Genomic DNA, 143,498 nt, shown 5'->3' with positions numbered 1-143,498 from the left:
TTGTTACTCCGGCACCTTGGCGGAATGCGACTAAAGATTACGGTGCTTGGAAACGGCAGAGTGGCGCCGCTGCATGTTCACAAATTGAGATGATTACAGAACGCCCTCGGTGCACTGAAATATAGATGAGCGAGAGGAGCATTTTGGCACTCAGAGCCGGGTCAAGCAGCACCAGTCAAGCAGCCCCTGCAATGCTCAACCATAATGACACACACGCAAGTAATTTCTTTGTTTGTGTAATGGTGGGAGCTGATTACCAAAAGCAAAGAGACCTACGTTTTTCCAGGGCTGCAATTTGCATATATTATCAGCAACAAAACAAGGGTATAAACGTTATAGCGGGGAAGAAAACGCACTCTCTCGTGGTCAAACACGGCGTGCCAAAGAAGCAGACGAAATTGGATTGAAAAAAAACTCCATTGAGGCAAATGTATGGCTTTTATAAGAGGCTCGAACGAGGCTCGCTGCCTGTCACATCCACTTTAGCAAATCACCGTGACAGCAGATGCCAATAAAGAGGACGAGAACGTGGCGTTTGCAAGGAAAGATGAGACGGAGGAACAGAGGGGAGAGCCGAGGGAGAGGAAAAGACAATAACACAAAGTGAAAGAGTGAGACACGGAGAGACAGATAAACAAATTTCTCCTGCCTGTAGTGTTTGGCGTACCAGCACAACGGCTGGCTTTGTCAAATGGGCATATTAGATGAATAATTCAAGGCGGCTGGCAGACTGGAGGTTAGGAGGATGGTGTCAGTAGGTGACAGGGGAGCCACGTTACAGGCTGGAGTGGATGTCAGTGATGCATTAGAGGGAATGGCTGCTATGTGTGTGTGTGTGAGAGAGAGAGAGATAGAGAATGGGAGACACACATGAGGCCTGCTTAGTGAAAATATGAGAAAAAGACACAGAGTGAAGAAGGAGGCACAGACAGAGCCAGAGCCACACTGCAGAGGGACTCACAGGCAGAGTTTTCAGGAGCCATTAGCATATCTCACTCAGACCTTCTCATGAGCAATCATGGCGAGAACTGCAGCTGTTTTCACTGTGTTTTCTCCCCAGCACACACTATGGCATCAAGGCTTTCCGTCCAGTGCACATTTCCTCTCCATGCACCCACAAACCCTCAATCCTGACAGAGCAGAGGCCCGTTATCGATCGGCAGACCTCGGATCCACCGTGTTGCGCCTCCTGGATCGGCGATAGAGACGTGAGGAATAACAAGAGAGAACCAAAGGGGAGGAGCAGAGATCAAGGCGGCTCAAAGGCTGATTTGATCTCTGCCAGCGAGGTCCTGCAGAGGCAAATCTCTCTTTGTGGGGGGAGGGGGTTAAAGGTGTGGGTGAGAGTTGTGGAGGTTGAGAGGCGGCTCGTGTTGAATGTAAACCTTGGTATAGGCATTTATGTTTTCACATAAACAGCATCTTAACACTGAGGGAATTTGAAGGCTGCCATATTGGACTGCTCGCCTTGAGGAACCGCATCATCTTCCTCGATCTCTGCTGTACAAGTTTGCACCACGATACTTTGTGATCATATTGACGAGCTGTGTACCTTGAAAAGGCAACTATAGACTGGGGGTTGAAAAAAAAGATGTGAAAATGCTTGTCAAATACCTGAATAATGTTTTCTGACTAAGCCATATCTGTACATCAAACAAACTGAGGAGAGAGGAGTATCTGGCAGCACTGGGGGTATCAGACCTCCTCATAGACATTTAAAGAATGCCTGTGGTTAGCCTCTAGGGTTCATGAGCTCCTGGAGGTGGAGGTAAATCAGATTTTTAAAGAACAATGACCAAGATGCTGTACGTGCTGAGTGTTACCTTTAAAGTTGAAAAACAAACTGTGGGGGTCTGTACTGTCTGTGTTCAGCTGCCGTTTGTGTAGGGTTTCAGGTTTTAAACTGTTGCGCTCTGAGCACGCTTAACTTATGATTGTTACCTTAAGACTTCCAACACTTAAGACTGGACAACAATATATTACCCAGCAATCATCCAGAGAAAATAAGAAAATATTCAATTGAATGGATTTTTAATAGTTGTTCAGTTTTTATGGTATGTGTAATAAGCCTATAATTTTGTTATACTTTGCTTGCTACTGATGTTCATTTCAAGAAAGTTACTGACACCTTGACAGAGGTGGATGTGCACATTTGAGGATACACAGTATATACCACCTGACCATTCAGTGAGAATATAGTAAAGGCAAGGTTGGGAGAGAGTGAATGGGAGCACTGCTTTGAAGCATTTTGAAGCACCACTGCCCACCAGTGGTAGGGGCCCCAGTGCGGCTCTACTGTCTATAGCTACGCCCCTGATGTTGTAGCATCAGCCTGGAATCGAAGCTTGTCACCTCACTGCTTAACAGACAAAAGAAAGCACTGAAATGATAAAAGATTTTTGAAAACCGGACCACACGTATCCAGACATTTTGCAAAACAAACATTTTCCTCTGTGTTTTGACCTCGTTCAAGCACAAAAATGTAAATGAATTAATTAATTCATTATTATAATGCACTCTGAAGTGCAGATTTTTCAAAACTCCAGTTTCTATGTCTCTGTCTGTGCATGTAAAACAATTGGGTTTTGGGAACGTTGATGTCATCACCTCCACTCACACATGATGTGGCGCTGTGGCTTAGTTGGTTAAAGCGCCTGTCTAGTAAACAGGAGATCCTGGGTCCGAATCCCAGCAGTGCCTTTTCTACAGGGGGGCAGCCATGGCCGAGAGGTTGGAGAAGCGGCGGAGAAGAGAAATTTGGGTGTGGTGGAGTATCCCCTGCCCCCCTCCATTAGCTGGCTGATGTGCCCCTGAGCAAGGCACTTAACCCCCCTATATGCTCCCCGGACGCCTGATGCGGCAGCCCACTGGCCCCGTGTGTTCACTGCATGTTGCATGTGCATGTGTGTGTTTCAAGTACAGTGATTGTTAAGGATTAGGAGGAGGGTTCAGGAAAAATTATCATCATCATGGGGCATCGGTAAGGATGCATGAGCCAGGAGAAGTGCTTATGGTCAAGAATATGTGGATTTATTTCAAGTCTTCAGTTAACAGTCATCAACAACAAAAAACACACATGGACCGATGTCTCTGAAACAAAGCAAACCAAGGATTAGAAATTATCAAGTCCATTAAACTTCTCTTAAATAAAGATAAGGATAAATAAAGATCTAATTTAGCTTCATGAAAATGCTAAATGTGCAAAACCAGCCCTTACCTGTGCTGCCGCCCCGTGAAATGGTGAAAGACTGAAAGAATGGGTGAGCAGGACTTAAATAGGGCGTACACAGGTGAGTGAGGTGAAAGGCAACCAATGAGTGAAGAAGAAAGGGAGGGAAGTGAGGTAAAGGGAAGTGATGTAAAGGAAGTGAGGTGAGCTAAACAGGGTGGGGAGACATGAGAAATAAGAATCTTTACTACAGCCGCCCCCGAATGTCTCATGAGAAATATTATTAAATTCAAACCAAGTTAAGGAGGGTCTTCAGGAAGAGAAGGAAGTGGGATCAGATGAGCAACAGGTCTGATGTAAGACTTGTCTTTAACCAGAACTTCGGCAGTCCTGATGCGACCATCTTTACTTTGCAGGAGACGTGTCACTTTTCCTACAGGCCAAAGGGCTCTTGGTAGCTGGGAGTCCACAATCATCACAATAAAGCCTGTTTGCAGATCTGGATTGTCTCTTTGCCATTTGTGACGTGTTTGAAGGGATGGTAGGTAGGATTTGATGAAGTGTTTCCAGAAATGGTCGGCCAATATCTGTGTGTGATGCCATCGTCGTCGACTGAGGAGATCAGAGTCAAAGTATGATGCTAGAGGGAGTGATGCATCGCGTCGTCCCATGATGAGAAGGTTTGGGGTGACTGGGTCAATATCTGCGATGTCTGAGGATACATAACCGAGTGGTTTTGAATTAAGGATGCCTTCAATCTCAATCAATACTGTTCTTAAAACCTCTTCAGTAACCATTTGTGCACCAATGGTTATTTTCAGAGCGTTCTTAACCGAGCGTATTTCTCGCTCCCAGGTACCACCAAAATGTGGTGAGTGTGGAGGATTGAAAAGGAAGTTGATTTTCCTTGTAGCCAGCACTTCCTTGAGAGTGGGAGAAAGGTTGCTGAAGGCTTCTTGCAATTCTTTGCTTCCTCCTTTGAAATTTGTCCCTTGATCACATAAGATCTCACTTGGTGTTCCTCTCCGAGAGGTGAATCGACGAAGGGCCATGAGGAAAGAGTCTGTGTCCATGTTATTGAGAAGGTCAAGATGTACACATTGTGTTGTGAGACATTTGAATATTATACCCCATCTCTTCTCAGATCGGCGACCAATCGAGACATGGTATGGTCCAAAACAGTCAACTCCAGTGGAGTAGAATGGAGGTTTGAATAACCTCAGCCGGGCAGCAGGCAAATCTGCCATCTTTGGGATGATGGGTTTTGCTCTCCATTTTTGACATGAAACACAGTTATGCTGATGTCGGCGCACAGCCTGTCGTCCTCTCAGGATCCAAAACCTCCGTCTGATTTCAGCAAAGAGTCTCTCTGATCCAGGATGATGCAGTTTGTCATCATAATCTTGAATGATCAGTTTGGTCACATGGTGAGTAGGTTCGAGTACAATTGGGTGTACTGACTCTGGTTCCAACTGGTCACTTTGCCGTAGTCTGCCTCCAACGTGGATGAGTCCAGAGGTACTGCACAGCTCTGGAGATAAACATAGTAGGCGACTATGTGATGGAAGTGGTTTATGTGCCTGGAGGCAGGATAGATCCTCACCAAAACTATCCATCTGTGTCTGTTGGAGGATTTCCTCCTCTGCTTTCAGATAGTCAGCTGCAGAAGGATTTCCACTTGTGGGATTAGACAGGGACTTGGCAGTGGCATCCAGAAGTTCTTGGTAGGTTTTGAATCTGCTGGTATTTGGTAAATGAGTAGTGGTGTTTATGGAACCACAGAAGTATGACCTTTTAAGCTCTGTTTGATCCTCATCAGGTTTGAAAGATTGCAGTTTGGGCCAGTTTTCTGGAGGTCCATACAGGAATGTGGGACCATTGGTCCATCTGTTTGAGCTGAGCATGTCTTGCAAGGATTTTCCTCTCGTAACATCGTCAGCAGGGTTGTTGCTAGAGTCCACATATCTCCAGTTTTGACGGTTGGTGAGGGTTTGGATTTCTGCAACTCTTGCTCCTACAAATATTTTAAAGCGGCAAGAGTCTGCCTGAATCCAGTGGAGTACGGTTGTGGAATCACTCCAAAGTGTTGTGCCTTGGATTAGCAAAGTCAGTTCATTTCTGATCACATCACAAAGGCGGGCACCAGATAGTGCAGCACATAACTCCAATCTTGGGACTGACAGCTGTCGTTTTGGGGAAACACGTGAGCGAGCCAGTATGAAACTCAGCTCTACTCGTCCTTGGTCATCTTCTGATCTCAAATATGCAACAGCGCCATAAGCATGTTCAGAAGCATCACAAAAGATATGGATTTCTTTGACTGAAGTGGGAGCATGCATTAATGTGGAGGTGTAACAGCGAGGAATAGTGATTTCAGGAAGATATTCAAGTTCTCCTTCCCAGGATTTCCAGACTGTTAGAAGGTCATGTGGCAGCAGGGGGTCATCCCATTCCCTCTCTTTTCTCCATAGCTGTTGGACCAGGACTTTTGCACGAGTGGTGAAAGGCAAAAGGTAGCCTAGTGGGTCATACAGACGAGCAAGGACACTATATATGTACCGCATTGTTGGGATTTGTGGTTTAGAGTGTTTGTACTTATACCTGAAGAGATCACGTTTGCAGTTCCATAGTAATCCTAGGGTGCGTTCTTGGGGCTCATTTCTGTCTTCTGAAAGCCAGAGTTCACAGCTCTCAGACCTTGCTTCAGGTGGTAAATGGTTGATGACAGAGGGATCATTGCTGGCCCATTGACAGATGTCAAAGCCTCCTGTTGAAAGGTTAGCTCTCAGTTTGTCAAGGAGTGTTTGAGCAGCAACAGCAGAGGGAAAGCTTTGCAAACAGTTATCCACATAGAAGCTCTGAGTTACTGAATGCTGCACATCTTTATCGGGCTGGTGGTCTTTTGCATGTTTCTGTAGAGCATATGTGGCACAACAGGGGCTACAAGTAGTACCAAAAGGAAGGACCTGCCATTGGTACACTGAAGGGGGGACCTCTCTGTTCATGTTGCGCCACAGGAATCGAAGAAGGGGCCTGTCTTGAGGGAGAAGACGGATCTGGTGAAACATGCTTTTAATGTCACCACTTATTGCAACAGCATGTTGCCTGAAGCGCAGCAACACACCAAGCAGTGATGGCCCAAGGATTGGTCCTGGTAAAAGGTACTTATTAAGGCATTGTCCTTGGAAAGTGAAAGAGCAATCGAATACGATGCGATCTTTATTGTTATGGGTAATCATGTGATGAGGGATGTACCAAGCCTCTTTGCTGTTCTGTACCTCTTCAGGGGTTAGCTTGGTCACATAACCAGCCTTCTCCAGTGTCAAGATCTGATCATTGTAGGATTTAGCTCTGTCAGGGTCCTTGGATAATCGCGATTCTGTGTTTCGAAGTCTTGACATTACAGCAGACTGAGGAATGTTCAAGAGAGGAGAATTTGCTAGCCTAAGAAGTGGAGTAGCATAGCGATTGATATCACTGACTGGGACTCTTGTCATGGCCTGTTCAAGAAGCTCCAAAGCTTGTTGGTCTTGTTTTGATCTAATGACCGCTTTCTCACTTCTTGCAGGTAGAGCATCAAGCTGCCACAGTTTCTCTACATGGTAGCGTAGCTCCTCTAAAGGGGAGCTAATGGATGTGAAAAGACACTGGACAGACAATGAGGAATGGTTAGATGTAAAGTCTCTGATTGGCCCTTGGAGGGTCCAGCCTAAGCGAGTTTTAACAGCAGCGGGTGACCCAAAAAGACCCAGTCTGACTGGTGCAACAGGGGTGATGAGGTGGATGTGATCTGAGCCTATGAGCAGCAATGGGGATGCCTTGTGGATGGAAGGCAGAGGAATGTCTTGCAGATGCTTGTGTTTCCGCTGCAAGGATAACACAGGATAAGTGTGATCTGACAATGCCAGTTGGCTTGCAGTGAAAGCATGATTAATAGTGAAAGTCTTGCATGGGTTGGCAAATGGTGAGATCTGGAAACTGACAGATGAGCCATGAAGTGTTTCAATGTTTTGGCGTACAGTCCTGAGTGATATTTTCTCAGCTTGACCATGTAGGTTGAGATGCTGAGCAGCTGGCTGCAGGAGAATTGTACGTTGCGAGCCATCATCAAGAACAGCATAAGTCTCCAGAGTCCTTTTTCCATTGTGGAGGAGCACTTTCACAACTTTCAGCAGCACACCATTGCAGTCACTAGGTCGATCAAGATACAGTGTTCTCACAACAGGACTACTATCATTGTTGGATCTCTTATTTACTTCACACAGTATTTGTAGATGTCTTCCTTTGCAGATGGCACAAAATTTCTTAAGGTCACATTTAGAAGCTTGATGAGCTCGAGCACAGCGCCAACAACGTCTGTTTTCTTTTATCCATTTTACCTTGTGATCCTTTGACATGTCATTGAATTCAGGACATTTGCTGATATGGTGTTCGGTGGATCTGCAGTATGCACAAGTTGCTCCAGATTTTGAGGGGAAGTCTGAAGATGATGTGGGTTCACAATATTTGTTTGCTTCATGCAGAATCGTTGTCAGGACAGGTGTGGATTTACGGGGCTGTCTGTGCTGATTGGAAGATGAAATGGAAATTTCTTTTCTAGGTTGACATCTTGCTTCAGTTTGTAACCAAGAGGAGAACACCAACAAGTCATATGTCATGGCACCTTGATTTCGGTAGACATGTCTTTTGAAACGGCTGGAATGTTCAGCAGGTAGCTTCTCAAGGAGACGATCAACATGAGAGCCACATAGAAGTTCTGCATGTCCTTGATCTTTCATTGTGCTGAGCAGACCAACAAGCGCTTGTACACGAAGGGCAAAGTTGTCAAGACTGTGACCATCCCCTGCTCTGATAGGAGGGAGATCCATGATGTTTCTAAGCTCCTTCAGTGCCAGTTGTCTTGGTTGCCCATAACGTTCGTCAAGAGCCTGTATGGATTGTGTGTATGGATCAGGAGCATAGGAAAAAGCAAGGGCTAGTCGTTTAGCGTGGTCCACTTTAAGATGATCAAGAAGAATATGGTATTTGAATTGTTCTGTCTCATTTGGATCAAGCAGGTTAGTGAGGGCCATACGCAGCATCCGATACTGCATCTCATCCTCTCTGGTCAGGTTTGGAAAGGAAGGAGCTTCACATTTGTAGACATGTGTCCTGCCAGAGGGTGCCGAAGGTCTCTGTTCCTGCTGATGAGAGATGGAGGACTGTGGCCTTGAAGGTGAAGACTGCCTCTGTTGAGAGGAGAAGGAAACTAGAGGCTGAGCAGGATTTATCACTGAAGGATTCAAAGGCTGAGCACTCTGATTTTGTAGGTGAACCTGTGGTGATGCTGCAGGAACAATGTAAGGTAACAAATCAGGAGAAAGGATCGGCCTGGGAAGACCAACTGAAGGAACTGCAGCATCAAGGATTGACAGGTTAGATAACTGGGGAATGGCAGCAGAGATAGCAACAGGATGATGACGGACCTCGGGTGGACATGAGGCTGACTTAGATTGGTAATGTGATTCAACACTGGGCATATCAGGTTGGAGCGTAGGAGGAACTGCGGGCAGGTTACTCACAGGTGGTTTCTTCCTTGTAGATGACCCAGTTTTGGATGAGGATTTGGAAGAAGAGGATTCAGGAGTACAGGATCTATTCATAAAACGCTGAATACTCTGCATTGTGACTAAAAGTTGCTTCATAATTTCAGTCTGATTTGTAGGAACAGGACTAGCACAGTCAATCATATATTCCTCTTCATTACTGTCACTGTCAGGCTCATGTGTTTGTTCCTCTTGTATGTCATCCTCTTGTCCAGCTTGCAATCCATGTGTGTCATTTACAGGATGTGTGCATTCTGTTTGGCATTCAGCACCTTTGGTTCTAGGATATTCAACTTCATAATCTTGGAGATGAAGAGGGGGTCGTGTTTCACGCCCAGAACGTCGAAGGGTCTCATCTGGCTTTGGCTTTAAATCCATGATAATAATCACTTCCGGCTCGAAGGACCATGTTAAGGATTAGGAGGAGGGTTCAGGAAAAATTATCATCATCATGGGGCATCGGTAAGGATGCATGAGCCAGGAGAAGTGCTTATGGTCAAGAATATGTGGATTTATTTCAAGTCTTCAGTTAACAGTCATCAACAACAAAAAACACACATGGACCGATGTCTCTGAAACAAAGCAAACCAAGGATTAGAAATTATCAAGTCCATTAAACTTCTCTTAAATAAAGATAAGGATAAATAAAGATCTAATTTAGCTTCATGAAAATGCTAAATGTGCAAAACCAGCCCTTACCTGTGCTGCCGCCCCGTGAAATGGTGAAAGACTGAAAGAATGGGTGAGCAGGACTTAAATAGGGCGTACACAGGTGAGTGAGGTGAAAGGCAACCAATGAGTGAAGAAGAAAGGGAGGGAAGTGAGGTAAAGGGAAGTGATGTAAAGGAAGTGAGGTGAGCTAAACAGGGTGGGGAGACATGAGAAATAAGAATCTTTACTACAGTGATGATGGGTGAAATGCAGAGAATAATTTCCCAGTTTGGGATCAATAAAGTGAATACAAAAAAAAAAAGCCCATTGTTGTTTTGTGCGATGAGCATCTGAAACAGCCACAATGACACACCACTCATTAGTTCACGATTGATTAGCACTGCTAGGCCGTGTGCCCGAAAAGCATTAAATAACTACAAATAAATAATTAACTAGCTACTATTGCTTGTGTTTTTAAGTGATTATCGCCAAAGGAAAATAAGCTCACTGTGCATGCTCAGAATGTTGTTCTCCTGTATTTGACGTGGCGTTGATGTCGACTTTATCACCACCTACTGGCCTGGCATGCTTCTTTCAATGGTTGGAACCGGAATACACCTATAAAAAATACACCTATATGTGCGAATGAAACCTCACTCATCTTCTTTATCTGTGCACAAGTGTTACAACAGTGTTATTAGGCCTCGTGTTACACCCACATGATGATTTCACTTTGTCTAATTAGACCTCTAATTAGGACAGCGTGGACAAATACAGATTGATCACTCTCACTCTACTTTGGATTGAATTCAGGTCAGACATCTTGACATGTAATAGCTTGAGAGGCACAGGAGACAAAAACACACACACCTGAATAAATCAGCATCATCGTATACGCAAAAGATCTCAATAGACCTGATTCATGGATAACACCTGGACTTGTCAAACAGAGGTGCAGCTAATAATAATAATGACTGCATTCTTTTATGATATATGTTATAATGTGAGTATATTCCTTTGTGGCCCTGCTGCATGCCGGCTAGCTCGTGTGGTTCACTGGCAGATGTGAAGAGAATTAGTGCTGCTTTAATGCTACGAGATGTCAAAATGTCTGCCATGAAAATAGTTAATGACAACTTAGTCTTATTAGTGTATGTGTATGGAGTCTGGTGACTATTCCCAGAATAGCCACACATAGGTCTAATCAGCTAGAACAGCTGAAAGGACCTGTGTAGTTAATTTTATCCATATCTATGTCAACTACAGGAACTGGCAAAATAATGAGCTGAAAGTGTTAATTTTATGCTTATTTTTTTAATTCATTCATCACTTCGGAAAATCAGCAGGTTTGCTAATTAACATTGGTGACCTGCAGCATAAGGCTGATTTGGATTCAGGTCAGCTAGGCTCACTGGCTAACAGGGAAAATGTCAGGTAGGTAGTGTTTTATGTGATTATCAAGACTCAAGTTTAGGTCTTTGTTGTCAGAGTCCCAAAGGAGAGGAGACACCGGGTCACAGTTCACGCGGAAAACATCTAAAGAATCGTTTGCTCTCATTTTGACCCATCGCAGCTCAGGAGCACAAAAAGAAGGGCAGCTGGGAATGTGATGCAAGGTCTGCATGAGGCCAGTGTATTTACAGAGAGGCAGCGGAGGTGCTGGCACACAGCGAAGGTTTAGTGAACATGCATGCGCAACATAAACACCAGCTCAGACACACGCACACAAAGAAATACACACCTCTCCTTATAAAAGCCAGATAGCTGTCAAGCGTCTGATGCACTAAGTCAAAGGCAAAGGAGGATTTCAAACATTACCATTCCTCCATAATTCCTCCTAATCCAAACACTAACATAACAGTAGGAAGTTCAATCTAATTGAGAAGGGGATGAAAGCCAAGGATATCCTGTGTGGGAAAAGATATCTGGATTAATTAGTATTGTTGTGGACGTGTATGTGTGTATTTGATTGTACAGCCATTTTTAAGTGTGTGCCAAAATGCGCCTGTGCAGCAGTGGATGTGTATGGACGCGTGTCTGTGTGTTTGACAGTACATGAGAGGGTAATTGTTACTGTATCGTATCCTATATGTGGAGCCGCCACCTCATCAGTGAATGTTCACTGTCATAAGAAGCATGTTTGATTGGATTTTCCTGTTTTAATCACTCTGCCTCTATTTTTGCTTATGGTGGTGGGGCCTGGTTAATTACAAGGACGGATTAAATTTGAATGTCAAAGTGTTAAAGGCATCCAATCACGGCCATAAACAGATAGAGGGGAATCTGGAGGCATCATTTTAAATGAATTAACCACATGTGAGTGTTTGTGTGTACTTACATCCTTGTGGGGACCATATTCATGTGAATGTTTGCGTGTACTTGCATCCTTGTGGGGACCATATTCATATAAGTGTCATGTGAGTACTTGTGTGCACACTCGCAGCCTTATGAGGACCATGTTCCTGTGAGCACATGCATATGAACATGTACTTCTGCATTGTGTGTGAAATGGAAATATAGGTAGTGTGACTGGCGTAGAAACAAACTTAATAATAAGGTATTGTTTGAATTACTGTGCAGAAATAAAAGCGCTCAATCCCAGATGTTAGGAAGAGCACACCCAGGTAGTCTACTGTGGCTGTGCCTTCTCCTCAGGTGGGACTGACAGGATTTACCTTTTTTCTTTACCTCCTTCATCTTTACCTTATCCTGAATCAGAGAACTTGCAAAAGGCAATGACAAATAGATGGATTCAAAACCAGGATCTTCTGAGATTGTCCTCACTAGAAAAACGATAGCACTGGTTGTTTTGATTTTACCCCTTCCTATCAAGCAGCTTCTGGTTGTGAGAGTGTTTTAGGGGTAGCTATGTTCCCAGGGTCCGAAGTTCAATATTTTATTGATAGACATTAACCCTCCTATTGTGTTTGGGTCAAATCATATCTGTTTCAAGTTAAGATATTTCCCTACCCTAAACCTAACCCTGGGAACGTAGGAGCCTGGGATTGTAGGAATGACTCCTTTCTGAGATTCAGCATGCACGAAACTAACTAGTTTATCCATCTTTGTCAGACTTTGTCAGAAGTCAGGAAGTGTTTATAACTGTTTTGAACAGTCAAGCTCAAAAGTCGGGTGAAAAGCCTGTCATCATAGAGAAGGTAAGACACAATCATCTTAGAAAAAGGGTGAAACAGCTCCAGTCTTTCCTCACTTATAAACACCTGGCAAATTGCTGCATGAGGTGGGCATGCGTACGCACCCCAACATAACCTCAAATAAATTAGACTATTCCTCCAGCATTTAGGTTGCAGATCAGAAAACACTCACATGAGTGCAAATTTCACTGAACAAATATTTATCGAGCAGCGACCTATTGTTCTATGACTAAGTGGTATATTCCTGTGCATTTACCAGATTAGAATGAAATGCAGCGTGGTAACCTTGATTGACGGCCAATGCTTGGCTTTTCAGACACTTTCCAGTGCCAGGCTGAGAAGATAGTAAATTCAAAATCTCACAAAATAGCAGCTGGGACCATCCTGAATTAAAACGTGCAACTGCATTCTTGCAAATCAAAAGTAAGAGCGACACATGCATGCTTGATATTCTATGTACTATTTAATGCATGTAAGTGCATGTATAGGACATTTAAGTATGTGTAAGTACATCCTGTTTATCCAGTGCTCCCCTCATGTTTTCCACAAGTTCCAGTTGAGTGAGGTTCCACTCCGCTGTGGGGGATGAGTGCGATTGACAGAGGTTCAAATGTACATTAAGCCTCGGCTTTCATCATCTTCTTTTCATCCTTCCCCGAGAAACGAAACAATATTAATATTTAGAATGATTATTGCCTCGCCTTGCATTTCCTCGCCCTGGAGGTGCTTTCAGCGATGCGCAGCACGTCGTCAGCCGCCAGTTCAGTGTGTTGTTAGCCTGCATCTTGGGTGCTAATGTTCCCCCACAGTTTATTGCTTGGTGAAATGGCTCCATTAGTGTCGAAACACACAGTAATGGCATACAGATGGGGCAGCATGCGCTAAAGTAAGCTAAGACGTGAGAGAGGGAATGTTGACTGACAGGCAGGAAGGCAAATGTCTACCTGCTTTTATACCGTGTCTCTGTGTGGGTTAATGTACAGCATGCATGAAGAAAATGTACCATATTTCCCAGGATCTCTATGTATGCATGTGCAGCTTTCGCATATGTGCATGCAAGTGTCTGACAGCGTGTCTCTTCACGTGTGTGCGTGTGTTATCATAGTTGTGTAACTGTGCTAATATGTGTGAGTGTGCACATGCATCACAGAGGGAATAGCAGTGCGTTTGTGCTTGTGTTTAGGTGTGTACAGTCCCCTCTCAGGGGATAGCAGGTGGTTTAGAGACGAGTTCACTTCTATTCAGCTGCTACACTCTGCCGCTCCTTAGGGGTCTTATAGAAGCAGCGCAGCAGTGAGGGGAGAGTGTTGTGATGACAGTAGGGAATGGCTGCTACACCACTCTCCAAATTGCTCTGCCGGCTAAAGGAAACTTTAAGTTGGTTAGCACTGGCCCGCAGGAACTCTGAACTTTCAAACTCAGTAGGCACATTCCACATTGCATGATGCGAAATGTACCGAACTCTGCTGTGGCAGCAGGCTGATGAAAAAAGACAGAAACAAGTCGAACAACATGCAACCCTAAGGGCCAGATATGTATGTTCTTAGCTTAATATTTTGGGGCTTTGTAGGAGAGAATAACATAGACTGACACAAGAACATCGCAATATCAATATCAGTCCAGTGGATACGTTTTTCTACAGCCACCAGCTGTTTCACACACATCATGACCGGAATTATTGTCAAACTGACTCTAAAAATCTGTTGCCACCTTCAAGATCCTGCACATATACACTGTGAAGCAGGTGGATGAGCCACACTTTTCATTCTTATTCCTCAGCTCAAATGTTAATTAAAAAGGGCATTCCCTTTAAATACATAGATGAAATCACGGACCCTCACAGGAGATATCTCATTGTAACTGAACAATACTGTCTTTTCACTTATTCCTACTTATTGAAGCAGTACCCTGAATGTGTAACTGGGAGTGACTTCAATGGTGTCTTTGATCCATATTTAGATTATCTGAAATCTTTTAGGAGGTCTAAAGCAGCAGACTCTCGTAGTGCTTTCAGAAGTAATTCCACTGTAGTTGATATATAGAGAACTGTTAATCCCACAGGCGGACTACTTCTTTTTCTCTCCACTGCATATTATCCTGCAGCTGAACTGATTGTTTCCTATTAGATGCTAAATCACTGCCATGCATTCAGCAGGTTAAATAACACAACATTGTCATCTCAGACCATACAGGACTTACACTTTCTATCAGTTTAACTGATAGAATAGAAAGGTGTTGCAGAAGGGGGCTCAACCCAGCGTTGCCAGCTAATCCTGCATGTAGCACTGCCTTAGAAGCTCAAATTAATTCCTTCTTAGAGATAAAAGGCAATTCAGACACTTCTCCAGCTATATTATGGGACACTTTGAAGGCCCATACTGGGGGGCAGACAATCTCTGATGAAGCTCTACTTAAGAGTGAGCTGACTGCAGGGGAAATACAGTGAGCTATAAGTGAGCTAAAGAACGGCAAAGCCCCTGGACCAGCAGGTCTTACACCAGAATGGGCATAGAGTGGGCTTTATTGGTCAAGCACGTGTGCACATGCAAGGAATTTGACCACGATTTAAACACCCAATGCGCTTGCATAGGAAAAAACATTCAACTCAACGGATGACGCTGTATCACATCGATCTAACCTGGGGAGCGATTTGTTTAGTTATTGGACTAATTTGTCGGATAAAAAAGCCAGAGTTGCTGCATTAGGCCCACCTTGCAAGGCTGTCCACTCTCCCATCAGCTATTTGCTCTTGTGCTAGAGCCACTGGCAGAATCTATAAGACCTTCTTATAAGTGGCCTCAGTACAAACAGAAGTATTAATAAGATGTCTCTGTACATGGATGATACTTCAAAGTATGTATCAAAACCACAACAGAGCACTCGCTGTAACCTTCAGTTAATGAATTTCTTTGGTTGCTGGATATTGGATTAACTGGTCTGAAAGTGAACTGGATGTGTAAGACAGTCTCGATCTTTCCCTTTAAGAGCATAAGAGAGTCATTTACCTGTTTAGGAACCAAATTACATAACAACATGAAGATTTATTTAGATAAAATCCCCCCGTCTATCTCTAAATTACAGTCAGGTATTAAATTACTCTTCATGTCTTACTGACTGAGGGAATAAATGATATTAAACACTAATGACTTGCGTAATGCGGTAATCTCATCCTCTACGTTTCCAAGCTTTCAACTTCACAATAATGTGATTATAAATAGCAGAGTTTGAATTTAAAGAGAAATAGGAAAACAAATTGACTTCTCATCTGTCTCTCTTCTATTGCCAATTAACAAGACTCCAGTGTTAATCTCCCTCTTTCTTAGACTCAGCCTTTTTGATATGAGTAAACATGCCAGAATTAAAAATCAAGATGATCTCTCTATGCACGGCACCTCGTCATCATTTCAAGATTTAACGAATACATTTCAATTTTCCAAGAACACACTTCTCTGGATACCTTCACATGAACTCTGTGGGAACAGAAACTCTAAAGGTGACTTTACAGCAGTCCCCTCACACTAAGCATATTATATGAATCATATACTTTTAGACACTAGTAATTACTGTATTCAAGACAGCCTGGGAGAATGAATTAAATGTCCAAATGTCAGATGAACGACAACAGAGGCGCGTTGCTCTGTGCATGCAAGGCACCATTTGCGATTTAGAATTATACATAAATTACACTTCTCTAAAGTGAAGCTTCAACAGACATATCCAACATATTCATGAATAAATGAGAGCTGCCGAAAGGACGAAGCCATCGTCTCCCACATGTTATTACCCAGAGTGCTGAGGTTTTGGTAGAAGGTGTCTGAGACAGAGTGATGAAACCAGGCTGTCAAAAAATAATTTTTAACGTATCTGTGAATCTTCATAAAACTATTCATAGTAAAAGCCCTCAATCCCAGAATCTTATTTGGCGGCCAGGAACAACCAGCCTTTCATACTATACAGTATTAGATCATCAGTTTATGATCATTTTCTCATCATCCACCACTTACACTTCACTGTTTTGATTTTTTAGCATGTTAGCATGCTAAATTTGCTGATCAGCTCTAAACACAAAGTATAACTGAAGCCATAAACCAAAGTAGCGGACAAAGTGAAACATTTGACTTCATAATGCCACTAGAAAACAAGTTTAAAGGATCATTTAATACAGTTAATTCTGTGGCGAACAGAAATGTCTGTCACAAATTTCATGGCAATCCATCCAGATTGTTGCCATATGGAGTGTTAGCAAACATCTTGCAGTTCAAATGTATTTGAAGCCCACAGCAGTGGCCTGACTGGGTCTTTTTGTAATGCAAATAGAGGTTTTTGAGCACATACTCTGAGCTTAATAGAAACCATGGTGGATTCCTCTCTGAAACTGAAACACAGTCTTCAGCCACTGGTTTCACTCTTCAGGCTTATAACAATGGAACATGAACACTCAGAGCTGTAAATCAACCTTCTAAAAGTTTCCTTTGTTCATGTTAATTTAAACAATGTTGTGTGTATAAATACTGACATCTTTGACATGGCTCTGATGGCTGCTCAGCAGGTGCATAATTGTGGTGTTGTTGACGATTTCCGACGAATAATTACAGAAATATAGATTTTTGGTTACAGCCCTCAAATCTAGCAGTTTATACTAATGCAATGTAGCATTTCTTTGCACACACCCGCTCAGTGAAAGACACACACATGCACACAAACACACACACAGACCCGTTGACTTACACTAACCTTAAACTGCTGACCCAAAAAATCTCCTGTTTTCCAAATGGGGACAGAGCCCCAGTTGAGCTTTTGTCATAAATTTGTCCCTGAAAGTAGTCAACGTCACACACACACACACACAGCGCTGTGTAGCTCGGTGAGCGCAGGTGCTCCTTGTTGTCCTGATGAACCACTCCTGTCTCTCTCCGCCTCTCAGCCACTACATTCACATCCTGTGTGCTGGTAAATAACAGCGTTCGGCCGTTTTTAGTCAGCAGGTGGCGAGCTGTTGGGGAGGTTGTGTTCTACGTCCAAACAAACTGTTGAAACAATCTCCCATCTTCACTTAGAGAGAGTGGGAGTCCAGTTGGTGGTAGTGTGAAGAACAGTATTGTGGGTAAATGTCACAGAGAGCCTTCTGTTCCATATCTGACTAAGTGAACAAAAAAAAAGGAAAAAGAAATCCTCGAGCATATCCACCGCTTTGTCTGCTCGAACAGCAGACAGAGAGGACACAGAGGACTCAAGAACGGTCTCTGCAGAGGAATGACCAGACATGTCATCGTTTTAGAATAAGACACATACACCTCTGTGCAAGTTTCTAAATGCTTTATGAACCAAACATGGACATATTTGTCAGAAATATGACTCTGACCCTACAGGTCAGGTTATTGTGCACCGTGCAGTATCTCTTATTATTTTGTTGGTACACAGACCCCTTGAGTGTGGCTCATTTCCTGTTTCTACATATTGTATATTGTGTCACATATGGGATGGATGTTAGAGATGTCACGCTCAGCGTTTCAACCCTCCAACTGACAACATAGCACTGTGATAATTAAATTAGGGTTTAGATTAGATAAGACTTTATTAATCTTACAATGGAGAAATTTACTGTTACAGAAGCTCTTTAAAACACACAAGGGGGGTGGGGTGGGGGGTGCAAACAGTGTTGGAATGTGCGAATAAGAAAAGTGCAATCATGCAAATAGGCAACAATAAAAATAATTTAAGAAATTAAAAAAAGAAGAAGAAAATTCAAGAAAAATATACTGTAAATATAATAGAGCTATGGCAAAGAGTATAAAAATACCTTCTAGTGCAAGAGGAAGGAGGTAGATGTGGTTGATAATGTTGATTCCAGGTATTGGCAGATACAGAGGTTATTGCACATAATAACTATACATAGGAGTACAGTCTGACAGCGGTGGGAATAGGAAAGTGTCTCCAGCCATGCTAGCTGCTCTGTGAGGCTGTACAAAGGCACAGCAGTGCTTTGAGGTAAACGCTACTGTCAGCATGCTAACATGCTCACGCTGACAATACATACCAATATTTACCATGTTCACCATCTTAGTCTATGATATTAGCACGCAAACATTTGCTAATTAGCACTAAGGACAAAGTACAGCTGAGGCCGATCGGACTGTCACTGATGTTTCCAGCATCTGAACATAAACCAAGGTATCCATTACTATTTATTTAAGTATAAGAACAAATTTAACTGCTGACTGATGATGGTGATAGCTGAAAAGTCAGCAGATCACCAAAGTAAGTATTATTCATCCTGAGGGGGACATCTGTACCAAATTTCATGGGCATCCATCCAATAGTTCTGGAGACATTTCACTAAAAAATGATGAAGCTCACGGTGGTGCAAAAGTTAAAGTCAGGGCATCACAAGTCTTCATGGTTGATCCTCTGGGAACCGTGAACGTCTGCTCAGAGTTTCAAAAAGTATACCTCAGCTTAGCAGGACCAAAATTTAGTTTAATATCTGTGGTGTCAGCAGACTGGAGGTCAGTCGTTGGCCACCAAACAGCACCTTTAGATGTGGAAGATGTGATGTCTCGCCCAGAGACTCTCCGGCTGGGTGCACGCTCGCTGTCGTGAACGCTTAAGCACAGCTCCTCTTCAGCAGACTCTCTGGACTGCTATGTATGTGACATTTCTGTCAAAAACTTTTCTCCAGAATTCAAATCAGAAAAAAAAAGCTTTCAGTTGAAGCAGGAAGACAATTATAATTTTAATTTTCTCATCACACCCAGTCTCCACCTCTCAATTATTATCCAGTGAACTCACTAAGTTATGTGCACGTACTCTCCTGTCAGCCATGATTAACCTATCCGAAGGGTATTTAAACTCTCTTACAAGTCATGTGCATTTGCTATCGTTGCTGCTTCACTCTTCCACCAGCAGTGTCTCCCCCAGGCTTTTACTGCTGTGATTGTTGGACATGATGGAGGATGTAGGAAAGTGTCTCAAAAGACAGAAAAAACAGGAGGAATGTCATTTACCAGCATATTTGTTTAACACGTTTTAAGGTGCTGTGATGCTGCATTTACCAGAGATCACTGGTCAGTTAACAAGCATATAGACAAATCATGATTTTATACCATCTGCTAAAAACAGACATATTTATGCAAGAATATGAAGTATTACGTATGACCTTAATGCAACAATTGGGATACATCTGTGACCAGTCATACTTCGTGGCTGAAACCAACCCGTCGCATTGAATAACGTGAATCATGCACACTTTTGACCCCGCTGAAAGCTAGAATCATCAGAACATGCTCCAGCTTGGCAGGCGAGCGAGGAGCGCTGATCCCCGCCAGCTCTCCCAGTCTGTCTCGCTGGCTGCAGGCCCAGAGGGCAGGGCACGGGGATGGATGGGCCTGTCGCTGGCTCTCTGCTGCCCAGATGGCTCGCTCTGTCAGCGGGCACTCCACCAGGAGGGGCGGCACCCTGACGTCAGGCCACGATTGGATACGCCAGCTTTCATTTGCTCCCCCCCCCCCCGACACCTGTGGACTGCGTGGAGAAATGAGTGGGTGGTGGTACTGGAGCCCGGCCGAGTGTGTGCGCATGTTCTTGGCTATCCTTCCGAGAGATATTTAAGTTGAACACTTGCAGCGTGTGGATAGTCACTGGTCATCATTTATCATATTTCACCTCTAAAAAGTTATAGAGTGTGATTAAGATTTTATAGAGACTGAAATTTTATTTTCACCCTGCAAACAGAAGTTAGAAGAACTATCTCACCAAAAGGTCTATTTAGTAGCTGTTCTGGAGCTCATGATCATATCACACCATCTTCCACAGTTGTCATGAATTTGCAGATGTTCAAATCTCCATTTGTCTGAGCACTGAAAGCTGCTAGAACTGACATTTAGATATCAGCAATGTATCAAATTAAATACATGGCATGTGAAACGCCAGGGAGCAACTCCGAAATGGAGCTTGTTCAACTTTTAGATTTAACTTAAAGCCAGAAAGGACAAAAGGTCCTTCAATTGCTCCATGACAAGGCAAAATTAACAAACTCAGGAAAACCATGTGACGTAATCAAAAAGCCAGACCAGCTAATAAAAAAATTAATTTCAGCTACCCCGAGGGTTTCATTTAATTTATAATTTTTAATTTGCAGTTTATGATTGGGATTTAATAATAACAATAATAACTATAAAATCTTTTTGTATAGCACCTGTTCCACAAGAGGTGTAGCTCAAAGTGCTTTCCAACAACGTGGTCTGTATTTGAAATGATGGATGCATGTCAGACTCGTCCATTCAGCGAAAAGACTCAAGGAGGCGTTTTTTTTTTTTTTTTTTTTGGAGCCAGACATGTTTCTGCTCTCTGAGGAGGCCACACACAAGCTAAAACAGACCGAGACAGAACGGAGACAGAGAGCCACACTTAAAATTTGACTGGCGCAAATCCCAAAAATGTCTGATAATATTTCTGTTTCTCACTCCGTTTTTCATTCTTTGTAGCCCAGTTTTCATTCTTGACTTCACAGCTGTTGAATTCTGACTCAGTACATTTCTTACTGAGCCGACCCCTCCCCTCTTCAGACCCTTAGACAATGTTTCTAAGGTTGTGGTGACTGACTCATCTGATGGCTCCTGTGTTTCCTGTCAGATGGCCATCTCTGTGCACACAAATGTTCATAAATCAGTTACATAAATCACCGGTGAGTTATTCATTCAGGCTCTCTCTTCCACGCCTGCCCTCTCTCGGGTCTCTGTCAATGAAGATAATTTCAGTGGTAAAATTACTAATGTTATTAAGGAAACGCTGTCTCTGGTGAGGAAAGGGCAGCGTGGAGAAATGCCGCGCTGGTAAAAATTAATAACAGAGAGTGTTGAAAAGCTGAACACAGGTGATGAAGATCAAATCTTCAGCTTCATCCTATATTAAGAGAGACTTTGCATTTTTAATTTAGAACATTGAGATGTAAGGTAGTCCTCTGACATTACTGCTTTTTGGTTGTTTTATTAGCTACTGTTGACTGGCTGACAAACCCTCTGGTGTCATTAACTCCTGAATTTCTGTCCACTAAGTCATACAATTAATTTTCCTCATTATTTACTGACAAACTCAAAACTTAGGCATGCTGTCAGTTCCTTCATACAGTATATGGTGGAGGGTGTGTATTTCCCTTGCCCCTTTAAAACAAATTCAATTAGCATGACGCAGTTTGGTCCGATCAACTATGAAATTGTCCTCCTGCCTTGATATTTTCCCAACAGGCTTCTTCAGAAATGTTTTTCACTACATGGCATCAGATCTTCAGGAAAGTCAACACTTTTCTAATCAGGATATTTCCTACAGGAAACTCCCTGAAAACCGCAGTTATTAAGACACTCCTTAAACGATCTAATCTGGACAACTCACTCATGAACAATTACAGGCCCGGAACAAACCCCAGTTATAGGTAAAATCGTTAAAAAGGCTGCTTTTCAACCAATGAACACCTCTTTTGACCTAAACAATTGGTATGATGTTTCCAGCAGGATTTCAACCAGCACTGATGCTGCTATTGTTGAGGCCTTGAATGACACCCACTTAAACACAGACAGTGGAAAAATGTCAGTATTATCAACCACAACATGTTGCTAGGCACTGGGAAACTAGACTTTGTGGCGCAGTAGTAAACTGATTTAAATTTAATTTGAATGTGGTAGCTACACACCTGAACTTAGAAAAATGACACTTGGAATTCCCCAGGGCTCCACTCTTGTGCCTCTACTGTTCAACATCCACATGCTCAGATCATGGAAAACAACAAAACATCCTTTCATAAGTATGCAGATGACACACAGATTTATATAAAGATATCACCAGGTCAGCTTCAGTTGCTGACGTTAAAGTAAGATTGAAGATTTTCATTTAAATACGTGGAAGTGAGGTCCAAAAACACACCTGCAATTACCACTTATTGACATAGGTGCTGCCAAAGAGAACAAAATGGAGAAAACTCTGATTGTTTTAGGGCCATAGTTCATCTCTGATCTCCTGCTACGTCATGTTCCATTTAGACCTCTCAGACTATCTGGGACAGGTCTGCTCTCTCTCCCCACAGCCAAAACTAAACATGGAGAAGCAGCATTCAGTTGATATGCGCCACATACATGGAAGAAGCTCCAGAAAACATGAGATCTGCTCCAGCTCCTGGTTCTTTTCATCAGGATTCTGTTCTGTTAGCCTTAATTAAACTTGAGACCACTTACTCATATGTTGAACTGCTCTGTAGCGGCACAGTAATTTTCACTTCCCTGATTTATCTTTTATATTCTACTTTAGCTTATTTGGATCTTTTATTTTATTTCTCTCTTTTAGAACCTGTTTAAATGTGTCTTTTTACAGTCTTTTTATATTTCTTTGTGTTCCACTTCTTAATGCCTCTATGTCTTATGTAAAGCACTTTGATTTACCTTGTTGTAGAAAGGCGCTACACAAATAAACCTGCCGTGCATTGGCTTGCCTTGACTCCAGCACGAATTTAAGTCAGCCAAACAAAAGTGGATTGAAGTCCTCGGGCATTATACAGTACTGCAGGAGATTTGTGTTGTGAAATTACTTTCTCTTCTCCAGCAATAGGAATGGGAGTCCTAACTCTTGGAGCATGTAATTTAACTGCTTCGGCCGTCATTACTTTGAGTTTGAAAGCTTTGATGAACCTTGGATGAAAAGTGGAGTATTTCATTGTGGAATTTGCTATTAAAACCGGTTGCTTCACCTATAGTGTGGCTTAAAGCATGCCTTAGATACTGGGCGGAAAAACACGGAGTCGAACACATCAGACGGCCAAATTGATCTTGCCACCGTGTAATGATAACTTCTTGGATCCCATTAGGGTCCAAAACACTCAGGCGAACATAAAATAAGCTCCTTTTTGCGTCTCTGGTGATTTACCAGGCTCTGAAATGTTAACAACCCCCTCATGTTGCCAGCCTGTACATAGGCCTCTCATGTACATTCAAAAGCAGGTGACCTAAGAGCTGATTCCCACACATACGCTTCAAGTGCACACTTGTGTGACAAAAACGCGGAGGAAAAACATCACAGCTGTGGATTTTACACTCTGGCAGCTGATGAACGTGTTGCAGAAAGAATCGTGCGTCTTTTATGTGTGCGTAGCGTGTTTCCGCCTTAGTATGTGTGTGTGTGTGTGTGGATATATTTGTACATGAGCGAGCACCCGGGGAGCACTGCGACAGCGCTTTGGATCAATAAACAGGAACTAGCTTTCATCTGTCACAGTAGAATAATTCTCCTACAGGAACAGAGTAGAGAGCAAAGGCCATGCCGCTGACCTCAAGTCTGTCCAGAAATCTCTTTATTTATTCTTTTTTTTTTGCAGAATCAACCCTTTGCCTTTAACTGAGCCTTCATGTTCTTTCAAAGAAATGACAGAGATGGAGATTTTTACAAATCATCACAATTTTGCAGCAGCAAAGTAAGGGACTAAACCTCAATTTCAGAGAATAGCTCTAAATGTGTGTGTGTGTGGCCTTTGTGTGTGTGTGTGTGTGGGTGGGTTTGTGAATGAATTACTGTCCTGTAAGCAGCCGGTCCCACATTCAATCTCTGCTGTTGAGTCCAATAACAGCCATTTGTTTGACTGGAGAGTCCTCGAGCAAGCAATCCCCACCTGCTCACTCCCCTCCGGCTGGGCTGGAGTCAGCTGATCTCTAATTTAACAGAGAGCGAGTGGAAAAATACGAACACAATATGCGGCGCGTCACTTGGATTTAGCCAAAGATGAACGTGTTGATATTTTTTCCGTTTAAATGCCACATCCCATCAGCGGCCTCAGTGGTTCAGGGTGTTTCACATCATCTGTTTTTGCTGTTCGTTCCGCAGAGCCGATGATACGTCTCTGGATTCGTGTCTGCATTGACGGACAAGCGTTTCAAGAGACTAAACTTGAAATGATGGATGCGTGTCAGAGTCATCCATTCAGCAAACAGAATCGAGGAGGCATGTTTCTGCTCTCTGAAGAGGCTCCACACAAACTGTGTCAAATGAATACTGACACAAACTGAGACTGTGATTCTTCCTGAGGGGAGTTTCTTGAAGGGGGCTCAGAAAAGCAGCGTCTGTTGTGGAAAGCCTGGTTTGACTGAGCCAAACTCGGTCAAGCCAGGCTGCTTCAAAAAGCCAACCCAGAGCTGATCTTAAGTCTGGTTTAAGGGCGTTTTCAAACCTTCTACACAGAATCAGTGGATGAATTGCTAAACTTAGTTTGAAAACACAGCTCCCTTCACTGGTTTTATAATAGCTTTATTTATATAGCCCAATATAGCAAATCACAAATGTACCTCAAGGGTTAGGATAATACATCGCCCTCTGCCTTTAGACCCTTGACTCGGAGGAGAAGAATACGGCTTCAGCCAGGTTCCAAAACTGGAATGTAATGTAACATAAGCAGAACTGTAAGAAAGCAGGAAGCAGAGAGGAGTTCAAACCCTGGCTACTTACTCATCTCTGGAAACTTTCAGACATGGTCGGACACATGTGGCAATGTCTCTGGATTGTACTGAAGGTGAACGTACAATACATATAAACATTTTCCAGACGTCTGTTGGACTCGTTGCTACTTGGTTTGTCCTCTATAAGGTGAAAATACAGTTAGAGTACCTTTAGATTTTTGCATTTTAGTTTCTGTTTAACTGATTTTGTTTAAGTTACGTTTAAATGTTTACGTGAGGCTACAGCAAAAGGTCAAAGTGCAACTTACACACACACACAGATCACATGCTTCCTTCTGCACAGTGACACGGTGGCTGGGTGTAGTTCAGCAGAAAGAAAATAGTTCCTCCATGAAGCTGTGGATTATCTTGAGTAACCGGGTCATGATCTCTGGATGTATTTTTTTGGCACTTTGAGCAACACAAGCTAACTGCCACCTCTTGTCTTTATATTCGAGAGAGGGCAGACATCTCTACAGCCGATATCTCCACAACTCACACCTAAAACAATCGATGGCGAAACAGAGGTGAAAATGTATTTTTGATTTTGGAGTGAACTGTCCCTTTAAGAATAAAGCATGATCGGGCAACTGGTGGATAAACATTATAAGTGCAGTTAAATGTAACCGAGTAGTGAAGTTAAAATGCGAGTTATGTCCTGTGCAGGAAAAGTTGTCTATAGTACCACCAAACACAACACAATAAAGACAGCGAGACCCTGGAATCATTAGATAAAATCAACATTTATTATAAAAATACAACCAATCATGTCACAGTCGTGGTGTTCGGTATGGTCATTCATTAGAATTCAACACAGGATCAGGTCAAAGTGTGTGATGTTCCCCATTCACAGAGCAAATCTCACTGCTCTGAAACGAATCCACACACATACACACAAAAAGATAAAGAACAATGTGGCTGAGCTCGGCTGCCATGAGGATATAAAAATAGATAAGGACATAAGGTTCCTCCTCAAACAGGAAATGAAGGAGATGGACTGAGTCGTCTTTCACACATCACACTCATTATCCATTCCTCTCAGACGCCCCCTGCCCCCTCCATCATATGCTGACTTTTTGGAAGAGAGACAAAATCCGTCAGTGTGAAATGAGGTCAGCGATCGCCCTGCTGATGGAAAATCACCTACAGTACTCACCAGACCACGGACGGACACACACACACACACACACAGTACCTACACTTTCTCTACAACACTCACACACTCTCTCCGAGACACACCGATGTGTTGCTAAAGGGTTGCCATGACAACTCTCTTAAATTCCCATTCGGACAGGGCGAGTGTGAGAGTCTGTGTGTGTGTGAAGTGTAATCGAGTAGAGTCATTTAGGGCTCACAGAGAAAGTCATTTTAATGCAGTAATGTCCGTTTTAAAGATGATTTCAGGGTTGGAGCTCCAGAATAAGCCTGCAGCCTGGAGGCTGTGACACTGACTACGTTTACGGGCACAAAATATTCCAGCTCTTGCCCTTATTCTGAAAAAGACAATATTCCTACTGAACTGTCCCCGTTCTCTAATGAAAATTAATATCCCACTAACGCTCGCACATCTTCACCAGAATATGGCTGAATTTGGAAAAAGCAACATGCTGTTTAAAAGACCCGTATAAAATTTGGAATATTGTCAGATTCTGAATAATAGTGGAATATTAGTGTGTGTGTAAGTGTAGTGCGGCTGTTCGGCTAAGACTAACAGTCAGGAAATCCTGTGCTCCTCCCATTAATCACCAACAGATCACATCAGCATCGCTACGTTTTATCAGCCTGACACCAGTCCTTTAGCTTGTCATTTAACGGCACTGAGCAGAGTTCACAGCAAGGATCCCAAACAGACTGAACCCATTAGCTGTGATTTAAATGTGAAGCGCTGCATCATACTTTCTGATCCAAACTCCGATCCAATGAGGAAATATTTATGTCACACAAAAAAATCACAGTGAGGAAAAACAGTTTGATCTACACTTTCATAAATCAAATGGATGTTGAAACGAGTGCACCTCAGTCATTTATCTGTATTGGAGTAATGCAAGAGTAATGGATTTGGCCACAATCTGCAATACAGCTCAACAAAGTAAAAACACATTAAAGTTATAATCTTTGAAATTTCATGACATCAAAACACATTTTTGTCCCATCTTTTCTGCAGCAGCCATTTAATGTATTAACAGTCTGCAATCACCTCTTTATATATTAGTTTCCTTGTTGGTGGCAGGGTCCGCCACTGCTGTGCTGGCTTCAGATTCCCTCCACACGCACAGATATATTCATACAGACTCACGCATGTCATTTCCTACTACTACGACAAAGTGTACAACTGGCATTTATTGGGAGGCAGTCACAGGAAAGGCAGTGTATTTGTCATGGAGGTTATTCTTCATCAGCGATGCTTCTACGACACAATCATTCGGTCACAGTGGGTCAGTTTTACTTCTTTATCAACCAGAAATAAAGGATTATAACTTTAAAATCCATTTTAGTTAAAACAAGATTGTCATTTTTGCTGTGATTAATATGGATTAAGAATAATCTCTCAAATCAACACATATTCAAAGACTGTGTACCACAGTTTACTTCTCAGAACCGTCATCTTCTGCCTGTGAGGGCAGAGCAAGGGGCTACAAACACACAGCTTTAAGTCTGATCAGAGGTCAGCAGTCATCTTCCAGGCCGGTTAAACGACGTACCATGTTAAACATAAAAAAACACACTATGGGGATGTGAATAGCTTGCATAGGATGGCCAACAAGGCATTAGACTGCAGCAACAGCAAAGAGTAGAAATAGCTACATGAACAGCTGGATAGTTTAGCATCATTAAAGGAAAAATCCACCCTTTAACACTCTGTTACATAACAAAACATCAAGCTGCAGCATTCAGTGGAGTTCAGTGGTGCCTGTCTGTCTGATCTATTTCTATACACCTGATTCTCCTACATCTCCCATGATGCTCTTCAACAGCCTTTAAAGAGCTAAAGAGCAAATACATTTAGCAAACAACCCCTGTAGCTCTCAAGAACTCCTTTCTGTTCCTCTTTTATGGTGAATTTCTCTTCGCTCCCAAAGTTACCTGCAGAAACAGGAAGAAAGCCGCACCACCGAACGGCAGAATGCGCCCTGAAACACAGGAGACCACCTCCAGGTGCTGTTCTGAACGAGGTGGACTCCTCCTTCAACGTTAAAGTTTGGATACACTGAAAGCACACTGTCTTCAACTCTTACATTTACACTGCGCAGGCGGGGTGGGTGTCAGCCTCCTTCTGATACAGGAGGACGGTCAGGTGAGCTTGTGCTTCTACATTCAGCGATCTTTGTGCGCCCCTCTTAGGGCAGCGGGGGCAGAGACAATAACATCCACTCTGCCAATAGATGCTTCCAGGAAAATATTGAGTAGTGAGAGGAAAATAAACTTCACTTAACTTCATAACATTCTGTCCATTTTATAATGTGTGGTTGGCATGTTGTTGCATCTTTGTTGCTTTAAATTAACTGTTTTTCCTCTTATTTCTGGCCAAACATACAGTACATGTCTCAATATAAATCTTTAAATGATTTTTTCCACTCTAATGAGCGAAAATTTTTTGAAAATTGGGCCACATGAGTTGACCAACGCACCAGTCTCCAAAAACCTTACTGGGTCTAAGAACAGAGGCTCAAAACTGCATAATTAAACAAACAAACTTGCTGATGAGTTTTCCCTGATTTTCCCTCGTTCGGCCCTCAGGCCTGCAGGAGCTTCTTGAAATCCTCGTCCATGCCTCCAGCTCTCAGCTGCTCCAGGCTGTGGTAGCGATGGACGACATCGTCGGCGGTCACCACCACCACCCGGAGGCCGTGGGCGTCCTCGCCGAGCTGGCAGCCGATGGCCGAGCTCACGACCATGTCCAGGCCGTCGTGACGACCGCCGGCGTTTCGGTGATAATGGCCGGAGAAGACTGCTTTTACCCCTGTGGTGATGAGAGGTGCGTGAGAGGGCAATACAGAAACTCCACAAATCCAAGCATTAACCGGTGAAACACGAAGGCTTCAGCTTGTTTGTTTAGTGGCCTGATTTCGTCTCTGCTTACGTCACTGATCTAAACTGGGATACTACTATGAATAGGCATCACGCTCTTTAGAGTACCAGGTAATTCACACCACGTCTGACCCCTCTATCCCTCATGTATCCCATGTAAAGGTGCATTATGTAGAATTATTAACACCTCATGGCACAAAATGACCAAAACAGAGCTACAAGGACTTGAGAGGGTTGGTGATCAACACCTTTGAGTCCATGTCTGCTCCATCTGGAGTTTTCATGCTTCAAATAACTGAGTGACAGCACCTCGACAACAACCTGTTGCTCAATGTCATGGTTTTTGTTCGACTAATATATCTTTAGTTAGACAGTAGCTCGCTGAACATTAGCATAAAATCATGAATGTACTGTTGCAGTGTAATATTGAATAATTCTCTATCCAATACCATCAGCTGGAACTTTCTGAACACAATGCTTTATGGGTAGAAAAGAAAGGTAGGGAGAGAAAGAAAGAAATGTGAGGGAAGGTCAGAGAAGAAAAGGGAAACCTGCAGAAGAGACACATGAGGATGGAATAAGGGAAGAAAGTGAGAAAGAAAGAAATAAAGAAGAAGACGACGGCACTCTGAAGCCTTCCACTTGTGGCATATTTTGTTAACCCAGGGAACTTTCATTAGGGGAGCCACAACTTTCAATTTATTTTCAATTACAAACGACATCATTAATAGAACGGTGAGGGTGAGGCTCGGCCCTGCGGCGGTGATACTGTGTCACCGCAGCTGAAATGACTGCACGCTTAAAACGGCATGCCAAAGCAAGCCTAGCTTTGCATGAGGGCTGCAAAATGAGTCGCTTTGCCGTGTGCCAGCGTCGCGTTTGTTTAGTTTTGGGAGAACCAATTGGATTTTCTGTCGAGTTGGTGTCACTTTGGTGCCAGGTTTCACTTGAACAAAGGGTAAAGAAAAAGAGCTGAATTGGCGTTGTGCTGTGGTATGGTGAAGGTGGCAGGGGTCTTTCGGGACACATGCGTGTTCAAACGTGCATGCGTGCGTAGGTGAGGGGATCTGATTTTAAAACGGGTTTACTGCAGGCTTTTGGCTGAGAAAACGAGTTGCTCTATTTTCTAACGGCGTTGTGTTTCCATGGAGGAAAGTCTAGCTGCTTGCTGCCTCATCTCCAGAGAGACCCAGCCAAAAAAAAAAATGATGAAAACTGGCAACAAAAGAGGATAAATTGCAGCCTGCGCATGAGAAAGACATTGGTCTGTCCCAGAAATCTGCACAACAAAGACAAGGAGGGTCCGTATGAAAGAACGCTTCTGCATCTACCGCTGATACTACTTCGATGTCAGCACCGTGAAATTGCCCTGAATCATCAAGCCCACCACTCTACATAATCGAACAGCACCAGCATACAAATGTGACCTAAATTTGTATTAATATTCAGAGCTCTGTGAGGACAGCGGTTGCACATGCTGGACGATTTAATAATTAATCTGCCATAGATGGAAACTGATGATTTGGGCCTGTATGTGAGTATGCCCGGGCTAAATTCATTTACGATCAAAACCTGGGGCAACACTGTGTGAAGCCCACCCTCCTGTGACTCATGGGTGGGCCTGCAGCTATATCATTATGGGCCACACATTTAATGAATCTGTTTGTGTGTATGAGTGCGTGGCCAGGAATAATAGCCTTTCATATAACCTTGCCACTACTGACAAAACGGCCAGGGGTCAGCACTGTCTAGTCGCAGAGGTGCGTTCATCGTGTCTGCGTACATGTGCGTCCTTGGCGTTGTTTTTAGATGAAGGCCAAAAGGCCACAAATGCCCTCCACGCCTCCTGGCCAAAGCATGTACTCATTGCTCTGCGCGACTGTGTATGTATAGGCATGTGTGTGTGCGCGTTCTGTGGTGTACTCCCTCTATGCTGACAGACAAATAAGTGTTTTTATCTGTCCTGCGAGGAATCACACAGCACGTCTACAATTATTCAGACCCTGCGAGAGAAAACAAAGCGAAGAAGCAACAGAAGTGTCAAGCAGGGAAAATGTTTGATGTGATCACCTGATGACTCAGTTAGCGACGCTGACTGCGGAAATGTTGGATTTGTTACACCATCCACATGGGGACTGTGACTTCTTCGCCACCTCTGCGAGATGAGGTGGTGGGAGGAAGACGCTATGACATAGTAAAGAGGTGATAGACAGAAATGAATCCTGTAATAATAATGACGAATAAACGGCAGGAGGAAAAAGTGTCTTTGAAGCTGAAATAGGTTTTCTGAACCTCCTCTAAAACTCCCAAAGATGCCATGATTAATCATGCCGACAACTATAAGTGTGTGGGAGTGTGCAAGTGTGCATATGTATACATGTGTCAGTGCGTCTCTGATGAACCACATCCCACACACACTGCATGACACCCCACGCAGCAGCAGCAGTGAGCTTCCCCCATATGTATGTGACATTTGTGATGCATCCAGCGTAACGAGTTGCGCTGTACATTTGTTGCACGGAGGGCCCCACTGTGCAGTAATCTTAGATCCGCTGCAGTAGGAGGCACTGTTAGTCACAGCATTAAAGGAATAGTTCAACATTCGGGGAAGTACACGTTTAACTTCTCGCTGAGAGTTAGATGAAAAGACTGATGCAACTCTCATATCTGTTCGCTAAACATGAAGCTGCGGCCAGCACTGTGATAAAAAAGATATAACGTGTTAATATGTGACCTTTAGAGGTGCTAGTAGGTGGACTTCCCTTGCAGAGGCAAGCCTTTCCCCCGTTTCCAGTCTTTATGCAAAGCTAGCTGTAGCTCTACATTTAGCAGACAGACATGTAAGTGGTATCAATTTCCTCATCTAATTCTAATCCAAAAGAGCATAAGAGCATTTCTAAAAGTGTTGAAATCCTACTTAAATAAAATAGTAAAATAAATCATGCCCCTACACAATAAAAACAATCCATATAAGTCCTCTTGAACATGAAGTGTACGTTACCAGCATTTACTACAGCAATAAGTAGACATAAAGTGTAACAGGTGATATCTACCTGTCTGCACGCACTCAGATCTGCACTTTACTGCTGTTTCAAAATGACTCTGAACATCTCTGAGCTAAGCAGAATTATTATTTAATACTACTATTCAAATACCAGAGATTCACCTCCCGGTTTTCTCCTCCAAGGCACGGGGGTCCTGGGAGAGTCACAGCTGGCTAACCTGTCTAATGTCTATCAGGCAGAATGGGGTCGTCGTCGCGACATAATACAGGCTTTCTTTCAAGGTCTTCAGTGCAGCTGAGGATTGAAGTAAGGACAATTTGCATGCTATGGAAATGAACCGGCTTCCTCCTGCTTGTTCCGCTGGCTCTTATGGAGCCGATTTCACAGATACAGAGTAGGAACTGCCCAGAGATAACGCCCTGACCTGAATTCATTTGAGCACGGCCCTCTCAGAGAGGCGTCATTACGGAGGCTTTAGAAGTCAACCACTGCACCTGGGCCGCTCTCTGCTGAAAAAACCTCTGGGTGAAAAAATGAGAAAGAAAAGCATTTTCAATCTCAAAAAGATTGTCTGTATGAATAAAAGATAAACAACTGAAGGAAAAATAAAGCAGAATAAAGAAGAACAGAGAAAGCTGTCCCGTTTGCGATGCAGTCAGAAGATGAGGCTGACCTCTGAAAGTGTTGGCCAGAGAATGAATTTTACTTTTCCTCTTACTCTTTCAAAGTATAATACACAAAATATTTTAAACCTCACAATGTCCTTACACTGTTTCGAAGATTTGTTGTGGGGATACAACCACTGATTGGCTGTGACCCCTTCTAGACCAACGCAGTGATGAGGGTTAACCCGCACAGGCAACCCTCTTCCTGACTTGGGTTGAACGCAGGTCAGACACTTACTTATGTCTGGTAAGACGCTGACCATCGAGTGAAAGGAGTGGCACGTAGGACGTGAGTAACCAGAGAAAAACGTGAAGAAGGCGTGTGTGACTTGCATTTGTAACAGCAGCAGAGACAAACCTCAAGAGTCTACAGCCATGCTTGCAGCTCTGCGAGGAAGTACATACGTACAGCAGTACTTTGAGCTAAATGCTAATCTCACCAAGCTCACAATGACAGCGTTAACATGCTGACTGTTTGCCCTGATGATGGCGCTTGATGAAAAGCCAGAGGATCACCAGTGCTATTAGAATTCTTCGGCTTAAATAGCATTTGGAACTTTTTCAAATGTTTGAAACCTACTTCTTGATGTCAAAAGCGAGACTTCGCTCAAGTTGTCTGCATGATGTATCTTGGAAACCTTCATTTTTAACCCAACCATTCCTGTACAATGAGCCTAAAATGCATATTCAGTGCGTGCCCAGCGTGAATTGAAAGCAGTTCTTGAACCATTTGGAGTTCATGCAAGGTTTTGGTCTCTTTTGAGATGCAACACTCTAAAGTTTTATCCCCACAGTCAGAAACATTGTAAGTGCGGCTGGCATTGAGTCATAGAAGTTTGAGCACGCTGACACAGAAGGTTTTTATTTCGGCCTGGATATCTTTTTTGCCTGCAGATGACTCTATCTGGGCCTTATTAGGTGGAAAACATAATAGGACCACAGCTTGAAGTCGTACCCTCGTCCAATCTCAATACAAAAGGATAAAAATAACACAGAAAATGAATGAAAACTATTTTAGAAATTATTTTCTAAGGATACAATTTGGCATTTTCCTAAACAAAGCTATTTACTATATTCATCAAGAGAATATATTTATATTCAGGTAATCTATATTTATCTTTCGGCCATCTATCATTTCTAATTCCCAGCACTGGGTAATATCCCTCTTTGCTCTGAATTTCTTGTTTTGACCGTAAAGTTTCCCACTGAAGCAGCATATCCTCGCTCACTGAATTTCACCTGCTGTTTGAAGCACCACTCATCTGCACAATTGGTTGCAACTGGATCGACCTTTACACAAAAGAAGAGGGGCACAGACTTCTTTTCGACTGTTTTCTTTCTACTTTAGGCTGTGAACGTGACGTGGAAGATCCTATTCAGTCAAGTGAGGGGCCAACTGAAAGGTGCAGTAGCCATTTTGATGCTAACATATCGCATACGTGCTACATGCTCACCAGAGTTTTAATGGAGAAAACAGGAAATGAGCACATCTGTCAGATAATTTGTGTTTTGGACTAAATATTTCACTGAACTGGATCATCAGGACCTATGCCAGTGTAACCGGAGCATTTTGTCTTGGTGTGATTGATCATTGGATTACTATGAGACTCCATCAGTGAGTTGCCTCAATTTTACATTCAGTTGTTGATTGTACCTGCTGTTGTGATCGTATCTTAAAATGGTTTGTGTCAATCAAATCACAGGAATCGTAGTTTTAGACGGATGGTGTACTCAACAAAGTTGGCTTTATTAAACTATTGTGGCTCTGATTAAGCGTGCAGGCTTTGCCTTGTTTCATCAACTGAGTAACTAATTCACTTTTCTTATCCAGTTCTTGGATTTCAACTGCAAACCTTTTGCTCATTCTTGTCTAACCACTACGTCATTAAAGGGCCGGCGTTCTGCAGGTACTCTTTCTCATGACACACTACCGCGGCCGATTTGACGATGTGCCCATCTTTCAACAGGAAAAGGCAAGTCACAAGTGGGAAAAGCTAGTTCTCTGTTGGAGAGAAAACTTTCGAGCTTGTGGACTTGCATGCACTGCTGCAGGCTGTCGCTGCCTCCAGGATAATGACAGCTGGCACCCTTCTGGGAAAATGAGCTTGATTTGACAGTGAAAAAATACAATACACGACTCCTTTCACTTTGCTTCACTGCAATCAAAGTAGCACATCTAACTTTCTATACATTGTTGTCCAAAGTGCCTCTGCATGGGTGGCCTGGTGGGAATTAACCTCGCAACTGTGGCAATGTTAGCGCCATGGTTCTAGTCGTTGAGCTATATAAAGGATTCAAATCATTGTCCTTCCACTGACAGGACCACACTAAACCCATTCAGCCATAAAAAGAATTGACCAGATAACTGTGCTAAGTGTTAAGTGTCTGAGCTACACTCAGACAGGAAGGACAGCACGCGTTCAGAGAGTATCGCATGCAGTGGATGATTGTCGAGTCCAATTTCAACACATTTTTGTCTCTTCGTCATGCTTTGCCGCGTTCTTCCTTTTCCCTTTTCTCGCTGAGTGGATGCCGTCGCGAAAACATGCACTTTACGTGCTGATAATTCCACGTCTTGTCTCAGTCTCTGTGGAGATCCCATTTACCTGTCAGCCTTGAAACGGCGCTGGTTCTTTTGTGCTTTTCTGTGTGATAAAGACTCCCATCTGGGGACTGGCCTTTGCTTTGACAGACAGAGGTGGGGAGGGAGGGAGGGAGGGAGTTAGAGCGCTCAGAAAATACCCAGAGTAAGCAGTCAGAGTGATGAAAACATATCGAATGCTAACGGCGGAAAATTACCCAGAATCAAATTGAATTCTGGTCAGGGTTGCAGAAAAACGCACAGAAAGGAGAGGGGACTCCTTTCTGATATACGACCGCAGTTTGTTTATATTCTGATTTTTATATGCTGTCATCATTTGAGCCGTGTTCGCCTTAATTGGCAGACGTGTTTGAATATTCTGAAACACCTTCACTATTTAAATGCTAATAGTGGCTGCTGATAAAATTGCAAAATAAAGGAATAAAGGAAATAAAGAATCTTCCGTTCACATTTGATCGTGTTTGATGTTTGTGCTCCTTCCTTCAATCCGCCCTCCCCTTCTTTCCCTTCTCACTCTCATTCATCTCCCTTTCATCTCTTGGTCACTGATTGGATTTGCTAATTGCGAGCTAAGTTCCTACCTTGCCCCCCCCTCCTCCATCAGTGACTACCTCAAGGAGAAGCTATTTTCCTTCAGACCTTTCCTCATTTTTTTTTTTCCATCTCTCTCTTTGGCACAAATTTTTAATGTGCTTTTGAACAAAGCTGTCATCTGCACATCTGTGAGAATGGGCTGTGTGGGAGGGAACATGCAACGTGGTCAGGTCTGGGAAATAATTCATCATGAAATGGTGGCTGCTGATAATTTGCATGACAGAGGGATACAAAATGATGTAGCGTGGTGAGGCGTCTTGCAGGCCCGGCTCCCCATAAATCACTCCCAGCCATCAGTCACCACGCAGCATCCCCATCCTGTGTCCTCCAGTTACACACAACATACACACACACAATCACAAAGGGAGCTTTGAAATGAAAGTAGTCAGCATGTCATCAATCCCTCAGAGAGCATGTATGCCTTTTGGCCATTTGGTACCCAACGTGGTACCTAATCATCCTGAATCCAAGCTATGATCCTTATGGTTCTCCAAGTACGACAGGCCTCGAAACTTAAGATGTCACAGATGTTAAGGGGCGTACTACTCTGGGGGAATAGTGGAAATCCAGGGCCCGAACCTGGGGAGCACCCTCAAAAAGCCTGAAGTTAAGATTCTTTTCATCTTCTGCGACTTCAGTCCTCCATCAGTGTCTGCACAGGAGGCGTTCAGGCACAGTGCTGAGAGTAAGTAAATCAGGTTTTGGCAGCGCTCACAGGCCAAAACATAATCAGTGTAGATATGAGAGTGAAACACCTCGAGGTGCTGCTTAAACCGCAGCAGGGGAGAAAGTGTGCGGTGAGGGGAGGTGGGACGTAGCTGCCAACGATGGTGGAGACTTTTGAAGGAGTCGGAGAACTTGCGTCAGCTCAGAAGTAGAACTGAAACTTAATGAGTACGTTTAAATACATTTTAATACACCAATATCAAAACAATTAGCTACTGAAGTAATGTAACAAAGTACATTTACTCAAGCAGTGTACTTAAGTACAAATATGAGCTACTTGTTCTTTGAGTGTTTCCATTTTGTTATACTTCTTCCTTGGACTCCACTCCATGTCAGAGGGACATATTGATTTTTTTTACTTCACTACATCTATTTGACATCTGCAGCTACTGTGGTTTTTTAAAAATCCTGAGTAGTGTTATTCATTAAAAGATTCAACACGTATATTATACAGTGGCTGAAAGTAGCTCCCTTTTGAAAAGCTACAACATTAAATTGCTGCTTTCATCAGGAATAACAATTAAAAATAATATAATAATGGATTGTCTAAACCTGGCGATGCAATGTCATCCAGCAAGGCACTACACCGGCCAATGAAATAGCTGCAAGTGGCTGTCTCAGTTTCATATTATCACAATATACAGTATTACAGAATTATTATTATTATCACTAGTGTTTAGTGGTAGTTATTATCAGTTACAATTATCCTTAAAGGAATGAAAACCAAAGGATTTTTCATTGGTTTGCCACCTTTGCTCGCGGTAGAAAAAGGGAGAGTGTGACAAAGAAAAGGACATAATAAGAGAGCGAGATACAGAAAGAGCAAAATAATTATTCTGCCTCATCATTAAAACAATGGGGTTAAAGGCTTAACCGTGGCCTCTTATCAAATCCCCAGTGGGTGATAAATGTGTCTTTGCTTTTGAACAGAGAAGGACCCTTGCTGATAAAGACAACCGGCGGCGAGAGAAAGAGACGGGGAAGGAAATACAGGCAGACTACGCGGAGCAGCACACGGCTTATCTTCGCCTCTAGTTAGCTACTGTATGTACAACTCTACAGCTGCTAGCAATGCTGGGAGTTCCAATGAATTTCTCAGCTGCACTCTTGTTGTTGTTTTTCCCCCCTACATAAACCGGATTCGGAGGCAGCAGGGAGGTGTGTGTCTGCATGTTCATTCGTCCTTGTTTGTACGTGTGCTGAAGGTATGCTGGATGTAGGATATAAACCTTGGAGGAGGAGGAGGAGAAGGAGGGCAATGAAATCTAATTACAGTACAACCATCTATGAGGAGCGGAGCGGCTGAGAGCACTGCTGGGATTTCTGCTACTCCACTCGCCGCTCAGAAAGGAGACGTCGGTTCCCGGCAATGGGAATTCAATCTTCTCTGAACAGATTCTGGATGCGCGCAAAACCTGTTCTCTCAACATCCTCAACGAACACGCAGCCTACAATTTTTGCATGTCTTTTCTCCTCTGCTTGTAGTAATTAAATGCTGACTGAGCGCACACTGAAAGACTGGCATAGGTAGGGGCTATAAAGCCAGAGAGAGCATATTTACTATGATTACGGTTATGACAGTGACAAGGCAGCGCAGGAGTAACCATAATAAGAGTAAAAAGAAGTTCCTCCAGGGTTTTTAGGGCTTTGCATGATTGCTACCAATAAACCGAGTGTGCTGCGCTGTCTGAAAAGTCTTCTGCCAAGTAGTAAACACCACAAAAGAAGTAAAAACAAGTTGTCTTGTTGCTTTGTTTACTGGTTGTCGGAACAGTTTGCAAATCAACCAATAAATCAGATTTACTTGCGCGTTTGAAAGGTGTCCTTTTCTAATCAGGTGCTTGGTTTAAGCTCAAAAGATTTTAAACACAAATGCACAATTGAAGGCAAGATTTAATATCAACCAAATCACTGTCAAATCAGACCCCATAGTTATTGCTTGTGCAATTAAAAAAGGGATCACACGATACCTTACTTGCCGAGAGGGGGTCATCACAGAGAGACAGTGCATCATTAATATGAGCTGGATTGCAGTCAACAGTTCCCAGGGTGGAACTGCTCGCTCCGATGAGCCACAGGAAGACTAATTGGTGTCGCACCTTTCCCATGTGTGGCTGCTCTGCTGAGATAACATATAGATACCTACTGTAGAATATATCATGCACAGAAAGGTGCTCCATTGCATCGTGATTTATATGCAAAACGCACTTAGCACACACAAAAACACGTACAAAATAATGTCATGCACGCACAATGACTCAAACTCACATATGCTATGAGAAGGAGGAAGAGGAATGAAAAATACCTCAGTGAGGAAAAATCAATTAAATGTATTTCTTTGTCTGCAGGGGACTACATTCTCTATTTCCGTCATATGTCCCTGGAGTGGTGGGGGGCTGCAGAAACCCAGCAGCAGCAGTAACAGCCTCACAATGCTGAGCCAAATCCTCTGCTGCTGTAAGCCAACTGACACCACAAAAAGACGCCTTTGGAGCGGTTGGGGGACCCGCTTACACATAACAGTGTGTACTCACTTTTTAATGTTAGATTTGTTGGTTTTTGCCATTAATAAACCCCCCTCCACCCACCCTCAACATTGTACGTTCAGGGAAAAAGAAAAAGAGGGAAATAATAACAATCTCCATAAAATTCATATACCTTAATAAGAGGTATAGGACAGTACCTTTTCATAGGTGCTGCTGTTTTATTTAACATCCTCACTCATTCATTTCAGTCTGATCACTCTCCAGGAACACAGTGTTCCACATTTCCCTGAATTTATTTACTTTCCCTCTGACCACATAGCTTCATTTCTCCAAACAAGGCAGGACAACACTATTTTATTTCATCAGGTACAGGGCCATCCACACAAGACTGAAGCAGGCACACATTGATCAAGGCCACTGCCTTGCAGCCTGGTGTGAAGTGATCAGGACTTTCGCCTCAATGGGGATCTCTATAGCAGCCACACATGGATTATACTGATGTTTTACAGGTCAGCATTTACTTACTAAAGAGGACTGATTTGATTCCAAAGACGCATTTGTGTAACAACCAGTGGTTTTATTTCAAGGCTGCTTTCTGTAAATTTGAATTACCAGACAAAGAAAGAGGAAAGCCATCCAATTGTACCTCTTTGTTCCTGCCAGACTGCTGTTTCTCTTATAGCTATAATAAGCGCCAGTAAGAACTCTGAGGCAGCCAACTAAGAAGTCTGAGCTTTTCTGAATAACATCCATGTGCTATTGGTATAAAGAAACACTCTCAGAGTATCATTAAGAGCTTCCCCGTGTTCCATTAAGGGATCATGAAGCAAAATTCTTTTTACACTATAAAACATGTAATCCTTCAACTGCAAGCGTAGCCACGGCACATTTATCTTTCAGGCAAAATTATATGTGAACAGGCTGCACAAACATAGATAGAGACTTATCCTTGTCAACTGCTTACTTTAATGAAAATCTCACTGGAAAAATTACATTAATGCTTCATCTGTGCCAATGCTCAACTGTTCGTGCATGGACGTGTGTGTGTGTGTGTGTGTGTGTGTGTGTGTGTGTGTGTGAGGTTAATGATGCTGCCCTTTACTGTAATGACAGTGATGATCACCACAGTACAAGAGCACATCTGGAGGCTTCGGATCACAGGGTGAAGCGGTGAGGATGGACCAACATGGGGGGGGAGATGATGCATGAATAACGCAACTCAAAGAGGGGGAAAAAATTACCATAGCCAATCTAGCCAATGTCCAGAAGAGACATAATTTACCACGGATGACAGGGAACACAGCCCGCACAGACAGGAAGACAAACAACACACTTTCCCTGGTGCTCTTTTTATCTTCAATATTCAGTAAATAACTGTTTTCTGCAATTCCTTGCTTGTTTTTCTTGTTTTCTCCTCTAAAAAGCCTGCAGTCTTTCCATTGTGATATTTTTAGCAGGCGCTAGCTAGCCCTGCAGGAAACCCTTACTTCATGTACGTTTCTACAGTTCTACAGTACAGTTTTGCAGCCAACATATGAAGAAAAAGTTCTATATACAAAACTTCTGGTACTAGTAATACTGTATCTGCTTTTTATGTGATATGAGTACATCATATAAAGAAAAACAAACCCTTTTGTTATTATTCATGATGCATCTGATTATGCATTAGTGTCGACAGTCAACATTAAAATCTAAGTGCAGTCTGAGTCAATTTTGTGAAAATGTAGAACATTCATAATCTTTACATCTCAACACTTCCAGATCATTTGTAAGCTCCTCAGTCAAATCCGTAAAACATAAAACAACAAGTAGAGGCTGTGAGGCTGTATTTATACGAGTGCTGCTTTTGTCATGCTTTGGCATGCTAACAATGGCAATGCTAGTATACAAATGTGATGGTGCAGGTGTAATGTAGACAATGTTTAACACCTTAGTTAAAAGTTTTAGCATGCTAATATATGCTAATCAATGCCACACACAGTGGCAAACAGCTGAGGATACTGTGAAAGTCATTCGTTTCTGCAGCATTTTGCTTAAGTACTGGAAAAATTCAAAAACTTAGTCCTGATGAGGGTGCGAACAAAGACAAAATGGATCAGGGATCAGCAAAGTTACTGAATTTCAGTGCAAAATTCTATGGATATTTGTCTGGCCATCACCAAAAATCATGAGATGCACCCTCTAAAAACTATAAATATACCCTCTATCCACTAGACTGTCCTCTAATCACTGGCCAAGTAAAAATTGACTGAACTGATGGTCGCTCTACATGAAAAGCCAGGAGATCATTAGGATTCATCTTCTGGGGACCATGAATGTCTGTACCAAATGGCACTGCAATCTATCCAGTAGTCACCATGACATTTCACTAAAAAACAAAAACTTGTGGCTGGGCTGGAGTGCAGACCAAAGCGCCGAACAAACCGGTCAACATTTCCCTCCACCGAACCACGCTGTTGCCGTGGCTAACGGTGGAAAAAAACAACATTTTATGACAAATATCTGTTATGAACATGCAGTCGCAGCTCTATCATAAACTGACACAGATCACAGTCAGTCTCTGTCACACTCATGCCTCAAGGACATATTCCAGTAGATTCAGGGTACAGACGTTACAGCATCAGTCACCAAGACACTCCTAGTAAGAGATGAAGGAGAGAGCAGAAGGAGCATGAAAGAGAAACCGGGGGATCAGAGGAGAGCAGAAAGAACTAAGAGACAAAGGCTGTTTTATTCAACAATAACGGGCTTCATTCCTTTTGTGCGAGCGCTGTTTTCTTCAAGTCATTGGATTTGAGTTTCATGATTTTTTATATTTAGCTGACTTATCAAGAGCAACTAACTGGCAAAGCTGCGCTGCATTTCACAGCATTTTTGTTACAGCTTGTCATAGCTTTTTGACTTTTGCTCACATGAACGACAACAAATCTTAAGAAACATGCCAAAATGAAGGCTAACTTTACAGTCAAATTAAAATTCTCCATCTGAGCAGTAGTAACACAGACATTTCTGATAAATTCAGGGGACCGCGCGTGACATTTTGCCTAAGCCCATTGTTATGTATGGGGCAGGACTGGACAGACAGGGTGCATGCATGTGGTAAGTAAAATATGAGTGAATGAAGATAAATCACAGGCAGCCCAAAATCACATCCCTTCTCTTGCTGTAATCAGAAGCACCATATAACATACTGTACATACATACATAAACCTAATTGTACATACCAACATAAGAAAGTCATGTAGCGTCTGCAGCTTTATAGTGAGCAGTAGCATGTCTACAATCAATTATTAACAACCATGCACAGTACATGCATGCATATGGTTCATCCGGTATGTGCCCTCCATGTAATCTGAATTTATAATTGCTGGCAGAACATGTGTGAACAAGAGTGTGGATGAGAAAGGACACTTGTGCATAGCATGTTCTGCACATACAGTCATACCCTGCGTTCCTGCATATAAAAAGCCCGTACGGATCGCCCTTTAAATCTTTAACCAGTGTTCCCTTTAGAGGAGCAATCAATTATGAGAGAGAAGGGTCATCAGACCAAAACGGGCCAACATGGTTAAATACTTGCTGGAATAATGGCTGGATAATGAAATTAATACCATCCCCCGCCAGTCACCTTGATGCATGATTGAGAGGCACGTCATGAGTTTGTATGAGCAGTCCTGTCAATCAGTTGTGCGCAACTGGCCAGATCGTGTGATGTGTACGTGTGCGAGTTGAGTCGCTGCTTTCTTAAAGACTTATTGTCCTTGTGAGAGTTTCCTTGCCCGATACCCTTGTATCAGAGTCTTATAAGCCGACAACAATGGATTCTGATTATGGAATTATTCATCTTATAGGGAGTGAATTCTTTAATTAATTCAATTACGCCTATATGTGTGTGTGTGTGTGTGTGTGCCTGGAGCTCTCCTTTGGTTCTGGCTAATGGCATGGCTGACTGTGCTTGAGTCAGATATGCTGGAAATGAACAGGTTTAGCAGAATATTAGCTAAGAAGTATTACGACACATTTAAGACCACTTCGAAGTGGCCTAATCCTTGATTACAGAAAATACTGCTGATGCTTTGGGGGTTTGGAAGAAGTTGCTATTTGACTTTTAAAACAATAAAACTTTATCTCTTCTGTGGCTTCTAATTATAGTTACAACTATAGACGAAACTGGATTAACAAAACCTAGCAATTAGAAAAGGCAGCACATACTATGAGTCACGCTGAAGTGCCCTTGAGCAAAATACTGGACCTGAGCCTCCTCAGTCATGCAAGTTGGTCCACATATAGAGCTAGAGCAAAAAGGTATAACAATGCCATAATCTGCACCTCCCTGCCGTCTTACCTGCCTTCTTGAACCTGTCCAGCAGGCTTTGTCTGACTCCCCTCTGCAGGTTGAAGTAGTCGTCCTCCTCATCTGGACTCTTTAGGTACAGAGGAATGTGCTGGAACACCAGGACATGTTTGGGTTTGGGTTCCTGGACAGAGACAGATGTGAGGGATGACCGATCTCCAAATACAAAATTCAATTGTTGTGTCAGATGGCTGCAGACAGTGGCAATTATCCAAACCTCCAGACCCAGCAAAGGCAGACATTATCTAGCTGAAACGTCCTCATAAATCACACAAGAATAGAATCATGCCATGGTCAGTCTACCGTTGAAGAGGAGGCTCTGCTCAGTTGCTCCTCCAGCCACGTCTCCTGGGCCTCCTTCAGCTGAGGGCAGGCCGAGGCGTCATAGAAGAACTGGGAGTTCAGAACCAGGCAGAGGACTCCCCCCACCTGAGACAACAGGAGAAAGAAGAGACAGAGATGTGACGTACATGTTAAATACACCTCATTCATTTTTAAAGGGTTATTTCTACAATGCGTTCTCCACCATTTACTATATATATATTTCTATTCCTACAATTATTTTCTCCTGTAGTGATTTCTATCATTTTCACTGCTGCAAGATCCTAAATTCCATCATCTTATGCTACGAATTCCACTACTACTGCTTGTAAATGGGAAATGGGAAAAGTGAGCAGGGTGAGTCGAGGTAGCTCATGGCCTTAAAAGATTTGTTCAAAAGGGTAGAAATATGTAAAAGGATTATATATGATAGAAGCCTACATGTAAATGCTGAGAAGAAACAAAGTCAAGTGTCAACCATGATTTCAGAAGGTCAGCAGGAGCGTATGGCCTTGGACCTCGGAACATTTTTCAGTTTATCAGTGCTATTTTGTGCTATGTTGTGCTGTGCTGTCATAGCTGTGACCGCATAGCACAACCTTTTATTTAGGTTGTTGTTTTGACCCTCAAACGAGGATTCCACTGATTTTACACAGTTAACTGGTTCTGATTAGTCCTGCTCAGCCTGTAAAAAACAGGTTTATGACATTCTGTTCTGCTCTGGAGGAAATGTTCTTAAACCTGAAAAGATAATCCTGATGATGTCAGTGATGTCATCTGGGCTATCCAGTTAATTTATAACAGGAAGCCTGCAAACTAGATGTGTGGAGTTTGAAAATCAGGAAATTTACCAGGCGAGGAGGGTCTGATGAATGACGCTGCTGAGTTGCACTATGGGAAACGTACGATCCAGTGCTTTTGAATCCTAACCCAAATTAGAGACTAAAAGTCAAGGCTTCTCGGCAATCCTGCTTTAATTTTCATCATTCCTTTTTCAATCTGTCTCTTGTGAGTCCACCAACCTTATGGAAGCACAATACTAAACACCCAGAGTGCCCCTTTAATTTCAAATACTGTATGCTGAACATGGTATGTACAGAAAGACAAGCATGTATTAGCATGTATGTAAGAGCACTTAGCATACTGCTGCACAGGATCCATAGTCATAATATCCCCTCCACGCCACGGGCACTATTACTGGCTGTGCTGCGTGCTACTACTACAACGAAATGTATTAGGTGACTGCTTACCCAGAAGCTGAAATAGTCATTTCCCCAAGCGCTGCAGTACTGCTCCACTGTCCTGGGCGTGGGGGTGTTGCCCAGGTCATGGTTCCCACTGACAAACACCAGCGGGATGGACGGGTCTGTCCCCTTCAAGGCTGCCTTCAGGTCTTGCTCCTGACCTTCTCTGAATGGGGTGTCTGGGGGGAACAGGGGAACTCATTGTTACAATGTGGTAGACGATGTCCTCGATGTCCTTGTGAGAAAATAGGTGGTTGCAGACGTCCAAATAAAAAAACAAAAACAATAATGACCTGGATCAGAAACACTGACGTGTGGTTATTAATATTGATAATAACATCTTATCTTAACAGAATAAAATATGTCTATTAGACAGGAATGTATGTGAATGTTGATGAAAATTGTCAGATTGGGAGTGTGAAGGGTAGTCGCCGAAGGGAAGGGGGATTATTTGGATGATAATGATGACAGCTCAGAGAATGATCAATGCTCTGTACAGCTTGACTTTATATCACCATGGTTACTGACATGATGAGTAGTGTTCTGGTGGAAGACTCCCTGGTCCATACGGCAAACCCAACCTTTCTGCTGAGCTGAGCGTGAGCCACATCGTGTCAGGTTCATTGGTCCAAGATACACGAGGGTATTGGCTTTAAAAGATCTTTAAAACGTGTCCATTTGGTTTTTTGTGTTCAAATCAGGAGGATTAGGGCTGGAGTTCACAAAAAGGAAAGGCAGGCAGAAAGGAGGGAAATGTTTTGAGCTAAATTAATTCAGGCACATGCAGGTAACGGGCAGAGGAATGGGTGAGATTCACATCTATTTATAATTTAGAATGTATATCAAACAAACCTATCAGCTGCCGCTCTTAAGTTATTCCTTCCTCTCCCTCTCCTCTCCTCCTCTCCTCTCCTATTTCTTTCCCTCCTTATTCATCTGAGTAATTATTTTACTGGCCTACTTTTGGAGCAAACGTTTCCTTGGATGTTTGGATAGGACTCATTACATAAGAGCCTTTTCCAACAGAACATCTTGTGCATGACAGAGTGGGAAACTGAAGAGTTTAAAACGCACACAGATGAAAGGTGAAACGTTGTTTTCACCTGTCTCTCTTCTATAATTAAGCGAGCCTGTCAAGTTTCGAATAGTCAATACAACACACGATCATGCATTCGAATACAAAGAGACACACAAAAGCCCTTTTTGTTATGTAAAACAGACTCAAACAGTGTGACACTTCTGTTACTGCATTACTATTCGGGTTTGGAGACTAACAGTTTCTGTGTAATTATATGCAGGTAGTGTCTGTAGAAGAAAAATAAGATTAGTGTTATAAAAGCAGTCAACAATGTGGTAAATTACTGCACCTGATTGGCTAGCCTACCATGGGCCAATCACACCTGAGGGTAAAGTTGAGCTGCCAGTGCAGCAAACATGTCTCTTGGTCAATATTTACTACCGGGCTATAAAATATGTAAACCATAAATTACAATGTGTGTCAACAGAAAAACCTTGGAGTGTAATATTACATTTATACAACGCTGCCTAGCACTTTGTGCGCAAACTGATAACCAAACATTACAAAATTCATGCACAGCGTGCACTTTTTTAACAGAATTCTGACCAAGTGTCACTAAAATGCTTTTTGAGCGCACTGGTGGAATGTCATGATGGTGCATTTTGCCCAAAGTTTCAGAATAATGCTAATGATGCTGTAATTATGTAATATGTTTCATGAACATTTTGTACTGGGAAACTCAAGCTGTGCCATTTTCTGCTACCTAAAACGTTGCCTTACCACTGATCATCAATAAATAGATAAGTGGCCTGAGCAATGGTTTCAAGTGGATGATATGCGGAGCAGGAAACCACTAAACATCTGGTTCGGTCTCTGGGGAGCTGACAGTTTGAAGCTGATGAAATCGCTGACAGCTGAGGCCACAACAATGTGGACTCATTATTCCACAACATTTGACCGGTGCCACAGTGATATACAAACAAAGGCAGTCACTCTAACGAAGCAGGGATGGAGAGCGGGGGGCCAAAGGTTGTCATTTGAAATGCGGAGGCAATTTTTGCAGCTGCTAGCTCACAACAAACCCAGCTGTTTCAGACAATTGGACCTTAACCGTTTATTCACAAGTGGAGAAATGTTCTGGTTTTCATTTCTATGAGGTCAGTCAGTTTCTCAAAGCATCCAAATCTAGGCGAGTGAATGAGAAGTGCTTTAATCTCTCTTAAACACCATCAATCTTTAGCAAGGAACCTGACCTTGTCAGCTGCTCCAATGGAGCTGGTTAGTAACAAAATAAATAAACGTTTTATGCCTGACACCTTTAGAGGTTGCATGTGTGTAATGGAGTGAGTGTGAGGCAGAGTGAGGCCCAATAAGAGCATCTTGCGACACTTTACTATCTTTGGATAAATAAATATGAAAAAGTAGCACTGGTAGCCAAACACAGTGGCAGGAGCGCTGCGATGCCTTCTGCTTCCTCACACCTCCAGCTGCCTGCCCTCAACTACAGCCATCCGCTAACATGGCAATATCCATGAATCATCCCTCAGCACTATGCGATGCAAACCAACGCTCAATCATACAGCACGCCATCAATCTGCATCCAAGACACGTTGCTTTAGATTAATGGGGAGTGTTTGCGGGCATGACATCATTAAGGCACCAGGCAGTTTAACATTTGTAGGTTGTTTAGATACATATGTCCTGCTGCAGTTGGAAAGTCTGGACTGCTCATTCACTATAAAATTGGATTCACACTTATCTGGTTGCATTTTTCAGCGAACATGTTTTCTTTCACTTCCCTTTAACCACAGGTAATAGTGCCACACAACATTGTGCAAATGACTACTTACTTGGCAAAGGCTAGGCTACAAGGGGGAGCAGAGGATTTGTAATGAGAACCCAGTTCTGTAAAATATGCCCAATATTAAATGCAGAAAAGAGCAGAATAAAGCTGCAAACAAGTTCATAAATATTTAGGATTCCTCGTGCACAGAAAACAATGAAAGATTTCTGAAAAATAAATTTTTATGCATACATTTTCTCATCCTGCTCTCCTCTTTTGGAATAAGCAATATATGTGCAGATCATATGGAAATAAAAACAAAATGTTGCTCTCCGCTCTCTCTGGAGCTCTGACTGAAAGGCCTTGTTCATTTAACGAGATTGCAACACTGTGATTCTCGAACCTTGACAGGAGGCTTTGGCAGGTTCTCGTTGAGCCTGTCCAACACTATAAGCACCTCTCTCAGTTTCCTCTAAAGGCTGGCTGTCGAGACTGCTTACAGGCCTCGGTGCGTGGGGTCTTGCTGTCGCATACATTTTCTGCACCTACACAGCTTTCAATGCATCGGGACCTCTTTATTTGTGACTAACTCGATCATATACTGGCACCGACAGGTTCTGCTGATCTGGCGGTGGCCTACAGTTCATGACAAGGTGGTAGCTAGGATGATGTCATGTTAAATGGATCCTACAACCTGTCACACGTGCAACCTAGTTACATCACGGTACGCTGGATCAATCATGTGAGCAAAGCCATTCACCACAAAGACTGTAAACCGTAATGTCTTGTGAAGTGTCGCCATAAGACTCGAGGTGTCCTGAGCTGATCCGAAGGAACAGATCCTATTAGTTGAAATAAAGACTGACAAAATCTTTTCTTGGCTGTACTTTACAGCTCAGCCTACTTGTTCTGATGCCTTTGCAGGCGGGTCATATCATCTATCGTTCTATGTTCTATGTTCATTCTGTGAGTAACCTGAAGGCAGGCCAACTTAAAGCTTGTCTGTTTTCTGCTTAAAGTGCTCTCTGCAAGGAAGAACTGCCACTCTGTGGTACCACTGTTCCACTGTTTCTGTAGTCCAAACAGCTCCAGTACAACAATACAACTTTAGTGGATTGCATCAAGTCACTTTCTCCCAGTTAATCGGCATTATTAAACAAACTTGATCGGGACATCTCTACATAAAACCTCATCAAATTCATGCATACCCTTATGTCCACGGTGGACATCTTGATGCCTCTGACATGGCCAAAAATGGTTTGATGCCATGCTTAGATCTTATAGTTGGAAGATGTCAGCTCTTTTCAACAACGTGAAAGTTTTCATGTGTCCAATATGTAAAAACCAGTGAATTAATTACTTCCAAAAGAGCAATGGCGCTAGTATCAAGGGAACTGATGCTTCCTTTGTTGTCATGTCTGCATGTCATGAGACCAAACTCAAGATACGTGCAGCTTTGAAAAAGTCCCATATTCTTTGACGTACTGCTAGAAGGCTGACATGAAGGGCTTTTCCACGTCTGATCTTCCTTATTTACATAAACTCAATATTCCATAAGCACTGCATAAACACTGTCATCAGCAGTGATGCAGGTGTTCGACTGTCAGGGTGAAGAGGGGGCTGAGCTTGATTTACCTGTGGTTCTACATTCCATCTCTCAAATATGGTCATGAAATATGTGAGATATAGGTGATGACCGGCAGAGTCAGTCAGCGGGAACTCCTTCATGTTGAGGTGGTTGTCTGATAAGGGCCAAGTTATCCTAGAAGAAAACTAGTTTGGTTGTCATCTTGACACATAGGACGACACACAATTTCAAGAAAGTCTCTTGGTGAAGATATTCACGTTCTTCACGTGAAACGTGACAAAAGCACTTGGGAGAATCAAAAAATGGAGCTTTGGGGAGAAGTTCAAACCTTCTCTCAGAATTTTCTCACCTCCACACACCTGGCCAATCACTGCATGAAGTGGGAATGAATGTTGGATCATCATGCGTCGAACATGGCAGGAGAAAAGCAACATCGTTGACCAAGTGGCCTAAGAAGTGTTGCATGCCTAATGAGTATTATAGCCTAATGGTTGTAACATTAATGTTACCGAAAAATTATTTTGGCATTTGTGCCCTAAAAAAATGCTAAGACCAAAGGTCAACAGTCTTTGCTCTTACAATGATGAAATTCCAGGCCTGCTGGTGCCGTAAGGATGCCTCCTGAATGTCTCCCGTTAGATTTTGTCCGACATGCCCAACTTAGAAGAGAGCCCAGGGCAAACCCAGAGCACGCTAAGGGGATACATATATATCCCATCTGGTCAAGAACATCTTGGTATGCCCCCGGAGGACCTGGAAAAAGCAGCTGGGGGCTGAACGGACAGCAGCCAGTGTGAGCTGGACCCGGATAAGCCAACAAAAATGGATGGATGGATGGATGGATGGATGGATGGATGGAGGAATTCACCCTGACTTTTACCACAGTCGTCTTACAGGGTGTCAGGATCTTTTCACACTGACATTTTGAACTGTACAGATCTCCTGGGCAACTCTGGTTGCAGTGTGAAAATGGTAACAGAGACATTTCTAAACTTCTACATTCCGACAGACTTATTACTACCCACAAGCCACTGGACGATCCCATCAGATAAACACACACACACCTCCAAAAGTCCTAAATACTTCCACGTGTCCCAAAAAGAAATTCTCCCTAGGTCTCTCCTTCATACTCTCTCTTCTGCTTCAGAAAACAACTTCATCTGCCTTCCATGGCAATTAAACAGGTTTCCACAGTTACAGAGAGGGGACAGGGAAGTCCCAAGGTAACCTCTACTTCACCTTTGTGAGTTTCACACACATGCATGCACATACACAGATGTGCACACATACTTGAACACTTCTCCCCACTGTTATCATGCGTAACATCCCTCACAAGCCCCAAGAGACACAGCTTGAATCCTTTGTAGTGCTCATTAGGAGTGTTAAGTCCAGCATGTTTCTCTAATCTAATCAACTCTGTATCTTGCCACGAACCCCCCCCCCCCCCCCCCCCCCCTTTATGCTCTTCATTTGTCAGCTTTGAAAATAAGTGAGAGACAGATACAGGACAGTGAAAGGGAGTGAGGGAGAGGCAGCGATAGATTGAAGGAAGTCCTTGAGATGAGAAAGTGTCTCTTGGGGCTTAGCTTGGATTGGAGAGGAGACAGGGAATTGGGATCAAGGAACATTCAATCAGTTAAGGTCTGGATGATATAATGTTGTGGGAGCAAACCCGGGCCAGCATTGCATGAAGATTTTTTGGGGAATGGAATTGCAGCTCATGCACCGTTGTGAAGGGATGCAAAAGAAAACCTTCCATCAGGGTTCCTTCTTCCTCCTGTGTGACGAATGTCTTCAAACCACCACTTCCCCTATAAGTCTTTATCAGGAAATTTATCAAATAGAGACAGATTCCCTGCCTTTGTATCAAGGTCTGACATGCAAACCCAATTTTAATGACCTATTGTTTATTCCAAACAGTTTTAAGAACAAACTAAACTTCCACACTAGATTTAATTCACGTGGATGCTTCAGATAGATTCATCAGAGGCAAAAATAAACAAGTGTGCTTCTGTATGGTGTCAGACTTGCAAGTGAAGGTTGTCAAAATAAGGTATGACGCATGACACTGCAGCTGTTTACTGGAGAGAACAGACAGATGAGAGAGAAAGACCAAGAGGAAAGAGACAGAAGGGAAAAAGAGAAAGTGAGAACGAGGGAGAGGCGAGATAGAGAGTGCAATCCGTGGCAACAGAAGTACAGTTGCCAATTTCCTGTCGCCGACAGGCAGCAGTGTTGACAATGCCGGTTGACAGCCAGCTTCCCCTGGCCGCCACCCATTCATTCTGTATTGTAAATAAACAGTTTAAGGGGAAATGTCAGCCGAGAGACGGAAGGAGCAGCTCTGGCTATAATATCTCTTCCCTCCTCGCTGCCAATGCAGCAGCCCAGTTGCCAGGCAAGTGACGGACGTGGTGAGTAATGAGGATGGCACACACAACCTGCTCTGTTGGGGCTGACAGTAACAAGGGCTGACGCCGCGGCGTTTAAAGGTCCCCAAGGCCTTGCGGTTTAAACCCCATGCTTACACCATCTACTGTCCCACTGTGCATCTGAAATAGATCTCACTGTGACCTATAAATGCGACTGATCAGAGGGAGACGGGGAGGGATGTGGAAAATGGATGGCGGCGATGTTGTGGTCTAAATCAGTGATTCTCAAACTGGGGGGCGAGCCCCCCTGCGGGGCCACAGAGCCACCGCAGTGGGGCGGGGGTTCATGACCGGGGGAAAAATATGGAGCAAAACGAAGCTGAATGAATGTGATCTATGTAGGGAAAATAAACAAACAAGAGGGTGAGGGTGCTGATGCTATCCTGCTGACCTTTATTTCAACAAAACGCTACTTGAATCCTCTTTGATGAGTTATTGTGTAAGACTTTTTTCTTAGGGGGTGGGGGGCCATGCCAGAAAAAGTTTAAGAGCCACTGGTTTAAATGGTGCAGTCATGGAGAAGATAAGCATACTTGGTTGCATGCAGCAATACGACAGACATATGATATAAAGAGACAGCTCCGGGAGCATTCATGGCTGTCGCTGTGCAGCTAAAACTGGTGGTCAGTATGACCCAAAAAAGACAAGAGAAAGGCTCTGTTGCTCTGTGACTAAGCCAAGCCAAAAGTGTGTTGCATATGAATAGTTTGCCTTGAGTCACATTTTAGAAACACGGGCCAAAGACATTTTACAGATGACATACTGCACCACATCTAAAATATTCTGCTTCTGCTTAATAACTTACATAATCTTCAAATCAGGATCACTGCCAGGGATGCTTTCATCACGATCCAATCAAACACGTAAACTGACATACTGAGAGAAACGGCATGCAGAGATGGAGAGAGAGACAGGTTTGCCAGACTTCATTTCTCGTGCCTATTCCTTGAGGCCAGGCAGCTCATGCTTCTCCCTAATTGCCATGCAAAGGTAGTTTGCATTGGGTGGCAGCTTGTGGCTCTTCTTGCTGAACATTAACTCTGCAGTGGTTCCTGCCAGCCGGTTCCTCTTACCCAGTTATCAAATCAGGCAGCTGGACATCAGGAAGCATGCACAACACTGTAGTCACCCATTTCATCACAGTTGAGCAGCACTAATGCCTGCCACCCTACACAGTGAGAAACACATTGAGTATTGTGTACAGCTTTAAAAGGTTTTTTTACTTTGTAAGTGGGATGGGTCAGTTTGTGTTTACAGGCAGGCATAAATCATCCCATCTTTGCCACTACCAAAACAGAAACAGCAGCATGAGTCAATCGCGCCGTGTCGGTTCCACACAAGGTAGGAAATGAGCAGCAAAATAATTTTGTTTACCTGATCAGCCATTTCTGGAGGGTTTTTTATTTTTTTATCAAACCTGGTTGAATTCTGAAAATCTATTTGACTGGCTATACAGTAAACCAGCTGCCACAGTGGCAAATCACGTCGGCTTGCTGTCCTGGTTCCAAGACATCTAACACGTCAAACCCCCGAAATATGATTCATGGAGACGAACCAACACACTCTACTGTTAGAATTTATTCACAAGCTACATTACTCAATAAAAGGTTCTGGTAATCTTCATCTGCAGTCGTATTCAACTGCTGAACCATTTCAACAAAGCAAAATTCATACAAACAGCTGGATGGCAACCAGGTGCTTTTTCTAGATAAGTACTGCATGCTGTCACGTTGGGTCTGATGTTTACAAACTAGATTCTACAGGCAGGTCAGAAAACTAACTTTTCTACCTCCCAGCTGCAGTGGATGCAGCTCCTGAAACCACATCGGCTGCTGTCTTATATAGATTTTTAGAATTGGACAGGAATTTTAAGCGCGACTAGTCCAATCAATAGCCGAAATCTTCATCAGTACAGAAACTAAACTTGTCTGAGTACAGCCAAAGTGCCTGTGCTATTTCATAGATAAATATCAGCTGCTGTCAGAGGGGGGTTTGTTGTTTACACACTCTGGCTGGGAAACAGAAAAGGCTAAAGCTGAAACCTACCTCAATGAGGAACATTCTGTAGCTGAACTACCCCGAGCTGACGTTCTTCACAGAGTGCATTAATTAGATTAGGACTACCTCAGAGGGCAGCTGAGAATACATTGATCAATATATGTATACGTATATAGATCAGACATACCCCATTCTCTTTAAAGACTGATGAATGACTGAAATCTGTAGCAATGGAGCAAAACATAAGCTGCAGTAGGAAGGTTTGAAAATGTAAGACTGAGGCTACATTCTTTAGATTCACTCACTCCTAACAGGCCTATTTACATACCAAATAGTGGTGTAACGGAACATAGTTGATCTCTGATCAATATGGATATTGATCAACGCGCATGTTAACCTAAGGTTGATTGAAAAAATGACCGTCATAGTATGAAATACAGAGTGACTGCGGCCGTTATGTTTTCGAGAAATAATTCCCTTAATCTCAAGGCAGAGTTGCAGTCTGCACTTTGTGTTACGGTGCAGCTGCCAGTGAAGCTCGTTGGGATAACTCGCTGACTGTGGCTGAAGGGATTCAAACAGTCCATTTCTATGCACTGGAATAAAAGTATTGTTAGGTAGTGGCAGTGTTATCTGTCCGCCAGCACTGCTGTGCAATGTTAGCCAAAACACAACAATCTTATGCTAATCGCGACCTAACCATGAAAGTAAACTTCCTTTGAAAAACCTGTCAAGTCAGCATGACAAACAGCTCATTGACAAAAACGGCCCCATAGATAACCACTTATTGTCTCTTGGCCAATAAAAAAAAAACTCAAATACACACAAATTTACACTACATTTAGACTTGGAGAATTTTTCAGCATGTTAAGTGCTCAACTTTCCTTCAGAAGTTCCCTCCTAATGGAAACCAAAGTAATGCTTGTCTCCTTTTTTAAATGTTTTGATTTTGCTGGCTCTAAAAATTAGCCAATCCAGGGCTCCAACCTGTGATACAATCTGAACTGTGACTTCTTGATCTGTTGCACCCCTAGTAACAAAACATCTATTATGCGTGCCTTTTATGGTTATATTACATATTTTTGTGGAAAGCCATTGGCTTTTGGCAGACCTGCGTGCATGCATGCATTGATTTTGCAGGCCATCACAAACCTCTCCTGTCTGCACCGGGGTCGCAAATAATCAATTCCGCCGGAGCCTCATAAATGACAGCCATATCTCACAATGAGACTCAGATTACACTGCATGCCAATTTAGGATCCTATATGAGAGAAAAAGCGTGAAATTTGAATGGTTTCAGTCAGAAACATTCTTGTCACATTTTACTATTATGACAAATATATCTGACGTTGACATAATAGCTTCTTTCAGAGCAGCTTTCATACCTAATCAGAAAGTGATCCAATGCTGGCTCAAAAACTGAAACCCACCGTGGAAATAGAGTGAGCAGAGCCAGGTTTCACACTGCTGATCAGTCTGACCTCTACACATGGAACTCTTCTGGTCCATATATGCCAACATTAGGATTTGAAAATAAGGGACTGTTACTGTGACAAATTTATCTTAAGCATGATACGGCCTGTTTACACACGATACATCCCTCTAGTGTTGTGGTATTTTTGAGTGAAGTGCGACTTGGAACTATAAATCTAACACTGACCCAAAGACCCCTTGTGTCAAGTATAAAAGCAGTTTAAACATCAGCAACAGCACTTAAATGTACGGAGCTGATGAGCTGAGACCAGCTGATGATCTGGGTACACATATATGACTTTTACGTCGATCAATACTACAAGTTCAATTTCACCAGATCCAAGCTGCCAGTACCAAATATCAGATCACTTTATACTCACATCAGAACTACTGACATAGTAAATAAACAAGATGCCAGTCTTTGTGGATGAAAGCGGGAAGCAGCCTCGGTAGTAGAAATTTTATGTTCACTGGCCACAAAGGTCAGCAGGTTTTTGTGGCTTTTGATATGACTTGGTGTGCTCTGATCGTACAGGACATCATTCAGCAGTGTCTGGGCGGTGGTTGTAAATCATTCTTAACTCTCCTCATAACCTTCCTTTGATCTCTTTTATGAAAAACAAAATGTCAGCTTCTGGGTACAAAATCTGTCACCATGCAGCATTGGAACGCCGGACACAAACGGGCAATGAAACAAGTTGATTGGCGAAAACGGTGTGTGTGTGGTGTGTGAAATCACAGCCTGTGTTTCTAAATAGTTTGCTGCTATCTGCAATTTGGGAGAGCCATTTCAAACACTTTGAAATAAGTGCAGCATTTGCATAAGCCTGCGCAATGTACCAGATGCCGTGAGATAACGCTCATGGGGCCACTGCTGTGTCATTTGGTCAGACGAAAAGAGGCTGAGCGGAGTTAAAGCTCACACGACTGGCATCTGTGAGTTCACATCGTGTCCTCCAACATTAGGGGCATAATTGGCAGCTGCCCCGGTTGATGCCAATATCTTGTTTTTACCATCCATACGGCTGTGAGTCCACGGGGAACCTCTCTTCACTGTGATGGCTTGTTTTCAGTAGAAACCATGTGCTGGCGTTGTTTCTTTACAGCCCTCAGAACTCGGTGTGGATTTGTCACTCAGAGTAGTTCCAAGTATTTCAATCTTTAGGAAAAAAGCAATGTACTTTCATCTTAGTGCAACAGCCGAACCCACCTTGGTGCTTCCCCCAAACACCTGGTAAGACCGACTAGCTAAAATAAAGACTGTCAAGAAGGACTTTTGAAAAGAAAAGGCAGCTTTCTACATTTTTACATGCAAAGTGCATGTCCTGTGCTCTATCCCTACCTGGCATGGCATGGACCAGGTCGCCACACAGCACCATGAACCTTGGCCTGGGTCTCAGCTGATTTACTGCCTCCACAGCCTGCTTGGTGAGCTCGACCTCTTCAGCCCATTCCTCTCCTCCACCATCGCAGTCGCCGTCCCTCCAGGCCTTCATCAGCCCCAGCTGGGGGTCTGCGGCCTGGATGAAGCAAAATGGCCCCGTCCACTCACACTCTGCATCTTGAACAAGAAGAGGCGAGAACGGACTCAGTACTTGTGTCAATAAAGCAGATTTTTACAAACCACAAAGCAATGCAACTTTTCAAAGCTGCATCAGGCAACTTTACATGTTGTTAGGCCAAAAAAGAAATAAATGCAAAAAAAATTTAGACTTCAATTAATTAAAGCTGCACTAATCAGTATTCCTATATTGACAATGGATCAATGGATGGAGCACCTTGCAGCTACAGAGCCAGAGCAGAGCACATTCATCACAACTTCATAAGAAGATACAATGTCAACGTTGTGTTTACAGCTTGCTGCGCTGCCCCAAGTAGAACTATGCAGAGAAAGATCACAGCATTAACCAAATACTGAAAAAAATATGAACTCATATTTATTTCACTGTGTTAAGACACATTTTTTAGGTCTCACACAGTTAGCTAAAATTATGTTTATCATCAATTTACACCCCAGCAAGGTGTAACTGTCACTGCATCACTGCAGCTTCAGCACTTGATGTGGAAGCAAGTAAACATCTTGATAGAAGAATTTTTGCATGACAAATACATGGAGAACTTGCAATTAATATTGATCTCCATGTATGTACAGCCTTAAATATATGTTGAAGTCCCCTTACCTATTAATTGAATATGTGCATAACGAGGTACTTTCACTCAAATTCAAACATGTCCACACACTCATGCAAAGGACACAGCTTTCATTATTAGCTGACCTTTTGATATATCTGCCGGGGATTAACTTCACATTCTGGCAGCATCTGAACATTTTCATTTCAATATGTTCAGATCACAGGATGCATGCAAAGAACACTACATAATAGTAAGCAGAAACATAAAAGCTTTAGGGATTAGGTGTCATCACGGCATTAGTCATTCGGTGGAATATGGTCTGCTGTGAAAGCTTCGTGTAGAAGCCTTATATTCATTCTTGGGACTGGGAATTGAAGATCCATGCCGGAATGTAATGTACAGCCTTTTGTTAAAGCTGTGCATGCTCACTCCATGAGTAACGGATGCTAAATAATTAACAACCAGCTAGATGTTGGAGTATAAATGAACAACAAAGAACAAGTGTTTTACATAATCCCGATATTGCATAACAGGAGGGCCTTGCAATGTAATCACTCTCCAATATTCATTAACAACGCAAACTGCTCCAGGTTTTCCATGTAAAGAACGGAAGCAGGCACTCAAAGCAGCTTGGCTGATGCTCATGACAAGGTTTGACATGCAGGACACAGGAAAAAAAAACAGCTAAGTGATATGGAAATGGAGTCCCCTTGTTGGCCACAAACGGGCAGATGCTAAGAGCAGGTGTAACCAACAGCTTTCTGCTCCACTCATTTAGTTTCCGGAGGATGTGGAAGCTGTACTGTAGTTATGCACTGCTGTCGCTGTGGAGACTCTGCATCTGCATTCTGCACAAATCCCCTCACTCACACTCAGCGGGTGGCTGCTAGCTGCTCAGCGTCCTCTGTGTTTAACATGCTCTCCGTCTATCTCTTTCCCAAATGAGTTTACGATAATTCTGTCCTCCAGAGAAACGGAAAGCGGCGAAAAGAAGGAGCGACGAAGAGCGTGTTGCTCCTGGGAACCAGAGGAATAAAAGCTGAACAATGATCCCCTCGTTGTAAATGACATTTATGAAACTGACGGGGAAACACATTCTACTTTTATGATGATCATCACCATTATCGCCTCAATTAAAGTACTTGAGAGTGCCTTCACTCCAAACTAGCCTGGCCTTGATCTTAACTTCTGACTACACAGTGGGGACTGCTAATGAATTTTGAATCTGGACAGCTGCCATGACCACTGGAGTATAAAGTTAAGCTTCCCACCATGGCGTAGGTCTGAAGCTATCTGCCTCAATGACAGTCCAACAGCATTTACTTCATGAGAGCATGTGTTTTAAACTTTCACCAGCATCTCTTGAGCTCTTGCAGCTCAGCAGAATAGTCTCTAAACTCAGGCTCAGCTTTTGAGGGCTTGCAAATGGAAATCATTACCTGACAATACACACCTCAGTAAGCAGGTAAGACCTCACTGCTCTTCATCTGCAAAGGAAGGATGAGGAAGGAGGCTTTCAAATCACATGGGCACGCAAGTGTGCACATACATATCCATACAACATGTGTATGTGCATGTACACCCCCATGCATGTTCCCACCGTGGTCCCACTCCAAAGTTATTAACTTCTTTGTGTGTGCTCTGAACAACAGACACAATCGGTGGAGATTTCACGAAGCTGCAGGGCGCCCTCACACAAATCATGCACGCTTTTTGTTACGCCGAGCACACTTTGCTGTGCAACATCTCTCTCTGGAGTCAGATGTGCAGACTATTTCAACAGGCAAACGAAAAAGAAATTTAGAAAAGAAAGGGAAAAACACAAGGACTCGCAGAAGCCAGCAAAGCTCCCATGACAGAAGATGAGAGGCAGCAGCCTTGTGTGGCCTTGCTGGTCGAGCACAGCTTCAAACATGAATGCAGATTTCTCAGGTGGCAGAGGGCGCGTTCAAAACAAAATTAATCATTATCTGAGAGGAAAGCACAAGGGGGCTTGCCTTTGTAGCAAATAATAAGATTTGGAACATTTCACTTCCTTCCACCGAGTCCCCTCATAGACGCTTGTGTCCTGCAGTGGGTGCTAAAGAACTGAAGAGGATGAGAGGCAGAGATCGACGAACACGTAACCGTGCATGTTAGTGTGATCATAATGTTTTGAATCCTTGATTATGTTGACAGCAGGGCTGAACTACACACATTTGCTGATGAAACATTTTAAAAGTGATGAATTAAGATCTGCCACAGTGACGATGCTTCAGTTGTGCCACAGCTCCTCCTCAAAAATGCAGAAATGTGGTAGACATGATGCTGAATACAGAAGCTCGGCATTCAAAGTAACGTTAGTTGTCCGAACAAGAGAAAGTTTGAATTATTAGCCCGGTGACAATAAATTACTAGCAGCTATTAGCTATAGCCTTTAACATTTAAACTACAGCACCTAAACAACAACAACAACGGAGTCTTGTTTTGCTGCACTACTTTGATTCATTGACGCCACCGAAACAGAGCAAAACTGTTTCCCATTAGCTTTATTTGTTTTTACAAAGGCTAGCGAGCTAGCTAGCCAGCCTTGGTATGGTTGACAGGTGTCGCGGTTATTCAAACAAAACTACATACAACAGCTGTCACGTGGATGCGTTTGCTCTGCCAGGTGACTAACCTGCAGCCAGCAGCACCAACTTAAGCCTGAACAGCCAAGTGAAAGCGAGCGTTAGCTTGCGCATTAGCCTGTAAGTTGGCTAATGCACCGGCGGCGATAAAGAAGCTAACGGCAGTCGGCTAACCTTCAGTCAGTCCGCTGAATGTCCGATGTTTAGCCTTGAGAAAGATATCCTCGCTGTCAGCCATGAGATCCACCTGTTAAAGGGCTTTCCGTGCAAACCAGTGAGCGACTTGTGAGCCTGTCAGCGAGCCTCCGGACCGGTCTGGCGTGAAGCTGTGTGCTGGCCCCAGCTGTATCGGTGGCGGTGACTGTATCGGTGATCGATTACACTGCCTGTTTGTGAATGTGTGTGACTTCAGCAGCAGCGGCCCCCAGCAGTGTGACTGCAACATACAGGTTGTGTGGACGTTTAGAGCCAGACAGCGCGCTCTGACATGCTCACCCCCGGGATGCCTAACCAGGCACAACATTCAACGTTTATAGATTTCATTAAAAACAGCCTAAACTATGTTTTAAAAGCATGTAAAGTAAACGAGCCTGCTTCTCTTGAGTGACTCACAAACAGCACCGGGGAAGCCCAGTGATGTGGGTGCTGTAAGAAACGCACACCACTGGGCATTTGATGGATATGTTGTAAAAAAAGGATTATTTAAAAGGGGTGTTTTGCTCCCTCACTAAGCACACACAGCTCCCTATGGATACAATTTATAAACGAAATATCTGTAGTGTAAAAACGTCCCCCACCGCCCCTTGTTCGCATAAAGGGAGCTTAGAAAGAGGCTGGAGCGATGATCCATCCATCCTCTTTTCACCTGGCTGGAGAGGCTGTTCACCTGGTTGCTTTCATATCTTTCTTTTATTTGGAGGAGTATTAATTGTTGCACGCTTTCACTGCACCCACACCACATAGCCTCTAAGGTCTTTTACAGGTCTGCTTTTTAAACGCAATTAATCAGCGCAGATCACTTCAGTTCAGGTTTATATAAATATGTCGAGCAGGTGGGAAATTATTTTTATGCTTTCAGCTCGGTTCAGCTCAACTGAGGCAATTAATTTGTTTTGGTTTTTTTTGTTCCTCCCACTGCACCGCCTATTTAACACAGAACAACTGCAAATGAAGAACTGGAGATATTCACTAAATATTTAAAACTTACTGCAATACTTGCTCACAAGGTCGGTTCACCGTTTCAGTAATTTTAAGGGAGACTGTCTCCAATCAGATGCGGGAATGAGTCTCTGCACCTTTCCAGCTGAAATAGATCTGTGTCAAGCACGGCGTCCCTTATTATCAGGATTAATTTATCCTATTCTTTGGTTGTGTGTGTTATTTAGGATACATTTAAGTTTTAGACTGAGTCTGCATGAGCATCGCTGCTCCAGAACCCGTTCTGTTTTCTGGAAAGTTCCCAGGGATCCAGCGGGCACGACGCCCCGGGGCCACATCTTTGGTGAGGGGCTCTTTCTCAAAACCCACCCCCTGCTTTTAGAGGCTCTGCCAGCCACTGTCTATTGTGGCACATTAAGCTACTTGTGATTTCAGGATTTCTGAAACAATGGCAACCTACGACTGAAACTGCACAAAGTGGGAAATAAAAATGGGGGGAAAGGCTCCCACGCCTTTCCTCGACGACAAAGCACACGAGTGCCGTGCGTATTCCGGGGCTTTTATCATGATATTTCACAACAAAGCCTCTCTCCCCCTCTCTCTCTCTCTCTCCCTTTCTCTCTTTCTCTGTCCTCAGCCCTCGCAGTCTCACTCCCTCCCCATGTTTCCCTCCTCCTCTCCTTTTGCGCACCAGGCTCTCCCACCCTCGCCTCTTCTATTCGCTCACTGCGCTCTCATCCTCGGTGCGGCTTGTGTCTCTGCCTACTCCTGTGCGTAAGAGCGCACCGATGGACATGCAGAGCGATGCACTCCTGAAATCGCCAAATCCGATGCTGCGAATGCCTTTCTGAAAAGACGACCAGAGGCGCAGCAGAGAGCGCGCGTTGGAGAGCTGTTAGTTTAGGTCAAGTTCATCCAACGGGGATTGATTTTATCCTGCGCATTTCCCCCCCTTTTTTTGGATGATGATATGTTAATAAAGATGTTCATCAGCGCGGATGACGGTGCGTTGCTATTTGGATGTGTGTTTCTGGACTTTCCAGCATATCATGACCGCGCGCCCTTTGTCCTCTCCCAAAGTATTTTCGTTTCTGCGTGAAGTTGAACGGAGGAGAAAGCACGATGAGAGGGAAATACTTTCTCTTGGGCTTCTTGTTGCTCAAACTTATGGCTCTTGTGTGCAAGGCTGACGGGGAGCCGGGACTGCTGGGAGGCTTCGTAATGATCGCCACCTCCAACGGCTCCAGGGAGGAGGAGAGCGTGTCCGAGGAGACCCCGCACACGGAGGACAAATGTCGGGGTTACTACGACGTGATGGGCCAGTGGGACCCGCCGTTCATCTGCAAAACGGGCAATTATCTGTACTGCTGCGGCACCTGTGGCTTCCGCTTCTGCTGCTCCTACAAGCACTCGCGGCTGGACCAGAGCACCTGCAAAAATTATGACACTCCGGTGTGGATGAAGACCGGACAGACTCCCTACAAAAAAATGAACAAGATGCACGACAGCACCAAAGACAAGACGAACTTAATTGTTTACATCATATGTGGAGTAGTGGCCATCATGGCTCTTGTGGGGATTTTCACCAAACTGGGGCTGGAGAAGGCGCACCGGCCTCAGAGAGAGAACATGTCCAGGTGAGTCTTCCTCTCTCTCTCTCTCTCTCTCTCTCTCTCTCTCTCTCTGTCTCCCTCTTCCTCCTCACCCGTGCGCTCTCTCGCTGCTCCTCTCGGTGCGCTTGTTTACAAAGAGGCTTGCAGTAGTAGCCTACGCACGCAGTGATCTGGAGCGCGCAACGTGTCGTTCTTCTCTTCATCTGCCTCTGTGCACAGTGCATGATGGGAATGCACAGGAACGCGGCTGCATAACATTATTAAACTACCACTTGCTTCCCATGCATTACGCATATTCTATTTCACACACACAGGCTGTGGTTTCTGGGCAACCAGAGCAACTTATGTCAGCCTCTTTATGATGCTGCACGCTCCCGCCACTCCAGTCCACCTATCCATTGTGGTGTAGCATAACATTACGTGAGCTACTCTTCTCTCATCAGGCGGGGGCGGTTTCTTTCACTGGAGTAAGGCGGCATTGCGCTCCATTGTGTATCTGTCTGAGTGGAGATCAGTGAAAACGCTTTTATGCACCTTCACAGTGTAATCTGCGAGCCAGGGGAGCACAGTGCGTGCAGCCATGGCATCAAAAACAGGACAAGTGAAATCTTTTTTTTTTTCATTCATCAGGGAAATCCCAATGTCCTGCACTTTGCTGCACCTCACAGTGAATAATTAAATGAAGCACGTTATGCACAGTTCCTCATGTCTGCACCCCTCATCCATCACCGCCTCTCTGTCTCTCCCCCCCTTCTCTCCTCTGTCTGTCTGACAGGGCCGTCGCCAGCGTGCTGCAGGGCGGGTGTCCAGGTGAGCAGTATCGGGGGGAGGAGGCCCTAGGAATGCATTCGCAGCACTACGTTTCCAGGGCCACAAACCTCCGTGAGTTTTCCTTCCTGTGTTTTTTTATGTGCTGGGAGTTTTTGGACGGCTCTCAGCTGTGTGCATAACTTAGAGCGGCATATGGAGGTGTGGGTGGGGCATGTGTCACCACAAAAAAAAAAAAAAAAAAAGTTGCTGATTTGAAGCGGCTTGAACGTGTCCAGGTTGGTGTCAGAGGCACCCGATGAAGTCATCTGGAGTGATGTAAGCGTGTGCCAGTTTGGGATCGAGTCGCTCAAGTGTTTGAAACCAAACTCATATCTGGTTGATGGTGCGTGGTCAGAAAATCCTCAGAGATGCGGTACAAGCGCCGGGAGAACACACACATCCCTGCAGGCGTGTTCCTGTTTTGTTTCAAATGACAGCATTGGGTTTTTGTTTTATCTTGCACCGGCCAGATATCCATCCATTTCGTAACAGGCTAGAAAGAGAAGATCTGCCTCCCTTTTCTGCAGCTTTTCAAATCCAACCGTTTTTATTCACTGTTTTATTTTGGTTCGTGCCCAGATGATATAATGAGAGAGAAGGGGAAGTGGGTGTGTGTGTGTGTGCGTGAGTCGGTGAGGAAGTGGCGGTGGTGGTGAGTTTGTGTGTGTGTGTGTGTGTGTGTGTGTGTGTGTGTGTGTGTAGGGGGATTGGGGGGGCTGGGAGTTTGAAGGGTGGTGTCGGTGGTGGTAGAATACAGAGTGTATGAATGCCATCTATTTCTGTTGCGTCCCGTGGGCCGCTACAGCGCCGAGCTTCTTTGTGTTTTCACGCCGAAGATCAAACAGATGAACGCGCACGAAAACACACTCGCAGGCCGGAGCATGCACTAGACACACACACCACAAATACGTGGACGCAGTCAGTAAACAGTCTTCACATTCCCTTCAAAACCAAACTGTACTTCTCGTGCCAAAGCAAAAAAAGCAGATCGCCATTTACGATGCGTCAGAGACGCACAGTGACTGCACTCACACTCGGCCTTCTGCCCCTTGTTTCTTGTGCTACTATCAAGCTATGCATGAATGGCACCCTGCGCAAGCCCACCTGACTGCAGCTGAAATCTCTGCACATCAAAAAGACCGCAGCTCGCCCTTTTTTTGACTGCGTTTCACACTTTCGGTGTTCAGTAACAAAAATAATGAATGCATTTCACTGAGCTATTTAATCTGGTGTTGGGTTTTACAGTCCTAGTTTTAGGAGGACCGAAAAGATCTGCCAGTTGGAGGAGACTATTTGGCCATTTTCCAGCTCGAATAAAGTGGCATCAAAAATTCTCGTTCCTAACAGCGCTTTGCTTTCCTTGGGTTGAGAAAAGAACGGTTGTTTGCTCCTAAACATAAGATTAAAAAGTCAATCTTGCCTCTCACAGATAAACTTTAACAGCTTTGTTAAAGCGCCAACAGCATCCCCAATTCTTTCCTTGCGGGTAACAGTTTCTTTTTGAAAACTTGCCACACAGTTCACAGTTCAAACCATCGACAGTGGGCAGGAAGTTCTGGTATTTCTGGGAGCTGCCAAACGTTATAACAGACAGGAAGTGGACATGTAAGGAAGCGGTGGGGGGGTTGAGTAACTACTTCTGTTTGCGAGAATGAGATAAATATGTAATCCTACAACAGCTCCCCTGGCTAACGACAAGGTGACATAACCCTACTCAGCATGAAGCACTACGCCCACAGACTCCATCAACATCATGATGAGAGCACAGCTCACAGAAAGGGGGAAGGAAAGGTTGCACTGATTAAAATGGTTTGGTTTTAGATTTTGGGGGGTTTCTCAGTCTCAAAAACAGTGCGACTGTGAAAAGAGGTGTTGGGGTTCGCTCTGGTCTTCGTTCTGTCCTCTCTGTGGGAAAGATGAGATAAGGGGGTGGCCTGTCACCTGAGTGGAAGGCGGAGACTGCTGAGAAATAGCGATTATTATTTGCAATGTGGAACCCGCTCTGCTGAACCCTCTAATCCTCTGGCTTGTGGGTGATCATGTGGAATGTTATTAACCTCTGTGATGTGGCGGGATCCTCCCCCAACGGCCGCCTGATTGGTTTACGGGGCCCTTCGAAAGGCAAAGGAGACGATTCATCACGGGGCGCGGGGAGGGGGTGCCTGGAGAGGGGAGGAATTAGATATGGATTTGCCGGACATGTTATTCTTGTTTCAAGTGATTAACGGAAGATAAATAGACTGAAAAGGGCGAGATGATTCTTCACGAAGGGCGCCGCCGTTAATGCAATGGATGGCTGAGGAAGGGAGTGAAGTGTGAAGAGGGAGACGATTGCAATGTACAGATAAGTGCTCGGGTTTAAAGGGCCACCGTGCGTGTGCACGAGCTGGCGCACACAAAGGGAGTTTTACTCAGATAAAAATGCATGATTTTCCTGGAAAATCTATTTTTAGTGCAAACCACTTATTGATTATAGCTTATGGCCACATCACCCTATTACTGGTATCAATTAATCTGGTCTGGCAGGTCTCGACTCCCTGTACAGGAGGAGAAAACTCCCTGGGACTCGTGCGACTGTCAGTCAAAGAATGCGATTTGTTTGTAAAGGAATCACTGACGACCACATTTGCTTTATCATGCATGCACTTCATTCATTCACAAGCATGTGACTCCTACTCCCAGTGCAGGCTTCGCTGTGTCTTGATAATTTGTAGTCATTATCGCATGCACCACACAAGTGAGACGCACAGCATCAATTAGTAATACAAAAGCCCGAGGTTTGTGTTTGTTACGTGCATATCCAGCAGGGCCCTCCCTTAAATCTACTGCATATTAAAAATGGGCATTTTGGTTGCTTTGTGAACCAGAACCAGGGCCGGCTGGCAGACTTTCATGTCATCTCAAAAACCCCGAGACTTTGTTTGAATCCTTAAAAGGCTGAAAATCCCGCGTCTCTTCACTTTCAGCATCAAGGAGCCGAGGGGAGAAAGAAGGGAGGGATGGAGAAAAGGGGGGGAGTGAGAGAGGTGTAAGGAGAGGGAGCAGTGCCACGTGAGGAGTCAAAAGATCGTCGTGGCAACACCCAGTCTGATGGCACCGTTTTTTGAAGCTCTGAAGGACAACAGGGCTTTGCATGCGGCACGTGTTCTTGCTCTGGTTTGGATTGCCATGAAGAAGTCTGGAAACACCTTGAGCCATCGCCACTTCACTCAGGGTGACTTTCACTGCAGCTTTTGGCATTAGAAACTGGAAGTCTTGAGGTTTCTTAAGTGCAACTGACAAGCAGAGGCAGCTAATCTCATTGTTGCTACAGTAACTGTATAATCTAATGTTGAAGTTAGTCGTGACATTTAATTGGAACTCTTCCTCCAGACAAATATTGTACCTCTCAGTCCTGCAGTTGTCATTTTGGGTATCACACTAAAGAGCTTTAGGTGGGCACCGCTATTAGTTTTATTAAGACAAAGCACACACAGCTACACACACACACACACACGCATACGCAGCACTCTGTATTCACAACTCAATTCACCATTTGCAGGCTTAATTACCGCCCCGGCAGTTATAATCTTTTCCTAAACATTCTGAGATGGGAAGGATGAAATTTTAATAGGTAATTGCTTCTGAGATTGCACAGGCACGAGAAACGGCCCTGTGTGCAAAACACTCCCGCTCCGCCTTGTGAGTGCATATGTGTGTTCATGTGAGCGAGGATGCACGCGAGCGCAAGTGTGCGCCCGTGCACGGCGCGGGCCTGTCAGAAGGAGCCGTGCATATCCTTCGTTAAAAGTGGGTGACTGTGTGACCTTGTCTTCCCAGCTGTCATCTGAGCCTTCAGTGTGTCACATCTGATTGCAGAGTGTCAGAGCGGAAAGAGGAGCTCCAGCTAGTGAACCTACACACCGCGGCACGGGCCATAGAAACAGGCAAAGAGACGCTGCGAAAGAGGAAAATGACAGAGCTGGAGGTAGTTATCTGTGAGGCGTCACTCCAGCTCCGGCTCCGTTTGAAGCTCAGCTTCAGCTCTTGTTCAAACAGGGAAGAGAGCAGGTGAAGCCGAGGCTCCATCCCTCCCTCAGGAGGAGTGATGGTAAAGCTTCTGCTACATCTATAGCTACTTTTCTTTCATCCAGGCCATTGAGGAAAATGTCCAGTTTTTTTATTGATTTACTGTCGTTCACACGGCATATTTATTAAAAAAAGCCAAGATTCATCCCGCACACAAATGTACTAGGCACTAGAAGCAAATATAGTGACCATTTGCATATATTCTTGTCATACATGCATACATGCGCTTATTCACTTTCTAATACCCCTTTCATATGTGTTAGCTAAATATGAAGCAGACAGTTATCTTAGATTACCATAAAGACTGGAAGCAGGAGGAAACAGCTCTCTTAACTTTGTCCAAAGATGAACTATTGGCACCTCTAAAGCTCACTAATTAACATCTCATTTGTTATCATCCATACAAAAAAGACTGAAACCAAGTTGTGGTTTTATGATGGTTATGCGCAAGATTAGATTTGGCTGGATAAAAACCACATAAGTCCCAATAAAACCACAGTTTGTCACGTTTACATTTCAGTTTTTGTATGGATTAAATAAACAGAAATAAAAAGACGTAACATTTTGGATTGATTTTGACAGAGCCAGGCTAGCTGTTTCCCCATGCTAAGCTAAGCTAATTATCTCCTCCCTCTAGCTTCATATCTTGCGCAGAGACTTGAGAGAGGTATTGACAGAAATGAACCCTTCTCCCTAAATGTCGCACTATTCCTCTAAGACATGACGTCTGTGACATCACCAAGAAGTTTCTGAGATGGCGTTTTGATTATAAAAATAGGTTTTCTGTAGTCTTTTGCACAATTTATCTGTTTTCCTCGCTGTCAGACATCAGCATCTGTCTCCTCATAACACCTTGCATTAAAGGTGATTTAGTTTGTGTGAATAATCAGTCGCTCCTAACAAATCACCCTGTTTTCCCACATTTTCAGACATCTTGGTACAGTGATTGAGTGCCACACGGGCTCTTGCATTGTTCCTACCATAACAAAGGTGTAAATCAGGCCACAGCGAGCAACAAGGTAGAAGACAGCGAGTCACAGGCTGAGATTCTCAGAAAGTGTGTCCTCTCCCTCTCCAGTGCCTCTTTCCTGCATCCTCTCCCTGCCTAATTATCTTAATGTGAGGCCCCTCAGTAGCCCAGGGACGCCATTAGACTCCTGTTTATGGGGCTCTGGGGTGGCACAGCCGGCAAGCACGGACCAGCGGCAGACATCCACTCAGTTTAGGCACAGAGGGAGCCTGGCCAGGGAGGCGACGCAGCCAGGGGAAGAAGGGAGACTGGGACTGGGGACTGGAAGGAGAAAAGAACAAGTGTGATTTCTCCTTAATTTAATATCTGAAATCCTACGGAAGCAGCTGTGCCGCGCTCCTCTTACTGAGCATTAGCATCTTTGTGGCAACAGGCACTCATTCTGTGGACATGTGAAGGAAGGACGGGCAGAGAGAGTGGCCTAATGCATGCAGCCCATCCTTTTCTGTCCTCGGCGTTTCGCATCACCCGGTATGTAATTTCCCATCTTTGTCATTGCGGTGTTGTAATAAAAGAAGCAACAGGGACAGTGAATATCTTAACTTCTAATCAGCCAGCTGCCCCTCCTTCCCCTCGCCCTCCTCACGAATATTAATCAGTTCATCTACTCCCAGGAAGTCACATCTAGCATTTGACAGGTAATTACGTCTGTGACTGTGTGTTTGCGGGCGCGCACGTGTCCAGGTCTGTGTTCACTTCAGTGTTCATCATATATGCCCGCGCACGTGCGTGCGGTTCAGTCAAACCCGGAGTGCGATAGCACTTCCATCTATCTTTGTCTACTTCAGTCTCATTTACATTTAACTATCTGTAATGATACAGCACTCGCAGGCAGCCATGGAATAAGCAGGCAGACTTCCCATCTGTATGTTTGAACAGGTGGTTATCACCACTGGTTTCTAATTAACTGCTACACTGACTCTCCTTAATCGACTATTCAAATTAATGAGTCAAGCCTTTTGCAAATATTAGGATTATTTTCTGTCACATGAATTCAAACAAAAATGTAATTATTACAGGAGATAACGCCAAACACAGTTTTTAAATCTTGGGTTTTGTTTGCAGTTCTGGCTCTGTTTAAGTCTGGAGAGGCACTTGGCTCAATGCATGCATCCTTATATTTGTCACTGCAGAAGGGGAGCTATTGAGAATACAGCCATGTTCCTTTTAGCAATAACAAGCTCAGTGTCTGTCAGACATGCAGCGCAGCAAGCTGAATCTCATAGTGGCATTATAAGTCTATTTAGGCCTCCTAACATGTAGCTGTGTGAAATCCTCTGTAATCTGCAGCTTTTGTCGCACACTTCTCCTTTTATGCAGTTTCTAATAGGAACATAGAGCTCTAATCTTCTGTATTGCTGACAATAATAGTACATATATATATTCCTGCCACTTCCCAACAGTGTTCCAGCTGTGTTCTAACAGTATTCACAGAGGAGGCTCTCCTCTCGTGGAGTTATTCCCAACATGCAGCTGCAGCTGCCGGGAAAGAGTGGAGTAGATTACTATACACCTGAAAATTATGGGTTGTGATTGAGGGTGTGTGAAAACTAGCTTGCAAGCGAGCAGATACGTCTAAAGAGTTGCTTAAAAGTAATAGATTAATGGTGCATTAATAGCTAAAAGCAGAGGATAAACTGCTGAAATACTTTGGTGAAAATGATGGATACATTGTTGAAATAGCTAAAAACAGTAGGTGATTTTAGGGTGGATGAGGGGGTATGCCATCCACCTTTTTTAACAAAATGACCAGAATCTATCCCTCTTGTTACCTGCCATCAGCAGAGAGGGTGCAGGGGCAGGTCTGTGCAGGTCTGTGACTGATACAGCCTCACTGTGCTGGGTCTTCTGAATCCACGGTGCTGTCCGTGGTGCTGAAGTACAGACATATTTGTAATTGTGCCTTTTCCTCTCAGTCTCTTCAGTCAGTTTAATCTTGTAATTCTCTAAATTATAAACTATAAATACCCAATTGTATGTAGGGCTAGGACTGGGGTTAACTCTAGGGGGCAGGGGATGCTCACATTGGCCCATCCCCAACAGTCGAGTTACTTAGCTAAAAGTAAATGGTTTAATTGTGTAGCATAGGTCACTTTTAGCACAAACCTACACAAAAAATGTTTGCTTTTATTTAGTTAATAGTGTTAAATAGCATCCAGTTTAAAATCACCTCACATGAACCCATTTGGACTGTGGCTGGTTGTGTTGATGAGGGGGTTCCTCAGTTCACCTGACAGGCCTGTGGTACATCATAAATGTTGGGGACCCCTGGAGCACAGCTCTTCTCCCCACACCTCCAGCGTTGTAGGAGCGGAGCTGTGTGTCGACCAGTCTTTTCTCCGTGTGTGCGCTTTTTGAAAGTCTTGGCTTCGAAAAGAGAACAGTCTGTTTTGGATGCACCAGCCAAGGCAGGATCACGTCCCATGTCCCTAAGGTGCGGGAGGCTCTTTTTTCTTCGCTCTTGCTTACGCACACACATGCATGTGGACACACCGAACGGACCCCACACGTGTACAACCTCCATATACACACATGCATTCTGTTTCAGGCCTGTGTTTCACACGGCCCGGGGGCAGGCAGCAGATTTGCTTGGCTAGTTGAATGATGCCACCAGCGATGTTAAGTCACAGGCAGCTCGTACTGGGAGCACATTTGTGAAACCCCTCCATCCCCACGCACCACGGATACCAGCCCTCCCCGCACACACACACCCGTCACCAAACTCAGGGTGGCGGTCTTGGGAGAGCAAGCTCCACCTCTTGCTCTCTCTTTCGCCTGCGGGCTTCAGTATGGCCTGGCTCGCTCATCGCCCTGCCCCGAGGAGGTAGGAACACATTGGCAGCCTTCCTGCCGCTCACCCTCCAATCCTCGCACTTACATATGGACACACACAAACACTGAAACACACAAACTCGTGGATGGGCTTCCAGCCCCCGTCCCCACCACCCTCCATCTTGCTGGACGCCGGCCCACGGATAGGGGACATGTGGCTGGGCGAAATGCGTCACGATGCTGGGCTCTCGCTCCGACAGATCTTGTGCCTGCCTGCCTGCCTGCAAATTCCCAGCCTGGAACGACTCACAAAAACAGAGAAGGAGTTTTGTTTTGCACCCTTCTGATTGCAGCAATCGCCCTGCTCTCAGCTCCCGTCGGCTTCTGGCCACTGTTGCCTTCTCTCTTGGCACTTCTTGTCTCTTATGGCAGGGGCTGGTTACAGAATTTGTTCATCTTTATACTGCTGGTATTGTTTTTGCAGTGATTTCTAGAAGACATTCTCACCATTTCCCCCCAGAGAGAGGCATAAGTGTGTTTCTATCTATAGCCATTTGCAGTATACGTATGCAACAGGTTTAGAAGGCACTGATAAACATTCAGACTCAGATTGTAGCACTCCATAGATTTTGTGCTGTGAGATTGGGAATGAGTAGAGTCTAAACTAAACAGCAAATGTGCTTCCTTAGAGGATTTAAACCAGGTGATCAGACAGTTTTTTTTTTGCTTTAGGAGCTTTTCCTTCAGTAAAGGTCAGTTGTCTTTTCTTTTGCCCACATATAACCTGACACTGTTAGTGAAAGCTTTGCACAGGCAGCCAAGGACCACCTCAGTGTCAAAGAAGCGAGTCAAGGAGAAGACACTAATTGAATACATAATATTATCAGTGGGACCTCCAACTATTCTTGTGTCAAAGTCTTTCAAAAGACTGACCCACTCAGCTGTAGTATAAAACCTTGGCAAAGCACTTGAAATAACAACAGTTGCAATGGATTGCATTGGTGACCCAAACAGTAGCATTAAAGACATAGCTTGACATGTTGCATAATTAGCATTTTGTCAAGATTTAAATGAGAAAATCCTGCACAGATTGTCTTTTTACACTTTAGCTTTTGGAACAATTAAACCAAAGAGATATATCACTTTAATTAGTGAACTTTAAAAATGCTGGTGGGTGGATGTTGTTGCCTTTGCACAGAGGCAGGCTAGCTGTTTCCCCCTTCTTTCCTGCCTTTATGCTAAGATAAGCTAACCAACAGGTGGCTGTAGCTTCATAGTGTACAAACACAAGAGTGGTATCGATCTTCTCACAAAGCAAGTAGCAATATTTCCCAGGCTAACATGTGCACCATAACATGTGTAAATACAGCTTAATACGAATAATATAGCTCTTTATGTTCATCGCTTGCAGCTATGGTTGCATACATTTGTGCTGAGAAAAAACTAAAGTGTTAGAAGTGCTTAGAAAAAGTGTAAGATGCACATGAGATGTTTCAGAGCTGCAAAACTGAAATCCTCTCATGCCAAAAGCACACTCGTTGGTCTGGTGAACCTGTTGACTCAACATGGAAATTTGTTCATTGGCTACCGTTTGGTCTCGCGCATTTATGCAAATGCACCATTTCAGTATCTTCTAATCAGATCACAGGCAGCAGCATGGCACTGTGTGTGCACAAAGCAACTTAATGAGCTTCATAATCCCAACAGGCCTTACCTTATTGGAAAATCAGAGCACACGGTAATTTAGTTGGATGCCCTGTAATATAAGTATTATATACAGGAAATAGTACTGTGCCTGTGATGATGCATTCAACTTTTATTAGGCTCGATTATTGTGTGTAGCACTCTGCAGCCTATAATCACACAACTCTATACGTCTTCGCACATATGATAACCATCTCCAATCACAGAGAAAAGTACGCCTTCACGATGGAGAGATGGCAGTTGCATCGAGTGCTGAAGTGGGCAGAGGAATAGGAATTGTAGAGAAGCTTAACAGACAGGCATCCAGAGGGAGAGGTACCTTTAGATGTCAATGTCAACCTCAACAGCAGGCAGCGATTGAATCAGTCCCCCAAAGGAATCTTGGGAAATGGAAGCAGAGGGGATCTGAAAGTGCCTTCTCTCCCACCTATTCTGATATACGGAGCCTGACAGAGAGGAGTCGTACATGCCAAGTCTGAAGGATAGAGACGGCGGGCGAGAGGCAAATAAAGTGAGGGTACAAAAATGAGACGGGCTGAGAGCAAGTGGAGGACGGGAGATGAGAAAAGGAAGATTGTGAAAAAGAAAGGCGGGATGGGGCCGACCGAGGGGAGGCTGAGAGATGGAGTGAGGAAATCTATACTGAGACCATCGATCTTTCAGGCCTCTCCTGATATGAAAGTAGGAAGACACAAAGCGCAGATAGGATTCAGACAAAGCCCCCTGTTGCGTTTTGCCTTCGAGCACACAATGGCGACATTCCACTGTTGTGGCGATGTGGCTTCTGTGCTGTGACGTTCATTTAGCCCTCGATCGGTCGTATTTGCCGCATCGCGTCGGCGAGTCTCTTACATGCTAAGTGTGAACAAACAGTATTGATGTGAATGTGGCAGGTGCATCAGTCTCACATAGTTCGCAGGTAGAAGATGAAAGATATCGATTTGTTTCCTTCTGCTGGTAGACAATGAGAACGAAGTAGATGGAGAACTAAAGGCGGTCTGAAGGGGGTGTGTTGTTTGTATGAATATGAATGCATGAACGCATGCGTGCACAGGAATCTGGTACAAACATGTTTGCAAGCAACCGTGAGTTTGTTTTCTCACACAAATTCAATTTTGGCTTGTTTTTAGGATAATTCTGCTGTTTGCTCACACGGAAAAGGTGACTAAATTCAGTCAGTACACTTACTTTAAAAACCTTGATTTTACACACAAAGCACTGCTCAAAGGAACTGAAAAGCTGATAAAGTAAATAAATGAACAAAACTAAATATGGATGGCAGTGAACCAGCCTCGGAAACACCTCAGAAAACCTTTTGGAGAAACATTTTCAACGTCTTTTTGTCAAGTTGAATCTGCAGTGATGTTTGAAAGTCCTGAGGTTTGATAGATGTTTGACAGTGAACATGTTGTCATGTGTTATTAGTTTAAAAGCACGTTGATTTCTTGATGCGGTACAGTCTGCAAACACAGTAAACTATAAAGACTACAGTTTTCAGTTTAGATAATGTAGCTCAACTGGTGGTTTGCAGCATGTCTGCTGCCACTTGTTCATTGTACGATATTATCGTGAGTATTAGAAAAGATCCAGGTCTCAAGTCAAGTCGAGATGCAAACACTTCAGCTGTCTTACTGACCAGCTGACCATTAAAGTAACATCTGAACAGTTTACTTTCACAGCTGTTAATAGTGTTTTATACAAAACTGAGACCAAGTCCTTTAAATGCGCAGGCCTAATAATGAAATATTCAAGGTTGGCGGCTGTGCAAAGCCTGCTAGTTGCTGTTTTATTAATGTTTTATAGCCCTGGGATTTTGAAAGGTCAAAACTTGATTCAAGTTGAGTCTTCAGGCAGTCAAGTCTCAAGTCCTCTTCTTTGTACCTGCACTGGGTTGCACAGCTACGTTCAAACGTAGCCTAGTTTGAACATAATTTCTCACAGAGTTTATGTGTGACTAACATTTCAAGGGTTGCACCAGTTCCATCACAGACACGAGTTACAACTTAAATCTTCCATGTAGCTCTTAATAGACGTGAAGTCGGCTGTAAAGTAGTGGCTGGTATGGCATCGTTTTGAAAGGTGGGAGAACGTGGAGGATGAGCATAGCTTTACACTGTACTATAGGCTAGCAGAGCTGGTAACTAAATGATGACCAAAAACTGATGTTTTACTGTTGGCAAGCACATAGGGTTAGAAATCTGCAGTCTCACAGGCTACATGACACGCTCACTTTACTACACGACTCCGTAGTTTTGGTGCCTAGACCTGACCTTTTCCAGGGTATATCAAGTCCAACTCAAATCCAAGTCTTCTAGTCTTCTGTAAATTCATGAGCATGTGTACAGTAGGGAGGCTTAAATGTGTCATTTTGCATGCATGCTTGTTTGTTCCTCATGTTATATGTCACAGTCCAGCCGTACGTTTGGGTCGATTTTAATCTGCACCATTTTAATCTCTTCGCCCCGCTCATATTTCTTTCTCTCCTCGTCTCCTCCCCTCTGATTGTGTACATTGTTCTGCCAGGCTCTGCCTCGCCCTTAGATCAACAGTTAAAAGCCATAAATGATGTATAACTCATTCCACGGAGCGCTGCCTGCGCAACAGATTCGATTTATGTATGACTGCCTCCCCTGACCCACAACTTTCATCTCCAGGTACCTTGCTAAGTAATAATGCATCTCACAGCTTTCCAGGTTCTTTAGCAAATGTGAAAACAAGCTAAAACAACCGTAATTATGAGGAAGAGAAGGTCTGTCGAGCTTTTTTCCTCCCCGTGCTGAAGCTCTGTGCATGGGGCTCGGGTTAGACTCCCCTTTTAAAGAGTTTGGAAGGTGGTGTCTTTGTTTTAGCCTTTCCAAAACCAAAAAACACAAGAGTGAAAGTGGAAGGAATGGTTTAAACGGTGTGAGGGTGCTGACTTTTTGCCGGGGACTCATCAGCTTAACTTTAGGCTTTTAGCATCATGCGTATTTAAGACTTGACCAACATTTCCCAGTCAACCCTGCTGCTTTCTAAAATCTTAACCTTTGTATTAAATTCCCTGTTGGAATTTAATTAATTCTATATTTTAGCAATGCTGTAACTGTGTATGTGTTGTAAAACAATCTCCCTCTGCCATAAATTACAGCAAAGTCTATAGTAGTGGCAAATAAAGCAAAGGGCAGCCCGACAGAGACAGCCAGTCCTCTCAGTGATATTTGTTTATGTCTTGTTGGGTTAATGGGTTATTGATGCTAAAAGGCAACGCCTTCAATAGCCAATCTATTTGTCAGAAATTGCACACTTTGCGGATTTCCTACAAGTCAATATTTAGAAAGAAGATTATCATCATTATCGTCGGTAACACATGTGTTTACAGTGCAGATGTGCATCCTGCCAGACATTTATCAATATCAGTTCTGAAGAGAAAATCAAACACAGACTGAGGTATCCTTCATTGGCTTCTACCCTACAGCTGCAGCAACCCTACTGATATCAAATGGTCGACCTCTGATTAAATTTGCAACAGACGTCTTAAAATTTTATAGAATACTATTGGTTTGAATATCAAAATACAGTCATGAAACTGCAGCACAAGCTCGCACTGCCAACCACCACTCTGGCCAGAACCGCCATTACCATCCCAGCATCGGCCCAGTCCTTAATTATTTATTGTATTCTGATTGCGTTTGCTAACTGACATCTCAGGTTTCTCCATCGCCGTGTCCACACTCCTACACTGTCTACCCATCTGTGGCGGATGGGAGTCCAAGACTGCCTTATCCACGAGCGTGGCCATCACTGTAACATTTGTTTATAGCAGTGCTTATTTATTTTCTGGGATGATTTGCTAACAGCAGGAACAGGGCACACAGGGTTGATAAGCAGGGGAGAGAGAACGGAAGGGGAAAACAAGAGAGAGAGAGAGACAGTGATAGCTAAACTGTGTTTTTATGGAGGATAATTTTCCTCCCCAGAAGGCAGTGATTGGCATTAATTACCTAACAGGTGCTAACAGCGATGAATCTCATAATTAACCAGTTTAGATTTAGTTCATTTGGGAAGACATGAATATGAGACAGTGGGTGCACAAGTGTGTGAGAGCATGTGTGTGCATGCAAAAGCAAAACCAGAAGCGAGAGACAAAGTGACAGAGGGAGACTGTCTGCAGTGTGCATGTACAGTAAGTATGCATGAAAATGCGTGTGTTTCTGTGTTGTACTTGTATCCTTGTGAGCACCAGTTTCAGGCGTGGATCTCCAGACGGATCATTTTTCGTCACAATGAGCTCTCTTGTGGTCTCTATCTCACAGCCTGGGCCAAGTCATCAGCTGTTAGAGCTCAGGCGCTGGTAGTGTGTACGTGACTAGAATGCGCGTGAAGCAGGGTGACCTGTAAAATCGGTCTGCCATCAAATGTGATCATTTAAAAGGAGACCGTTTTGCCATGAGAGGAATACATGCATGAGGGAAAACCTTCATCGTCAGCCTGCAAAACCTCCTGTCAGCTGAAGCCGAATGCTAAGACAAGTGCGCTGCTTCTCAACTACCCAGAGTTTATGAAGTGCAACCTGAGGACGCGCTGTGGTAGTGACCTGTCAATCACAAGGTAGCCCCGCCCTAAAGCATACACCGCTTTATCGTCTATTTTACCCTAAATGGGACCATAATTTACAAAAAGCACATCATGCTATATTTAAGAAGACTTGAAACTAGCGATTCAAGACCGTAAACTCATTAGGAAACTGTTTACTGAGGTAATAAGTCAAGTGAGAAGTGGGGTCATTCACTCATAAGCTTACAAACAGTTTGACTTTCTTTTTGCAACCAGTAGAGTCGCCCCCTCCTGGCCATTAGACTCAATGTAGGTTTAAGGCACTTCAGTATTGGCTTACACAGTCTGACTCTAAAGTCAGCCTCCTTTGTCCATCAGCATGAGGAGCCCTATGCTTTGGATTTCGTTTGACCTAGAAACTTCTTTTGCACCGCTCAGAGATCCACGTTTGATGCTCCTTTGCACACTGGAGACACATATTCTTCTTAACACAAATTTTGAGCTTGGATGTGATTTGTCTGTTACGCAGCATTCTTCTCCTTTGATCGCTCAGATCCACGAGCTGCTTCCACAAAACCGTGCTCATACCATTCATCCCAAAACATCAATCATTTGGTAGAATTGGCAGGCCTATCACCAACATTCTTGCCTTATTTATAGCTTCTGACCGATCCTGTGTGTAGACTGCAAACGTCAGGTCACGCTCGTGTGACGACGGCGTTTACACGAAACTGAAGCCACTGTCTCTACCGATGCAGTCCTGGCCATTTCAAAAGGTCGAGCAGCAAAGGAGCAGCCAAACTTTCTGTGCTGAGTGCAGATTTGCTTTGACATGTGTGAGTATTCCTGATCTGTTTATCCATCAACACTGATGCATGAGTGTGCTGTTGCTCCTTTAAAGAATAGGGCAGAGTGTGTGTGTGCATAGTGTGTGTTTGAGCAAGACAGAGACAGAGTGCTGGTGGCTGTGCTCAGGGCAGACAGGTGTTGGTGACCGGAGCAGAGGGAAGGGATGACAGTAAGTAAATGGACAGTGTAGGTTATGAATAAACACTGCAGCTCCTCAATACCCACAAAGTTCTCGTGCCTTGCTTTAAGGTGAAGGGAGAGTTTGTGCGATTGCAAAACTGAGCACTCTGCTCTGCCTAGGTTGCAAAATGTAGATAACCATATTATTCATTGGCTTTTTATTGGACATCAAGCCTGTGTTTATGCAGGCATTGTCAAAAAAAAAAAAAAGCCTTGAAGCAGAAGTAAATGCTTCCGGTCACGGCTACGCCCATGGGATGCAGCTGAAACGTGAGCCTGCATGGAGCCGGTGCAGACAGCTGCATAGATTCAAATGAGGATGTATCTGTTGTGTGAGACGTGGGAGTGAAAAACTTGCGGTCTAGACACGAGGTAACGCTAACTGACACATGCAGTTATGGGACATACTTGTTAGAATGTACTATCTGTGTCATGGAAGAGATTGTTCCTTACAGGCTGGTGCAACTCATTGCATATGTAGCCAAGCAGTTGTCCCCTCCGTGCTTGTCGCTCTGGGCTAAGGGTTAGTCTTGGAGGGCTGCTGGCAGTGCAGGCAGTGCCCAGCGGGATGGGGTGTTGACTGGGGGTCGTCCATATGGGGATTTCCTTATGACCCACTTCTTACCTCTTTGCTGTTGCACAGAAGCCATCTCTCGCCCTTTCCCCGCTCTGCTGCATTCGTCAGGCAGAAGGAGGTGTCTTTGTCTGCTCGCACTGGTTCCCTCACATTCCCTGTTGCCAAGACACGGAGCGGTGCAGGAGAGCCGACATTTCCACGGGCACACTGCAGGACCGTCGCCTTGCACGGACCCTCACATGAACAGTCAGTGTTCCATGCACGTATGAAACACATGGAAAAACACAGGGATTCATGTGGAAAGCATCGCTAAACTGTAGCTCAAATGTGCAAACACCCATGTAAGGATGAGCATGCATTCATTAGAGCAAACACATGTGCAACTAGCATGTGCACTCATACAGTACATCCACTCACATGCATCAATATATGCTACTGTTTCTGCTCCTGTTTGTACAGTTCTTTCAGCCGATGTACTTCACACACACAAAACACACTGGCACACTGTACACTTTGCACGCCGCCAGTGCTTGTGTTCTCCTGCTCACAAATGGAGCAAGGCAGTCGGTCTTTCTTCAGTAACCTACTTTTTCTCTCCCCTCTCCTTTTTTCGCTTGCATCCTTAACTCTCTGAGGGAGTATAGATGTCTTGCTCGAGTCGATTCCTGCAGCACGGGCCATCAACAAGCGCCGCGTTCAGTTTATAACGCTAATAATAGAACGCCACCGAGGCGTCTTTGTGGATGAATAGAGAGGTCCGGCGATAGAGTGTGGGATTCAGTCACGGGCTAATCTCTCCGTCTCAGGGACATTCTGACGTTCCTGGAAGAAATATTCCTCTCTCCCCTCAAATCTTACCTGTTTCATGAGCTGGAGGAAATCAGGGGAAAGGTATCAGGTGCCCTTCTGGATATGCGTTTGAGTGTACAATGACGCAGCAAGACAAGGAGGCAGAGAGACAGGCAGATAAATACTCAGGATGCTTTTGACAACAGATGGACTGAGGGAGCAAGGGGCTGAGAGGGAGGTGGAGGCACAGAGACAGATAAACAGGTACACAAGTGAACAGGGACAGGAATAAGAGTGCGTTGCCTACCATGTGCTGATATTCAGACAGGCATATGGCAGCAACGCCGAGGCAGAGACAGAGAGAGAGGAGGGATCAGTCCAAACACCAAGCCTCTCAATCTGGCCCTGCGGAAGCCTTCCTCCCTATTCGTAAACCCACATCTACAATAGAGCACCTAATCACATTCAATTAAAGCAAATTATACTTCCACCACTCAGTCAGGAGCACGAACAAATGCACGTTTCAGAGCACAGCAAAGCAACACAGGCTGATGCTGAGGACAAGCAGCCTTCATGGAGGAAGAAAAAACCCTCCTGTCAGATTACCCCCAGCGAGCAGACAGAAGGCAAAATCACACTGTTTTTATCTGAAGGAGGAGAGGAGCATGAGACAGATAATGTACCTCACAGATGGAGCAGTGTGCAGGATGCAGCCTCACTTCGACTCGCTTCATCATTGATGTGCTGTCTTATGGTTTTTTAGGAGGGGTGGTGGTGGGGGGGGGGGCAGCAGAACATGAGAGAGAAGAAAACAGGAACGGATTGCGGTTACAGTGTTGTTGTTGAGGAAACTCCTAAATGTCATGAAGCTATGAATCTGCGAGCAAAACAAATTACGTCTGTGGATGATGATAAAGTATCATGTTGTCAAGCTGTCGTGCTTCGAGCCAATTCTAGCAAGTGTGTAACAAGGGGTATTTGTACTGTAGCTCTCGAGACATACAACTAGAGGCCATTTCTTTGTTCAACCAAACACAGAAAGCTTTTTTTGCAGTCTGGGATTGATTGGATTGTTCTGATACCGTGTGAACTGTGTGCAGCTTAAGCCGTTACCGTTCACATTTAACTCCCAGGTTCGCCCGAATTTGGCAATTATTGTCACGCATTTCTCATCCCGCTGCTGCTGCCGGCTGGCTGGCTGGCTGCTGAGGGATGAGCGAGGGGAAATCTGCCTACTGCCCTGCCTTGTCTTCGCAGGCCAAGAAAAGCCCCTCACAGCTGTGCTCCAACACTTAAACCTGCCAGGAATTCAGCCCAAGGGCCAGGTGCAGCAGACTGAAGCTTTTAAACATAAAGCTTCTCTTCAGCGGAGCCAGGGGGGCAGACTGCGGGTCAAAGACGGGAGGGGAACACATTCCGAGGATACACTCAATTTAACACTATCAGCTATTAGAATATCAGCATGTCAAGCCATTCATGGCAAGCCATCGAATAGTTTAGGAAATATTCTGGATCACGCTATTATCTATTCAGTATAGCCATTGCATATGGCTATACTGCCATGGGTCATTGCACTTTTATAGGTTTTCCTTCCCAAATTCAAGTAAATGTAACATATGCATAATACTCCATAATGGCCTTTTACCAAATAAAGTTAGTTCCCGAGTTTAATTCACATATGTGTTGCTTTAGTTTTGTCATCAAACCTACCTGACAGGCTCTCACAAGCAACCATTGGTAAGCAGTGTCCTTCCCGCCTCTCTCCGGTGGTATCTGGGTCGCTGCTGCTGACATGCTGTCAGAGGTGTCAGCCCCCTGTGGAGACACACATCATTATCATCACCATGTCCCACTGCCTCCCTCCCTATCTGTCTGTCTCGCTTTGTCTCTAGCAGCATGTTGCCCTCAGTTGATGGAGCGGCAGTCCCACTGCTGACTCATAACAGTGGATGAGGGGGGAAACACTACAGCCCAGTAAGTCAAGGTGGCACTGCAGCGGAAGCATCCTGCCAATCAGGAAGCTCGGAGATGCTCAAAGGAGCTCCTGAAAACACACTCAAATGGGGACGACAGAAAAAAGTTTGAAGGGGACAAACTTTTTAAACTGTGGCAAAAATTCATAAATAATCAGGCCATGACTGTTCCACGAGAGAGACAGAAGATCATTGAGAAAAAACAATAGCTCCAGCTGTTATTGTGGATGCTCTGTTTCCTTGAGTGGTGCTCCATCATCATGATGAATAAGGGCTCCTCTTTGTCAATCACGTGCTTTAGTGGAGCAGGTATTTATTTCTCTGTTTCGCTCTCTGTGGCTCAGTGACTGATGAGTCCTGTCACTGGGAGGAACACCCAGTCTGTAGCCACCGGAGATGACTCCCAAGGCACACAGGAGATAAAATCATGTCACAGAAATCTGAATTCTGATATTTTAAAATACCAAGAAATGGAAGTTTCCTTGAAACTATTTGGGGGTCAGATGAGTGTGTGGAGAAAAACATGCACAGTCACTTGCTTTGGCTTGAAAAGCATGTAGTGAGGAGAGATTAAATGTTTCAGTCCGTTTTTTAGGGTTAAACTTGACCTCTCGCCACTCGATGTTAACCTGACGCGCCAGATGGTTTGTTACAGAACCATATGGGAAGTCATCCATGAAAACTGTTTGGAAAAGGGCAGGCACTTTTAAAAAATACTTGGCAGGTGATTGAATGAACCATCTGTCTATCATAACTTCATCCAGATCAACCATCAGATCAATGATCCACTTGACTTAGTAGGAGAGAAACTCTTGCTGAAGGCGGTCTGGAGGACGAAGAGCGGAAGCATCTTTTCCATCAAGAAAGCCTTCGGTACCATTCTTTGTTCTTCTTTCAGTGGAGAAATACTTTCCAGTCCTGATATAACTGACGGTACAGCAGCATCGATGCAAACCTATTGAGGACCCAGCATTGTTGTTTTTGAACCAACAGTAGTTGTCGACATACCGAAACCACACTTGGCTGTAGCTGCCAGTAGTTCCTCATAGGACGCTTTTCGGTCCGATCCACTGTGGTTCGGCCACTTGAAGCCTGGCAAGATGGATTTCTGTCTCTGGCGAATCCAGCTACCTGGCAAGGTAAACTCATTGTTGGAATGCACTAACTTTTTCCCTCCTCCCAGTATCAACCAATACCTAGAACCAATCCAGTGCCAGGGCTGTCTCCTTCTTCAGCACTTCAAAATCTGCTACGAGTCACTACGAGTAACTCACGGGGATCATTTTTATGACGTAGCGTGAAGCTGGAAATTGGCTTGGGCTGATATCCCACCCTCCTCTCAATAAGGTCAGTACCTGGCCGAATCGGATGAGTACCTGCCTGGCTGGTACCGACCTGACGAATCAAATTGGCTCATCTGTTATTGTTTGTACCCCCCCATGACTTGCTCTCACACTAAGTATAAGTAACATCTCAGCAGGGCTCTGAAAGGCCAGATCAGTTTTTTGGGCAGTTTCTGACCTAATTAAGAACACTGGGCTTCGGCCAGGTGCGACCGATGCACACTAAATGCACTTTTACATTAATTAAATCACAGTTTTCAGCACCACAACCTTGTGCTAGCTGATATAAAATTAAGGGAAAATGCAGTAGTACAGTATTGGATCAGGAATCAGCATCTGCAAATACCCTGAGATAAGGGATCTGGTAGCTGTAAGGAATGCAGCCAGATCTTGATTCTATTCAAGATCACACTCACAATTCTGACCACAGCTGTCTGTCATGCTGCTAATCGATTAATTAAAGCTAATTCGGCGGTTGCACTCGACACAATGACAGACGCGACCACTGCAGTGTTTGATTCCTGTTGATGTGAAATTGCAGTTATTAGACAGTATTCCACAGCTTTCCTTTCCAAACAACTTTTTGCACATTGTGTTTTCTACCTGGTGCTCTCCCACACATCCGTCAGCGCTCAGCAGCACGGAGGACTTTTAGTTTTAAGCGTCTGATAAACAGGTCTTGTTATCCGGAGGTGTTATTTTGAATTTCATCTGCTCAGACGCCCTTCACGTGTGAGCTGCTTCCATCCACTCGTGCAGCGTCTATGCCACAAGGTAGATTCTTTTCCATTTAAATGTGAGTGTGAAGTCAGCTGTAATGACACATTATAACACCGTTACAAATGGCTGCCCCCATCTGCTACGGTTTAGGAGTTGGATACAGATAAAAATCTAAGACAACTGTCCTACTTTACAGTATTTGTCAGAAGCAGTGGGAAGAGAAAATAATGGAACATGTTCAAAGGAAGCGTCTTCTGGGACAGTGATGGTCATCATCAGAATTGTTTTGACACAAACTCTGTATTTTTTTTTAATCCCACACATCTTACCTTTAAAACACAATCTCTTGGACTGATATTTCTAGTTGAAACAGCTACCCGGTCTTTATATATATCAGAGCCAAGGCTTACTATTGATTCAGTGACCAGCTTTAACAACGTCCTGTGAGACTCACGTCAATGCATTGTCCTCTGACAAGACAACACCAGAGGGAGATAGTTGTTGAATCCTGCTGAAAATGCTCCGCTGTGAATAGGAGAGAAAAAAAATAAGGAACAATAGAAATCTATAGCACTTCAAAATGAGAAGGTATGACGGACGGCTCTGATCATAAAAGGGTGCAGCGGAAGTCATTGTGCTTTCAAAGGCTCAGAGAGGAACAATTAAGGGTAGATAAGCTATTCTCTCTGCTATCTTTTCCCGCCGCCATTTTCTATGACAGACTTTTCAATAATACGGTTTCCCTGCGTGGCTCTCCTATCTGTTCTATGGTCAGCCCTCATGGGAAGTACTCGGAGATATGTGATCGGTTTTGGAACAGAGTTGGCTGCACACATTTCTCTGTATCTCTTGAGCATTTCATGACACACTCTGCGCCGTGCCCCCCCCCCCCCCCGGGCCTTCTCTCGCTATCTCTTCCTAAATGGGAGTGTACTGATGCGCTAATGAGCGAAGACAAAGCTAGCAGCATATGGTGATGATAATGAGATGAACAATGTTTGGAAAACAAGGCCATATATAAGGCTGAGGATCTGACACGTTGCTTTGGAAAACAGACAGTTTTGTACGTTGAATGCCATACAGCAGCCTTACGGCTAAGTTACATGTGATATATTATTCATGGCCATGCACATCCAAGTCCTCAAGGCAGTGTTTCCAGGCAAATAAATGAATGCTGGTGCCAATGACACGGCTTTAATATAATAGGATCCTTTTATCATATCGCACTGGCTTTGGCCCCCAAATGCTGATGCAACTTCTCTACAATTTTATGCGTCGCGAAAAAAAGCAAAGTCCTGCAATCTTTTTCCATACGTACCCCCACACTGCCTAGGGAGCACTCTCAGTGCTACGTTGCCAGGCAACACAGTGGTTGTTGATGTCCCTGTCTCTAGTCAAGTACTCACCTGTCTGAACGTCATTTTCCGAGCCTTGTGCACCGAGCCAAGTCCACAACAGTCTACTCTTGGTTCAACTTCTTTGGCTGATCATTCTCAGTGCATCTTACAACCAGTCCTCCCAGCCTCTCTGTCCCATTACAACCAGTCCTCTCAGCCTCGCTGTCCCATTATAACCAGTCCTCTCAGCCTCTCCGTCCCATTATAACCAGTCCTCTGTGCATTGTGCATTGATGTACTGCCAAATGCTCCACAATATTTGTTCAGTTTGCTGTCACATCTCTTGGCAGCTTCTTAAAGCTTCTTCAGAAACGTGTTTTAAGCTGTGCTCCCTGCTAGGTTAAGCAGTTTGACCTGGAGAGAATGTTTTCATTTGACCGAGCGTCTCTCCGGGCTGTGCATGTTGCTTTGCTCGGCGCAGCGAGAAGCTGTCATGGTATGGCAGACGCTATTGGAAATAATGGGTTTCAGAGCATAGAGGTGCCGGTGTTGCATTGTGACTGAAAGGGGCTTTAGTGGGTATACGGTGTACACCTGCGTATCATGTTAACTACACCACTGCTCCCTTGCTGCCACAGTGTTTTGGCACGAGAATCATTCGGGCAGCATGAGAACATGAGACTGAGGGTGAAAGCATGTCACACAACAAGAAGCATGAGAGCAGACAACCCTTCTTGTAGCTCACTATTTATCAATTACTTTTAGCTAACTCTATGCTTGCTTGGTCTCACCTGAGGAGGTGTTGACTATATCTGTCTGGTATGTTCTTTGTCCCTCTGGTTTACCTGGTGAAGGTCTCAGGACTGAAACATATATTTGGTAAAGTTTCCTTATTTCAAGTTAAAAGACAGTGTGCTGAAGTTCTTTCTTCATCCTGTAATTTTACCAAAGTACTTAAGTACTCCACAGTCTTTCCACATACCCCCTGGCAACTGCAGAAGCACCCCCTGGCATACAAGACGGCCTACCCCTGGTTGGGAATGACTATGCTAAAGTCGGCTACTCAGTGACTTTTGAAGCACCTCTAAAAGCTCTATGCAGTTTGCTCGGCTGTCATAAAGCTGGCCTTCTTTCAAACAGTAAGCATGGGTGTCAAATAGCCCTTGGCCTTCAAACTTGCCTCCCACTGCTGACAGTACCAGCAGGTAGCAAGACCAGTGCAGCCCCGGACATCTGTTCTTCTCTCGCTGTCTGTCTCTCTCTCATTCTAGCAAACTTTCTTGTTTATATAGTCAAGGATTTAATGAATTTTCTACTCCATATCCACCAATCACGTGTGTCTGACCGATTCACCTCAGGGCCCAGAATCGCCTTCCTTTGCTCAAGCTTCCACATGAACTCCCTCACCTTACCGGCCCCCTCACAAAGGGGATATTACACCCGGCTGCCGGCGAAATTCCCGTGAGCTCAGCGGTCTCATAGCGAGGCCTTTGCTCATTCTGTGATCCTCGCTGTCCTCCATGCTGCAGGAGAGAGATACGGGACCGAAGGGATGAGGTCAAGATAGATGCACCCCTTCTTATGTACTGTAAACAGACAGGGGGGCAAATAAAGAGGGAGCTCTCCACTCCCGCCTCGCACAGGCTCACACATAACCTGCTTACCATTTTTGGTGTGACTAAATATGCATATGCAGAGAAACAGAGTGGACCCCACACACTCCTACGCATACACAAGGATGTGTGCACACTGTCACACGGGGTGAATGATTTGGACTGATTTTGGAGTCAAGAGCTCTCAAAGCTACATAGCAAACAGAGAAAGCTTCACAGATTAGAGATTACCCACATTCAGTCTTAGGATGCAGTTCTTGGGCACATTCTTCTGATCTAATATCACAAAGATGTTTACTGTCACTCCCAATTTAAAAAAAAAAATAGAGGCAGCAGCTTTGGACAACTGCACACGTCTCAGCTTTCATTTTCAGGCTCTATTTACACAGGTTTTCATCGTTGGTGCAGACTTTTGTGTCAACATCTATTCAACGTCAAAATGCTTTGCTCGGTTATACCCAAAGATGACTCATAAAATTGCCTTTTTACCAAACTAGAGCAAGTCTTTCAATAAAACATGCGTGCTTTTTTGACAACGCCTGACAAAGCTGCTAGGATGTGACCCAGAACAAGCCTAAGGGAGGCAAGCAGACACGTGAAGAATAAGTGGAGAGAGATGAACAGACAGACCGACAGAGCAGCAGGCAGCATAACATAGGTTGCATAACAATGACTTTTTCAGTACAGTACAGCCGGCCTGCCTGTTGATATGTGGGCGCGGGTGACTGCGGGACAATGCGAACTCGCCGTGTGCTGCAGAGCAAATACTACACGAGAGAATACTGTTGCCATGACAAGAGAGACGAAGAGAGAGAGATGGAGAGGGTTGAGTAATGACAGAGAGGCAGTTTTGCAGCTGAAGAAAAGAAGAGGTTTATCCATTTGCAGAGTGAGGAGAAAGAGGGAATAATAGATGAGTCAGCTGCTTACAATTTTCAGCGCCGAATGAAACAAGCAGTGAAATTACACTGTACAGCCAGTAGCAATGGAGTCAGGCCAAGCATGAGATAGAAGCACTCCTACATACATGTGCTCTGGCTCTCTCTTGATGTCTCTCTTGATGTTTTTTCTTCCTCATTTTCTCCTGCATACACACACAGCTGTACAGTACACATCAAGAGACGCAGCTGAATGTGTTGTCTACCCTATTTCCAACAGCAAATACAGTAGTCTTGTCTGGGGCATGAGAAAAGCACAGATAGCATTTCTGCCCCGGGAGGATTGCCTCTCGGCTCCATGCTGGATGTCTGGCTTCCCACGAGGGCGACGGCGAGGCTTTGAAATCACTCTGTGTTTTGGTGCCGTATGACTCTGCCTCTGCAGCGTTATGCAGTGCACACTCATGTTGCGTGTTGCTGACTGCACTGTCTGCTACCTGGCGGTCATAAGCTCATCATCTACACGCTGTCTCATCAGTGCAGTCACACTTACTGTAATCCTGACATTCCAGTGCCTTCGCCCCGCAGGGTGAATTCATGTAAATGTCTTTTTCTTTAATTTGAAAAATAAACAGTGGCATACATTTGAAATCAAATGCATGATCAAATCAACTGCCTTGACCCACAGTTCCGTACATAGTACTCTGTGATGACTTCATGTAAATATGTGGTCACTTTCCTCCTGTCAGTTATTGATGTGACATAGACACATCAATAACTGACATAGACAATGATTCAACTTTAAGACATTTTAACGCCACTTTTACAATATACCCTAACAAACAGCCAGTGTTGTGTGCAGTTCTTAAGAAACAATGGTACGCAGGAAATGAGAAATCTTTGATATTGGGCAGCAGTAATCTTTCAAAGCCAGACATCCATCTTGTCAAGCTCACCGAGGTCTGACGAAAATCATAACTGACCTTTAGAAATCTTCTGGCAGCCACTCAGCTGGCTGCGAGGTGGAGAACACCTGCCTATGGAGACGGTGTACCTAGAGGGATTAGAACTGTGGATTCCCCACTGCGGTGGCGAAAAATACAATAAAACTGTTCTTTCATGCATGCTTTCTCAAAATTGGCGTGACATTAATCAAATGTTACTCTAACAGAGGTAGCAGCAAACACTGTATTACCTTTGTCACGTTTGCATGTTACGCCTAAAATGTCGGGCTCCGAATTTCAGCACGGCTCTGTTTCTAAAATCAATCAGCAAGGATGTTAACTGATAAAGGCATTCAGAATTTAACCAATATATTAACTTTTATACTGGAAGAGGGCGTACTTTACCTTTACAGTTCAGAAAACTACTGGTGCAACAAAAAAGAAGCAGTCAGTGGGAAGTAGCAAGATGAAGAGGGCAAAACATAGTCCAGCATGGGAGCGCTGCACAGTAAAAGAAGACAGTGATACAGTCTGCACCTGACGGTTGCAGTGCAAGTCGAAAATGGAACACTGTCCGTCCAGCAAACTATGATGTTGGTGTGGGCAAGAAGAGACTGTAGTGATGTGTGTGCAGAGGCAATAACTCAGAGACTTTGCTTTAGGTTGGAAAAGCATATAATGCCTATAATGTTAAATGTGGTGGATAGTGAAGGATTTTATGCTCTACTGAACTACACTGAACAAGCTATTGTTATCGTACTTCCAGGTACAATTACTAAGGGCAACTAATAAGGACGGGCAGACAGTTTTGTTTCATTTAACTAATGTGCAGCTAGAGTTGTTTAAATAAAACTTGGACTGAAAAAAGTTGTGTCTTTTGTATTTTATTAATTATCAATGATTAATCAATTATTGAGATGTTTTTTGTTTTAGTTTTTTTTGCAAGAGTTAGGTTTACTGCAGTTAAGAGTAGTCAGAAATATTGCTTCAATAAGATTAAATGATTCTTGTAACAATGAGTTTTGTAGGAACAGTAATACATCATCTGCATAGAGACTGATCTTATGATGTGTGTTCGATGTTTTGGGTGGAATTCTTTTTATGTTTTCTCAGACGAATGACTGAGACGAGACTGTGAAATTCAGGGTCTTGGAGAACATGTGTTAAAGCGCTACCTGGTGTTGCATTTATGTAGACTGGTTCTATCAAAGTGTTACAAGGGGGCATGGTCGCAAATAATGATGGGGTGGCTTATTCAGTCTGATATATGAGGATGGCTAGGAGGAAGTCAATGAATGTGAGTAGTGAACCAGTGAGAAGAGTTAGTATTCCCTTATGGCTGAGTATTGCAATCGGCAACTGTTGCCACGACCACCAAGACTGGTCATGAACACTTTTGTTATTTTTGTGGACTACCAGATGCACTTGTTTGAAATGTTAGTTCATCTGTTGCCGATTGATATGTTTAAAATGATAACAGACAAATTACGAAAAAATTGTTTATTAAAATAAAAATAAAAAATAAAATGAAAAAAACCCTCTTTGTTTTGTGTTATAATTGAGAATAAGTGATTGAATTGTGATGATTTTAATTTATGATAATATGATTCTGAAAGGTGTGTTGCTTGTAATAATAAGCATATATCTGCTGGTAGTCTGGCCAAGTGATTCATACTTTTATTTTGTTTTGTTTTTTTGGCCAAGAACCACTTTTATATATATTTATATATGTTTTGTTTTTTTATAATTGATATTTCATGTTATAAATTTGAGTGATGACATTTTGAAAGCATTATTACAAGTCGGACATTAATGGTGATTTAGGAGTGTTGTGTGGGGTGTGTGGCGTGTGTGTCCAGGCAACCTTTTAACCCGTTAAGGACTATGGTGATGTAATTTAAATGCATTCTTCTGCCTCCACACTTAAATACCCTGAGATGCAGTTTATCATTCTGTCCTTAGGTTCATAACATTTAGAACGCATCGGTGTTTACTATATGAGAGAGTTGGGTGACAGTCAGCAATTTAGAAGAGAATGGCACCGCATTCTCCTTTAAAGTACTTCTTGGCAAGCTACTTGAGTATCTTTCATTTCTTCTTAACTATAAATCAAGTTTGCACTGCACTATGTCCCAGGAATGTCTGGTCCTCCAGGATCACCATGTCAGTACTGAGACTGGCAAACGTCCTTTAAAATACTATGCACCACACAAATGGAACAACCTGCAGAAACTCTTCAAACAAGACAAACTGATCCCTTTTAATCAATGTACATTGATAGATTTAGAGCATCGTGAATGTACGTGTTTAATTTGAATTGATGTTATCACTCATGTTGCCTTCCTTGGCCTATTTTGTTGTAAAACTTGTTCATTTCATTAATTGTTTATTGAGCAGGGACAATGCACAATACATGTACAAGATATAGCTAAAGGCTCATTTTCTGTATCTGTCGTGTGCCTCTATTTGTTTTGTTTGTGTATGTACTGTAATTTAGTTTTTATTGATTTATATGTATTGTAGTTCTTAGATGTATGTTATATGGGCTGTTGTCAGGGCGTCATTGCCAAAGAAAGCTTGGTCTCAACTCAATGGCCTTGCAGTTACACACACACACACACACACACACGTAAAATTACCCAGTTTTCATAACATTCTTGACAATGTGCCGCATCCTCACAGAAAGCAGTGTAGTCCAATTGATTATTGATTGTTAAATGTGTTCAACCATTGGTTAAGGAAAAAAACTTCCAACAAAATTTCCAACCCTATTAATCAGTATACAGTAAATGTTTGGTTAGTCATTTGAAGACGGTCATGCTTTACCCAGGGACTGACCATTGTTCTGATGGCCCATAACTTGGCTAAGCTAACTTGGCTAGCTACAAACAAACACTAAAATGTTCTACCATGTATTTGTGCACATTTTTGTTGCCAGTGCAGTGTGAGTGGATCAGGACCTTCTGCTGCACAAATGCAGCCTCGTTGATGAATAGAAACGCCTGCATTTTTGCCATTTTGCTATTGTTAGCGTAAGGATTAAATCTCCTTGTAGAATTACCTCCTCAGGCAAGAATAAATAGTTTCAATAGCACCCAGAATGGATACTCAAGAGCGCAGACAAGTGTTTCTCTACAGCTCCTCAGAAAAATAAGACTTTCATGTTGCTGTGTCGGAGCGCACATAGGCAGAAGACATTTAGACGACTATATTACAGTGTTTAATTAAGAGACAGGATTGGACTGCCACTTTTAAGAATCCCCGGCATCCATCATAAGTCTTTTATTTTGAAGGCACTGAGGGACTCCTGAGAGCACATGATCAAAGTTTAATTTCATCCATCATTCAAGGCCTTGTGAATCTTTCATTTGAAAAGTCTTTATGCAAATGGAACAAATGAATGAAGGAATTGAACATTAAGGAATAACTTCATCAGTTTTAACCTGTTGTACGTCAAGCAAAAACTCCAGGTTGTTTCATTACATCTGTCCTTATCTGGCACAGAATAACAATAAATGTGTTGCAGGCCATTTTGCCTGCTACAAACTTGTTGTTATTCTGTGGCCACGACTGTGCGTATGTGCCAGTTAGATTGTTAAAGCTTTGTTGAAATGCTCAGTAAAAACACGGTAAGGGTCAGTACGGTGAAAGGCATTCTGTGGCTGAAATGTTTTATTTAAATTAGGATGTAGAAAAGCACTGTTGTGGGAAGTTTTGTCCTTACTTTGTGTTTTGTTTGACCCACAAAACAAAATGGACTTGTAATTGCCGTTACTTGTCAGACTGTTTTCCAGCTGTATCCATTTTATTTTCCTTTCTTTGGATTTTGCCGCTGCCATATTGTTGTGGAAATACTCCAGTAGCACGACTGAAAACTGGCTGACAGTGGAGCTGGTTCACAGGCTGCAGTGACCTCAGAGAATCAGCGTGTGTCGGTTCAGATTGGTGAGGCACTGTGACCACACCGGCACCGCATCCCTTTCATCATCCTGATGGGCATCCTGGCGACAGCCGTCAGTCATCCTGCTGAATGGGTTCACAGTGTGATGATGTCGTCAGGGTGCTGCGTTTGTTTTCACTCTGAACTGTTGTGTGTGTGTGTGTGTGTGTGATCTCTTCCACTAAGATCAAAATGCAGGGATGAGAGGTTTTTGCAAAGATGGATCCTCGAGCAGGAAAAAAAGCAGGATAATAGAACAGTAGGGTGGAAGTAGCAGAGCAGCTGGATATATTTTTGTTTATCTCTCAAGATTGCATGAGGCGAGGAGAGCAATTATACATATTTTGGCTCAAATCTCCATTATCTTTGTCACCCTTGTCAACTGAGTGCCTGAGGAGAGTTGACAGTGACTCTATGAGCCTGAAATAACTATAGCACTCTGTAAGCAAACAGAAGCAGAGGTTTAGAGGTTGTGGATTGTTTTTCACTCTGAAACAGAGGTGTATTAGATTAAACAGCGGAGGAAACTACTACAGAAGTGTATTAGAGTAAACAGCGGAGGAAACTGCACGGCAGTGGGATTTACAGGAAGCAGCAGTAAACAGCATTAATTCTTACCTTGGATCTTATGCATTAGTAATAGGGATGAACTGACAAAGGATGCCTCAATTAGCGGTGCATGATTCATAGACTGGATCGCTTCAAATGTTGCAGCGTGTGATAAACCTGCAGAAAATGTTCCACACAAATTCAACACCCAGTGTCCAATAAATCCACTTGCCCACCTGTTGTAACCACAAGTCTTAACCTTAACAGCACAGCAGCAATTTCTGGTATGAATCACCGTCTTACTTGAAGCTATCATGATTATATATTTCTTTTAAACATGGTTTACTATTGAAAATGGATGAAGCCTTTGTGAGGTAACGCAGGGTGTGTTAGGGGCAAAATCTGGACTGACAGGCTTGTTTTTATGCTCCTGAACTTTTAATCATCTAAACCATCAGGGAGGAGTTGCAGCAACAGATCAACAGCACAGCCGACAGATTCCACTTTTGTCTTTGAATGTTTTATTGCTCTCGCTTATACTTAAAGGAACAGTTTAACATTTTGGGAAATGTGCTAATTTGCTTCCTGGCAGAGTTAGATGAGAAGATTGATATCACTCAAGTGCCTGTACACTTAATATGGAGCTTCAGTCTGCTCAGTTAGCATAGCTTACAGTTAGCCTAGCGTTGCTTGCCATGATAATTAGTGGTGCCGGCAGGCTGGTTTTATTGCCTTTGCTAGTTCCAGCTACATCGTGACCTCTAACTCTGCGCCAGACAGCGAATAAGTGTATTTCCCAAAATGTCGAACAATTGTTTTAGGCCAAAATGCACCACAGCTGTAGCCAGATGTTTATCTGCGGCTCAGTGAGACTGTATAATTTGATTTGCCAGCTTGTCACACCCTGAACAGCCAGCCAAACGGCAGAGCAGACATGAGTCCAGCTTTACTCCAATATGGTCTTTATCTCTCTGGTAAAAGACTATTTAAACCATCTCATCAGATTTGTATTGATTATTGCATGCAGTCACTACTTATTATACAGTCCACATGTGAGGTAGGCCTAATCTCCTCTTTCTTTTTGTAAATGTGGGTTTTGCAATTTGATGCTGCTATTTCCATGACTGCTCATGGATTCACTGCAAACCTGTGCACCTGAGCTTTGATAGGATACTGAATTTCACAATCGCGCTCTGCAACCAGACAAAATCCATTGCTATGAAAAATAAAGCCGTGCTCTGGCCTTCATCGTGACCGGAGTGAATGTTGTTTTCCCAGGAATTCGGTTAAATGCATGGGAGAGCAGGGCCTCAGCTCCATCTCTGCCGTATATCCCCAACCCTCTCACACAGCATCTGTTTCAATCTACCTACATTCATGTAGCCTTCAGTGAGCCAGTCATCTAAACGAATGAACACTACACATGTCCCCTCCGTCTCCTTCTCACCAAGCACCATGGGACATTTCACCACATTTCACCACATCGGGGATTCTCCTATTCCTTCCTCTACACAGCCTCACACTGCCTCTCGCTCTGATGCTCTTTTTAATTGTCTCCACTCTCTCTACCTTGTCAGTCAGTGCGTGTGTGTGGTTTGAGTCCGTGCCAGGGCTAAGTGATTAATTAGTAACTACACAATTTGCTTTGCCTTGACAGTTGGACTGTGCAGCTTTAAAGCGTTTGAGCACACCTCGTGGCGCAACAATGCGCCGCTGAGATGAAACAGGAGGAAATCAATACTGTGGGGTTGTTGCCACACAGCTTCCTCTTCTGTTTGTCGTGGAGCAACAAAAGGCCATCCGTATGAGCACAGATAAGAGAGCAAAAGCAGAAGAAGGGGAGGAAGAGTTTGTATTAAAAGGAGTGTTGAGAGTGTCCATCTTCTCATGCTTTCTGCCTAAATGATTCTGTCTAGCTCCCTCTGTGCTTCACACACCTCCTTTGTTTCTCTGCCAGACATCTTAAAAACTTTTTTCTCTCTCTCTTCATTCTTCATGCATCCTCATCCCCCTCACCCATTCTCTTTCCACCCCCCCATTCCTTCCTCTTGCTCTCTGCCTCTTAACTTTTTCTTACTTCTCAAATTATCAAGTGGCAGTATTGGGGCTTTTAACCGAATGTATTCACTGAGCAAGGATACCTTCGCCTTCAGTAACAGGAATTCGCAATTATCTGTCAGGCTCAGCGCAGCGAGAGAATAATGCTGAAGAATTCCCACACATATTTTAACATTCAGCTGCGCTTTAAAGTCAGACTGTGCAGACCTGCTCCACTTCCCTGACGCTGTCGCACAGCTCTGTCGAGCTGCAGCCCTTCATAGCCATCTGTACGTTTGTGCATGTGTTTCTCTGCCATATGGTTTCTGCGTCTTCCAGAGGAGGTGCAGCTGTAGGTGCAAATGTGGAGGAAGGCTGGTACATTGACTAATCATCATGGCCATGGTTCAGACGGACTGTTAGACTGTAAAATGTGCTTCTAATCACAATCAGAACAGAAAGCCTGCAGGAGTTCTTGTAATTCATCAACATAGGTTTTGCTGCTGTTTCCCTCTGGTTTAGAGGCAGGATTTTAAAGCTACTGGATTGCCTCCAGCTGTATGTGTTGCAGTGGTGTTCGGGAATAGACTCATACATTCAACACACCTTTTGAAATCCAATTATCACTTATTGAATTATGGGAATACATTACAGTTAGCAAATTTTGCAACCATGGGCACCGTAATTAATCTAAAACAGCTGTTGCTTCCTACAACACCTACCCACAGGTGGCAAAAAAAAGAGTTTATTTCTTTAAAGCCACAACAGGCAACTTCACATGCACATGTTATGTGGAAATATTGTAACTTAACTAATATAAAAAACATTACCACATACTCAGTCAGCTGTACCTGAACGCCACAGGTTGCATTTTAGAATGCAACAAAACTAGTTAACAAGCATGCAAAGAAGTGTAAATAGCTAAATGTAATGGATAAACAATTACAATAATAATTACTAAAGCTGATGGATAATGGTAAAATATATATACCTGCAAAAAGGGTAAATTGAGATATATTCCCTTAAAGTAAGAATTTTTAATTTTTAAACTTACTGGAAAACCTTCAACCACAGTCTAGCGTGTGGCTAAAACAATGCAGCAGCTGCCTGGCTGCAGCAGCCTTATTTCTCCCTAACACTCCAGCCCCGGCTGAACTACACTGGCTCCCCATGCCTAACCAAATCCATTTTAAGATTCTATTGATTACTTTTAAATCCCTACATGGTCTGGCTCTGCTTTACTTTTCAGAACTCCTAACAGCGTCTTCTGTGAGACGCCTTGAATCAGAGAGTCAGATGTGGCCCAGGCTTAAAACAAAGGGGGATTGTGATTTCGCTGTTTTGGCTCCGACGCTGTGGAATAAACTCCCCCTCAATATCAGATCAGCTGAGTCAGTGCCTCAGTTTCAAAAGCTTTCAAAAACACACCTGTACAGCCTGCCATGTGTATGGTATGTTTAGAGTGTCTGTTTAAATAGAATAGTGTTGTTCTTTTATATTTAGTTTTATCTCTATTTTTGACCACTTCTTGGCAGCCCTGTTTTTACTACATTGTCTGTGTACGATGCTCTTTTACATTCACTACATTTGCACCTATATTGTATGATATTGTATTCTGTGAAGTCAAATGTACATACAAAATATTAGCTCAGATATATTCTGAAATTTGTATTCTGCAACATGAGAACTGCAGCTCTTATACTGACATTAATGTATTGGCATGCATAGTGCAATTACTGGTAAGATCTGTAATAGAAAGCAGATGTACCTTATCAGTGTATATACAGGCACTCTGATAAATGTGTATTAGGCAGCATGATATACAACAGGCTGCAGCTGTAGAATGATGGCAAGAGTCCATCAGTTGATGGTAGTAGCATGAATGGATGTTCATTCCCCCTGAGAATTGTGGAGCATGGATATCATTTCTAAAGCAGCAGATCACACGGTATAAAAAAAAGGAGGGGTTGTGTTGCTAAGTGAGTGCAGGAAAATGTGAATGAGAGATTTTCCTTTCATGATGCACGAGATGCTCGTCCTAAACCCGACCATAACGTCTTCCTGTCATGTGTCCTTGCCCACAGAGGGCGGTCAGATCAGCAACAACGTGGGACCGGGCTCAAACATGGGCCAGCAGCCCTCGTACCCCGCTCTCAGCCAGCTGGCTCACGTCTACGAGCAACAGCAGCAGCAGCAGCAGCAGCAGAACAAGGATATCAACAAGTACGCCTCCCTGAAGGCTGTGGGTGAGTGTCTGTCAAGCTCTCTTATTATCTTAACATCTTAAATTTTAAGACGAACCGAAGAACGGAGGGGTGTTTTGCAGAGTTGATTTTAGCAGCCTTTTGCTGCTGGCTCTGACTGCAGCAGTGTTTGGACAGGGTGTATCATCGTCACAATTATTCTGGGGAATTCCCTTATTTTTGTTAGCGGAGTCATCATCTGATGCATCCCGAGCTGGCACTGAATATTTTGCGATTCAAACACAAAGGGCAGCAGATGATTTATTTATTTTTTTGTCCAGAGGTGTATTATAGCAGTCCTGCAGGCAGTGTTATCAATTACACACCAAACTGGAGGAGCTGTAAAACAGAAACAGCCTGCTTATCAAGCTGTTTGACAGCTTAATGCAAGCCACCAAATTCAGTGAGCTCAGTTGCCAGTGCAGCTGGTTATGCCCATATAATATTGGCAGTGGCGTCGCTATTTCACAACCTGAACTGTGAATTTTTCAGCGTCTGTCAGCTTGTTTATGCCAGACAGGTACCCCGCCCGATTTAGAATTCAGCCCACTCACGCCAAGTGAAATCTAGATATCTGTAGAAACAGCGACAAGATGCTATTTGTCTGCATTTGTGGGCTTTAATTGAAGATAATCAGACAGGGCTTGTCTTTAAAAAAAGCCCTTTCCTGCATGCCAAGCAGCAGGAAGTAAAACATCTGATTCAAGTGACAAATGTAGGTGTGAAGTGCATCTCTGTATTGTAAATGTAAATGCTGTTTTCTACCTCACACTGCGTGTGCAGGGCCCTGACTCATCCTCAGACATGTTACAGTAATAGATGATCGTGATTGTTTATGCCGAGTGCCGCTTTGTGCCCTGGAAGCAAGAAGATGTTGCGTAATTACGATAGCAGTTTACATAATTGCCAGCAAAACTGAAAACAGAGAAGCGGACGAATAATAAGTGAGAAGTGGACGCATCGTCTTTGAGCTTAAAGGAAAGCCAGCCTCCAGGCACATCAGTGGAAATGGTGATTAACACTGTCATCATGAGTCCTGGACCCTGGCATCTTTGTTTGGCGGTGTATTTTTATAATTCCCAGATGACCGGTTAAACATAGGCATCAGGCGATAGATCGTTCCAGCTACAACTGTTTGATTGCAGAAAATTGCCGAACGGAAGACGTCTCTGTGTCGGTCCCTGAGCATCACACAACAAAGGGAGTCTTTCTCAACTCAACATTTGTCACTGATATCCAAGCCTGCCACAGGAGACGCGAGCTTCACCAGATCAGAGTGCAGTGCAGCCACAAGACACGTCACCGTTAGAGTACGGGACACAACCTCGCTGTGTCTCGACCGGAAAGCCGTCCTCTCTGATGTTAGGCTACAGCTCGCCTTTCATCTCACCGCACCTAAAACCAACAGATGGATGCGGCACATGCTCTGAGGCTCGAGGACGGCTTTGTGGGAAACGCAAGAAATCTCTCACAGTAGGAGAAATGGCTGAGGCAGGTCGATGGAACATAGGTACAAGGAATTAGAAATTGAGAATTTACTCCATACACTCACAGTGTTCAAAGATGTATTTTTCCTTTGAAACACTATGTTTTGCTGCTAAAAATCTTTCTTTTGTTTGCTGTTTCATCAACAAAGAGGCAAAGCAATTGGGTGCATTTTGAAAAGCTTAACAATTAGCTTCGCAGAATGAAATATATTTAGTGGATACTTCCTACCCCGTCACCCAGAGACGAGCGTTAGAGCGAAGTGTTTTTCAGTTCAAAGGGCTGCTCCAGTTCGCTGTCGTGGATAACGATGAGTTTTTACACTTCTGCACACTGAAGAGGGAACATAATGACACAACACTGGAGTGCACCACTTTTTTTTTTTCCCCCTCAGCACACAGACCAACTTGTTTTACAAAAGACATTTAGCCGGCGATGTTGGCCACTAAATTACACTTTGATTTCATTATTCTCATACAGGCAGAAGACTGCAATATGCTTCTAAATGAATGCAGTTAACCTTTTCAAATAAAAAAGCTGCACACTCCTACACACTTTTCTCTGTTTTTTTTCCTGTTTGACAGTGACCTTCATGAAGACCGTTTAGCTTAATAACTGCCAGTTATGTTTCATATGGCATTTCAGCAGACCACAAACACAAGTGAACGATGTGCGCCCTGGAGTGAGAGCCTGAAACTAGTGCCCCCTGTTTGATTAATTGAACAAGAACCGGTTTTGAATCAAATCGACTTGTGAGATTTCCGGATGAAATTTAATGTCGGTCATTCAAAATTGAAATGCCGGCGCTTTTTTGTTCACATGAACGAGGACACGATTTCCAACAACTGTTCAATGATAACTTTGCATGAAAATCTACCAGACAAAATGTTGTGATTACTATTCCGAGTCTCCGCAAGTGGATTTTTCTACTGTTCTGAAAGCAGTGACTGCCTGCAGGGAATAAAATCAATCTAAAAAGCTGTGGTGGGCTCTGAGAAATGTCGGACTTTTTGGAGTTAATGGGATAAAATGTGCAAAGCTACCAGTGTGTTTCATTTAAAAGGAGGCAAATTTGTACATTTGGGTTTGCACAAGGCCTTCTGTGCAAAGACTGAGCTGGGTCCAGGCAGCAGAACATTTTAGCACATGTCTGTCAACGTGCTGTCCTTCCTCCTCTTCAGCTCCTTTCAGCCCCACTTCTTCCTCTCCGCTTCTTTAGATCTAAAATGGCCCTTCACCACTTCTCCGAGACCAATTTCCCTCCTCCTGTTGGCTCTGCTTACCTTTAACACCTCGGCTCGTTTTTCTCTCCCTCGTCTTCCTCCTCCCTCTCGCCTTCTCCCCCTCCCTGCCCCTTTCATTTCCTCTCTTTTCTCCCGCTCCCACCTCTCCCTATTACCCATCTTCTCTTCTCCCTTCTTTCATATCGTCGCCTTTATCATCCGCCTCCTGCCCTCTCCTCTGCATTTCCCCTCACCTCTTCTTTTTGCTTCTTTTGTCTCCCCCTCCCACACCATCTCGTTTTCACTCCCTGACCCCCACCTCAATCCATCATCCTCCATATCACTCCTTAAAGAATCACTGGGGCGCTAATCTCAGTCCTCCCTTATAGCGGCTCATATCTGATTCCGTTTCTGTAATTGAAAGGAGACCCCCCCCCCTACCCCCCACCCTCCAGGCTCACACTTGACTGACAGATTTCCACAAGTGGTATTCAAAGATGCTCCTATGAAATGATTGGAAACCTGTTCAGAGATATAAAGCACAGGAACCCTGGATTTCCAGAAGGCAAACTGCCATTTCTGTGAGTCAAATGATTAAAACATCACACACAAGCTGTGAAAAATATGTGTGTGTGTGTGTGTGTGCATGTGCGTGCGTGTGCGTGTGTGTGTGGAGTACGAGAAAGGGAGAGGGACTAAATGACAGCAAACAAAACCAAAATGCCAGCAGTGGCTCTTTTTGAAGGCACCTTTGTGCGAGCTTCTCTAATCTTGAGCAACATGAATGGACTTTTCGCTTTTCTATTCTTCCCCTCTGCTACACAGTCTGCTGTTTTCTCTGCCTGTTGACCCCCTGAGAAATAGAACCAGATCAACACCCTCGGATCGCCTTCTTTTCCTTTTTTGTAATTGCTTCTGCCACTTTCTCAATGGTCTGCCGTCCAGCCGATAAACCAGACTCCTGTCAATCAATAGCCAGCTCCATTGTCCTCTTGTGCATCTTTCCCAGTATCAACTACCTTGAGATACAGCGCTCTGAGTTCGTTTACTTCGACCACATCCTAATACTATCACTTGTATTACCCTTTTATTTGTGTATCCTGTCTTAAAGTTTACACAAAACACAACTTCATATTTATTAAACAGAGAAAGAGGAAAAATGATATGAAATTAATCTAAAAATGATTTATGTACCAAACTAAATCAAATAAAAAAAGTCTTTACCCTGGCAGAATGTATACTTTTAAACCAATATGAAATATTCCACAGCAATTTAACAATTTTACTCTCGTGGACCCACAAAAAAACAAAAAGCTGGATATAAACACAAATAGACAAGCCCCCGTTGAAGGCCCAGTAACTTAAAGCAGTACTAATGGCGTCTTTAGTCGCATGAACTCTCAGTTACTCACCCAAGGCGAACAGCTCAGCCGTCTTCTACGCAGTCCTAGTGGTGATGGCGAAAGGAAAAAGCTGGTCTCCCTCCAGCCGGAGGTGCAGCCGTGCTGCTTCAGTTGTCTGATGGGAGTCCTGGTCCATCTTGCAGCCACTGACCGTCTTTTTCACTTCTGCCTGCTTGGACTTCAGCTCAGCCGGGGCATGCTTCATTTGCCTGGACAGAAAGACGGAGGACAGAGACGAGATAAGACAAATCTGAGATAACACCACAGGACTACACAATGACAGAGATCGAGTCTGTTAAAGGGAAACTGATGTTTTTCAACCCGAACTTTCCCCATCGTGGCTAATGGGGACAAAAATTTGATGACCCACCTATTGCTGCAGCTTAAGACCAAAAGACTGAATACAGTCTTTTATTCTTGTAGAGGTCTGGCAACCATCTTCCAATGGTATGTTAGGAGCAGGTGGAGGTGTAGGCCTGGATGTGAAAATGTATTGTAATGACAGACAGGTCAAAGCAGGAAGAAAACAATACTCTGTGGCACTCTTGCTTAAATAAGGAAGCCAAAACCCTCTGAAATGATGTTAACAAGCGTTAAACTTCACTACAACACCCTTTCAGACCCAACGTGACCCTGTGCTCTGAGCCACTTACAAGCCTCTCAGAGCCCGAAGCAAACCGCTGCACTGGGCTGCGCGCATTTCTATTGTTTTTCCAACCCAGTTTAGATGAAACCACGTCCACTTCCATATGATGAATGCCTTGGTGGCTGCGTTCCCATGGAAACTCTGCTTACACGGGTCACTCCTTCAACCAACTTGAGCTTTAGGCAGAAGCTAAAAGGATCTTTACTGTTACAAACTCTTTCCTGAGTCTGCCATCTGCCTGCTGTTTCTCCCTGAGCCAGTCTGAACTGGTCTGATCTAGAAAAAGAAAAACAACTGAATATTAAAGTGGGATTACATCACCCTGATGTCCCTTAATCTTACATTGTTGCGACGTATAGGTTTTCATCACACGATGTTCAGACACTCAATAGACGACGCTTTAAAATGATCGACTGCTCATGATCTGCTCATCAAATGTCGATGTTGTGATCTTGCGACTTCACAGCAACGTATGTGCGCTTACTGGGAAATGACCAATTACGGCCCATGTCTAAACACACTTAGACTAACGGGAATGTCATTAACTTTACAGAAATTTTGGTCATAAACCGAAGTCAAATGTTGACCTGCTGGCAGTGCTGGAGCAGACGTCAGCGGACCATGACGACCACATTTGTACTAAATTTCATGGAAATCTCTCCAGTAGCTCCCAAGATATTTTACTAAAAATCTCAACCTCATGGTGGCACTAAAGCAAAAATTAGGGGATCACAAAAATAAGACGAATCCTTTGGAAACTGTTCATGTCTGTACTGTGCAAAATTTCATGGCAATCAATTTCAAAAATTGTTGAGATTTTTCAGGGAGGAACAAAGTGGTGGACTGAACTGAGATGCTGACGTTGTCATTCCCAGAGCCTTGGGTGGCTAAAATGTTTAAAGCCGTTAGATGTCACTTAAATTTTCAAATAGTAGTAATGTAATGCAAAATAGCTCGTACGAAAGTGCCTTAATGTACTGTATTTCCACAGCGGAGATAATAGCTGATGTACTACAGAGAGCACATTACCTGTCACACCCTGTGCCAACACTGAATATCTTTATATTGGAACATTTTCCTGTCTAAGAATACAACCATTCAGTCGCAAACAGTTCACTTTTCAGAGTGAAAAAGGCTCATAGATAGCATTTTCTTTATCATGACAAACTGAAACTTACACTACCTGAAGGGATGTTTCTGGGCAGGGTCAGTAAATACAAATAAAGATAAAATAAAACCAGAGAAGGCAGATAAAAGGAGCAAAAGGCCAAGGACATGAGCACAGAGGAAGTCAAGTAAAATAAAGTGATAGGATCAAATAAATAGGAACAGAAACAGTATGAATAAAACATGTATCAAACATTTCCAAAGGCATTCACGAAAAGAAAAGTTTTAAGAAGAGATTTAAAAGAGGCCAGAGACTTAGTGTGTCTGAGTTCAGCAGACAGAGAGCTCCACAGTGCGGGGACTCGAATAGCAAGAGCCCAGTCAGCCTCAGTCACAAACCGAGACCTGGGAGGAACCAGCAGAGCTCCATCCGCGGATCTTAATGTTCGAGAGGGCACACACCAGGTCAGCACATCTGAAATGTGTTTAGGAGCAAGGCTGTTTAGGGCCTGAAAAGTGGGCAATAAAATGTTAAACTCAAGGAAGCTCCCTACATCCCCGATCATGCCTCTTAACCTTGGCAGCAGACAACCTGTTTGGTTAAGCAGAATGACATACTGCTCTAACCCTAATGAGGTTTTTATTTTAGCGCCGCCGAGCGACTTCAAAGAAACAGAGCTCGATTCTTTTCCGATGCATAATGTGTGTTAGTCTCTGTGGGATGCCGGCCCACCTCAGGCAGAAGCTTGCGGAGCCCACACGGCGTGGCAGCGGCGCTTTCCATTTCCACTCACGTACGCCGCTGGATGTGTGCACCGCCGAGCCGACTGCCGCTGGATTGATTCACCTGTCGCCTGAGCAAGTTTGATCCCTAGGGGCTGAGATGCTCTCCCTCCACCCCCCCCTCCCCACCTCACCCACGAGTGCCTATCCCATCCGCTCACAGGGCCGCTCGCTTGTTCCTCTCCTCATTCACAGAGCGATAAACAGCAAGTCTACTTTCAACGGCAAAGCTAACTCGCTAAACTTTATCTTCAAGGACGCCGAGGCAACTGGAGCTGAAGAGTAATGAGTGGACAGTGAGCAGGGATTGGACGGGGGGAAAAAAAGGTCACATTTCGCACTGATAAGAGAGACTGCAGCTTGGTGACAGTGACTGACAGAGGGAGGGAGATATGTGAGGCATGAAACGTGACTTCTCCAGGGCTAAAGAAACACACACAGGTGTACAGAAGATACGGGAAGATGCTCACACCAACAGATAGAGCTCAGCGAGGCTGACAGTTGTGCAAGTAGATAGATACACGTCAATGCCGGACTTTGTATGCGCGCCCATGTTTGAACTGTGTACTGTATGTATTGTATTTGCTGCTATATTTTACTGTCAAAAAGTTATTTGTCACTGCAACTTTCTTGTCTGATTGAAAAACGTCAAGTGCTGTGTTGATGTAGTTACGCATCCCCTTAACTCTCGTTGTGCTGTGCTGGGTGGAGGAATGATGGACGGAGGGCTTGTATCTATTTCTGCTCCGAACCAAGCACACTACAAAAAGTTATTTCAGCTAGTTAGTGGCTGGCTGGCTACCCTGTTTACCAAACACACTACTTCCAAGTTATGTCATCAGTTTAGCACTGTAAAGCATTATATGCACTTGTTCCACTTTGTGGTAGCATTTCAGAGAGGCACAAAGCTAACATGTTCACACATACAGGGCACATTTTGAATTCTAACGACCAAAGTTAACGAGCTGCAGCTACACGATTCACCTGCTGAGAGACGGCACCCGTGAGCCAATAAATCTAGACCTTCTGGTATAAAAAAACATTCTGCCTCTGGAATAACAACCCGTAATTTAAGCAGTCCACGTCTCCTCGAAATCTCCGCTTTACTACATGTGGAATGGGAGATTGCATCATGTTGCTCAATGTTTGGAGCTGCAGACGGCAACACGTGTAAGGGACATGGTGCAGTGTTGGAAAAATGGCCACTACAGTGCATGTTGCAGTGTTTTTTCTGCAAACCTTCTGTCCTAACCGAAACATGTCGAATGCTGCGTAAGCCAGATCCATAACTCTGTATCAGATAGCATTCTACCTCTGCAATTGCGCTTAATTTCCTGCCTTGAAAGGGCAGTCAACGCAGACTTCTTGTGATCTTCTCTTTATTACGAAAGGGGAAAAAATGTGTACCACCTTTGAAAAACTGACCACCACAGTGCATGCTGCATAGGTCTCACATCTTCCGCCCAGATATTGTTAATCTTTCTATCACAGTGAACACCTTCGCAGCACAGAAATGAGATGATTTTTTTTTCTTTCTTGGCTTCATAAAGGAGGAAGAGGTGAGGTGGAGGAGACATTCTGGCTCTCCTTTTGATCTAACTCCTCCAGTGGCACGACAGGCCTCTATATGCAGGCGTTTACAGGAGCCCGAACAACCTGCTTGGTCAGTTAGATGAGGACAGGCTGACTAACAGAGTTAAAGTATATGGGATTTGTTATACGACCTTTTCAGATTGTGGGAGTGTGAAGAGATGGGATGTTTTCTATCCAAACTCCTGCCTATGTGTGCATGCTCTCACATGTGCATGTCTTGGTTTGCAGCTGATCTGCAAACTGCTGAAAGTCTTATTTTATGAGTCACTCCATATTTTTTTTTTTTTTCTGCTCCACAGTGGCAAAACACATGAGCGGAGGATATTGTTTTTCACAAGTGACAGTCTAAAAGAGGAAACAGCCAAATTGGAGGAAGAATTCATTTAGATTTGAACATTTAACCAAAGATTTCCCCTGTGTGCTTTAGCAGCTCTTTCATGTCCACTTAACATTTTCATTAGGTTTTTTTCTCTCTCCCTCTTCTGTCAGCTGCCAAGTACAACGGTGAAATCTACAAGCGTCGGCTGATGGTGGAGCTGCCAGCAAAAGGCGGGCTTCCTCTCCAGCCCATGGGGAACTCCAGACCCTCCATGGGCAACATGTCGTCGATGACCCCTCCAATGACAACCAACCCCATGGCTTCTAACCCAATGACCTCCAATCCCATGAACCCCACCATCACCCAGATGACCTCCATGACTCCAATGACCTCCATGACTCCAATGACCTCCATGATGCCCATGACTTCTATGACACCCATGACTTCTATGACACCCATGACCTCTATGACACCCATGACCTCCCTCACTCCGATGTCCTCCATGACCCCCATGACCTCCCTGGGTCCACTGACTCCTGAGCCAGTCGCCACCTATGTCACTGAGATGCCCAGCATCTCCTCCGTCTCAACCCTGCCAACAGAAAGGCACATAGCCGGTGGCGGCGGAGGTGGGGGACTAAAGCCGAATGGCCACAAACTCAAAGGCAGCCATGGCCACATTGCCCATACCTCTCACAGCTCTCACAGCTCTCACACTCATGGTCACAGCCACAGTAGCAAGCCGCCAGGACTCGGGGCCACCTCCCTGGCACACATGGCAGGGACAATGCCAGGTGGCACGTCCCTGGGCATCTCCAGGGCCGCAGAGACCGCCATTGGCCCCAGCTCGGCAACAATGGGCCGCCCATTGGCATACAGTTCCAACACAATCGCGGCTGGGCATGCAATGGGGCTGGGGCTGAAGGGCTGGGATGGGACTGAGACGGTGGGCCGGAGGAAGACCTACGGGCACAAGAGGCCTCAGTGTACCGTTCTGGAGCCCAACCAGCTCCACAGCACCAGAGGCCACAGCCACAGCCAACACTTCCTCCCCACACAGCCCTACTTTGTGACCAACAGCAAGACAGAGGTGACTGTGTGAGAGAGGAAGAAAGGGAGAAACGGGGGGAAGGATGCATGTGGAGTGGTGGCACAAGCGATGTCATGAGTTGAGACACCGACTCCTGGGTTGGTCAGAGGTGCAGATCTATGTGTGTGTTTGTGTGGCTCTTTGGTAAACTAGTGTGGTGGGACAGTGACGCTGTCTCTGAGTGGTCCTCGTTTCACAAACGGAGTTCACCAATCAAATCACCGAACGGACCCTTGTTGTAAAGAGGATGGCGTCCAACGTGGTGGCGTCTGAAACCATAACTTCAAACAGCCTACGGAGCAGGGATGTCTGTACACTTGTGGTCTCACAGCTAATATCTACTCGGTAATGACGCAAATATCTGAGTCTTACAGTGCAACTACACGCAGATGATAAAGTGGGAAACTTCTGATAATAACATGGATCGGCTTTACAAACCAAACCTGAGAAGCAATAGTGTAGAGCGCCGAAGCATCGTGGCAAAGAAGAAATACAGCAAGTTTCTCCACAAACCTCGCAACGAGAGTTTTGCTCATTTTGCCCAACATAGCGCTGAATGGTTTGGAAGAAATGACACTCGCATATGATTCACCCCCATATCTCCTGAGGGCTTTGCAACAGACACACATGATGAGGGCGCTGGGCTTTGGACTGCAGACATGCAGGGCTTTGTACTGTGGCTATTCAGAAGCGCCTTCATAAGCTCCGCAGCTGAAGGTCGCCCTATTAGACGAGGCTCCACGACAGAGAATGGAGGCTGTCACACCGGCATTGTATTGGTCTGATCTCGTCTGTGTGGTGACAGCTGGCCCAGAGGAGGGATAAGGAGGCAGGGAGGCAGCATCTGGATGATGCTGCAGCAAGCAGAGGCTTCTCGGAGCATGATTCTCATACACACAGACACACACATTCATGCACATGTTTTCACACACAGAAACATGTATTGTAGACATACTGCATACCAAGGTTTGGGATTTTAAAGATTCATACCAATAATTTTAGAATACATTACAGATGGATGATAATGTTTCATTTCTGTATATTTTTCTTTAAATTTGACAGTTTGCAAACAACTCTGTTGACTGTTTCACCAAAACTGGATTCTTGACAGTGAATTTCGCCCATCACAGTACTCACACGCTATGTACTCTCGAATTAACCCCCCTGAAAAATGTAATTTAAATGGCAGCTAAGTCAGAATGACCCACCTTATACATAAATACTTTAAATTATAAAGATATTCACAGAAGAGTTACACTTAAAGGAATAGTTTGACATTTTGGGAAATGTGTGTTTTTGCTTCCTTGATTCGAATATTGATACAATTTGTAAAAGTCTGCATGTTAAATGCAAAGCTACCACCAGCAGTTTGTTAGTTTAGCTTAGCACAATGGCTGCAAATGGGGAAACAGCTAGCCTGGTTCTGTCCATCAGTGCATCAATGAACAATACATTTTCAGCTTTACATTTACATTACATTTATTTTCTGAACTGTTACTCACTCGCAGTGATTTCCTGCAGTCTTAACAAAATGTCAAACTGTTTCTTTAAAAGAATAAATAAAAAGTGCAGTAAGTAAAGCAGTTTTAATGTAGCTGTGGTCAGGAATGGCCTTGAAATTAAATGAAAAATATGTTTAATGTATGTATGGACACAGACAATACACATAAAATATGGGTTAATTGGGCATCTATATGGTAACTTATTTCATTAGGGGGGCCAAATGTACGCTTTGGCTTCTCAACACTGTATTTCTGCACAGATTTTGCATATTTCTCTAGTTTCAGAGAAAAGCAGAAACTTCTGAGAAAAGTGGGTATAACAGGAATAAAAATACCACATTTTCTTGCTTGTAATGGAAGACACAAGAAACTAGGCTTGATTAGATCACTCACTGTACTCAAGCCCCAGCTGAAAAAAAACATCACAAGGAGCAGAGAAAAAAAAAGCTATCTGGGTTACATGACTCAAACATAAAAATAAATCCATAAGTCTGACAAATAGGCCAAATCTTCTAAGGGCTTCTCTGAGCCTATTTGCTTGTTTTGTAATGATGTGAGACTTATTAGCAGCTGCAGCCACAGTTATCACTTTGACCTTGTTATCTAAAGTGCTGCTTCCACCTCTAAGACCCTTTCGATTAAGATGCATTTCTAGGTGATCAGATTTTAATCCGACAATGCGTACCCACATTAATGTGAAGATATGAACGCACCCAAAACACAGCGAGGACGGATTATGATCGGATTGCTTAAACCATCTCTGGAGGAAATTTGTGTGCAGATCCAAACGAAGCCCGAGCGAAAAGGGCGATGGGCAGCATCACGCTAACAAGGACAGATTGTCGGGACATTTGTGGATAGAGAACAAGCAAAAAAAAGAAAATAAATAATAAAAAAAAGGTGTTGATTGTCAGTTGTAAAGCATGTAAATATGAGAGGAAGAGGTGCACATGACGATCTGCAGAGACAAAAAGACACATTTTACTGGAAGCTCCAGCAGAGCCACACGCAGTTTGGGTACACCGTGTATCCAGACTGCATGTAGATCTGAGGTGCAATGGGGGGGGGGGTTATACTACAGCATTTAAATCAAAAGAGAGATGAAACAAGCAGTTGAGCATAAGATAAGGGGATCTGCAGGAGGGGATGTTTTTGCCTCACGCTGTGGGACCCCTGCTGCCTGTAGGGTCACGTGACTGGAAATGTGAGAGAAAATTGAAGGCAATGGAACAGGATTTAAGAAGCCATCAGAGCTTTACAAATGTGTCACCTCGACACCTAACACACTCACACGCGCACACGCATGCACACACAGAAAACATTACAGGGTGGACCCTGCTTTCCTTCTGCTCCCACAGTGCCGAGCGGCAGGCGTCATCGCAGCAGGGAGACAAAGAGTCAGTACTGTTACTGCGCCTGTTGTACATGAAAGACTGTGAAACTCCAGACCTTGGCCCTTTGTAGCGATAACTGATATTATGCTTTTTATATATAAAGATATACATAGCCTTTCTCTCTTAATCTTTCTTTCCATCCTTTTCTCCTTCTTCGCTTCTTTTCACCCTTTTTTTCTTCCTCTTCGCTCCCCTCCATGTCTGAACGGAAAGACCTTCAGAGCAGAAATACCTGCGAGAAACAAATGTGATGAACCTTTTCTGTGACAGTGCGGTACAGTCATGATGAGACGGTGAATAATAACAATTCTCCCCCATCTTGAAAGGCATGATTGGTTTCCTCCTGTGCATTGTTCTTGCAGGTGATTGATTCTGTGTGCCAAAAGATGTAATTCAGTTTGCTAATTTGTACCACTGTGTGTCCTCTTGAACACTGCGCACATTTCACTCTTTATAACTTTTTGTATGTCTGCGTGTGTGTGTGTGTGTGTGTGTGTATCCAACTTTGGCATATGATTATTGTCTCTGAAGAAGTCAGAACACAAACAAACCAACCAAACAAAGTGAACCATATATAAATGGAGTTCACAATCCCATAAACCTGCCTGCGTCCGATGAGAATCCTTTGCAAATTTTGTTGTTTTTTTCCCCACTTCTTGTATTTATTTCTTCCTTTTCTTGACAGCTGGTGGTTTTGTTTGTAACAGAGTTGAGAAGCAGGTCAATGTTTGCTCAGGATGTGCATTATCGGACCCAGTTGACTTAATCCAGTAAGGCGGGGATGTGGAAATATGAACCCGCCTTGCCACCCTGCACTGCTCCATGCTTAAGGCTCATTCAGCTCTGCAAAAGCAGCCACTGGAACAACGGTAAGCAGGCAGGGCAGCGGAAACAGTTGGTACACAAAAAGCTCTCCTCCCTCGCTGGAATTGGCTGCGCCGGCTGCGTCACAGCTGATAGGGTCAGAGCCACAGATGAGCGGGTTCAGGAGGCAGTCATGTCTGACATTTTTCATCAGACGAGGCAGTCAGACAAAAAATGCCACAGCGGAGACAAAAGGACACAGGTAGTCCGCAGGCTCAGCACAGCCAGCTCAGCGACGGAGCCAGCAGGAGCTCTGCAACACCGAGTGCTCATCATTTATTGAACATGCAATCTTGTTTTTCTCAATTGTGACAACACAATTTGGTGATAATATGTACTGCTTGTACTTATTACACAGTACATTCAGTGGATCATATTCAACTGCAAGAACCCACCAGTTCCAAAGAAAAAACGCCAATGGGCATTGTTTCTCATTATTCCTTCTCGTCTTAGAGTGCTTTTGTAATCTGAAGGAAAAGATCACAGATAGTTGCTTCCTTCCAGAGCAATCAATCAATCAGCTTTCAGTCTTTGGGTCATTTTCTATTGATGGAGCTTGAGGATCTATAGCTTCTGTTTATGCCAACTACCCATACTTTCTACTCTTCTTTCAGACTCACGCTTATTTTCAAAAGAAAAACATAAGCTGTCATCAACAGGGTATGGAATGAAAAAATGATTTTGCAATAGCTTGGTCACACCGGCGTTTGAAATCGGTTAATTTGGCTTTCCTGTGAGGAATGGATTTGCTCCCGGAAGAAAAGTAAATCCACACATTTTTTTTCGGTTGAGTTCAACTGTGGTGAACTCTGCAGCGTGAATTTGAGCTGCTGATCAATAGCAAGCCCTAAAAGCTAAGCTATCGTCGCTTATTAGCTGTGCGGCGCCATCCGCTTTTATTTAACCTCCTCTGTCGCACTATAAACTGCTCCATCACAGATGCCCAGGCTGCAGACAGTTTGAAATGGGAGCCAGCGAGCTTGCGAACAAGCCTTTCCCCTTCAGCAGCCCTTTGTTCTGATGTACAATCCAGTGAAGGAAATGCCAGGAGGGAGTAGATGGCCCAGTACAAACAAAACAGCAAGAAGCCTGGAGAGCTATTGACTAACACTAGCGTTCGTGCGAGGCGTCATTATGTCACCAAACTTGCAGAACCACACATTTCAGGAAGACACATGAATGATTTAGACTTTCTAGAGTGACCAGGCCTTTAAGTTAATCAGGCGACTGGTGAACAGAAATCCTCTCACCCAGCTTGCCGCTCTGTAGTAACTGACGTCTTGCAGTATAATGCCAGCGATCACCTTCACCTCTTCGTGTCTTACTCTCTACCTTGACACTGCCGAGCGAGTTCAAAATCCAGAGATGACCACTCAGTGTGAATTCCTTCTGTTGGTGCGCCGCCTGCCGCAGCTCGAATGCTTTTCATCGCTGTTCTTTTCTTCCTGTCTAAATGGAAGTCAAAGGAAGAGTGGAGGAGCAACTGGCCTAATTATGGGCGAGTCAGAGGGTGTAATGGTTCGCAGAGGCAGGAGCGAGAATCAGGCCAGCCGAGCACGTGGCCTAAAGTTGTGTGGTATTAACGCTTCGGCTGAATATGCTTTGGCCTTATGACCTAAAGTTAATCACTAATATTATTTCGTGGTTTTCACTGATGCAGTATTTTGACTGAATTTACATCAGTCTTTTCAATACAGATCACCAAGTGGGGCCAGAACAGATTTAAGTGAGACGCAGCTCTCCAGTCTTTTCATTCAATCACGTTTAATTGAATTGAATCGCTCTGTTCAGAGAACTCACCAGCCTTGGATCTTCTTCCTCTTTTGTCCCTTTGAAATACTTTGCTATGAAGCACTGCAGACGAGCTACCTTGGTAACACCAAGCTGGCTTGAGCTACATGCAGCTTGTCAATGTGACGCTACATCTTTTTTGTTTGTTTTACTCTGTATTTTTCTGCTTTTCTTTCCTAAACTGGCATGGCACTGCAATGCTGTTTTCCTCGTCACCGCTGACCCCTTCTGTTGTCCTGTGGACGGTCATATGTGTCCTCCAGTGGACAGACAACCGTTTCACCCAGTGTGAGTCGCTACTGCGGCAACAGTGATCCCTGACTGTCTTCCCACCCGCCAAACACTGCCAGCTGTGCTCCGCCTGGGATATGAACCCAGAACTATTTAGCCCTGCATCACCTGAGCCATTACGCTACATGACTCACCTCTTAAAGCGATGTAACCACCACTGTGCTCCTTTCTGACGTGCCCTTGCACTAGTGTTTGGAGTCTTGCTCTCACAGTCTCGCAGCGTGTCACAATAAGGGCGCAAAGAAAAGCAAATGGCGAAGAGCGGCAGGCGAGAGAGAGAGATTTAATGAAATGTCTCGAAACAAGAGTGGAAGGCAAACACCCAACAAACTCACCGACCTACCCACTCACAAAACACACATCGAGTAGAAGTACTAGAAATGACAAAACTGAGAATCACAAAAGGTTACGGTCCCTCTAGCCCACACAAGCTTCGCTGAGAGACAGAAAGAGGCAGGTGACAGAGGAGAGGCATTTACAGGAGGCGTGAATGGGATGTGAAAATGGGGATTGTGGTCCAAGTTCTCTTTGGTTTAGTAGAGAAAGAGATACGAAAAAAGCAAACCCACTGGACACGTTGTGCTGAAATCAAGCTCTCGTGTTTAGCAGAGCAGCCAGCCGCCAGGAGAAAACCAGTATCTACAAGAAATACTCAATAAGAGATGGAAAAGGAGCTGTACTGGGACCAGTGGCCAGGGGGGCTTTGGGAGTCCTCACTGCGGCCTTTAATCACAGAATCCCAGAGAAATGTGGAGAGGAGCTTCGGTGCTGCGACGGGGACTCAGTCCACAGTGGCGCACAAAGACAGAAAAGGGACTTAATGTCAACAGTTGATAGGGAGGAAGCTCTGAATTATTGATATTGCGGTGCACGGCACGTGAGCGCTAACAGCTCCATTTGGAAAGCCGTGAACCAGAGATGAGCGCTGGCTCGCGCACACACACACACACACACACACACACACGCACACAGTCCTCTGTCCAGTGATTTCATGTTGTTACAGTATCATTACAGACATGTAGACTTGCATTGATCATGAATGCAGCAGCTCAGTAGATTTCCAAAACAATGATTGATTCCTCCAGACAGGCTGGCCTTTAATAAAATACGCCGGAACGTGTATTTGTCAGCTGAAGGGTTGAGTTTTTCTTTACGCTTTGTTTCCCGTTTAAGCTAAAGATGTGAAGCATCGACTGTTAACGTCAGTCTGAATCAAGACAATGCAGCAGTCTGTAAATATTCATTTCCTGGTGGGAAGGTAGTGAAGAAAGGCTTTTTTTCCCCCTCAATCGCTACAGATCAAATGCAGCATCCTCTTTAGTATACTCTCTTCATGAAAGAGAGAGAGGAGCAGCGTTTTCATGATCAGAAAGCGGGATATGTACAGTACATCGGGGCTGACACTAAAGGGCTCAAACACAAGCTACATTTTTACCAGATATTCCTCCACTCTTTGCTTTTCTATCCTTTACCGCTGCCGTTTGCTGGACTCGATAGAGCTGTGAACACGCAGCCTATGAAGAGCAGCATCTGTATGGTCAACAAATCGGTATATCACTATATTATCTAAGGGGTTCGCGTCAGCTATGTTTACGACTTTGCATAGCATCAGTCTTTATGCGCAATGTTCTCACCAATCTGGAGCTGTCTACTTATGCACACAGAGACAGAGGAGATGCAGTGTTTGTTGTCCAGTAATGCTCAACATCTGTTCTAAAAGGGTTTGCTCCTATGGTGTTCTTTATATGTATGATTTTTATCATAAACCTATATGAAATATAGTTGCTGTTAGATTAACGGAAGGATATCAATCACAGCGGATGTGAAAAATCCTGTAAGACCTCTGCTGCGGTCCAGAGCCGAGGGATATTTCATTACCTTTGAAGAATCAATAAGCTATTTGCGATATGGCTACCATCCGTTAGCAATCATATCCTTTTATAGAAAAACTCACTGATTAACTCATTTTGGTGTTAATCATGCATTACGTACAAAATTATATGAGATCCAATTTTCTATTTTTGATGTCCAGACCAGTTTGTGGTATTTATGCATATGTGTATATGGATACATATGGCCCCAACACTGCATTTATGCGTGACTAGTAAAGCATATTTTCTATGGTAGAGCCCATCTCCCGCTATTGTTTGCACAGTAGCTTATAATATGCACCGTGATGCCCCATTGTCCTTTTACTGTTTACTGACTTTATAATTTGTGAAATTAAGTTATGAAAAAGCTGTATTTTGGTACTATTCAAATATTGTTAGAAAAAGAGATATAGCAGACGTTTCGTCCGAGAAATATATTACCATAGTGTTGCTATGAATCTGTCTGTTAACCTTATTTTGGGGAGGGATGACAGGGATATTTTTGTTCTTCCTTTGTTGTTGATTTGCCATCTGACAGTATATCACCATTGTTCTATATACGACTTTCTTACGTGGCAATAAAAGATGACTTCTGTAAAAACGCTCCTCTCTTTGCCTTACTTTCATGTCTCTTTTTATTCTCTTTTCTTTGTCCTTTTGACCTCAGGAGGAGACAGTCCTTCAGCAATGCCCCCCCCCTCCTCTTCCTCTCTCTTCTCTCTCTTTCCTCCTCTGCATCCCTTAGCTCTCTACTTCCCAGTAAACGTTTGATGTTAAGTAGATGTTGATAAAGTGGATTGGACTAACTCTGGAAAAACATTTATATATAGCAGCAGAGTAAAGTGGCATTCATGAGCAGCAGCTTCCTGCTTTGTTTTTTCAGGTTGACGCCTACATGTCTCACAGATGTCCATTCAAACTCATTTCAAATCTATTTTTCCTTTTCCTGTCTGTTACATGCTGATGAATTAGCACCTATTTCTCTATTTTTGTCCCAGTGAGCGTTTGACAGATGGCAATGTGCACAAGAGAGACATTAAAGTTAGAATCCCTGCAACAGCCATGCAGCGTTTTTACATTCAGTAATTCCCTAATTAACCCCTCTATGGAGCCGTTTTCATTGTTAGTGGTGGGGTCCGCCGGTCCCACATGGGATTTTAACTGCCTACCTGAACTGGGAAAACATGCGGCGGGTTTTATTGTGAAGCAGCAACAGAAAACACAACGGATTTGTCAGAGAGTTCAGCACTGACAATGATTGTTCATCATTTTCTCTCACTGTGCCCAGCATGAAAACAAACTGCTTATGGCATGAATTGACGTTCTTCTTTATCATAACAAAGCAAAAGCAAAGCTCAAGGAGTGTTTGCTACTACCAGAGGTGTGGATCTGCACTAATAAAGCACACTTGCTGTTGCCGTAACTCATTTTGGGCAGTCTTTCACAGGATTTGGGATTATAATGGAAGTTAAAATAAGTTTCTCTACATTTCCCAAAATAAGTCATGTAATTACAGATATTGCCTCATCCTTATTTTAGTGCTCACCTTACACCACCTTTACACTTTCTGGCATGTAGTTCTTTTATCATCACTTCTTGGAGTTTCTCAGATTACTTTTGGCAACACGCCTTTCATTAATAACTTCAGAGATAACGGTCGCAGAGTAGATGAAATGTGCCACAGTCTACAAAGTCACTATATTGAAATCAGCACCTATCCAACCATAAAAACATTAGCGAGGTCTTCATCTTCTTCAGTAACTCTCCTTCTTTCATACCTCTTTACCCTGCTGTTTCTCTCCACACATGCCGAGCTGAAGCCAGAGAGTTAATGTGTCCTTGAGCTTCAGACGGAGGATCACTGCCAGACAAAATCAAACCTGGTGTTTCAGTTGTAAATATTGCTGTTGGTTTTTTTATTCACCTTCAAATGAACCGTACATGCAAGTAAAAAAAAAACAACAAAAAACAACCTTTTAACTGCACACAAATGTTGCTTTCACACCCGTCCGAGCGCACACCACAACAGACACCCGCATTTGCACAATGTGAGTTTACACTAATTACTCAGGCTGCCAGCGCTATTGGCAGCGAGGAAACAGTCCAGGGAATTTAGCTAACAACAAAGCAAACCTGCTTTTCCTCCCACTCCCCTGCCAATCCCTCTCCACCGTCCCGAATCCTGCTCAGCAGGGCGGAACTGCACAACAAGAGCTTTCTCTGTGTTTTTAAGCCATCTGGCACCGATCTCGACTTCAACCTTCAGGGGCATCATCATCGTCATCACCGTCATCCGTTTTTTGGTAGTTGTTTTTGTCGTCCCAAGTCTTTTCGTCAGTCTCGCCAAATATATGTTTTCGTTTCCTGTTTTTGGGTGAAGTTGGACTTGGGAGGAGTTGGAGGCTGTTGAGTGATGTCAGGTTCACACCTGTTGAGAGATCATTGCAGCGGTCCAGTCGCGAGACAACAAACGGCATGTTGGACAAATTCTGCGTCTTAAAACCTCAAAACTGGCTGAATCTTGGATATATATTTTTAGACATTAAAAACAGGGCTGGACTCGCTCGCAGATATACTTGTCAACATTTATTCAAATAAGAATACGCTGTTTTTCATCACAAAACTTGATGTTGTTAGCCCTTCAAACCAGAACAAATTGTCATTAGTTGTGTCAATATTCCTTTAAAGCTTTGGTTTTGGTTCAGTGATCACCTCGGTTGGTGCGTGTTGAGTTTTCCTCACAGTTACGAGGATCAGTTAAGGTCAGTTCTGGTCATGGTCAATGTGGTTTAGCTCAGTTTAGACCACCTCTCCTTTGTGTGTATTCAGGCCAGTGTGAATCAAGGTTAAGTCATTATTTCATTTGTTTATTTATTCATTCATCTCCAGCTTGTTTCTCTGGGTTAAACAGGTTTTCAGGCCCATGGCTAAGATCCTCTGGTTCTTCAGAACTTAAAGGAAAATTTGCAGACATCTAATGTTTCATATCTACGAGACATTTAGCAGACAGGACAGATCTGAAGGGACGCTTCATGGCGTGATGCAACACCATGTCTCCATATAATGTCACCAAGGAATTTACAAGGAAAACAAGACTGGCCCTGAAAATGACTGATTTTTATCAGTTATTCCAGGGCTGTGTGAGATATGTCAAGCCACTGCTGAAGACTGTTAAAGTGGATGTCATGATATACTGTATGAAAAGCTTATTTAGTAAAATAAGAACAGAGCAGTCTCTAGAAAGGGTGGTTTCACTACTTTGGTGTTTGTGAAAACATGACTGAAGTTTTGCAGATAGATTATTATGTGGCAGGGCCTCAACAATGATCATTTAGTCTACATTATCATCCACAGTGTGGAAACAAGACAGAGCACAACACAACAGGTGACTTGACAAGGTTGACATGACACACCCTCGAGTGCTGGTATTGGGTCCAGCCCCCATCAGCTGTTTTACGTTATTGTGTTTCTAATTTCTTTCTTTTTTCAGTCTTTTCTAGTTATATCACTTATCCTGGGTGAGGTGGACCCTCGGGGGAAGCTGGCTGTTGGAGTTCTCACCCCATCACAAGGAGGAGGCAGAGTGGGAAAAATCACAGATCATATATATAATATTAATAATAGCAGCGCAGCCCTGAATATCTTATGATGAGAGAGAAGCAGAGCTTACGTTTTCCAAACTTGTGGAGGACAAAGAATGTACAAGCAGGGAGGAGGGCATTAGCATGTAGTGGACAATTGTGGGTGGGTTTGTGGGTTGGCTGAATTTTTGTCCCAGCACATCTCTGCCCATCACCCACCTGAACGGTCCCCAGGCCGCTAAATTACGATTCCCACCATGCTGAAGGGATGACCCACCCTACCCTGCTTTTCTGTACTTGTGAACTTGGAGTCATAATTATTTGCTGTGGTCAGATTAAAACTTTTGATTGATGTGTTTATGATGATGAATCAGCCATCACGGTCAGTGATGGTGGAGATATGAATTAAGGAGACTTTCCTATGAATCAACATGGATATATGGCTTTGCACTGAATTATACACACAAAACATGAGTGAAATTTGGTTTCTTCAATGGTCATTGGAGTTTGATACGTGGGTTTCTCAAGGACAGCATACAGTGTGCCTGGATTTAATAGATCTGCATGATTAAATATTTGATTCCTTCTGGATTTGTAGCCAATCCCACGTAAGGAATTTAAATGGAGCAGAGATTGAGGGTTATTGGTAGGTGGCATCAAATACTTGCCTTGAACTATGTACGTGTTTGTGTGTGTGTGTGTGTGTGTGTGGGCATGTAAGAGAGGGTCAAGAATAAATCTTGCATTTAAACATTTCGGTCGTTTTATACATTATATTTCACTGCGCAGCAAATCAGTTACGTAGTCAAAACAGCATTCAGTTTTCCAGAAATTGCATATGTTCCCCTCGTGGCCCAGGGCAGTGAAAATCAGCGTCTGTGAAAATGAGCCATTCCCTTCCAAAGCTTCAGAGCAGGAGGAGTCAGACTCTAATCTGTGAAGAGAAAGCGATGTACAGCCTGGAGGGATACCACTGACAGTGACGCCGGGACTCACTTTGTCGTCTTTTACGCTGTTTGTTTGAACTCTGAGATCCAACGGAGCTTCACTTCATAACATAGTAATGCCGCCTGTTTGAAATTAGAAATGTGCCCTGATAGAATATATCGCGCTTGATCCTGGCTGAGCTATTTTTGTTTAGATTTGGTTTCGATTTTTTTTCCTATTTTGCCAGTTCATCTTGTATCCTGCATTGCAGATTAGGAGGCCGCTAAGAAAATGGAAATGGAGAAAAATAAGAGCAAAGGGAGGGTATAAAGAATCCAGTGCTACATGCCTGAGGTTCTGTAAGTCAAAGAGGTAATATCAAAAATACACAATAGACCAAGACAGAAAAAGAAAGATGATTAGACAAAGCAGTATCTTAGACAGGGTACATTTTTATGGTGTATTACAGATGAGGAGGCTTCTTAGCAAATTGAGAATGAATAAAGGAAAACCAACCAAAAAGAGACTTTAAAGAAGTCAAAGCCAGACCGTTGAGGTTCCACAGAAAATGATTATAAAACATACACACACAATAAACTGAGTAATAAAAGCAGAAAACAGTTCAAATGAATAGATAAAAGATAGATAAAGAATAGATAAAATAGATAAAAACATGAAAACACACAAGCTGCAGTATATCATGGACATCTGACGCATGCTCCATGGCATCAGCAAATCACATTTTATGGCAGTTGTGAATCATCACCCCAAGTGTTGGAATAATCCTCCTTACGGTTTCCTCTCAGCTCTGATTTCCCTTTTTGGCATCTGTCCCATCAGACACACGATTAGAAAATGCATCGACCTTTGGCCTTCACTGTAACTGGCTTATACTGTTGCTTGCGGTCTGTGAACACGTCAATGTCATACGTGTCAGCGAACGTAAAGCTGAGCAGCGGAACGAGAGTCCTGCCACCGGGTGCATCGTTTTTTCTTCTCACGTGACCCTCCTGCAGCAGATTATCTTACGCAGAAGGCTTTGCATTATGGGACTACCCCCTACACAAAGTTCAATGAGTCCCCTTGTCAAAAGGATTGACCGGCCAATCACCCACGAGACTTTTTCCTCTCCTTCACACTCGCTCTTTCTGTCAAGATAATAGAGTGTTGAAACACACACACACACACACACACACACACAGGGGGCTCTGGGCTCTCAGGGATAAAATGCACTATGCTAAGCTGGGCTCCTCTCCATGCTCTTTTGAAGGGTATATAATGTAAAGTAGTTGAACAAGTAAGCCCTTCAGACTCTGCCCTTGTTCCATAAAATGTCTTGCTTGTGTAAATGAGAGGCAGCATGTGAGGTGTGTGTGTGTTTCATTTTGGACGTAAGACATTTGGAGCGAAGACATTTTGTCCCAACCAGCTTTTTGGTGCAATGTGGCATACGGCAGGCAACATAAGACAGGGGAGGTAGCTTAAAGCTGGGTTGTTAATGCTGGCGAGACAAGCAAGAGTAAGCTAGCTTTTAAACACATCCAAAAAAAAAACAAAAAACCATCCCCTGCCTTCATGTCCCCCTCTAAACCCTCTACCTCAGAACACATGAGCGCTCACTGCGTGGCACATAGCTACCTCATGTCTCACTCACACGGTAGAAAACATCATCATAATGAATGTAAACATGGCAAATCCCCCCAAAAACAAAACACACCAGATAATTACCAGTCCCACGTAAAAACAGCATCTATGGTGCCACTTTTCAGGCTCAGTCCTGAAAGGCCACACTGATGTTGACTCTCTATCCAACCTCTTTTTGGTTGTGGCCTTTTCTTCTTCGGTCTGGTTAGTTTAGCAGTGCAAGCTGTTGTAGGAAGAGGCAGAACTGCAAATTTTCTCACTCACCTTCACTCGTGTTCGCTATAGCTTTATCAATACTTTGGCCCAGCCTGCGGTCATGTTCGGTGACTGCTTGGGCGAGTGCATGCAGGTACATAGGCAGGCAGGCCGTTATTTTTTTATCAGTGCAATTATTTTATTGATTGTTGTCAGGATTAGTCAGGATAAAGGTTTCTTTTCTTGATGATTTAAACTTAAATAAACACAAACACTGCTATATCTGAAGTCTTATTTTGTTATTTTACATGAACAGATTTTGGGTTTTGAGTTTCTATGGAGACTCTCTTCAATTCATAAAAAACCAGGGTTCTGAACATTAATTTAGTCTGCAAATTGACTTTTTGATGAATATTTATACGTTAACCGTACCGGGTTAAAGGTCTGCATGTATATTTGTTTTCTATTCTAAAAGTGACATGTTTCTGACTTCACTTCCTGTTTCGTCTGCCATGTTGGTCCTCTGTCAAGCCTTTCTGTCCTCTGGCAACGCACGTGTCAAAACTTGACATTCATTGGTTAAACACAATATTTATTCAGTTAAAGATTAAAGATTAAGTTAAGATTTTAATTTCAATTAATTTTTTTTACCAACTAAGGCTATCTAATCATCATTGGTTGTAGAAATCCAAGATTCCATCAAATAACATTCAAGAATTGCAGAACGGAGCGTCAATAGTTTTAAACAGTCTAATAATCAGTGCATATCGCCAGGTATGATTTAGGAGTTATACAGTATAGTTTTTGTGTCAAATGGCTGCAGTTACCATGACGGTGCTGTCAGGTGCACAGAGCACACTGGAGACATCGCGGTGGCTGCCACACACACTCTGCCTCCTCCAGTCACCTCATCCACCACATCTTCACCACCTGCACATAGACAGTGTAAATTAGCAAAGTCTGGAAATAAAGCCGGTGACAGCCTTAGCATCACCGTTCCACTCCACATCCTCATTATCAGTCCTCGCTTCCCTGAGTACTGAGGCTATTTGTGTTTCCAGAGGTATGTCAGAAAGAATCCTTTTCTTCCTCATCCTCTCGGTTGTTGCCATGATTCACTGTAACGTACCAAATATTAACCTGCTCACTTATATACAACATTTATGAGGGTGATTATGGTGAGCATGGATCCTTTACACTGTTTCATAAATGCGAGCCCAGATGAGTACCACACACGTTCTCTTCTTGTTGTGATCGCTGAAGATCAGAAAGCTTCTGATGACTGACAACGGCTGCTTTACAGTCTGTATATACAAGAGCCATTCTTATTCAGTCACTGAGTTCTGCATATGTAGATAAATAAAGGTTTACTTTTTTACTAGTTCCCTTCGTGTTTTAAAAAGTAGCCATATTGAGAGTTAACTTGCAACACATGAGGGATAATACTGTGTACACACTAACACTAGAAATCTATTCTTGCTTTGGAGGGGGGAGAAATGGACAAACAACCAGAGTATTAAAGGGGAACCCCATCAGTCTTATGGAGAAATGGCTGTTTGAAGGTCTCGGGACAACTACTGCACGTATGAAAAAAGCTTCCAGAGTGCGCTCCTGCAACATGCTCAGAAAAAACGAGCAAAGTCCTGCCTGGAATCATGTCATCTGTCTTGGAGAATGTAAATCAAATCTGCACTCTGCCTTCAGCTCTTGTTTTGAGCCTGACCACCAAGAAATATCTGGCCTCACAGCTGCTAAATGCTCCACCGTGTTCACCAACGCGTCGCACACTTTTGTCATGTCTCGTCAGATGTGTTAATGTCAACTTTGTCTGCTCTTTGGTTTTGCTTGGTTTTGACACTGGCTTTTATAAGACCATTATAATTGTGTCATGAAATTTTTTTCTGACCTCAACCACAATGGTACTAGACATCAAAAAGTAATTAAGTTTTATTACACTGTCAAATGCTTTTGTAACGCCGTCATGAATAATTTCCTTGATGTCAACTACAGTGGTATAATTTGGACTTGTCATTAAAATGTCATTAAATGTTCTAAGGCCAGTTTTACGACAGGGAATGCATTAACCTTACCGATGGACAGATATCTAACCATTAACTGCTGCTAACTGTAGCCATCATTAGCTGGTTAGCTGGGTTAGCTGTGCAGATAGCGCTCGTATTGTTTGCTGAGTCAGGGAGGGACCTGTCACAGATATTGACTGTAGCCAGTGTGTTATGTCCCACCACCCTGCAGCCCACCCTCTTCCACACGGACGACCTCCAGATATTATAAGTTGGAGGTATTCCTCAGGGACAGCGCCTTTACTTTAGTAACCAAATGCTGAAATGCTGTGAGGCAGCCCACTCAGGGGAAAATTTAATTGACATGTCATGCTCAATAAAGAAATCTTGAATCTTGAATTTCTACCCACGGACCCGCAGTTCATTGTCGGTTTTATTGTTTTACTCAAGACCCATGCAGTACACCTTCACATGATGTGATATTTTCTATGTTAGTTTTGTAAATAAATATATTATTTCATGTAATTTGTTGTAAATCCATTTACTTCAGGTCTCTCTCCCATTTTTGTCACAGTCCAATTGCTGGGTTGTGATTTTGTGAACATCACAGTTGCTGACGTTGATGCCCTCAGGTAGAAAAATAATCTTCAACAAATTAGCCTGTGAGCTTGCACATTCTGCTTGACAAAGTGCTCTGTCCGAGGGTACAAAGAGAAATGGTGCTGTCCAGAACAAAATAAATGGCAACAACATCCACACTTTAATCATTCCCGTTGATTAGATCGATTTCACAAAGGAGACGAGAGCGAGCTGTCACCCGGGGTCAAGCATCTTCCCGGGGGTAGGAGTGAGCGGGGCCGACAGACGTCCTGCTAACAGGAGAGACTGAGAGGAAGCCAGTGATGCACCTGGACACCAGATGGTTCATCAGCAGGTCTCTCTTTGTCCTCACTGACAGGAAATGGATCACTGAGGGCCAGACTGTTACCTAATTACTACAGGGCCACACACACACACACACACACATACAAAATGCAAACAGACACAGAGATATAGTCACACAAACCCACACACTTTTGCATACACACAGACACACACGCGCACACAGGGACTGTTGCACCTGATGCACACCATGCATACACACAGCAAAAATACATGCATGCTCGCTGTACACACCTGGATGCACAAACACACACACACACACACATGCACACCACAGGCAGCGCACTGGCTGTCAAATAGGCCACTCTCTTGCTTTCCTCTTTGCTTTTCCCAGAGTGCATTTCAGCACAGAGCTGTCAGATGGCTCTTTATTTCCAACCGTCCCAGTGTGCCCTGCCAGGCCCCCACATACACACACTACGACAGCGCCGTTTACACACACACACAACACTGTAAGTCGCTGTGTACATCAGGGTGCACCTGAGGCTTTATGCACAAACACAGACAAACTTGCTAGATAGGCTTCAAATATTCTTTAAATACCCAGATGCTCATGGACATGTTAATTTACGCTTTTCTGACCCACAAACATACATATAAACAAGCACAGCAAGCAGCGTCTTGTGCGTCACCAACGTGCCTCACTAGTCACCCTGTTGGACGCGGTGTCACAGTCACACTGGCCATCTCTGTCATCTCTAATCAGTCAGATTCCTGCTGCTGTGCAAAAAGCTCTAATCACAGCGGGAAGGTCAGCTGATGGAGAGGAGAGGATCAATCCAGGAAATATCTTTATGTTAAAATATGCATTTTCTTAGCTACAAAGCTATTTCCAAAGGTATTATTAATCAAAGGCAGTTGACAGAAAATAACGTTAATACACACATTATCGACAGAAAAGCACAAAAACTGCAGGAGTGAAAAATATTGAGGCAACTTTTTTGTGACGCAAGCTCTAAAGTTCCCAAAGCAGCTTGATTTCTGTGCTCCTATGGGTTCATATCATGGTTCACGCTTGGTCACCTCTTGCATTATCACCTGTCAGCTGCTCACTGTGTAGAAAACAGAGGAAGAGCAGCTAATTTAGCAACATTTCATGTACAGGCAGAGGAAAGCGGCTTTGTAATTTATGTTGAAATGACGTCTGTGAGGCATTTAGGTCTCAGCCTCATAAGACAACGCTGGAAGCAGCTGATGTGTGAACTTTTACTTTCCTGCTATATATAAATGTGTTTCCAAAGTTAGTGCAATGTGTTCTATCAAAATCTAACATCAAAGGTGTACTGGAAAGTAGAGAGCCAAGGGAAACAGAAAGGAGGAAGTGGCAGGGGAGAGGAAGACTTCACTGTATTGTACTGTACATTTCAGGTGTGGAAAAATAAGATTGCAGTATGTTCAGCACGCTATGATGGCATCCAGCTTTTTTCTTCATGAAGCAACAATATGCAACTGTTTTACCTTAAAATAACAGCGTCAAAATATAATGACACACTAACTTGTAATAGGGAGAATGGTGCCACTCTGAGTCCTACTCTGCACCCCAAACACCTGTTCTTGTTCTACGTAACTTGGGTTGAGCAGGTACAATCCCCCATGAGAAGAGTGCTTTAACACTTGAACAGCGCTGAGTCTCTAGGGTTGTCAACTGTTCTGTATTAGCCCGGGCGTCCCGTATATTGGGCTACACTGATTTGTCCTATACAGGACCTCCCTGGTCCCATATTCTGACTGCTACTCTACACCATTCTCCAAACACTGGACGGCTCTTTTACAGACCCCATTAACACCTGGTTTTAAAATGTGATCTGTATCCAGAATGAGATTACATCTGTCTGATGACATCTGGAGGTAGTCTGGCATGCAGTTGTGTTCAGGTGTAAACGAAATCTGTACAACAAGCTGGCTACACAACATACAGGTATTTGTTTTTAGCCAAGACATCATATAGGTTGTTGCTATGAGCAAGCAAGAAGGCTAAAAGAGACACACCTCTAATTACTGATTATCTGTCCATGCTGTCCCACAAAAGCACAAAAAGATGAATTATTCAACAGACCAGGTCAACAGGTCTGGTGTTTTTTTCGTCGTTTTTTTCTACATTGATAACCTTTGTAAATATGGATAAAAATGAACAAAAGAAAAGACTGTACAGCTACAACAAACAATGGGAAGCAAAAGGAAGTGGGTTAAGCCTGTTCGTGACTCCATGAAAGTCCTTCTCAGTTGGCCGAGGAGGAACGCTGAAAGGAAACTGAAACCGATCCATGAGGAGCTCTCCTTAACTGACCTGGACAGCTGCCCTCAAAATGACAGAGACAGTATGAACCAACTCTATGAATACTTTTGACAGGATACCACATAATCCATCAGTGAGAAGTGGGTGGCACTTGTCCAAAACATAGGGAGAGCCAGCTCGATTAACATGTTGCATTGTCTCATTCGTGCTCAGCGTGCAACACTCGAATGTAAAGAGGATTTTTCCTCTAATGACCATTAAATGTTGAGACTCAAGAAACAGATGCAGCACAGGGCTGATCAAAACTGAACTTCAAATCTCTGGGAACTGTGACTTCTCATGTAAGGACTTCTCTCTGGCTGACTTAAAGCACAGAGGACTGCTTCCCCAGAACAGCCCGAGAGCTGAAGACAGACCAAGATGCATCTGCTTGCTCGACTGAGGCGTGTAGCAGCAGTGCTGACCACCAAACAGAGACTGTTAAACCTGCCAGTGCATAAAGTGATCATGGGACAGCTCTTTGAATTGTTTTCTATAAGGACCGCTGCTGACTGCATTGTTTCTCTTTTGGAATTGCACATGGCTCAGTCATTCATTGCCAAAGACAATCCATGCCAGTTTTTGCACATGCTTAGGTCATGGCTGCTACTTTTATTTTATTTTATGAAAGATGGAAAGCAGCCGCACTTTAAGTTAAAAAAAAAACTTAATATGAATAAAAAATGCTTTATACACTAATGTATTACTAAAAGGCATTTTCTCAAGTAATTTTCAAGTGCACACAAGATGCACTCAAGTAGCAATGACCTTTGTTTTCTCTCACTTCTCATTTTCTGTCATCGCTTTAGATAATAAACATCAAATATTTCAAATTATTTTTGAATACTGTTTTAAATACAGTTACAGAGATGTCCTGACTTTTAGTCTCTTTTATGGGTCAAGCTCCAACGATGCTGTGTCCTACATGTCCCATGGTGCAACTTAATAGTGTCTTTTATTAGACCCTCCGTTCCTCCAAAATACCCACTCCTCTAGAAACCCTGAGTTCCAGTTTGTGCCAGTTACGTCTCAAACCCAAGCCAAGCTAACCCTGATGATGTCATCAGGGTTATTCTTTATAACTTGAGAAAATTTGCTGCAGAGCAAAAGAAAAAATGACACAACTGTTGTCACAGGCTGAGTGGTACGCTTTGTGACGAGTAGATTGACCTTAATGTGTAAAATCTGTGAAGTGGAGCTTCATTCCTGAGCTTAGATGCATTTTCTTGGTTTTTATTTCATGCCTGAAATGAATTGATTTTGTTGTCACTGTGTCCTGCCAGTCACTATGACAATGAGGGTAAGGAGGAGACTAATCTGTCGAGACGATACCCTGAGAAATCTTTTCAATAGGCCTTGATGTTAAGCAGAGACAAAGTCACGCTGTATTTGAAAAGGAAAAAAAAAACTAACTGACACTCAGACAAAAGAGTCCAAACAACAAAACACTGACACTCTTACACAAGTGTAATCAGATGTCGGAGCGCTGATGCCAGGTTTTGGCCTAGTAAACGCAGAAATTTCCAAACCCTGCCAGAGCTAGCCTGCCAAAACACAATCCCATTAGTGTGACATCTCTAAAGTGCATTTTACTCACTGGCACAATACATTCAAAATGTCAAGTCTCCTGTTGCTGTTGTAATAAGCCTCTCAGTTGCCAACTGGCTGCTGCGCCTCGCGAGTGGCGCACAGTTTCAGCACCAGCTGTGCAGCATTAGCGTTTGCAGCAATATCTGTGTTCCACCAGCAGGGGTGTAGCAAGCAATTATGGGCCCGTGTGGAGGAAGGTGACTCTCAGCCACTTTTCTCTCCTCGACACTGTCATCATGAATATTTATCCACGAGTTGAACACAAGTTCTTTCACCAATCAGTTATCAGAAAAGTTTGGGGCGAACTATTAGAACTAATTGCTGCATCATTTTGTTTTAGTCGTTACAGGAAAACACTTCAGTTTATGTCAGATAGCATAAAGGGTTAATATTGTTGTTGTTATTCTTCTTCTTAGTTCTATTTGTGGGAAAATTATGTCCTAAGCTAAGAAAGCAACAGTTCCCATAATGCTTTGGGGGATTCAAGATGGAAGTATTACTTTGGTTCCAGGAGTTTTCTCCTCTGTATTCCCATTTCAAAATGTTCTGTAAACAATATCCTCAGTGAGTATATTGAGTAACATGAAAAACAAGGTTCTTGATGATAATGTAATGATTTATGTTATGACCATCAGTTCTGATTAGAACAACTTCAAATCATGGATAAATCATGTTTTTTCCAAAAGTTTCTACCCATGAGCCCTGCCACCATCACTATAGAGAAGAAGCCAAAGGTGTAAATCAGAGTGGTAGCTAATTTAAAATGCTTTGTTGTTGAATTTGTGAACACTGAACACTCCTGGCCGGACACTTTGATAATCACCATCACCACTTGAAGCAAACCCCAAGTGCTTGTCTTGATACAATCACCACACAGAATCTCCATCACTTCCACCGCCGCAGACACTCCATCTTCGAGCGTCTGCGTCTCCTCCAGAGCTCCGCAGAGGCGCCAGCGCTCGAGCAGTTTCCAGCCGATGGGCAGCCTCGATCTGACGGTGGTCAGCACAAGCAGGCTGGAGCGGACCGGAGGGCGGCGCGCTTCCAACAACAGCCTGGAGGAAAGCCAAGCGTTGCCACGGTGACAGAGCTGCGAAGAAAATCTCTTTGTATTGTTACCAAGGCAACAACTGTGGATAGGTGGGGAGGGAGGGAGGAAAGGACGGACGGGTGGGGAGGGGGGGGGGGGGGTCTGCGAGGGGAAGAGGAGAAGAAAGAAAGGGGGAGATTGGGCAGAAGAGTGAAAATAACAGGATGATGTGAGAGGAAGGAGAAGGGATGATGAGTTGTTGTTTGAGGCGCAGAGATATGAGCTCAGGCTTTATTATTCCCTCCATCTCTGCCTTGTTTATGCTGGATGATTCTCAACTGCGTGGGAGAATTTACAGTTTTCTGTAACCTCATCCCAAACAAAGTTACTCAGCAGATTCTTTTGAGTCAGATGGATCCAGCAGCGCTTCTTTGAGAAGGCAGCTCAAACAGGACACAATAAGTCAATGGTCCCTCTGCTGACTGCATATCTCCAGGCTGGGTAGTGAGCTCTGCTGTAGCAATCCAGCTCTCTTTTGCTATATCTACTTCTCACTGCTGCACCCTTTACCTCACTGTGTCACTGCCCTTCCTCTCCCTCCTCTCTCTCTCTCTCTGTCTCCGAGTCCAACATTTTTTTTTAGTTTCTGAATTGTGACATCAGAACATTTATTGGAGGCATTATGATAACTTTTGAACTGCTTTGCTCCAGGGCTTCACCAATCCCCACTGTGTTTTAATTGATTGCATAAATGTAGGAAGGGAGGGAAGGAAAGAATAACACCGCAGAAGAGTTTCTTCTCCACATTTCTGGATTTAGCATATGCAAGTGTGAATGTGTGCGAGACGAAAAACACCCTTCTAAGTGGCTCCATCGCAGCTCTAACAAATAAAATGAATAATGTAGTAATTTTACTTTCTTGCAAGGCCAGAGACGTGTAAGTTGACAGAAGGACTCGACAGAGAGAGGATGAATGACTTTATTCCAATATGCTCTTGGTTACATTTGAGTTATGTATGCAGATTTATGCAACCCTCCCTTTTTCAGGCTGCTCGTTACTCAAAGCAACTGGAAATTTCTCATCAGCAGCACACCCCCCCCCCCCCCCCTCCTCCACCCCCACCCCAATATTCTACACTTCACACACAGTTCCACACATTCTAATGCGCACGAGGGAGCGAGATTAGAGGGAAATTGAATCAAATCAAATCCCCCGAAATTGCACGGAGCTCGTCGGAAAGAGCATGGATCCAAAAGGAAAGGTATCTGTTATCTAACGCCAGCATTGCATCTCTCCTGATTTCCTGGAGACAATCAGGCACTTGGCGAACGGCAGAACGGAGGACTTCAGCTCAGCACAAACTTTATGAAACCTCCCGTGGCGGCGCAAATTTGGTCAGCCTTCACCCTGTCCGCATGAGGCGCTTTTATTTTGTCGACACAATCAGGCCACTGGGGTGACAGGAGAAGGAGAGAGCTGCAAGCGCCGCCTTGATCTTAATTGATATTCCAGCCAAGGAGTCAGAATATTCAAATGTCAGTAAGCTCTGTTATCTCACTTGGGAGTCGGCAGAGATTAGGGGATAGGTGAGCGAGGGGCGCCAGGAGGTATCACAGTGCTTAAACTCCTCGCATGCAAACACACACACACACAAATTTGCATGTGTGCGCTCATGCATACTCCACACATTCAATTACGCACACACATACACATACAGACTCCAGACAGGCAGTCCACCTCACTCCCACAGAGACAAAAACACTCACTTTGTCAGTCAACACGTCACCTCTGTGTTCCCATTGCATGTTCTCTGCTTGCAGGGAGGTCAGTGAGTGAAGGCTATTAGCTCAGCGGAGTCTCTCCTGCTGTCTGTTCAGGCTCAACTACAAAGACGGATCACTGTTTCAAATCAATATTACTGTGGCCGGATCCTGGCTGCTACTCAGAGAATAGTATCTGTTAACCCCCGGCTAACTAAATCCTATCAGCTGTTTCCCGTTTCCTCTCATATGCACTGCTCTGTCTGACGCTCTATCTGCAGCGTTGATCTCGCACATATGTAACTTTGTCATAGAACACATTATTCCCACAAAATAAAAGTATTCTTTTTTATTGCCTCCGCTCCTCGTTCCTTTTGCCAAAATTACCTTGCTCTGGAGAACAAAAACTGAAATTGGTTCTCATCAGCATTCTCATTCAAATACACATACACGCACACACGCACACACACACACACACACACACATACACGTAGAGGCCTTCCTCATGGAGCTGATCCAATGGGAAGCTGAGCTCTGTTCATATGGTTTTCCACTGAGACTTGCTTGCAAAACCATTAAGGCACAAATAATCAAACACGCACATGCATTTGCATTCACACTCACACACACACACACACACACACACACACACACTACCAAAAATGCTGCAAGAATTTATGGTTTGTGTCTAAGCTGATACTGTTTCCTCTCTTGACACAGCTTGACTACAGGCAAAAGCACACAACGCACACATACACGCCACGGATGCTGTTTGCACGTGGATACAAATGCAAGCAGAGAAAAGGAATGTGTGGGGGGGCTCATTTTATGAAAGCATGCAAATTTACATTCTGCAACGAGTTATTAAATGCAGGCCAGGAGCTACAATAGTATGGTGCAATTACATGTATGCAGAGTAGTATAGATGATTTATAGTTTCCTTTTTGCATATCTTAACATGCGAAAACAGGCACATTCATCAGCCCCAGGAGAGAACCGTACAAACAAAATAAAGGTATGGGAGTTTGTGAGTCATTTGAGGTTCAGTGGTCCTCATTTGGCGTTTTCTTTAGGTTTACCAGTGTTCAAGAAAAAAAACAAACCATGACAGTAATGTTTGAGATGTGATTAAATCAATGAAGCTTGAACACATTCAGGAAATGCAACTGGACACAAGACAGGCTCTTCTTTACTGGAAAAGTCATGATGACAGATGTGCATTTTCAATATATCAGTCCTCGGTAATGCTGTTTTACTCTGTATCTCTCTGCCGCTGCTATAGTCTACCATGATAAATTCACCTCTGCTTGTATCGTCAGCCTGGTAATTGTTCACCTTGAATACCCTGCAGTCACTCTTGGAAGGAACGACCTTGATAGAGCTCCGCTGCCCACAAAGTGTGGCTGTTTGTGTGTCAAGAAAGCAAACCAATGGAGATTAATATGCAATGAGCCCAGTGCCGGCCAGTAAATAGAGGGTGTTAGAGCAAATTAATTCAGTTTTTACTTTTAGTGTGTTTCCTGATGAGTAATTGGCTGAGTAGCCAGCACAGTTGAGGCTATCCAACTATAGTTAACAATAATGATAATAATAATAATAATAAATACACAATTAATAAAGAAATAATAAATAATATATATTTATAATAAATATCAAGGATTACATATATTATTATATATATAGCGCTTTATCAGGATAACCACCACCATATACAGTACAGGCGAAAAGTTTGGACACTCCTTCTCATTCAATGCGTTTTCTTTATTTTCATGACTATTTACATTGTAGATTCTCAATGAAGGCATCAAAACTTTGAATGAACACATGTGGAGTTATGTACTTAACAAAAAAAGGTGAAATAACTGAAAATTTAATATTCAAGTTTCTTCAAAATATAAATGGTTTTCACTTCACAGGTGTGCCTCATAAGGGTTAATTAGTGGAAGTTCTTGCTTTATCAATAGGGTTGAGACCATCAGTTGTGCTGTGCAGAAGTCAGGTTAATACACGGCCGACAGCCCTATTGGACAACTGTTAAAATTCATATTATGGCCAGAACCAATCAGCTAACTAAAGAAAAACAAGTGGCCATCATTACTTTAAGAAATGAAGGTCAGTCAGTCCGGAAAACTTTAAATGTGTCCCCAAAAACCATCAAGCGCTACAACGAAACTGGCACACATGAGGACCGACCCAGGAAAGGAAGACCAAGAGTCACCTCTGCTTCTGAAGATAAGTTCATTCGAGTCACCAGCCTCAGAAATCACAAGTTAACAGCAGCTCAGATCAGAGACCAGATGAATGTCACAGAGTTCTAGCAGCAGACTCATCCTTAGAACAACTGTTAAGGGGAGACTGCGTGAATCAGGCCTTCATGGTCAAATAGCTGCTAGGAAACCACTGCAAAGGAGAGGCAACAAGCAGAAGAGATTTGTTTGGGCCAAGAAACACAAGGAATGGACATCAGACCAGTGGAAATCTGTGCTTTGGTCTGATGAGTCCAAGTTTGAGATCTTTGGTTTCAACCGCCGTGTCTTTGTGCGACGCAGAAAAGGTGAACGGATGGATTCCACATGCCTAGTTCCCCCTGTGAAGCATGACGGAGGAGGTGTGATGGTGTGGGTGGTGATTTATTCAAAATTGAAGGCACACTGAACCAGCATGGCGACCACAGCATCCTGCAACGACATGCCATCCCATTTGGTTTGCGTTTAGTTGGACCATCATTTATTTTTCAACAGGACAATGACCCCACACACCTGTGTGCAGGCAGGTTTGGGCAACAAAAGCAGATGTTATGGTTAAAAAAATATTGTGGTTTCAATAACATGTTAATAAAATAAACACATTGTTTCCTCAAAACTGTCTGCATAGATAGAAACCAGTAGGGGTGAGAAGGAAAATATCCGAATTTTGATTTGGGTGAACTGGAGCTTTAACTGGAATGCTTAATGTAGGAAAGCCTGAACCAGTGGTCAATGTTTGATAGTAACTGGAATGAAACTGCTGACACTGTTGAAATGCTTCTCATTGTAGTTCATCGTATTGAATTGTGTTATTTTTTCCATCAACACAGAACCAAGATATTCCTTCAATATGGATTCAAAAGTCAGTCAGACAGTCACACACCAAAGTTCAAATAATTTCCGAGTAAAAATGGCAACACAGAATAAGGGTGAAAAGTTTAAATAGCAATTTGAAGAGAGACACTGTGGTCGCTCATCGGCTGTCTTCCAGTATCTGACCTGATTTCACTGGGGATGCAAAATGTCACCAAAAAATGGGCAAACAAGAGAAACAAGAGGGAGTGATCGGTGGAGAGTTGTGTTTCCTGTTAAAAGGGTGTGAGGACTGGAGCGCCTCAAGTAGCAGTTCAAAATTACCTCAACAGAAGCAAAGACTTCTACAAAATCTAAACAAAAAGCATGGCGGTGGCATTCACCACCGAGTCTGACAGAGAGATTTCTGAGCTCCTGTTTGCTGTGAAGAAGAATGTGACTCCATTGTCGGCCTGTTTTAATGAGCTTTGCCAGTAGCCCGGGGTGAAAGTGCAGTTGGATCGAGTGATAATGAGAAGCATAATGCAGCCCCCGCTGCCTCCTCATGCCCTCCGTTAAAATAGGACCTGATAGTTGGCTTCGCTTGAAATTAGACTTAAAAGAAAGTCCCTGCCTCGCAACAATTTGGCGAGGGGCAAGAAATTAAAAACTGCTTTGACGACCGTCACAACAACGGGGTTACATGCAACAGCTCATTTTGACAACTTTGCTTCAAGTATGTCATTCTCACCAGCCCTCCTCAGGCAAAGCTATTCAACATGATCTTCATCTTTCTCATCACTGTCATCATCATGGACAATTTTATTCTGTGAACAAAGAATTCTAATTCATCCCTTTGATCTCCTTTAGTTTGAATGCAGGCCTTGTGTCTCTCTATTCAGTTATTGCTCATGAAGTAGTCACTCAGTTGCTGCCTGTCAACCACTTTCTCATTAATTCAATATTTAACCGACTGATCAATGAGATTTGTGCCTGTGTCGTGAGTCTTATCTGATGTGTGAGTACATTTAATTTTATGGCCATTTCAGTGCCCCCCAACACCTTCTAAAGCGAAAATGGTGAATATGTTAGCAAAAATTGCCTATTTAGACAAGCAGCAGACACCGGTCACCATTCATTTGCAGACGTATTTTTGGCCAACGGGTTAACTTTGTTCTGATCTCAACCAATTTTTTAATTAAATAAATTAAATATAATAAACTAGCCACTAAGTGCACCACTATGTTCATCGGCTAGTTGCTAACTTTTGTCAGTCAGTCAGTCAGTCAGTCGGTGGGTTTGCTAGGAAAAAAAAAAAAAGAAAAAACAACTGCAGACGCTGGATACAGGGTTGAAGATACTGAACCAAAAAAAAAGCATAATTCTCTGTGGCTCAGCAACGACTTTCACATTACTCATCCTGATTTTATCTACTGTTCATACAAAAAAAGACTTGGGCAGCTTTAAAAGGCAAACAATGTGCACATTAAAGAAGCAGAAAGATTAAAACTTGAGCAAAACTAAGACACAACCCACAAAACACTGGAAGTGAATTCTCTGGTTTGATTAATGGAGGAGTCCACTGTGCTTTTTTGCAAACAAACTAAGTGAATCAGGGCTTGGAAACACAAATGGATAGGCTTCTGGACAGATATTTAATGACTTGACACCCCGCCAAATTAGAGATTTTGATGAAAGGGGGAAACTAAGCTTGATTGACTGCACCGCGATTAACGACTTGCGCTCTTAACGAGCTTCGTAACTCTAACAGGTGTCACCGTGCTCATTAAGAATCAGTGCCAATGCTAAAGGAGCAGCATTCGGTTGGTCACAATGTGGGATTGGAGGCAGCAAAGTGGAGGCAGATTTAGAAAGAAAAAGTGTCATAAATCAGGAGCAGGTTGGAAGAAAAACGGACTACATAGATGGTCTGGAGGTCAGGGAGTGCCAGCAGTTCACTGTATAAACTGAGACTAATTAGTAATGGATAGGAGCTCGGTGTGCAGGTAACAAGGTCAGGAGACAGGCAGGAGAGGGGAAATGGCTCAGTGGTGACTACTGGAAAGGTAAGGAATGGCATCTTTGCAGTAACATGATAGTAATGAGCGACAATGAGCAATACAGGAAATGGTTGCATATGAAGGAAAAGGATAAGAATGGAGCAGATTAAACCACGACAGGGGATCATGCATGAGGGAGAAGCCAAATCGTGATCATCTGTCCAGAGTGCATTTAGTTTATCTTGTTCCACTCACTTGTCCAATTATGAGGGAGCCCTTGCCAACAAATGTCAACAGCTCTCCCCTCATAGCCGTGAACTCGGGCATTCTGCTGTCATTTCCTGAAAACTGTTTGGAATAGATTCCCAAATCCCAACAAACTGCTGGACACTTGATGTTATTTGGTGCCTCCTGAGCTCATAAGGCAGATGCAGTAATTCACAAACACGTCCTCATTAACTCAGCTCATTTAACTGCTTACTAATATCAGCCATTCATTCATTCTCTCTATCGCACACACACAGTCCAACTCTTTTGGGAACATTACATAGACATGCATTCATTTACTAACCCTAACTACAACCACTAATTGCCTAACCCTAAACGTACCCTATCCTTAATCCAAGCCGTCACAATTTAACTTAGCTTGCTTTGTCCCCATATGGGAGGCAAGTCTCCACAATGTAACTGTGTAAACAGATTCATGTCCCCACAACATGAGTAGTACAAATCCACACAAACACACACTCAGGGCCCCTCACTGCTCGTCTGTCCTGCACTAGGCCACGTGCCAGCACTCGCAGATGGCATTAGTGGAAGATGAAGGGCCCGTCCCTGCAGCCAGTGAAATGTGAATGCCAGTTAGTACCCTAACTGCTATCTGATCAGCTTCACTGAGTGTCAAAGACTTGTTGAGTTGAAGCATAAAGAGCCACAGGTAACACTATGCTACTCATACAAAAGAGTGCTTCCTGTTTGTTTGTGTTTCCAGTATTTTTTAGCTGAAATCCCACAAAATAACATGCTCATTTTTAACAATGCAGACAACTCATATTAGCAGTATTTAAAAGCCTATTACTAGACAAACAGTACAGATGACTAAATGAATTTTTTATGTTTGCAAACATGTCTCATTAGTTTAACAGCCTTGCCGGGGTGAATATTGAAGCCATACAAAGGTGATGCTGCAGAGAGGAAAAACACTGCATGTGTGCTGCAGTTCATTTCCCATCCTAAACATTGTAACACAGAACAGAAGACGTTCATTGATGTAAAAAACAAAAGGCCTTTTTTCACAGCAGACATTTTGACATGCCATGAAAGAAAAAACACAAGCATCATCAGTCAAACATTATTTATGACTGTATTCCATTTAATTATTTCAGTGCCAAGGACCTCAAGGACCTCTATCGCTCATAGCTCACTTGAGGCTTTTCTCAGTACTGAGTGCACTAAGTTCAAACTCAAACTACCCTCAATTCACCCACTTTACACAACCTCAACTCAACCTCCTTAATTAGCTTTGTCAGAGGTCTCCATTAATGCCCAGAGACAGAAGACATGGAGGGGGGTGGATGTGCACAGTGTTTAGGGGGACACAGGCAGACCACTATTGATTTGCTAACTTTGGGGACTGGTAACAAAACTGTACAAACCCGAGGAAACCACCTGAATCCACCCGGAGAGGCGAGTGCCGCGTACACAGCTGAACCCTCTGGCCGGGAGAGTAGAGGGGAGCAGGAAGTTCACGTTGTTCTCTGTTTACTGGCCAACAACATCTGTCAATTAATGGAATAACGTGAAACCGTTGGAAGGCATATGCATCATGTTGTGGGTGCTTTTGGACAACAATGGAGCTCAACGGTACCGAGGAAAAACCACTACAGCAGGCTTTGGCTTCAGAGACACTTAGTAGAACAATATCACTGTTGACAATATAACAAATGGAAAATATCACCTGGCTTATCCGACTTTATTTATAAGTGAAGCAAAGACTATGTCAGTGATGGACATATAGCTACAATGTTCTGATGCTCTGATAAACTTGATGCATGATTCATCACTTGATTCATTTGTTTTCATTTTGTGTGCTATACTAGTTTTGGAGGCCAAAATTAGGAGGATAGTATTTGTCCGATTTTTGCACATTTGCACACTGTTGTGAAGAGTGAGTCAAGGCAATTGAAGATGACTGTGACTGCCAGGCACAGTCGCTAGTCAGTGCTAGGCGGTGCTTCTTGCAGATGAACAGTGGGCTGTTTGTGGCTCCAGAGCTGCATGATTGGCTACTTCACTTTTATTCCCTCCATCTCTGCCTTGTTTATGCCCGATTATGCGTGACAGCGTGGGTGAATTTACAGTTTGCCGTAACCTCATCCAAAACAAAGTTACTCAGCAGAATACTGAATCAGAAAGATGCAGCGGCAGTGCATGTTTAAGGCAGAAGCTCAAACAGAAATACAGTATCTGTGTTTTTTTTCTCGCTCTCTGACTCAGCATATGTTTCCAGGCTGGATGGAAGATTATATTAGATGTTTATTGATGTGTGTTATTCTGAAGCCAAATTAGTTGAACCTCTCTGAGGAAGGTGTGTGTCTTTACAGTGCTGGGGACCTTCAGGTCAATTCACCTTTATGATTTTTACACACCCACATTATCGTAGAAGCTCATCGAATGCAAACAACAACAAGAAGCCACTGCTTCAAATTACAGCAGAGCATGGATTCTTTCCGCTTCTGCTCCAACACACACACACACACACACACACACACACACACACACACCTGGATCTTTTCAGGTGCTTAGCAAAAGCCCCCAAGGGTTGAGATGGTGTGACGTACTAGAAATGCAGATGAGCCACAAAGCCAGTCAGATGGCAGACACATGATGATTTCCAACTAGATTACTTCCCAATCATAGTCTATTTCCTAATTCCAACCGCTTGAGACCCTTAAGCTTTAAGAGAAAATCCGATATTTCTCTTGTTGAAAAGGCACTGAAAGTTTCTCTTTCTTTTCTGCCCTATGTTGGACTTTTTATTGATCCTTCACAGCACTGTTAGGGTTTGGAGGTGATGGGTTGCCTAACGGTGGGAGAGATAAGTTGGCTTTTCTTCTTTGGAGGAAATGGAGCTGAAATTACTCTTTTGAACTCTGGTCCGACTGCAGTTCTTCTGCTGCTCGGATCTCCTGCAGGCTCGGCACAGCCCCAGTCTCAGCGCTGATTGAAAACAGAGGTCTTCCAGTGGCACACCATCAGATCCATCTGTCAGTCTAAATAATGTCTCTGGTATGCTGCAGAAGCATCTTCCACACTACTTTTCTTTACTATTACATGCATTTGAAATGATATCAACACACACATATTGAGCATCAGGCTCTTTTGCTCTGTTTTTGTTGTGCTTTTCATTTTATTCAGGATGCTGAGAATGTATTGAGCAGTCTGAGTTTTGTTTGATCAAAGTGAAACAATTCTTCTTCTTCTTCTCAGACACCGACTGATACTACTCATAGGTCTGTTGGTCCGCACACATTGACAAAAAAACTGTCCCAATAGTTGCTCTTATGCTAATTTATATGGATATTCAGCAGTAACGTAATCACCACTGCAGTTCTGTTCTTTATTCTTGCATGATGCCTAAAGGGGATTTGCCACATTGATTTCTGTACCAGTCATTACCTGCAAAAACAGAGCACGAGTCTGTGGAAATAATGACCTCTGCGGCTTTGGGGGTGCTTTGTCAAGTCTGAGAAAATAACCCTGATGATGTCAACAGCACTTTAAAACGCTCACAATGTTTAGCCTGGATAATGTTTACGATGTTCACCATCTTTATTTAGTGTTCAAGAATGCTACCATTTGCTAATTTGCACTGAACACAAAGTACTGCTAAGAATGAGGGGAATGTCATTGGTTTTGCAGGTATTTGGCCTTAAACCTGCATTGTACAATTTATAAATTTGACCTGATGATGGTGCAGAAGATAAAAGTTGAGAGATCGCCAGCAATACGATTCATGTACCAAATTTCATAGTATTCCATCCAACATTTTCATTAAAAAACAAAAACATCAGCCTCACTGGTCACTGTTCAGCACCTGAGAATCTTACCATCGTCATGCAAAGAGGGCGATGCAGGAGTAGTACGTCACACTTACCTCTGCAGTGGCTAGAACTGCATCTCTTTGGCGGGGCATCTGATGTCAGACGGTAGTGGTGATAATGATGATGATGATGCTACTCGCAGCTGGTTTGCCAGGTTTGGGCCAGTCAGTCTTGAGAGGAACCAACTGCTCTCAGTAGCAGGTTGTTGCTTTTGTAGCTCTGTGATGTCATGGTTGTCAGACACATCAGCTGGTTCCACATTAAACAGTGTTTTCACACTCAGCAGCGTATTTAGATCAATAATGCACAGCATTACACTTGCTACCGCTTTAATTTCACTTCAAATGATTTCTCATTTGAAAGCTGCTGAGGATTGAGGTTCAGATCCGGGGTGCTTGGTAATGTCCACCATGAAGGTCAAATCACACAGAGACTTGTTTTCACTGAGTTTCCACGTCAGGTTTTCCTTCATCTCTACAAATTGTTCCACACAAACTGACGCTTTGGACCAGTTTTAGCAGCTCCAGAGCAGCAACAAGGCTCTCCTTCACTGAGTCTCCTTCTGAATGATGCTTTAGCTTCTTGGACATTAGCTAACTCACCACAAAACCTGCCTGCAGAACCCTGTCTCTGTCTGAATGTGGTCTGGTGAAAGCTGCTTGTTGGGCCTCCAAACTCCATCGAAGAGCGTTAACTTTATCCAGGTGCATTGTTTTTTATTTGTCCTGGTCCAGTTTAGCATGTTTGTAGCTGTAATGGCTCTTCACATTAGCCTTTTTCATCACTGCGAGAGCATCCCTACAAATTAACTCAAACATATTGGCTTTCCTTTTATGTCAACAAAAAACAATCGTTAGTCCATTTGTATTTATGACTTGACTCACTATACTTTATATAATATATACTATATATGATATCTCTGTGGGTATTTTATAATCGCCTGCAAATCTTCCAACTTTAAGGAAGTGCAAAACTAAATTGTAATATGATATATTAAATTGATAGCACCCTTAGCTAGAAATTTAGCCAAACTGTCAGATCAGTCCGAGCCAGATACTTGTTAGCAACGAGCTTGGCTTTCAGAACAAGATACACTTTAATGATGTGACAAGGTTGCTGTATGTCACAGAGCTATGCTGCAGTCAAATTAACACATTCACACTTACAGTACTGGCAAATTATGTCTGGAAATCACCTGAGTGTACCTGTTTGTACTGTGGGAGGAGTGGGGGTTGTCTCACATTTACACATTGATTCATACAGGAACAGCCTGAATGTCCCATAAAGCTTGTTCGGGCATTCTGATGCTTTATATGCACATTACATTCATCACATGCACCTTATTAGCCACATACTGTATTACAACCAAACAGACGTGATGGTAAATGGATGCTTTTCTGGTCTACCAACCACTCACAGTGTGCATTCCCCTTTGTATCACTCTCCTCATCTGCACAACTCCACAGAAAGCAGCATTTAACAGAGAATGCCATCAGTATCAACCAAGTCAACTGCAGAAGATTACTATGCATCTTGTCACACTTTCTCAGTCGGATGCCTTAATAAGGACTGGATTTATTCTGAGTAATTAGTGGCAATATTCCAGTGACACGTACACACATGTACTGGCCTAGAAATGGCTGTAAGTCTTCAAAAGCATTACATCTGTTCTACAGTGACAGATTATCTCTCTTTTTCTGGAATACAGATTTATGAATTACAGTCAATAATGCTTTGATCGATGGAAAAAAAAAAAAAAACCCAGCCCCATTTTCCAGGCGCTGAAAAACAGCAGCATATGTCAGTGTCATGGTACATTTTGTAATTCCCTGGCTCTGAAAACAGGGAGGAGAGAACATTTGTTTGTTGTTGTCTTATGGGCCTGTTAAATCACCTATCAAAGGCTTGTGGTGGAGGTTTCACATTCAGGGGAGAAAAGTCACGTCACGTATGCAGGTGTGCACATGCAGGTTGGCAGACACGTGCACAACTTAACGCACACACATACACATCAGAACATAAGCAGTGATATACCAATTCTTACAACAAGCCTCTCATTTTGGGATCTTTCGACAGATGGTGATAAACAAGAAGAAACAAGATCATTTCGCTAAATCCACTAGCTAGTCATTAGCTCCACGCCACACACAACTGTGTCAATACAGGGGTGCATCAAGTGCTGGCAGACACAGGGTGATCTCAACACTGTTGTCTGTCATGAACAATAGCAGTTTGGGCACAGCCCAGGGACACATTTTTGTCACAAAGTAAAGATAGAGTGACACCTAGATGTAGAAATAAACTGGAAAAGTTTTTTTTTCGTTGCAAACCTGTGCATGGTTGTTGCTACAAGAAAAAAAGTATTTATTCACATATACCACCTTTATTAAGATAGAGTGGTCTAATGAGAAATGCCTGGGTGCCTTAGATATTACATAACATAACACATCACATAACTTTCAGTAAGATGGAAAATGACAGGAGCTAAAATTAAAACCTAAAAAGTAGAAATTGATAGAAACAGACATCAAACCAGCATTAATTACTTAAACAGAAGAGCAAGGTTTAACAGCAATACCCACAATCAGTCCGATTGGCAGTGAAGTGTCAATAACAGCAGAGCAGGACTCCTCCAAGGTTAATGAACAACCTTGAGTGAAGGGTAAGAGAATTTTACTAAAGTGGTTCAATGATCATAATTGTTGGAAAAAGACATGTTTGGGACTGATAACCTGTTTGCCAGCCAGCTTAGATATTTTGACAATGGACCCAGATCTAGGTCTGTATTTTGGGAAATGATGGATCTGTCTGTGCATTTGCCACCATAGAATATAAAAAGACTCATCATTGCAGCTCTCCAAATGAACTGTGAGGGACATCTGTCTCCTTGGATATAACATACTTAGAAAGATTTAGAGTTAGAGATCAACTTCATCCCCATAAACTGAGGCACAGGAAGCAATTCAGCCATCCATTGTATATATTGTACATATTAATATAATTTCACTTGATCACAGCTTGCTTTGTTTGTTGCATCACTTATCAGTTGCTTCATTTCAGCCCCTGTCAACTAATTACTTTTTCAGCCACTTTTCCCGATTCTGCACACTTGGCCTACACGTAGACTGGATCTCATATCTACTGTGCAGTCCGGTCTCTGAAAGCAGATTATCCTCGCTAATACAACAGCTAACGAGCTTGTCTGTGCAGCAAAAGCCACAACACAGACGACTGAAGTTAAAGAGATTCATGATGAAGGTTAGAAAGGATTTCTTGTCAGCG

At 43.5% G+C, this 143,498-nt stretch overlaps 2 protein-coding genes and 1 non-coding gene across 3 annotated transcripts; 2 read left to right on the top strand and 1 right to left on the bottom strand.

Annotated features, from left to right (window-relative positions):
• The first annotated feature begins 2,626 nt into the window (after positions 1-2,626).
• On the top strand, positions 2,627-2,700 carry trnat-agu. Its single transcript has one exon. It is a non-coding gene; the product is annotated as a tRNA-Thr (tRNA).
• Positions 2,701-25,763: 23,063 nt separating this feature from the next.
• Positions 25,764-60,433, bottom strand: cpped1 (calcineurin-like phosphoesterase domain containing 1). The gene is made up of 6 exons (XM_041962760.1): positions 60,262-60,433; positions 56,688-56,906; positions 45,060-45,232; positions 43,792-43,917; positions 43,480-43,612; positions 25,764-28,988 (listed from the first exon to the last, which is right to left on the bottom strand). Exons 1-6 carry the CDS (start codon positions 60,323-60,325, stop codon positions 28,762-28,764), a joined length of 942 nt encoding a protein of 313 aa, XP_041818694.1. The 5' UTR covers positions 60,326-60,433; the 3' UTR covers positions 25,764-28,761.
• Positions 60,434-62,367: 1,934 nt separating this feature from the next.
• On the top strand, positions 62,368-107,408 carry shisa9a (shisa family member 9a). The gene is made up of 4 exons (XM_041963254.1): positions 62,368-62,882; positions 63,634-63,740; positions 97,589-97,750; positions 106,477-107,408. Exons 1-4 carry the CDS (start codon positions 62,368-62,370, stop codon positions 107,406-107,408), a joined length of 1,716 nt encoding a protein of 571 aa, XP_041819188.1.
• Positions 107,409-143,498: the final 36,090 nt, after the last annotated feature.

The sequence above is a fragment of the Chelmon rostratus genome, chromosome 21 (genome assembly GCF_017976325.1).
Source record: "Chelmon rostratus isolate fCheRos1 chromosome 21, fCheRos1.pri, whole genome shotgun sequence".
Taxonomy (NCBI): Eukaryota; Metazoa; Chordata; class Actinopteri; order Chaetodontiformes; family Chaetodontidae; genus Chelmon; species Chelmon rostratus.
The sequence above is the reverse complement of the archived record's forward strand: the minus strand, read 5'-3'. Positions and strand labels throughout refer to the sequence as shown.

Excerpts from the sequence above, each read along its gene's own strand:
- cpped1 (XM_041962760.1), bottom strand. The coding sequence starts at position 60,325 with ATGGCTGACAGCGAGGATATCTTTCTCAAGGCTAAACATCGGACATTC. Across the intron at positions 56,907-60,261 it reads ATTCAGCGGACTGACTGAAG|ATGCAGAGTGTGAGTGGACG; the intron begins GTTAGCCGACTG and ends TTCTTGTTCAAG. Across the intron at positions 43,918-45,059 it reads ATGACTATTTCAGCTTCTGG|GTGGGGGGAGTCCTCTGCCT; the intron begins GTAAGCAGTCAC and ends CTGTTGTCTCAG.
- shisa9a (XM_041963254.1), top strand. The coding sequence starts at position 62,368 with ATGAGAGGGAAATACTTTCTCTTGGGCTTCTTGTTGCTCAAACTTATG. Across the intron at positions 62,883-63,633 it reads CAGAGAGAGAACATGTCCAG|GGCCGTCGCCAGCGTGCTGC; the intron begins GTGAGTCTTCCT and ends TCTGTCTGACAG. Across the intron at positions 97,751-106,476 it reads CGCCTCCCTGAAGGCTGTGG|CTGCCAAGTACAACGGTGAA; the intron begins GTGAGTGTCTGT and ends CTCTTCTGTCAG.